Source organism: Mustelus asterias, chromosome 16, assembly GCF_964213995.1.
Source record: "Mustelus asterias chromosome 16, sMusAst1.hap1.1, whole genome shotgun sequence".
NCBI lineage: Eukaryota > Metazoa > Chordata > Chondrichthyes > Carcharhiniformes > Triakidae > Mustelus > Mustelus asterias.
Genome location: NC_135816.1, coordinates 64,066,357 through 64,176,118, shown reverse-complemented (window position 1 = coordinate 64,176,118; position 109,762 = coordinate 64,066,357). Strand labels below are relative to the sequence as shown.

The 109,762-nt window shown below is 43.7% G+C and overlaps 1 protein-coding gene across 1 annotated transcript; it reads right to left on the bottom strand.

The window, feature by feature from the left end:
- Window positions 1–10,969: 10,969 nt before the first annotated feature.
- LOC144505354 (receptor expression-enhancing protein 2-like) lies at window positions 10,970–97,343 on the bottom strand. Its single transcript, XM_078231475.1, has 9 exons — window positions 97,263–97,343; window positions 75,003–75,067; window positions 72,028–72,100; window positions 40,674–40,750; window positions 39,471–39,591; window positions 31,368–31,481; window positions 23,830–23,977; window positions 13,857–14,023; window positions 10,970–11,044 (listed from the first exon to the last, which is right to left on the bottom strand). The coding sequence occupies exons 1-9, from the start codon at window positions 97,341–97,343 to the stop codon at window positions 10,970–10,972; spliced, it is 921 nt and encodes a 306-aa protein (XP_078087601.1).
- Window positions 97,344–109,762: the final 12,419 nt, after the last annotated feature.

The window sequence follows — 109,762 nt, the reverse complement described above, 5'->3', positions numbered from 1 at the left end:
AAATGAATCTGGAATGAAATAACTGGTATCTGTACTGGTGACTATGGAGCAACCACACTGTTGGAGAAAGATGATCTGGTGCACTAATGTCCTTCAGGAAAAGAAATCTGCTATCCTTACCTGATCTGGCCTGTACGTGACTTCACAGAGCCACAACAACGTGGTTGATTCTGAAATGGTCCATCAAGTCCTTCATTTATACAAACAACTATACTTGCAATAGTTTAAGAAGGTGGCTCACCACCACCTTCTCAAGAGCAATTAGAGATGCGCAACAATTGCTGGAAATGCCATAGATGTCCATGCCCTGAGAATTATCTTTTTAAAAACTATCCTTCAGCCTTCTTCTCAACCACAAATGATAATTATTTTCCCTGCATCACTTCCTTCACCACCAAACCATAGGACATACTCTCATTTGATTACAAATAAATAATCATCTCTTCTTTGTTCCCTTCACAACTCTCACCAGCAACAACCTCCAACCACTAACCTGCCTTTGCAGAATCAACACTCTCCGAATTCCTTTGTTACTTCACAGACCCAGCACTTGCTTCACATTCAACAATTTTATCATCTATTTGGCATCTTGCATCTGCCTCCTTTCAGCACAGGCAGCATAAACTCCACAAAACTGCACTCTCCTCAGTGGCCACTCACTACCTCTCTCCCTGCGGCATAAAACCCTGAGGTTGTGGGAGGACCAGCTAACCACATAATCCAGGTTGAGCTGGGGCAATCAGCTAAGGAGATGGGTGGGCATTTTGAATTAGAGGGCTTCACCAAACAGGGTCTCTGTCAATTCCTTGTGTTCCTTCATTAACCATTGGGAAATATGCACATTCAGCCAGATCGATTGCTTTAAATAATATTGTGGTACATCCTTTGCAACTCATTCTCCTCCCTTTCCTCTTTCTTCTCAGTGCTTCCCAACAGCCAGAGCTTCCTGAAGATCACAAATTGGAGAACAGGTGTCCTTCTGAGGAGGCACCATCACGTGCTCCAGCCCTCTCAAGCACAACACCATAGCTGGGTTACTTAGTCAGTTAGTGAGATCTACATATGTGATTCCCTTAGCACTAACTTGAAGAAGAAATTAGTGGTAATAGGGACAGCCCAGAGGACAGCTCTTTAGATCCTATCCCTATCTGAGGGGGAAACAATGGAATAATGGCAACCTTACTGGACTAGTAAGCCAAAGGCTCATGTTCTAGGGGCATGGGTTCAAATCCCACCATGATAGCTGGTGGAATTTAAGTTCAATTAGTAAATCTGGAATTGAAAGCTAGTCTCATTAATGGTGGCTATGGCAATTATCATCAATTGTTTTGAAAACCCATCTGGTTCATTAATATCCTTCAGGGAAAGAAGTCTGCCATTCTTAAGTGATCTGGCCAACAGTGACTCCAGACCCACAGCAATGTGGTTGACTCTCTTCTGCCCTTATTCTTAGTTCAAGGGTAATTAGGAATGGACAATAAATGCTGGCCTTGTCAGTGATGCTCACACCCCACCTAAGAATGAAGACAATAATGCTGACTTTAGAAACCCAGCAATAAGCAGTAAATTCATCCACAAGTTCTACAAGGTATTGAAAGTTCTGCCAAGGGCTTTCATCAAAGCTGAGAGTACAGATGAGTCCACACAGCCTAAGTGCTGTTACCCCACTTAGGATCAGCTCGCTACTTTGGAGCGTGGCCCTCTCCAGTTCATAAAAGTCCATGTTTGAGTACTTTAGTAGAAGCTAAAATGGCTGCAATGCAAGATTGGTCTCCAATCTTGGCTCGGACTCGGATAGATAGATGTCCACCTTGAAGAAAATGGTGGAGGATGTGGATAGGGGGTTTCAAAGAGAGAGGCATTTTTTGCACTCTGTCCTCCCATCGAACAGTGCAAATGATGAGACCCTGCCCATGAGAGCAGCATTGTTCTCCTTAGGATGTCAACACATTTGTTGCCTTGTTAAACCTTGAACAGAAAGCCAGCTGGACTAGAGTCTGAAGAAGCACAAATTGCAGCCTCGCCCCCTGAGGCTTGAACACCCATGCATCATTGACCATGAACACCTCAAATATCAAAATTGCCCTCATGAGCAACAGCAGCCTGTGCCCAGCTCTGTTGTAGTCACTGGGTAAGGGCACCTCATAGGGTCAGTAGAGAAAGTAAACTTCCCGTTAAGCACCATGAGCTGACACTGGGTGCCAAATAATTTTAGTTCAATCATCACCACCTTCACATGTGGGAGTTATTTTCAGTCCAGCTTGTTTGTCTGCATTGTAAGAATGCCAGTGATATAGAATTTGGCTGGTTTTGCTGTTGTTTTAAATCAAAACAAAGGGAGTGAGGACTGTTAACGTGGAAGGGCATTTTAATTTTCAGGCGAATTGGTTAACAAGAGTGGTTCGAAACCAGTTGCTTCTTGGCCTTAATGGCTTTGAAGTGTTCTTCCTTCTTGTTCTCTTTCACCCAATTCATCCTTGTGACACTTCTTTTTTGTTGCTGTGCCTCCACCCTTTCTAATCCTTGTTGCTTATTCATGTTGTTCAAACTTCAGTCCACTGCTAGACCAAGGCCCATTTTGTCTGGAGCATGTAGCAGGGTATCCTCAGACCAAAAAAGGAACCTGGATCTTGATACCAGTGTAGTGTTCAACGATGTTCCTGATTGTTCTATGTGGTTCTTATTGTAATCATGCTACTCAAACCTTGGTGGGGTTGAGGAAGAGAATCTTCAGTCAGAAATGCATTGTTTATCCATTGTTCCCTCGCAGTCTTCCTTTAATATTCCCAGAGGACTGGGATATTGGTTGTGGGGAAGGAGAAAGATGGTGATGGTCATGTAGACCAGTTAGAGATAATTGGAAGAAGAACCTGGTCTTCTTAAGGTCGTGAACGTAGCCCAATCCATCACACAAACCAGCCTCCCATCCATTGACTCTGTCTACACTTGCCACTGCCTCAGCAAAGCAGCAAGCATAATTAAGGACCCCACGCACCCCAGACATATTCTCTTACACATTCTTCCGTGTGGAAAAAGTTACAAAAGTCTGAGGTCACGTACCAACCGACTCAAGAACAGCTTCTTCCCTGCTGCCATCAGACATTTGAATGGACTTACCTCACATTAATTGATCCTTCTCTACACCCTCGCTATGGCTGTAACACTACATTCTGCACTCTCTCATTTCTTTCTCTATGAACGGTAGACTGTCTGTATAGTGTGCAAGAAACAACACTTTTCGCTGTATACTACTAATATATGTGACAATAAAAAAACAAATCAAAATCAAATCAAATCCTTGTTGATATCATTAGTACAGGTTTGCAGTCAATGATGCCCTGTTCATGAGGGAAGCTAACCATTGCTGCAAGGCCCGTAACTCTCATTCTGACCATTGGGAAAGTGATGTACTGATTGGTCATGCCTAAGATGGCACTGGTGATCTTGTTAATGCAGCTGTGCTCTACGAACTGGGAGATGCGAGTGATGCCTCCAGTAGCAGATTGGAAAAAGCATGGTCCCCTGGACCAGCATTCCATACAGCTTGTGACAGGCTGCCTGAATAAAACACAGACTCCTGAGGTAAAAGAAAAAGCTTTACAACGATAATTTCTAAAGTCATAATCAAGTCAAATCAACACAATCTTCTCCTATCATCCAATTCCTTCACAGTGCAATTCTTTCAAAATCAATGCACTTGCTTGGAAAAGCTGCTGCTTCCAGCCTGATCCATGTAAGCTTTCTTAAGAAGGCATCGATCAACAAAGATTGTCATTTCTTAACAAATCTGAATCTCCCTGACATCAGGACTGTTTGCTAAATGGGAACTGCTGTGTGGGTGCCAGTGGAACATTTTCCTGCTTAGGGCAAAGTTGGACCATTATGAGCTGTTTATATTTTTACTGGCTTTTCAATCTGGTACAGATACAGTACCACCTTTCACACTGCGATTTGCAATTCCCCCCCAATATGGACGTGGGATGGATTTATCTCTTTTACTTCCATTCAAAATTATGGGAGTCAATTTTAACCAATCAGCCGGACAGATGGGCAACTGAAGAACAAATTATATAGTTAGTGAAACGTTTGGAACTCAGCCCTGTTCTTACATCTCTGATCATAATCTGCAGGATCCAGAGAAAGATGAGGGTTGGAATTTTCTGACCATTCACACCAGTGGGATTTTCCCATCCCGCTGCAGTGAATGGAGATTTGGCTTGTCACCAAATTCTCCATCTTCGCTGCTTGGGAACGTCACGTGAATGCGCGGAAAGATCACACCTGAGGTGTAGATAATCAATTCAAGTGAAAGCAAAATACTGTGGATTATGAAAATCCGAAATAAAAAATGAAAATGCTGGAATTGCTCAGCAGGTCAGGGAGCATCTGAGGAAAGAGAAACAGAGCTGATGTTTCACGTTGTGTCCTTTCATCAGAACAGATTAATTGACGTGAAATGTGAATTCTATAGATGCTGATTGGCCTTCTATTAAGTTATTGGGATCTCAATGGCATTTTAACTCTGAGCCGAAAAAGAAAGTCATTGCTTTCCCATTAGGCTGAAGCAAGTTGACAAGTGGTGGAAAGGACAAGTTAGTCAAGGTTTCTTATGTAAGGCAGGACATCCTCCCACCTCTCCTTTTGTCCCAGGGACTTCAGTTCCGACTGAAGCCCCTGCCTGTTGCCTGGAAGTTGTCAGAGGCCATCCCATCTGTTCTGCACTCTGTCTGTCCATTCTGGACAGGATGTGGACAGATGGCCCAGTGGTCAAAATTGCCAATTTCTCCTGTCCCTTCAGGGGGTCAGGAAATGCTTTTGTCAGCAGATTCCTACTGAAAACCCTCCCCAAGTTAAAATCCATCTTGTGATCTTTTCATTCAAGTCCACCTGCAGACATTATGTGATGGTAAATCTGATTCAATGAAGTAGCTGAGAGACATGTTACTGAGGTTGTGTTCATCTCTGGATGTGATGACAACTATCCTTCTACTGAGGACTCTTGTGCAATGATAGACACAGCATGGAGCTAAGGCCCACTCTAGCAGCACATAGGAGAGAAGGGAGACCATCAAAGCCATACACTATATAGGGCTAAATATCCCATGGGCTGTATAGAGGTGGTCATGGCCATGCAAGGAGCATTCATATTGTGTATGAATCCTCATACACCATTGCATTATTCTCCAAAGGGAGAGGGCGAAGAAATGAATGCAACATCCAAAACAGTGTTCTGCAATGGGTTACTTTCTTATGTAGATTGGGTGTCTTATATTAGGGAGGCAATGGCCTAGTGGTATTATTGCTAGATTATTAATCCAGAAACTCAGCTTATGTTCTGGGGACACAGGTTCAAATCCTGCCATGGCAGATGGTGGAATTTGAATTCAATAAAACAAAATCCGGAATTAAGAATTAAGATGGCCATGAAAATGTTGTCGATTGTCAGAAAAACCCATCTGGTTCATGAATGTCCTTTAGGGAAGAAAATCTGCCATCCTTACCTGGTCTGGCCCACATGTGACTCCAGAGCACAGCAATGTGGGTGACTCTCAACTGCCCTCGGCAACTAAGGATGGGCAATAAATGCTGGCCAGCCAGCAACGCCCATGTCCCACAAATGAATTTTAAAAATTCACCTCATTATCTAACATCCAAATTGATGACATTTCATAACTGATAGTAAATATTAGCCACTTGCATTGAGGAGAAGGAATTGGTTACAAAAATGAAAAGAAGCGTAGGAAAGGTTTTGTTATCTATCTTCTGACTCCTTGGGTGCCACTTACTTGAGGAAATGCAAAGGGAACATTCAGGACACTTGGGTTCACAGGTCAACATATCTTGCTGTTGGCAACAGCAGAAAATTCTCAAAACCATCAAAATGTTACTTTGGAATTTTTATGTCAACATTAAGTTGATCTCTTTAATGAAGGATGATACCAATCTCCAGTGCCTTGGTGACCTTCATGCATAAAGTTTGATAGTGTTGGGCAGCAGAGCCTAGGACATATATAAATATGTAGTTTTTCACAGTAGGGGCTACTGTCAAGTGATTTGGGGCTGGAAACCTGGTTGATTTTCCTCTCCTTATTCCAGGTGCATCGGCATTAACTGTAATGCCTTCACTGTTTCTCTAGCTTCGACTAGATCACTCAATAATACAAAATGAGAATGAAACCTAGGGCTCTCCTTGTCTCAGTTGCTCAACAGGCAAACTCACTAAACCACCGTGGGTAGCCATTACTGCTTCTCTTCCCCCATTCAATAGTACTTCAGGTACTATTGCCTAGAAGGCATGACTGAGATTTTCAACACATTGGATCCTTTATGGATGATACCCCAAACTAATTTTTTTTTCTCCTCTGAAGATGATGTGCTGAGTAAAAGTGTACACCAATGTTACCACCACACACCAGCCCCTGCTAAATTGGATTGACAATTTCCAGATGTACGCCAAGACAGGTTGAGCTGTGAAACTGATGGTACAAGCTATTGATGCACTTTCAATGTATTACTGGCACCTCTGGCCCCTCCCTAGAACAGTCCACAAAGTTATCAAATGTGACTGTGCACTAACTGTTTGTGCCAGAAGTTGATACTGGTGCAGTAGTGTTTAATTTACATTACTTTGGAGAAGTCTTCCTGTACAAATTGCAACATTTCCTGCTGTTGCTAAATCTGTGGAATTCGGGCAGAATTAGAACAGAAGCCAGCACAATTATTAAACCACTTACATAAAAGGCGCATTAATGATTAGGTAAGCTGATGGTAACGTACTCCTTTCGTGTGTTGTGTGTTTGCCCACTTGTCCGATATATCTCTGGTTTCATAAATAAGACTGAACACAAATATTACCACAGAGCTGGCCCCATGTTGCCTTGTACTGTGCCAAAGGAATTCATTTTGAAGGTCAGAGTCTTCACATGGGGGGGAGAGAAGATAGGAAAGAAAAAGTGTAACTTTGAATAATTTTCAATAGGAGGTTCAGGCTCCAGCTCTGATGTAATGCAATGGATATGGATCACAGCAAGTGCCACAAAGTCTGATAATGCATACAATGTGTACTGCTCAAAAAAGGTGAGGCACACCACTCGGTGTTTTCAGCACACTCTACCGAACATGCTGTAAAACATTCAGAAATAAAACAAAATCAAAATTACAGTAAATGGAAACCTTTTGCCCATCTTCTTTCTTTGAGAGGAATGCAGTGGTCAGCACAGACTAGCAGGGTAATGTGAAAAATACAGCTTTTCATGGCCACAGCTGCGAGGATTGTTTTGATAGTCAGAGACCGCATGTACCAAACATTTTCAATACGAGATAAGGGTCAATATATAGTTTTGGAACTGTGTATGCAGCTGCCTGAAAGGTAGACTGAGGTTTGCACATATCGCATCCTTCATGGATGACAGTGTTGAATATACAGAGGATCCAAATCTGGACATATATTAACTCAAAACCACTGCTTTCCAGTAAATTCTCCTTTACTGGTTAGGACCAAGCTCCTTTTATTGTTCCTTTGCTGTTTTAGATTATGGAGAATTGTGATTTTTTTACTCCTTTACTAGCTCAGATCATTAAAACATGTGAATTCTGTATATGGTGACTAGCGATGGCCTCTTATTGGCTCTAAAGATAAATATTTTACAAGTGGGTCAAACCGATGCTTATTCTTTGCTCAAATACTCAAAGCTGTCCGGTTATGCATAGCTTGGATTAACTGACACAAGAAACACTGGATGGGCTACTGTTAATTATACAAATGAACTATCACGATACAAAGTTTTGTAGGTACTTAGTAAGTGAGTGCAGTTAGTATGCATCCCTAGCAACTTGCATGTCACTTGTTGAGCATGTGTATGGTTTGGTAAGACTTCATTTTGAGATATTTCTGCCAATGCAATTACATTTAAATGCTAGACTGTAGGGGTTAACTAACTCAACTTTAACTTGACCACATTTTAAGACTCAGCAGGCATGCTGGGTTAGCTTGGAAAATTGACTGCATTTTTGAAAGTACAAGGCAAGCAAAAACAACAGCTTTTCGTGGCCACAGCTGCGAAGATTGTTTTGATAGTCAGAGACAGCATGTACCAATCAATTTTGGGTTAACATATAGTTTTGGAACTGTGTGTGCAGCTGGCAGTCTGTTTTCGAGACCTGTTCAGTCTGTTTGGACTTCAAGCTTATCTCAGAACATGTTTTGATCAATACAGGACTGGCAAAAGCCAGTATTTCTCTCTTTCGCTCTCTCTCTCCCCAGTAATTATTTTCTGTTCGCTTTCTGTAATGTTAATTTTGAGCTCCATTCAATAAAAGGAATTCAATTCATTATCAGTGATACCTTTGTCTATTCTGAGGAATGAATGGATCCTTACATCACTACAGTATCTATTTTCCTGAAAAAGAGAAGTGTCTGACAAAACCTTTTTCAGAGGGAAAAAAAGAGATTTGATTTAATTAACGTTGATGTGAAAAAAAGTTTGTCAAATACTTTGACGTGAAACATTAAGCACTGATGACTATTTACAAGACATGTGTAAAGTAGTCATGGGGAAAAACAGTATTATTTTAAAATGAGGCCACCATTTTCTTTATATAGAGTGCACGTTATGAGGACATCAAATACATTCTCGATAAACTGGTCTCCTAGATTAAAGAGAGCCTGATGTGGGTGGGCATGTGGCATGTGATCACGTGTTTTTTGGCCAACTATCTTTCCATACCTGCAATATTTTGTAGACAGTTTCCACAGGAACCATTGGCATACGCTCCTGAGATGGAAACTTATTAGTCGCAGTCCACATCAGTCAGTGAAATTACATCATGAAAAAGTTTCAAGGTGCTTTTACCTTAGAAAAGTACATTCATGGTTCTCATAACAGTATCTACAATTGAAAGGGATTTTGCGGAAACTGCAATGAACCAAAACGGACCAATTACTAATGACAAATTGCGAAATTGATGATACCATCATTGATTGTGTTGGCTACATGTCCAAACTAAGATATATGGTCCAACCTGATGTGTTGTTAGAACCTGCAGAAAAAGAACTTTAGTAACTCACAAAAATGACACGCGTTCTATAATTCCACACTGGCCTGTGGTATAAGTCAAGTCTATCATTTACTGTACAGTGTATTTACAGTTAGACAGTGCACACTGTTTAGCGTGCCATGCCAGGTGTAGCAATTTTCCTGGTAATCCATTACTATATGTCACACAACATGAATTCCTACATCACTACCATGTTTATCACTCTCTCACCTCAACCCCAGTCAGTAAACCCACTGGCAATCAGTTAAAAATAAATATAAATAATATAAGCACATACAGGATAGCAAAAAATCTGGCAGTCAATTAATTTCATCTTGAGGTTCTGGCAACATTGATAAATCAGTCTCCCTTCAATCTCAATGTCTATGGCATCATTAGATCCTGTTTGATTCAAACACTCTTAATAGCTCACTGTCAGCCATTTCCTAAAACTGACTGGGTGATTTTGGAAAGTGGTGTGGTATTAATGTTCTGACTCTAACTGTCCACAGAAAAATGAGGAAATACTATATCACATTCATTGCGTATGCCAAAAACATGCAGGAATTCAAGAAAAGGCCACATTACACCAACTTGAACTGATCCTGTAGATGTTACCTGGAAATTGGACAAAAGGATCCCAATAGATTCCTTTTCAGAATCTTATGTGATGAAATAGACAAACAGCTCCAATCCTAGCTCAGGATCCCAGTGCAGCAAACCTTTTTCTTTCAAGCAACCAAATCTCTGACACTTTTACACTTAATGAAATTTCAATCACAACTAGTCAGCATACCATTCCAAAGGAACAAACTCCTTCTCATCACTTCCACTCCACTTACTGATTTCCAAAAAAACCCAAGTCACTTTCTATTCACTTCCACTAAACATAACACCAAAGCACTTCCTGTTTACTATCGCTGAATACAATTCCAATCCAACAAACCCCCTCACCACATTCCAATGGATCAAATCTTTTCCCATTTTCTCCATTCATATCGGGTGATAATTAAGGACAGTTTTCCTGTTTACTCCTACAATGTGAAATTTCTGATCCAAATATCAAATATAGTTGCATAGTTTTCAATTATCAGTCTCCAAATACAGTGAATCAACTAGCAAACAAAGTCTAAAGATAATTGCACCAGGTTTTAGAAGTCTTGATGAAATATATTCTTCTTGGATGTTCTGTGTTGTGTTTTGTTCAATAATTGAGTGAATGATTGATTCATTAGTTTGTGGTACAATGATTTGAAAACTTACTGTTTTTATCTTTAGCTTATATGATTTCCTGAACAATCACAGTCCAAGTATAAAATACCTTACCCATTTCCCTATATCAGGATTCACCTGGACTGAAAACCAACGCCACTTAAATGGACTTGATGTTCACGGCTTACAATGGCTGCTGATCATCGGTTTTAACAATCACTTCCACGTGAAATGCTAAATAACTATCTCCAATCAAAGGTTTTTTAAAAAATCAATCAGTTAAAGTTAAAATTAACATGGATTTGGATCCTGTGCTCTCTTTCCACAGAAAAGGGACTGAGTGCACAAGGGAAAAAGAAAGGATCAACCTAAGGAAAAAAATGATTAGTGCAAATTTAAATGCAGATTAATGTTTTCCTGGATTGGTGAAACTTCAACTTCAATACTTGTTTCTATTGGTGAAATGCTTATATAACACTGAGCAACACTATTTAGTCTGGTCATTCATTGGCTTCCCTAAATACTGCTGTGCGGTGCTGTGCTGACGCCTGCATTCCCCTACACCTGCTAAAGACACGTCCCTTAGCTCCTATTTACACGACGTGGCTCCTCTGTGCTTTAGCAGTTTCCTGCTTCAAGCAAGACTTAAATCAGTGATGTACTGAAGGCAGATGGAAAGACTTGTTGCACACTGCACGGCTTTGTCCCCACATCTTCTAGTTCATGCGGACTCTGTACTGCTAGCGGTGCCTGTGGTCTTCTTCTTGGTGCGCAATTTAACACTCTTTGATTGTGGCTGAAAAACAGATATTAAGAGGCAACTAATTAGGCGAGCTCTTCAGGAGTTGCTCACGCACACATGAACCTATTACATTAACTCAGCTGAAGGGAGATTGACACTGCATCAATCAGACCTACTGCCTGTACTGTCCACCACTGGCCCCACATTACTGTGATCAGGAACTATAAACAACTCCTATCAAAGTTTGGTGCCTTTGCTGTTTCTTAGCTGTACCCAAACTGATTCTACATCCTGATCTTTAGATCTAAGATCCTCTATCACTGATGCACTGATCCCAACCTTTATTGACAGTGACTCCACCTCCTTTGCCTTTTTGCCTGTCAAATACACTAGAACTTTCAGTTCCCCACTTTGTTCATGCTACAGCCATGTCTCTGTAATGGCAACTGACTGATCTCTATTTACTTGTATTTTGCTGTCAATTCATTTATGTTTTGCAAATTTGTATGCATTTAATTTGTGTGCCTTTAATTCTGTCTTATTATTTTTGCAATCTCTAGCCTTAACTGCGGCTGCACTCTTACGTTTGTATGTTCTGTCCCCTCCTGCCACATCTAATAGTCATTTCTCTTGTTACTTTCCAACGCTCTTACCTTCTCCTCCCTTTTCAGTTTCAAATTTTCTCTTACCCCTACTATTTCCCCAGTTATATGACTCATCAGAACATGGGTCCCAGCCCTAGGAATCAAAACCCATTTCTCCCACAACAATCTTTGATCCACCCATTAAACTCTCCAATTTGCCTATGGCTCAGGTGATAATCCATAGGTTATATATAACCTTTGAGGATCTGAGTTTTAATTTAGCCCTTAGCTGCTCAGACTTTCTAAGCAGAACCTCCTTCGTAGTCCTACCTATGGGGCAGCACGGTGGCACAGTGGTTAGCACTGCTGCCTCACAATGCCAGGAACCCAGGTTCGATTCCCGGCTTGGGTCACAATCTGCGTGAAGTCTGCATGTTTTCCCCGTGTCTGCGTGGGTTTCCTCCGGTGCTCCGGTTTCCTCCCACAGTCCAAAAGATGTGCTGGTTAGGTGCTTTGACCATGCTAAATTCTCCCTCAGTGTACCCGAACATGCGCTGGAGTGTGGCGACGAGGGGATTTTCACAGTAACTTCATTGCAGTGTTAATGTAAGCCAACATGTGACACAAATAGATGGATTTTCGAAAACTATGGGTGGGATTTTCCGGCTGCGCTCGCCCCAAAACCAGAAAGTCCCAAGGTCAACAGACCTTTCCATGGTTCACCCTTCACCCCTTTTCCCAGAATGGGAAAATTCACCCCAATGTCTTTGGTATCTACATGGAACAAGACCACTGGTTTCTCCTCCTCCCACTGCAAGTTCCTCTCCAGCTCAGAGCAGATGTCCTGACCCGTGGCACTGGGCAGCCTTCTGGACTCTCATTTCTGGCTGCAGAGAACTGTGTATATCCTCTCACTATATTGTCCCTTACTAGCACAACATTCTTATTAGCTCGCACCCACTTGAATGGCTTCTTGAACCATGGTGCCACAGTCAGTTTGCTAGATACCCCTGCAGTCCTCATGCTTGTCGATACAGGGTGCAAGCACTTTGAACTTGTTGGACAATTGCAAGGGCTAGGCCTCTTCCACTTCTATCTTCTCAATTTCATTATCTGTCTCACTTGTGGGAAACCCAACCTCATCAAGACTCTTTGAACTCAGTGCTGAGTGTATAGAACCGTCAAGTTATTTAAATTGGTATCCCTTTAAACGTTGCAAAATAATTGCTTGCCCATGTGTGTGAGAGGTGAAAAGTATTTGTTCCAGCAGTTTCAATAGCTGTTTGTTTACATAAGCCTTCGTGCTATCATTGTAGCATTATGAATGTGTAGCTGCTTTCTACAGCCTATCATGATCAGAGTGTGATGTGGGCAGGGCTTTTAAGTTCACAGTTTGATCGACAGTTCAAAGAGATTATTAAAGTATTAACTGTCTTTGATATGAGATTGCGAATAAAAATGTTTTCTTTTTAAAATGCATTAAGTACTTGCGGGGATTTAATTCTACTGATTGGGCTTTCATGAATGTGAGTAGTAGTTTATTATAGTGAAAGCTGTAACAGATGTTTAGATGTGTATTTTGTTCATATGGCCTCATATGGCCCCTGATGTCTATCCATGGCGGATAATGAGTGAATTGACATGGAGGATGTAAGGCCAAAACAAGGTGGGTTGGGGGGCATGAGTTGGCATTAACTTGGCCAGGGGGTTGCAAGAGGCCATGGGGGTGGTGGGGTGGGGGGTGGGACATGAGTGAGCATGAAGTTCACAATGGGGCTATGAGAAGCGATGGGGTTGGATGTGGGGGCATGAATGGGCATTAAGTTGGCAAGGCGTCTATAGGGGCCCATGGGATAGACGGGGCATGGCATGACATGGAGGGTATGAGGGCCTTTAGGGCGACGGGTGGGGAAGATCAATTGGCATGACTGGGACATGAGAAGTGTGTGTGGGGGGTAATGGAGTGTAAAGGGTGAGGGCTAGAGAGCCTATTTATTAACAAAGTAACCATGATAAAGTCCCAGAGGCCTATTAAAAAGCCTGCCTTGGCACTTGGCAGCTCTTGTGGCCGCTTCCAGTCTGTGTCTGGAGATGGTGGGCCCCACTTCTCACCACACAGTATCAGGAACACTGACTGTCGCTTAACAATTATCTATAAAGCAATGCAATGGGAGACAGTGATTAATGAGGGTGTAGAATGAATGGCATCAATAGCTTTGGCTATATGCAGGGAACAATAACATATCTAAAGTTGACTGAGGCTGGCAGTCATGACAAGATACCTCTGAACGCTGCAGCTTTTGTTTAGGGACTTTAAGGCTCTGGGTGCGTTTCGGCACTTTCTCCGCATCTTCATCCACCTGTTCTGGCTTCACATCTGGCTGCTCCGCTTCTGACTTCTGAGCCTGTGTGCTCCCTATCTCTTCACCTAAAGGAAGCCAGTGTGTGTCTGAGAAACAGCAAGGCAGAGGAGAAGAGGGTTAAAACTAAAAGCAATGTTTAGTAAGAGCACACCCTATAAAGATATTTTTTCTCAAAACAATGATGAATTGCTGAGTATGTAATTCTTAAATAAATGCAGACATGTTATCAATTCCATGGAATAAAATAGCTGAAACAATCTCAAATATCTTTTATATCTTCATTGTGAAGTGCTTGGGGACATTTTATTATGTCGCAGGTAATATATGAATTTGTTGTTGTTATAAGCATATAAAAATATAGCTTTCTTGATTCATGCCTTGCCAATGTCAGGACACACTGCTTTATTGATCATGACCCAATTGATCCAGTCGCAACTAAAATATGAAATAACATAGATAGGATCACAAGCAAGTATTCCTGCCCTACTGGTATGAAATTTAAAAAAACACCACTTCCTTTCATCTCTACAATGAAGTCTTAGCAGTCACTATGCTTCTGACCTATGTCAGACTCCTATTTATTGACTATAGCTCAGCCTTCACACTATTATTCTCACAAAACTCATCTCCAAACTTTGTGGCCTGGGCCTCGACACCTCTCTCTGCGACTGGATCCTGAGCTTCCTAACTCACAGACCACAATCAGTAAAGATAGGCAACAACACCTCTTCCACGATCATCCTCAACACCGGTACCCCACAAGGCTGTGTTCTCAGCCCCCTACAATACTCCTTATACACCGATAACTGTGTGGCCGAATTCCCCTCCAATTTGATTTTCAAGTTTGCTGACGACACCACCGTAGTGGGTCGGATCTCAAACAATGATGAGACAGAGTACAGGAATGAGATAGAGAATCTGGTGAACTGCTGCAGCAACAATAATCTCTCCCTCAATGTCAACAAAACGAAGGAGATTGTCACCGACTTCAGGAAGCGTAAAGGTGAACATGCCCCCTGTCTACATCAATGGGGACAAAGGGTCAAGAGCTTCAAGTTTTTAGGTGTCCAGGTCACCATCAACCTGCCCTGGTCTCCCCATGCTGACACTATAGTTAAGAAAGCCCACCAACACCTCTACTTTCTCAGAAGACTAAGGAAATTTGGCAGGTCAACTACGACTCTCATCAACTTTTACAGATGCACCATAGAAAGCATTCTTTCTGGTTGTATCACAGCTTGGTCTGGCTCCTGCTCTGTCCAAGACCGCAAGGAACGACAAAACGTTGTGAATGTAGCCCAATCCATCACGCAAACCAGCCTCCCATCCATTGACTCTGTCTACACTTTCCGCTGCCTCGGCAAAGCAGCCAGCATAATTAAGGACCTCACGTACCCTGGACATTTTCTCTTCCACCTTCTTCCATCGGGAAAAAGATACAAAAGTCTGAGGTCACGTACCAACCTACTCAAGAACACCTTCTTCCCTGCTGCCCTCAGACTTTTGAATGGACTTACCCTGCATTACGTTGATCTTTCTCTACACCCGAGCCATGACTGTAACACTACATTCTGCACTCTCTCATTTCTTTCTCTGTGAACGGTATGTTTTGTCTGTATAGCGCGCAAGAAACAATACTTTTCACTGCATGTTAAAACATGTGACAATAATAAATCAAATCAAAGTAGTTCATTGTATGTTAACTACAGTATGTTCCTAGTATATAATGGAGTGCAATAAAAGTTAAGGTTCTCTTACAGTGACTTTTGCATTGGAACTGTTAAAATAACAACTTACTACAATAAGCCTCAGTATTATAAACCTCCATTATAACAAACTCTTGTCATCAGAAACATGAACATTGCATTTACATGTTGGCATGACAACTAATCAATATCTCGTTATAGCATTGTTATGACAAAATACTTGATACCGCTCATCTCTGTATTTGTTCATGGAATGTGGGTGTCACTAGCTAGACCAGCATTTATTATGCATTCCTAATTGCGCATGGTGGCGAATTACCTTTTTGCACCGCTGCAGTCCACGTGTTGTAGGAATACCCATCGTCCTGTTAGGAAGGGAGTGCCAGGTATTTGACCCAGCGACAGTGAAAGCATGGTGATATAGTTCCAAGTCAGGATGGTGTATGACTTGGAGGGGAACCTGCAGATAGTGGCACTCCCATGCATTTGCTACCCTTGTCCTTCTTGGTGGTAAAGGTCACAGGTTAGTAAGGTGCTGTCTAAGGGGCCTCGGTGAGTTCTTGCAGTGCATCTTGTAGCTGGTACACACTGCTGCCACATCAGTGATCAAGGGATTGAATGTTTAAGGTGGTGGATGGGTTGCCAATCAAATGGGCTGCTTTGTCCTGGATGGTGTGAACTTCTTGAGTGTTGTTGGAGCTGCACTCATTCGGACAAGTGGAGAGTATTCCATCACACTCCTGACTTGTGCCTTGTAGATGGTGCTAAAGCCTTACGGAGTCAGACAGTAAATTACTTTGCAGAATTCCCAGCCTTTGACTTGCTCTTGTAGCCACAGTATTTATACAGCTAGTCCAGTTCAATTTCTGGGCAATGGTAAACCCTGCAGGATGTTGATGGGGAGGGATTCAGTGATGGTAATATGATTGTCAAGGGGAGATGGTTAGATTCTCTCTTGCTGAAGATGGTCATTGCCTGACACTTGTGTGGCATAAATATCACTTGTCATTTCTTAGTCCAAGTCCAAATATGTCTGAGTCTTGCTACATTGATAGAAATGATTAACACACATCTGAAGCTTCATTGCATTCAGTAGGGGAAGTATGTTCCTTTATCAAGTGATCCTGCATAAACATATGTTTCCCTCTAATGACTAATAAAGAAGTGTGGCTGTGCCATTGCTAATTGAATGATCAGAGAAAAGTATATACAATAAATGCTCAACGGAGAAATTGCAACTTACACATAATTTCCGGTTTGAAGCACAAAAGAGAAAAACAAGGATTAAAAGATTGGAGATGGGGCAGAAATTGCTCAGAACATTTTAACATCGAAGGCAATTTAGTGCTCTGGTTGCTTGTGTAGCAACGTTTTTAAGCCACTGGTGGGGACTTGCATATTGCCAGCAAAGGTCATAAATCCAGCATGTCATCATCATCATTGCTTGATACATTAGGCTTTAAACTTGGAGGGTAGTTTTAGAGGTTTTTTTGAGGCTTCAGGTTTGTGTGAGTCTCATAAACATTTATTAATTAGCTCCAAAGAACCTCTATCCAATTATGTGATTGTGTTTATGTACCAGGCTTACCCATGAAGGTTTAATGCATCACACAAGTATGGACCCTTTATACCACACCTTGAGCCAACTCAAAAAGAATGAACCTTATATACCAAACCTATTGCCATCCATACAAGAAGAGATACAAAAGCCTCAAATGCCATGCTGAATGCGACCCGCACAATGAGAAATCCTACATACTCGGCACACATGAATGAACACATGAATGAGGGGCGGCACAGTAGCACAGTGGTTAGCACTGCTGCTTCACAGCGCCAGGGACCCGGGTTCAATTCCTGGCTTGGGTCACTGTCTGTGTGGAGTTTGCACGTTCTCCCCATGTCTGTGTGGGTTTCCTTCGGGTGCTCCGGTTTCCTCCCACATTCTCAAAGACGTGCTGGTTAGGTGCATTGACCCGAACAGGCGCCGAACTGTGGCGACTAGGGGAATTTCACAGTACCTTCATTGCAGTGTTAATATAAGCCTTACTTGTGACTAAAAATAAATAAACTTTTTATTTTAACTTATGTGCAAATCTATTCAGTTTTCAAGTCCACCAGTTACAGAGTAATAGCTTATGTCCTCATGGCACAAAACCATCCTGACATGGAACCATATCGCCGTCCCTTCATTGTCATTGGGTCAAAATCCCAGAACTCCCTCCTTCACAGCACTGTGGGTGTTCCTACACTACATGGACTATAGCCGTTCAAAAAGGCAGCTTACCAACACCTTCACAAGGGCAATTATTGATTCAGGCCTAGCCTGCAATGCCCACATCCTGTGAACAACCATTTGGTGTTCCACTGCCAAAGATGTAGTGGGTTGAGACATCCGACCTGCCACAAGCATGTGGCTCTGAAGCTGACCAATTTTCTGCAGTGGGAAGTAAGTTGGATGTAAGTGGGTGAAGGAAAGCTTGTAGCAGATTTAAAAGTGGCTTCTGGGGTAGCTAAGGAAAGTCCAAATCTATTTTTGGAAAAATATTTTACACTTGGGGTGGGGAGGGGAGATCAATAAATCTTCCTGTGATATATTCAACTCTGTTGGGGAATATAAATCTCCCCACAGCCCAGAGCAATGCTGGAAGTCAGGGATGTAGAGGAATTGCTAATACACACAGGACAGGAAATGGTTCCTATCACATAACCTCATCTACTGTCCCTAATTATAATAAGGTCTGTTCAAATATACCAAGGGTGGTTGAGGTGAGCAGGAGATGGTCAAGCAGCATGAACAGCATGGTGGCACAGTGGTTAGCACTGCTGCCTCACAGAACCAGGGACCCGGGTTCAGTTCCATCATCGGGTCACTGTCTGTGTGGAGTTTGCACATTCTCTCTGTGTGTGCGTGGGTTTCCTCCGGGTGCTCCGGTTTCCTCCCACAGTCCAAAAATGTGCAGGGTAGGTGGATTAGCCAGGATAAATGCACAGGGTTATGGAGAAAGGGTGGGAGAGAGCACCTGGGTGAAATGCTCCTTCGGAGTCTTAATGGGCCGGATGGCCTCCTGTTGCACTGTTGAGATTCTATGTTTTTATCCAATTTCCTGCTTAAACTATACTCAGAAGCTGGTGGAATGAAGAGGAAAATATAAGCCAGTGTCTGCACTATTGTGAGCCCAGTCAGTCAATCACAGGGTCTCTTTGGACGACTGATTCCAGTACATTGTCACAGATTAATAAATCACACTGACTGCATTAAGTGTATATGTGCATGTTTATGGATATATGATGCACACACCTTCAGCTTATTCTAGACCAGACTATAAATCTGAACATTCATCCACTTAAACATCCAAATCCATCTCATGTTGTACATCCATAACCATATTGATGTCATCCCCCATGTCCCTGGCACAGCTTAACTGCTAACCTTGCTTCTTGCAGACAACAGAGCACACTCTGTTTTCCTGCAATGAATCAACTGTTACCATGAACTGCCAACAAATCTCCTTTATCCAAAGACTACTGGCACAGGATGGTGGACAGTGCTCGTTGCGTGTCTGCATCAGTGATCATTAACTGAGCAGGCACAATGGAGGGATGTCCAATGAATGGTGGAGAAGGCAGAACTTGGACTTACTCTGGTCCATATAGAGCTGAGCTAATGTCTGACTGGCTACTTATCAGGCTACAAAAGAGCTCATCAATATTCCACACACATACGGCGCCACTGAGCAGCTTTTGCCAAACACTGAAGCCAAGCAACTAATCTTTTTCACTCCGTTCAAGCAGACCTCATGTTTATTCAGACCATGTGACACTGAGGTAGTGCAGAGCTCCTGCAGCACTCAGCTGAACTATTTGAACCTCTCAGTAGCTGTAGCTCACTGAATTTCCAGGGTCACGTCTTTGCCTCTTCCCATTATCATGTAGTTTAATTCTGTACGGAAACTCTTTGAACATATGAAATTATACTGGGGGTTATTTTGACTGCATGTCGTAGGGTGCCAGTAAATCAGCAGACTATTTTACAATTCTCCCAGTTTCATTATATTGGTAATAAAAAATGAGGAGATATACAACAGACAGGCGATTCGCTTTTAACCCATTCACATTAATGCAGTCAAAATGAGCCCATTTTTCCACATTTAGTCCAAACGTGATGAATAATGAACGCTACCAAGAATGAATATGAAACATTTTCAACAATGTCAGTTGACAGCACAAGACGATATTGCCAAAATGAAATTTTACACAGCCCAAGATCAAATCAATAATGGCCAGGATTATCATTTAAATATGCACATAATCAGTCAAAAGCAAAATACGACACAAGTTGGAAATCTGAAATAATATCAGAAAATGCTGGAAATAATTAACAGGTCTGTGGAGAAAGAAACTGAGTTGACAGGCAGGGGTGGGATTGGAGGCAGGCAGATGCTATAAATAGCCCCACGTGCCAACATGCCCACTTCACTTCATTCCTACTGATGGCAAGTTTCTTCAGTTTGGGGGAAAGTGAATCCAGAAACCTGCCCGATTTGGGAATGGGGCCAATTAATGTTATTGAACTCATTGCAAGGTCATTAAAGTGAAAGTGGATTTTTTTGGGGGGGGGGGGCGGGGGGGTGGAGGTGGTAGTAGTACATGGGTTGAACATTGAACTGGGAACAGTCTAGCTGCATCGAGGTGACAACGAAACAGAGAGCCATAGACAGACACACCAAGATATCAAGTGGGCTTATAAAAGGAAGGGTGGCTGGGAGGGGCACTGAGTTACCATCGGGTGTGTAGAGATTGAAGGGAGAGTGGTCTGTATGTGCTCAGGCAGAATAGGGGATTGTGACCCACTTGACATTTTCGGGATGCTAGTGGAGGCATTAAGGTTCCAGAGACTATTGTGAGTAACGCAAGGAGAAAGCTGATAGTGAGGTGGTAACTCGAGATTTCTATCTGTGTCACAAAAGAGCTCACAACTCACAGCACTGCTTACCACGAACTGTCAAACTCACTGTGCTCTTGAACATCTGGTTTCTTCCAAAGATTCTCCAAGCCACTGCAGACGCTGGTGGCATCTCACACACGGCTGCACATTATTGCAACCCGCAGGTCGTTGATGCCCTCCCTCAGTGCAAGAGCTGGACTGTTCATATAATTTCAGACAGGTGGGCCCTCATAGGCACAAAGAGAAACGGGATTTGCCTCCATCGTTGGATACCCCTAGGTGCAGGGCATCATCCATGTTACCACCAAGTTGTTGACTGAGCAGCCAGTGTGATTCATCAACAAGAAAGAGCTTCTACTCCTTTAAAGTTCAGCTGGATTGTAACCACAGGAGCTGCCTCCATGTGTGTGCTCACCTTCCTGGCCGTGGCTCCTTCATCCCCTGGCCGTCCATGGTGCCAGGCTCCTCACTCCACCAAACTCCGTGAAGGATTCTAGGCAACATGGGAACTCACTTGAAGAGGTGGCTACTCACCTTCTTAAGTGTCAAAGTTACAAAGTGCGTGTTTATAAATGAAGCAAACTCCAGTGAACTACTCAGCACACTGCTCAACATGGTGGCCACCATTCTTGGCCACTTCTGCATGGTACTCCCCTGATGGCCTCAAACGAGGTGAAGGCAGCTGCTCAGTTCATGGCTGAGATGCATGCGATGGCTGCCCTTGATGTGCAGATACCATTGGGGACATTTCCAGTTGCTGCTGCCTCAAGGGCAATGCAGGGCAGCCTCCATCACTGGGCCCTACTGAACTGTTGGGTCCTCAGTCAGAGAGTCCAAGGAAGCTGGTGATGATGTTGGCATCCCAAGGTATGGCACCCCCTCTTTGGTGACTGCCTCAGACTTTAGTTGGCACCCCAGCTGGGGTGCAAATGGCATCCACTCCAAACATCTTTGCAGCGTTTGTGCCAGTGACCATTCAATGCTACAGAGTGTGGCATACACTCCGTGCACATTAGCACATTGCTCCTATGTCTGCTCTGAATGCAGCCACATATGACCCTCCATGAGGTTGATCGTTCTCTCAGTGAAGGAGCTCATACAGTCAAAGCTCTGAACCATGGTGGTGCAGTTGAACTAGATGGAGTTCTTTTTTCTCAGCTCATGCGCCTCAGCGAACTCTGGAATGTGGTCACACATATGTTGCTGCTGGTCTATGTAAAACTTTCTCTCACCTATGCCCAGCTGAGCATAACTATTTTTGTCCTTCATCCTCAGGGGGAACTTCCCACAACTAGCTCTGTCTCTCTCGCCTCCTGCTGCACACTAGTGCTGTGCTCTTCAACCAGTGCCACCCAATGTCATCACACATGAGGACCCAGCGATGAGAGTCTATCTCCACTGATGCTTGCTGTTGTAAGATATGATGGTGCTAGCTCTGCTGTCTTAATTTTCCAAGAGGACCCCAGTGTCCTCGGGCTCAAGAGATTCCCCTCCATCACAAAACCCATGGGAGACACAAGAAGAGGCCATGAGAACTACTCTTGGAGAGGGAGCAGCCTCTGCAATGCTGAGGCTTCCCACTACAGCTGAGGCTTTGGCATGCTGTAGGACAGGGAGGATTGCACTCTATCTACAGATAGCAATGTCTCTTTGGCCTCTCAATGAGGAATGCCCATCTCTCCTCCTTCAACCTACTCCTGAGGGGTCACCCTGGCAATTTCCATGGCTCTCTTCTCGCCATGGGGATGAGGCACTCACTCCTCTAATGGTGAGTCCTTCCCCTGGGACTGTGCACTCTTTTCACCTGTATGGGCAAAAGAGAGAAGGATATGGCACCAATGCCATATCTCATTGATATAAGAAGTTGCATGTATCAATGTTGCTAGATCTCTTTCACACTGTGGTTCTGAGTATTGCTGGTGGTCATTAAATGCCCTGGCCACATATTTCCCCTATATTCAGGATCAGCATGTGCCCTCAGGTTTCTCAGCTGGAGTGTCTGCTGGAGACTCAATACTTAGAGACCTCTCATCAGGGTCTGGTGCTGCACTCACTTTTCTAGAGCAAAGGTCATTGAGCATTCTCCGGCACTGGACTCAATTCCTTCAGACTACATTTCATCTGCAGATGGCCTCTCTCTCTCTCCTCTCCCTCATGGCCTCCAAGCGTTGGAGAACTGAAGGTCAGCCCTGCCCTGGGGAGCAGGCCTCTGCCTCTCCTGCTGCAACCATTTTTTATACAAATGGCCAGTGTGATGTCTTTAAATGGGGGCATGTGCTTACACAATCCTGTTTCCTGATCCCAGAAGGAAAATGCTGCCTAACATTTCAGGACAAAATAAGACCATTGCCCTGAAACATGAATTCTGTCTCTCACTCTGTCTCTCACTTTGCAGGCCAGAATTTGACCGCCCCGTCTGGCACAGGAATCGGAGCGAGTGGACAATGGGAAGGTCCGTTCAACTCGGTCGAGATTTTACAGTTTCAGGACAAGAGAGGCCGTAAAATTTATCTACAGATAGCAATGTCTCTTTGTCCTCTCAATGAGGAATGCCCATGTCTCTTACTCTGTGTGTGTCTCTTTCTCTCTCTCTCTCCGCAAAGTCTGCCTGAGCTGCTGATTGTTTGCAGCACATTCCATGTGTATAATCAGCTGGCCTTGGACATTCTCAGGATAGAACAGCTACAGTTAACGAGATCATTGCTGCTGAACCTCGTTAACACCAATCATGAAAGATAATTTGCAAACAACCTTATCAGAACCAAAGCACTCTGTCACCGTGAGAACATGAATGGTTATGGGGAGGGAAGGAGTGGAAACAGCAAACGGGCCTTTTCTGAAGGCTGGTGACTGTGTCATGTTTGTGTGGCCCCTTACCAGAAGTCACTTCCATCCCAGTTACATTTTAATTAAGGTTAAGAGAAGGTCGGATGAATTGATGATCTGTGCTGGGCCTGAGGGCACTGTAGGATGACATACTGCTCCTCAAAGCAGGGTTTTAGAAGCATGGAGGAGTGGCCAGGGGAGACAAATCACTGAGTCTGAACCTCCAAACCTGATTGAAATAGGAATGATGAATATTATGTCCACAACGATTCCTCAATACATCATTGCACCATCATTTATCAGTGAACACAAGATTGGAACCTCTGCTTATATCTATTGGATTTTGTTTCCCCTTGTGGTTGGTTTAACGACCATAGCAATAATGTGTATTGAAAAGAGTTTTTCTGAAACTCACCAGGATCATTGATCATTTCTGGAATGTTGCCGATGGAAGTTCTCATGAGGGGGTCAGTGCTGCGCAGGTGGATCGCGTCTTCATCTCTGAGCAGTGTCAGATCCTGCATGCTGAAACTCCGCAGCTTGTCCGAGAGCACGCCTTGACCCTGAGCAATAAAGTGATCTTATCAACAGGGTGAAATCTGACAGCAGCATCACAATTAACTCTGAATAATGGTGAGAGGGGACACAACTGGAAGTTAGTCTCCTCGTCAGTCTGAAAGGCTCGATACTTGGCTCCCTTGAATTCAAAAGGCAAGTCTTAATTTAAATACTTATTTTTGAAAATCAAAATTCAGGACAGTTTTACCTATCATACTGAGCAGAGGTGAAGGTACTTTGTTAAGGTTATAAATTAAAAGGTTTCAACTGTGCGTCAGAAATAATTGGTCATTTCTGAATTACATGCTACAGATCAAAGAGTTTTAACAACACCAGGTTAAAGTCCAACAGGTTTATTTGGTAGCAAATGCCATTAGCTTTCGTTTGCGGTGTTAATGGTAGTCATGATGTGGAGATGGCGGTGTTGGACTGGGGTAAACACAGTAAGAGTTTTAACAACACCAGGTTAAAGTCCAATTTGCTACCAAATAAACCTGTTGGACTTTAACCTGGTGTGGTTAAAACTCTTACTGTGTTTACCCCAGTCCAATGCCGGCATCTCCATATCATGACAGATCAAAGAGACAGACAATCTTGGGGGGCAGGGGGAGGGTGCAAATCTTCACAATCTGCTTCTCAGGAGAATATTCAGGATCCTCGAATAGCCACCACCTGGTCACATGCCTCACATGTCACATGCCAGTCTCCAGCTGCAATTTTACAACTCATCCGCTTCATCCTGGACCACAATGTCTTCACCTTCAACAACCAGTTCTTCATCCAGACACACGGAACAGCCATGGGGACCAAATTCGCATCTCAATATGCCAACATCTTCATGCACAGGTTTGAACAAGACCTCTTCACCGCACAGGACCTTCAACCGATGCTATGCACTAGATACATCGATGACATTTTCTTCCTTTTGGACTCATGGTGAACAGTCACTGAAACAACTATATGATGACATCAACAAGTTATATCCCACCATCAGACTCACCATGGACTACTCTCCGGAATCATCTGCATTCTTGGACACATGCATCTCCATCAAGGATGGTCACCTCAGCACTTCACTGTACCGCAAGCCCACGGATAACCTCATGATGCTCCACTTCTCCAGCTTCCACCCTGAACACGTTAAAGAAGCCATCCCCAACGGACATGCCCTCCATATACACAGGATCTGCTCAGATGAGGAGGATCGCAACAGACACCTCCAGACGCTGAAAGATGCACTCATCAGAACAGGATATGGCGCTCAACTCATCGATCGACAGTTCCAACGCGCCACAGTGAAAAACCGCACCAACCTCCTCAGAAGACAAACACGGGACACGACGGACAGAGTACCCTTCGTCCAGTACTTCCCCGGAGCGGAGAAGCTACAACATCTTCTCCGGAGCCTTCAACATGTCATTGATGAAGATGAACATCTCGTCAAGGCCATCCCCACACCCCCACTTCTTGCCTTCAAACAACCACGCAACCCCAAACAGACCATTTTCCGCAGCAAACTACTCAGCCTTCAGAAGAACAGTGACCACGACACCACACAACCCTGCCACAGGCAACCTCTGCAAGACGTGCCGGATCATCAACATGGATGCCATCATCTCACGTGAGAACACCATCCACCAGGTACACGGTACATACATTTGCAACTCGGCCAACGTTGTCTACCTGATACGCTGCAGGAAAGGATGTCCCGAGGCATGGTACATTGGGGAGACCATGCAGACGCTACGACAACGGATGAATGAACACCGCTCGACAATCACCAGGCACGAGTGTTCTCTTCCTGGTGGGGAACACTTCAGCGGTCACGGGCATTCGGCCTCTGATCTTCGGGAAAGCGTTCTCCAAGGCGGCCTTCACGACACATGACAGCGCAGAGTCGCTGAGCAGAGACTGATAGCCAAGTTCCGCACACATAAGGACGGCCTCAACCGGGATCTTGGGTTCATGTCACACTATCTGTAACCCCCACGACTTACCTGGGCTTGCAAAATCTCACTCACTGTCCTGTCTGGAGACAATACACATCTCTTTAACCGGTGTTTAATGCTCTCTCCACTCACATTGTCTGCACCTTTAAGACTTGATTACCTGTAAAGACTTGCATTCCAACCATTATTTTGTAAATTGAGTTTGTGTCTTTATATGCCCTGTTTGTGAACTGAAATCCCACTCACCTAATGAAGGGGCAGCGCTTCGAAAGCTTGTGGCTTTTGCTACCAAATAAACCTGTTGGGCTTTAACCTGGTGTTGTGAGAATTCTTATCCAGATTAGGCTGCCATAAGGAACTTACTAAACAATATTCATGAGTGCAAGCTGCATAATCAGGCAGGAAATAGTTTGAAGCTGCAGCTGCTACTTAAAGTGCTTCCTTAACTCTTGCTTGGCGCAAACGTCCAAATGGCTGTGATAGGAATACTGATCAACTGCACTGTCATGGGAGCAAAGTATCACTATCTTCTGAAGCTTCTTTACTGCTTGTGAAGGAATTGAAGTAAAGGAGGGAAATCAATCAACAGGAGCTTTATGCAGTCCAATAGCTGGTTATTGGACAGAGTCATAAGAACATAAGAACTAGGAGCAGGAGTAGGCCATTCGGCCCCTCGAGCCTGCTCCGCCATTCAATAAGATCATGGCTGATCTTTGTGGACTCAGCTCCACTCACCATGACCCTTAATTCCTTTACTGTTCAAAAATTTATCTATCCTTGCCTTAAAAACATGCAATGAGGTAGCCTCAACTGCTTCACTGGGCAGGGAATTCCACAGATTCACAACCCTTTGTGTGAAGAAGTTCCTCCTCAACTCAGTCCTCAATCTGCTCCCCCTTATTTTGAGGCCATACCCCCCTAGTTCTAGTTTCACCTGCCAGTGGAAACAACTTCCCTGCTTCTACCTTATCTATTCCCTTCATAATCTTATATGTTTCTGTAAGATCTCCCCTCATTCTTCTGAATCCCAAAGCGTATAGTCCCAGTCTACTCAGTCTCTCCTCATAAGCCAACCCTCTCAACTCCGGAATCAACCTAGTGAATCTCCTCTACATCCCCTCCAGTGCCAGTATATCCTTTCTCAAGTAAGGAGACCAAAACTGTACACAGTACTCCAGGTGTGGCCTCACCAGCACCTTATACAGCTGCAACATAACCTCGCTGTTTTTAAACTCCATCCCTCTAGCAATGAAGGACAAAATTCCATTTGCCGCGTTGATTACCTGCTGCACCTGCAAACCAATTCCTTGTGATTCTTGCACAAGGACACCCAGATCTCTCTGCACAGCAGCATGCTGCAATTTTTTACCATTTAAATAATAGTCCATTTTGCTGTTATTCCTACCAAAATGGATGACCTCACATTTACCAACATTGTTTCCATCTGCCAGACCCTCGCCCACTCACTTAGACTATCTATCTCTCTTTGCAGACTTTCAGCGTCCTCTGCACACTTTGCTCTGCCACTCATCTTAGTGTCATCTGCGAATTTTGACACACTACACTTGGTCCCCAACTCCAAATCATCTATGTAAATTGTAAACAATTGCGATCCCAACACTGATCCCTGAGGCACACTACTAGTCACTGATCGCCAACCAAAAAAACACCCATTTACCCCCACTCTATGCTTTCTGTTAGTTAACCAATCCTCTATCCATGCTAATACATTACCCATAACATCATGCACCTTTATCTTATGCAGTGAGTAAGAAAGAAGTTTAATGGTGTAAGGATATCTGCAATGATAAAGTTAACCACTATTTCACCAGTAGACAGGCATATCATCATGAGTTGCCACTCTTCCTGTCTCACTGTAACTTAGACTATGGCCTCGATCATCCTGAAACTGTAAAATCCTGTCCAAGATCAATGGACCTTTCCATGGTCCGTTCCTTGCCTGCACCGATTCCTGAGACAGGCAGATTGGTAAAATTCCAGTGTACATGTTGCGATCTTACAAATCAGCTCTTTCCAATGTTCATATGGGTCTATAATACATTACTGCCACTTGTAACTGCAGTCACATTATCTTTTGAAAATGGAAAAGCACAAACCAACATTTCAACAATAGGCATGATGAATATTAAATTTTTCACATGCAAGATGGGATGCTGGGTGGACTCTTGGGTCTCTCCTGAAACTGACCAATAGGGAACAAACCTTTATTTTAGATCTTTGGGTCAGTTTGAACAGGCCATCGTCAATGTCCTATGGCCTGGAGTACAGATAAAGTGGGTCCAAAGCTAGTACTATCGTGTTCCTAATTATCTTAATTCACTGGCTCATTCGCTCATCTACATACATATATTACCATGATCATATTATTAGAGATGCTATCTCTGCTAAAAGGGTTGTCTTGTGGACAATTCTATTATTTATTCTAGGAATGCCAATGTCATTGGGAAGGCTGCGTTTATTAACAATCCCTGGTTGGCCTAGAAAATGATGTTGGGTCTCCTCGTGCTGATGGTGCTCCTATTATGGTGCTGGGTTGGGAGTTCCAGGACTCTGATGCAGGCGACCAAGATATATATGTCTAAGTTATGATGGCGATTAATCGGCAGGAGAATTTGCTGCTTTTGTCCTTCCTGATGGTAGAAGTTAGATTAAAAGGTACCTATAAAATCAATTCAGTGAGCTACTACAAATGCATCCTGGACGTGAGAATAAATGTTGCCATAATGATAAATGAGGTTAATACAGAGGACAGATAAAGTGGACTATTCTATCCTCAATTGTGCGTCAAGCTTCTTGCACATCATTGCATCTGTACCCATCCAGGTAATTGGGGAGTATTCCACCTTACCCTTGTTTTGAGCCTTGTTTTGAGCACTTGGAACCTCAACAATTATGCACAGGCGAGTTCCCCTCCAACTCTTCTGGTGGGCCAGCAGCTGATTCGTCCATCTGCCCTCAGTTGGCAGCTTTGAATGTCCCGATGCCATATTTAAACACCAATACAGTACACTGTTATCACTCCCTCCAGCCCACTTGGCTTCACCAGACCATGCAGTGTGTCCAGGATCCAGAGGCAAAAGGTGAGCAGCTGCAAGAAGGCAACACCTGCTTTCACTGCCAAGGCCCTAGAGGCCCTTATTCGAGGAGTCCTGTACCCAAGGGGTGTTACCAGGAAGCACACCTCTTTAGCCTGGGAGGCCATTGCCTAGGAAGTCAGCGTTGCTCTCACCCTCCCATCCGCTCCGCCAGGGTAAGTCCTCTCTCAGCTCCTTCCACTATCAAACTTTCTGAAACAGCAACGAAGCTGGAATTCTCTGTGAAAGCCTAGCTGTCCCCAGTCATATGACCTGACCTGTCAATTATCCCAATCAAGCTCTACTATGCAATCCTAGAGGAACACTAAAACAACAGAACACTGCATTAGTTCCAATTAAAACAAACATTGTATCAATTATACTGCTTCAGTAACAGTAGAGGATACCGGTTGTAGACAAAATGGCTCCGATAAAATGCCTGGGACTGCTCGAAACATCCTACAGAGAAACATCATTAAAATATATTTCTTAAAGGCACAGTATTGTCACATTTTCATACTGAAAAGTGGCACTGACCTGCTTACAACAAAGGTGAAATGGCCTGGCCAAAAAGGTCAGCGTGAAGGTGACACATACATACAAGGGAAAAGCAGAAAATAGTTGCAAGACTATTCAGCATTAAATGAAACATGTAATTTGGAGGTAACTATCATAGGTGGGCTGAAGACTCCGTGAGGAAAACTGTTGAAAGTGTACAAGCCAAGATGTAACGCAGTGTAAGATGGGACATGAGCTGCAAGTTGCAGATTGTAGTTTCAGGCCTTCCTGGGCATTAACTGGGCTCCTACTTACCTGGAGCCTGTGTGGCAGTTGGCTCTTGCTAAATGACAGGTAGGTCTGTCAAAGCCTGGGGACAAAGCTGGTGACATAATGACAGGCACAGCTAAAATACCCTTCCATTTCCTTAGCCTGACTTCTTTCACCATGCCACGCTGAATTGGGAGTGCAATCCTATCAAGCAGGAATCAAAACTTACCTTCATATTACAGTTAAAGCACACGGATTCCCTGTGACTGCCCTATGTTTCAGTGAAGAAAACATATCCCCCGAAGACGATTATGAAATAAAGGTCACTAAAAGGCACTGAAAAAGCCACCTAAATAAGGACACAATAGTAATAAGGTTCTGTAATTGCAATAAAAGACACACAAAGAGCCTGTTTCCTCAGGGCCTTTTCTTGTATCTGTCAGGCAAGAGGACAATCATTGTGTCAGTTATTTATTAACTATTACTGCAAGTATGATGCCACTTTCAATCTACTGCACCTTCGGATACATTTTCATCTTCAATGAAGCACTATTCTGCGGTAGTTGGTTTAAGAAACCCAGTTTCACTCATGTCTCCTTATAATTAAAACCTTTCAAGATTAAAGTTATCTTAGTGAACTTTCTGCACCATCTCTGAAATGGACTTGACATCCTACCTAAAGTGATGAACCTAAAATTAGGCGCTCCAGTATAATTGTGTCCAAATAAATGACAAATATATTTCACATTATCGCTCTCCACTTTTACACCAAACCTGTATTATTAAAAGCTGGGGTGCCATCTGATTTTTTTTTTGAGAGATCGCAGTATGGAGGATTGAAACACTCCTGGAGACTTTGCCAACTTTTATTACATTGGACTTTTACACCTAACAGCAAGAGAACTTCCACTCCATTTGTCTGAGTTGGATATGGTGTTAACAGGATTAGCATAGTCTCCCTTTGTCTTGTAAGAGGTGTGAAAAAGTGATGATGCTATTCCACTGTACCTCCCAATGCTCTTGCCTCTGTTGGGGAGGTGCAGGGGGAAGCAATGAAGAGTTAATTTGCCTCTTCATCCAATCCAGCTTCCCTGAAGGAGAATGATACAGACATTGTCGGTTCCAATCCTCATGCTCATTACGTGTGGATGAAGTAGTGGGCCAGGATTCTCCCACCTCACCCGCGGTTTGGATTATCCAGTCCTGCGCATGTGAATGGTGATTTGGCTGAGCGTCAAATTCTCTGTTCTCGCTGGCAGTGGTTGCGGGCTGTGTGAGATTGGAGAACTCTGGCCTTGGTATTTTAAACTCTCAATAAAACCACTATAGACTCTTAGTAGTGAAGGTACTCATCACGCCTACCATGTCGGACTTGAGTGTGACTTTACGTTGCCTCATTTTGTAACACCTTTCTGTTGGAGACGAGGCAAACACTTGCAGTGAGAATGGTCGGAATTAATTCATCTCCAGCCGGCAGAGTTAGGGAGTTTTACCTCTGCAAGAAGTCCACTGACAGAAGTGGTGCACGACAATTCATTGACACAGCGTAGTAAAGCCCCCAGGCTAAGAAAGCCTACAATTACCTTAGCTGCAGCTGTGACTGCAGCATTGGCAGCGAGATTGAGTCCGCGTTTCCCAAACCGCATCATGGTCTCATAGCTGCGATCTTTGGCTTGGCTTATGTATTCATCAATTTCCTACAGACAGGAAAGAGAAGAATTAAAATCAAAATGACCAACATCCTGTTGAAATCTACAACAAAAGAGGGCAAAGGTAACTCAACATGCTGCAGAAACAGCTTTACATTGTCCATGAGTATCACATGAAAAGGAGAGTCTAGTTGCAGCTCCAATGCAGATATCTTCATTCATGTCAGAAAACACTTATTTAAAGTCTACTGCGTTTTCTCACCTCAGGGTCATCAATCCTATTATGTTTCTAAGGAAAGTAACATTCAGGGTGGCTGACTTACAATTTTTTACTCCGGGAGCAGAAACAGGGGCATCCCTTGTGCAGCCTGAGGTGGCATAGGAACCCAGTAATTTATCCATTTAAATTTGTAACTCTCCAAAGAGTAGCACTTGGAGAAATCCCCAACTTGTCCACCCACTCAGTTAGAAAGAGTAATATATAGTGGGGAGAGAAAGCAAGAGTGTCTTGAAAATGTGCAAGGGGGAATAGTTGGCATAAAGCTACAGGTGCCTCTAAACCTCTGATTGTCACCTGCTGCACACTCCACCCTCACATAGTGAGTGATGTGTTGCATTTTACACTGATCTGTGTTACTCTTCACAGCACTGAATAGCACTCCACATCAATACCTACTGTCACCTCAGGGTGATAATGAAGCGATGTTGCTGAAGGCAAGAATATCAATAAAGGATAGCGTAATTTGTAGAGTGGAGAAATTTGGAAAGTTTTGCCTGTGTGAACTTCATTAAGACCAGAGGACATGTGTCCGCTATCCAATCAGGCAATGCAAAGCCACACTGTCTCAGCTCAGAAGACTTTGGGTTAGTGATATTTGAATGCTTTCAGGATCCTATTCCAGGGCATAAACAGAGAACAGAGAGAGAGAACAAAACACAGGAACAGGCCCTTCGGCCTACCAGGCCTGCACCGATTCCTAATCCTTATTTAGACCCACTACTTATTGCCCACACAGTTTCCATCCCTCTGTTTGCCTCCCATTCATGTGTCTATCAAGATATGCCTTGAGCATTGCTAACACGCCGGTTTCCACCACCTCCACCGGCAGCACGTTCCAGGCACCCACAACTCTCTGTGTGACAAACTTTCCTAAACTTTCCCTCTCTCACCTTGAACCTGTGCCCTCTTGTAATTGACACCTCCAGCCTGGGAAAAAGCCACTGACTATCCACCCTGTCTGTGCCTCTCATCATTTTCTGGACCTCTATCAGATCGCCCCTGAGCCTCTGTCTTTCCAGTGAAAACAATCCGAGTTTATCCAACCTCTCCTCAGACCAAAAACTCTCCAGACCAGGCAAAATCCTGGTGAACCTGCTTTGCACTCTCTCCAAAGCTTCCATATTCTTCTGGGAGTGTAGCAATCAGAACAGCATGCAATATTCCATATGCAGCCTAACTAAAGTTTTATACAGCTGTAACAGAACTTGCCAACTTCTATACTCAATGCCCCGGCCGATGAAGGCAAGCATGCTGTATGCCTTCTTGGTCACCTTATCCAGCTGTGTTGCCACTTTCTGGGATCTTTGGACCTATATGCCCAGATCCCTATGTATGTCAATGGTCCTAAAGGTTCTGCAGATTACTGTATAATTCACACCTGAATTTGATCTTCCAAAATGCATCACACTTCATTTGTCCGGATTAAACTCCATCTGCCACTTCTGTGCCCGAGTCTGCAATCCATCAATATCCTGCTGTATCCTTTGATACTATCTGCAACTCTGCCATTTTTGTGTCATCTGCAAACTTACTAGTCAGATGACTTACATTTTCCTCCAGTTAATTTATATATATTACAAACAATAAAGGTCCCACAAAATGCTCCTGTATTGGATTGGAATCATGGGCCGCAATTCTCCCAAAAGCGCTGAATTGGCGGGAAAACTTTTCTAGAATCTCGAATCTCCCCACTCTGTGTACTGCAGAAGTCCCAGTGGTGAATCTCATTAAAAAACAAGGGGGGGCGGGGCCTATTCGCGCTGGAGTTTGACGGTTCTGGAACTCTGTGCATGCGCAGTGGCCCCGATCTGTCAGTCTCCCCGTTTGCTGGCCAGCCCGATTGCTGGCCAGCCCAGGACCCCCACAGTGCTGCCCCTCCAGCCCCCCCCCCCCATGACCCAATCGCTGCCCCCCCCAACAATTCCCGGGACAGCCCTGACCCCACCCCCCCCCCCCCCACCCTGCCCCGGAGTGCCCCGATATCCAGCCCATCCCCCAGCAGTGGCTATCCCCCCATCCCCCTCACCCTGGCAGACCCCCCACCCCGCTGATTCCCCCCCCCCCCCCCCCGTCCCCCCGGGAGGCAGGCCCGCCCCAATCACTGCCCTCCCTCCATCCCAAACCGACTGCCATGCAGAGTGGCAGCGGGACCCCCCACCCCCACCGATCACCCCCAGGCCTGCCTACAATAGGCCCCGCCCCCTTGGCACTGACCCATGCCCAGTGGACAGTGCCAAGGTGCCCCTGGACATGGACACTGTGCCCCTTGGGCAGTGCCAGGGGGCACAGGCTGGCACTGCCAGGGTGCCCATGCCCAGGGGGGCACCACCCTCCCACCGCCCAACCCCCTGGGGAGGCCCCGATTGGCCCCCCCTTCATTCCGGCTGTGTCTCACCCTAGTTCCCTGAATGTGAGGAACTACTCTAAACCCCGCCGGAATGAAATACTCCTGGCGGGGTGGGAGATTCAATCGGGACTGGTAAGTTCCTGATAACGAATTGCAAAAGACATTTAAAACATATTAAAAACATATTATAGAAAGGATATTATTAAACTAGAAAGAGTGCAAAAATGATTTACTAGGATGCTACCGGGACTTGATGGATTGAGTTATAAGGAGAGGCTGAATAGACTGGGACTTTTTTCTCTGGAGCGTAGGAGGCTGAGGGGTGACCTGATAGAGGTCTATAAAATAATGAGGGGCGTGGACAAGGTAGATAGTCAATATCTTTTCCCAATGGTAGGGGAGTCTAAAACTAGAGTGCATAGGGTTAAGGTGAGAGGGGAGAGATACAAAAGTGTTCAGAGGGGCAATTTTTTCACACAGAGGGTGGTGAGTGTCTGGAACAAGCTGCCAGAGGTAGTAGTAGAGGCGGGTACAATTTTATCTTTTAAAAAGCATTTAGATAGTTACATGGTTACGATGGGTATAGAGGGATATGGGCCAAATGCGGGCAATTGGGATTAGTCATGATGTGGAGATGCCGGCATTGGACTGGGGTAAATACAGTAAGAGTTTTAACAACACCAGATTAAAGTCCAACAAGTTTACTTGGTAGCAAATGCCATTAGCTTTCGGAGCGCTACTCCTTCGTCAGATGGAGTGGAAATCTGCTCTCAACAGGGCACAGAGACACAAAATCAAGTTACAGAATACTGATTAGAATGCGAATCTCTACAGCCAACCAGGTCTTAAAGATACAGACAATGGAGGGAGCATTAAGCACAGGTTAAAGAGATGTGTATTGTCTCCAGACAGGACAGCCAGTGAGATTCTGCAAGTCCAGGAGGCAAGCTGTGAGGGTTACTGATAGTGTGACATAAACCCAACATCCTGGTTTAGGCTGTCCTCATGTGTGCGGAACCTGGCTATCAGTTACTGCTCAGCAACTCTGCGCTGTCGTGTGTCGTGAAGGCCACCTTGGAGAACGCTTACCTGAAGATCAGAGGCTGAATGCCCGTGACCACTGAAGTGCTCCCCCACAAGAAGAGAACACTCTTGCCTGGTGATTGTCGAGCGGTGTTCATTCATCCGTTGTCGTAGCGTCTGCATGGTTTCCCCAATGTACCATGCCTCGCGACATCCTTTCCTGCAGCGTATCAGGTAGACAATGTTGGCCAAGTTGCAAGAGTATGTACCATGTACCTGGTAGATGGTGTTCTCACGTGAGATGATGGCATCCGTGTCGATGATCCGGCACGTTTTGCAGAGGTTCCTGTGGCAGGGTTGTGTGGTGTCGTGGTCACTGTTCGTCTGAAGGCTGGGTAGTTTGCTGCGGACAATGGTCTGTTTGAGGTTGTGCGGTTGTTTGAAGGCAAGAAGTGGGGGTGAGGGGATGGCCTTGGCGAGATGTTCGTCTTCATCAATGACATGTTGAAGGCTCCGGAGGAGATGTCGTAGCTTCTCCGCTCCGGGGAAGTACTGGACGACGAAGGGTACTCTGACCACCGTGTCCCGTGTTTGTCTTCTGAGGAGGTCAGTGCGGTTTTTCACTGTGGTGCGTCGGAACTGTCGATCGATGAGTCGAGCGCCATATCCTGTTTTTATGAGGGCATCTGTCAGCGTCTGGAGGTGTCTGTTGCGATCCTCCTTATCCGAGCAGATCCTGTGTATACGGAGGGCTTGTCCGTAAGGGATGGCTTCTTTAACGTGTTTAGGGTGGAAGCTGGAGAAGTGGAGCACCATGAGGTTATCCATGGGCTTGCGATACAATGAGGTGCTGAGGTGACCATCCTTAATGGAGATGCGTGTGTCCAAGAATGCAACCAATTCTGGAGAGCAGTCTATGGTGAGTCTGATGGTGGGATGGAACTTGTTGATGTCATCATATAGTTGTTTCAGTGATTGTTCACCATGAGTCCAAAGGAAGAAAATGTCATCGATGTATCTAGTGTACAGCATCGGTTGAAGGTCCTGTGCGGTGAAGAAGTCTTGTTTGAACCTGTGCATGAAGATGTTGGCATATTGAGGTGTGAATTTGGTCCCCATGGCTGTTCCATGTGTCTGGATGAAGCCCTGGTTGTTGAAGGTGAAGCATTGTGGTCCAGGATGAAGCGGATGAATTGAAAAATTGCATCTGGAAACTGGCAGTTGTCGGCGTTGAGTACTGAGGCCGTTGCAGCAATGCCATCATCGTAGGGGATGCTGGTGTAGAGTGCCGAGACATCCATTGTGACGAGGAGGGCTCCTGGTTCAACTGCTCCATGTGCGCTGAGTTTCTGTAGGAAGTCCGTAGTGTCGTGACAAAAGCTGGGGGTTCTTTGTACAATGGGTTTCAGGATGCCCTCGACATAGCCGGAGAGGTTCTCGCACAGGGTCCCATTGCCCGATACGATGGGACGGCCGGGTGTGTTTGCCCTGTGTATCTTCAGGAGGCAGTAGAGATCTCCAACACGGGGAGTATGTGGGATGAGAGCATGGAGGGTGCTCTGAAGGTCTGGATCAAAGGTCTTGATCAGAGTGTTGAGTTGACGGGTGTGTTCTTTGGTCGGATCTGTGGGTAACTGTCTGCAGTGTTCCTCGTTGTTCAGTTGTCGGTACACTTCTTTTCAGTAATCTGTTCTATTCAGTATGACGATGGCCCCTCCTTTGTCTGCTGGTTTGATGACAATGTTGCGGTTGGTCTTGAGAGCGTGGATGGCGTTGCGTTGTGCTTGGGTGATGTTCGGTGCTGTCTTGTGAGTGCGGCTGATGAATTTGGTGTTGACGGCCTAAACCGTGATGTTGGGTTTATGTCACACTATCAGTAACCCTCACAGCTTGCCTCCTGGACTTGCAGAATCTCACTGGCTGTCCTGTCTGGAGACAATACACATCTCTTTAACCTGTGCTTAATGCTCCCTCCCCTCACATTGTCTGTATCTTTAAGATCTGGTTGGCGGTAGAGATTCGCATTCTAACCAGTATTCTGTAACTTGATTTTGTGTCTCTGTGCCCGGTTTGAGAGCAGATTTCCACTCCATCTGACAAAGGAGCAACGCTCCGAAAGCTAATGGCATTTGCTACCAAATAACCCTGTTGGACTTTAACCTGGTGTTGTTAAAACTCTTACTGTAATTGGGATTAGCTCAGGGTTTTAAAAAAAAAGGGCGGCATGGACAAGTTGGGTCGAAGGGCCTGTTTCCATGCTGTAAACCTCTATGACTCTATGAGATTCAAATTACTTACTTGCCTTCCCGCCAGTTTCCAGCGTGGTCTGGCCGGCGACTGTTCGCCGGCTCTGGGAGATGTGCATGCATCCCCGGCACATGCACAAATCCTGGAACAAGGCCGGCGACGCGCATCTCCCACCCCGACCCGCCAGAAAAGTTGCGGTTTGGGATGGGAGAATCGCAGTCATGATAACCAATCACAGAAACCAAGCTTCATCTGGGCTCAGACAAAACAGGCCATACTTGGTGTTGACGTGGAGCATGTCCCATCCAAACAGCTAAACATTAGCACCGGTTCATGGGCCTGGTTTGACAATGGATTCCATTAGCATTGGCTAATCAGTGGAAATGCTTTTGCAGTTAAGAAATCTCAGCCAATCAGAAGGAAAGGTAAACCTTTATTCCTGACAATTCCCAGTTTAGAAAGATCCAAGAATTAGCTTGGCATTGGTATAATAGTGAAACTACCTTCAAACTGCCTGATTTTCAGACTCATGGAAAATAGTTTCATTAATTGCTAAGTGGGTCAACTACTGTTGTCCACCTTGAGGGAAGAATCATATGCTGCACCTCAAAGGAGTTACAGAGATCGTGCTTGCGGTGGCATGGTAGCACAGTGGTTAGCACTGCTGCTTCACAGAACCAAGGACCTGGGTTTGATTCCCGGATTGGGTCTGTGTGGAGTCTGTGCATTCTCCTTGTGTCTGTGTCGGTTTCCCCCAGGTGCTCCGGTTTCCTCCCACACTCAAAGATGTGCTGGCTGGGTGCATTGGCCATGTTAAATTCTCCCTCAGTGTACCCGAATAGGCGCCGGGATGTGGCGACTAGGGGATTTTCACAGTAACTTAATTGCAGTGTTAATGTAAGCCTACTTGAGACACTAACAAAGAAACTTAAACTTACTGAAATGCACATTCAGGAACAAAGAGTCCTATGGAAAATTCAATTAGGCAATTCAACATCAGAATAATGTCCAACAGCTTTTTCTTAGAAAACTGATCGAGAGGGTAGCTGCCTCCCGTGTAACTGTAGCCTAGGGGCAAGCCAAAAATATTCACAAGAAGACATGGGTATTAAAAGTAAATTTTGTTTCCCATCACTTTTACTCTCGAAGAGTCCCACACAGTTAGCTCAATGACTTGTAGTTCATGCCAACTAAAGCTGGGTTAAAAATGGGGAAATACTGAGAAACCACAAGAAAGCTCAGGCCCGCTCGTCAATAACAGCAATGTCTCTATAATCAAATCCCAATTTAGTCAATAACGGAAATATTACACACAACGCTGACAGAGAAAAAAAAAGTGACTTCACTTGCTCCCAAATTCAATACAGTCTGAAATGAACTGGACCAGTGACCTTGATGAAGACACTAAGAAGTCTCACAACACCAAGTTAAAGTCCAGCAGGTTTATTTGGTATCACGAGCTTTCGGAGCACTGCTGCTTCATCAGGTGACTCATCTGATGAAAGGGCAGCACACCGAAAGCTCGTGATTCCAAATAAACCTGTTGGACTTTAGCCTGGTGTTGTGAGACTTCTTACTGTGCCCACCCCAGTCCAAAGCCAGCATTTCCACAAGTTGATGAAGACAGTCTACTCTACTCCAGACCGAAATTCTCTCCTTGACATTGAAGAGTTGAGAATAGATTACTTTATCAACTGCATGCAACACAAGACGTGGCAGAGTTTAGACCAGATATCTATATTTATGTCAGAAACACAAGATCTGCTGGGACTATATCTCAAAGAGTTGCATTAATCTCAAAAGGTTTAACAGCATTCACAGCCAAGCTTCATAACACAACTTCTCCAGCCTATGGAACTCCCTCTACAAACAAATCATTTTCAGCAAAATCAGATGGTGCTCACTAGCCAGTGAATGCTGAAGATGAATAAGAAGTTCATCATTCGGTCCCCATTTGATAAATACAATATGAAGGATTGGATGTTGGGTGAAAGTAAAAAATGAGATTTTAAATTACAAATGAATGATATCAGTTACTAATGAGTTATTCTGTAAAATGTTCATGGAATGCTGCATCCTAGGTTCTCCTCTTCAGGTTAAGCAATAGTAAACGGATGTAGTTGAGCTGTATCAGTGGTACCTTCTCTTTGCTGGACAAGGTTGGGTGGACAAACTTTCTGTACAAGACACTGGAGCCTTTTGTGTATGGGGACAGCAGCCAGATGACAAAAGCTATCTTCAACTCAAAGTAAAATGGAAACCTACGGGAACAGAGAAGGAAGATGATTAAGCAGACAGATTCAGCAGCTTATGTCCCCAAAACCCTTCCATCGTCTCACTTCATCTTCAATTCCTACTTGGTAAGCTTGCAAGGAATGCAAGTGGAGGACATGTGCCACATGCCATAGAGTCATAGAATCCCTACAGTGTAGTAGGAGACCATTCGGCCCATTGGGTCTGCACCGACTCTTTGACAGAGCATGCCACCCAGGCCCTATCCCGTAACCCCACGTATTTACCCTGCTAATCCCCCTAACCCACACATCCTGAAACACTAAGGGACAAGTTAGCATGGCCATTCAACCTAACCAGCATGTCTTTTGGTCTGTGGGAGGAAACCATGTAGACGTGGGGCGAACATGTAAACTCCACACTGACAGTCACCAAAGGCCGGAATCAAACCTGGGTCCCCGGAGCTGTGAAGGAGGGGACATTGGTGAAAAGATATCTTCGAGCAGATGGCTGGGTGGCACGGTGGCACAGTGGTTAGCCTTGCTGCCTCACAGCACCAGGAACCCGGGTTCGACACCCAGCTTGGGTCACTGTCTATGCGGAGTCTGCATGTTCTCCCCATGTCTGCGTGGGTTTCCTCCTGGTGCTTTGGTTTCCTCCCACAGTCCGATAGACGTGCTGGTTAGGTGCATTGGCCATGCTAAATTCTCCCTCAGAGAACAGGCGTCGGAGTGTGGCGACTAGGGGATTTTCACAGTAACTTCATTGCAGTGTGAATGTAAGCCTACTTGTGACACTAATAAATAAACTTTAACACTCAGAATGGTAGGACCAAGGAACAAAAATATCTGAGACTCATTCAAGAATCAATTGTAAAATCTTATGGGGGTAAATGGGTCCTTTGCCGGGGTGGATGAGGTACAAAAGCTCCTGCATATCTTAGCTGGCGGGGGAGGGGGAGTGATCCAGGGGCAGGTTAACCAAAAAAACAAGAATATAACATAAGTTTTATCCCTTAATGGAGTTGGTGTGAACTGATTTTTGCTAGAATAATATCTTTTGCCTGTAAGTTCCAAAATCAGTATTGCTGTGATACATATATACTACTCACCAAGACAGGATTATGTCTGTGAGGGTCTCTGCTGTAGTAAAAAATGCAAATACAATCCAGTACATCATCCACTTCACCTGAAAGAGAGAGAGATTTTTGGGATTGGACAGAGAGAGAGAGAGAAAGAACAGTATCAATAAGTAAGAGATAGCCCATCCAGGATTAATTCTGTATTAATCCTAACTGCTGAATCAATATTATTGTCACATGTATTAGTATACAATGAAATGTATTGTTTCTTGCACGCTATACAGACAAAGCATACCGTACATAGGGAAGGAAAGGAGAGAGTGCAGAATGTAGTGTTACAGTCATAGCTAGGGTGTAGAGAAAGATCAACTTAATGCGAGGTCGGTCCATTCAAACGTCTGATGACAGCAGGGAAGCAGCTGTTTTTGAGTCAGTTGCTACATGACCTCAGACTTTTGTATCTTTTTCAGTTCAGTTAGAGAGAGTGATTCCTACTCTGTTAAACGAACAGCAATTTGGTGAAGTTATATAGTGAGCAGCACTTGATCTGCTTATCAAACAGGGACTCTTAGACAGTTATGTTGGCAGTAAGTCAATCTGGGCAAGAAATGGAAACGCTAGAAAGCTACAAGATGAATAATCCGTATCCTGCTACTGTAAACACAAACACACGCTTTAAACTTTATAGAATCCTGGAATCCCTACAGTGCAGAAGGAGGCCATTCGGCCCATCGAGTCTGCGCTAACAACAATCCCATCCAGGCCCTATCCCCATAACCCACATAGTTACACCACTGGTCTGCCTGACACTAAGGGACAATTTAGCATGGCCAATCCACCTAACCCGCACATCTTTGGAGTGTGAGAGGAAACCGCAGCACCCATAGGAAACCCACACAGACACAGGGAGAATGTACAAACTCCACACAGACAGTCAGTCACCCAAGGCTGGAATTGAAACCAGATCCTTGGCGACGTGTGGCAGTCTCCTGGATTAAGTTAATTAACCACCGTGCTGCCCCACTGTGCTAACCACTGTGTCACTGTGCCACCCCACTGTGCTAACCACTGTGTCACTGTGCCACCCCACTGTGCCAACCACTGTGTCACCATGCTGCTAACTTCGCCAATATTACCTGGTGTTATTACCTAATGACATCCCCAAATTAATACGACAACATTTTCTTCAAAAATGCTGCAAATGGCAATGGTTCCCAGAAGCCAGAGCTGACATTTTTCTTGTCAAAGCTCTCAAGCTTTAAAACTGTTTTATAGTGTCATACCCTCTTGATGCCACTAGATGTCCTAAATTTATCCTTCCAAAGCTTAAGAACAGAATTGACAGACAGGATAAAACAGTTGGTCCTTTCAAACCTTCCCCATTTCCTTTCTCATCCACTGATATATCTGAAACTATTGTGGTAAATTTGCTTTCCCCATTCTATGAAATATTTAAGGATCATTCAGGCTGCTATTGGTTTTCAAATGTCATGGTTATTAAATTATTGAAGTACGACTGTACATGTCACAAATGTAACATCGAGGGAGGTAAAGAACCACAATAACCTGCTCAGGAAACACTAAACATTGTCCTTCCACACAGAGCAAATTAGGCAAAAACTCTCGAATGGCAGTCAGCCACTTCACATTGCACCAGGTTATTGTGACATCAAGTGGTTGCACTGTATCTCAGGGACAGGGGCAGTTGCTGCATTTGTCTGTCTTCAGTCCATTGGTGAATACACGAGTTTAAAAAAAACTAAATTTCCAGGGAAAATGACCTCCATCACTTTTCCCCTGGGAAGAAAGTAACAGCACAGGAAGTAGGTGGCCTGCTGTCCAAAAATGCTGGGCGGCACGGTGGCACAGTGGTTAGCACTGCTGCCTCACAGCGCCAGGGACCTGGTTGGGTTCAAATCCGGCCTCAGGTCACTGTCTGTGTGGAATTTGCACATTCTCCCTGTGTCTGTGTGGGTTTCCTCCGGGTGCTCTGGTTTCCTCCCACAGTCCAAAGATGTGTGGGTTAGGTTGATTGGCCATGCTAAATTGCCCCTTAGCATCAGGGAGATTAGCAGGGTAAATAGGTGGGGTTATGGGGATAGAGCCTGGGTGGGATTGTTGTCGGTGCATGTTCAATCTGCACTGTATGGTTTATATGATTCACTGAGGGGCATACATAGCAATCACCAAGCCTCAAATGAAGGTTTCGGTTCCTTAAACCTACAAATGGAGTCGTACCACAGCAACAGCATTGCAGATTAATACATAGTACCCCAGCAGCAGCCACATTACTTCCTGATTTTCACGGTCCATTGAGTCACGACTATTTACCGAAACAGACAGACTGGATATTCAGGTATTAGTGGCTCAAGAATTCCCGGAATCCAGACCAGAATTCCAGGTCTTTCTGCCAGTAATACGTTTGTACAACATTTTTAAAGAACATTATTTACAATTTTTGGATTGTAACTCTGGCTAGCAACATTATCAAAAATCCCCCAGACAAAAGGCAGAACACTGCAACAATGCTTTACAGTGGGTCCATCAATGGGCAACTACTGCTGTATAATGCTATGAAATAATCGGTACCTGCTGCATTTTGATGTTAATGCAGCAGAGCGACCAGTAGGGTTGGCCAGAATTGTTGGTTGAACATGAAAAAGCAAAAGTAGCTCCTCCTCTGCTGCCGCCTATGCCGCTCTGCTCACCTCTCCTCTGTGATTCTCAAGGAAACTGATACCGAACCAGTCACTCTGACTGTTGTATCTGAGTTGGTACCCATGAGGTCATGAATGCGTGAGAAACACTCGTGAGGTTGCCCAGTTTCCTACTCGTCTCATGTACAGTTATCTTGGATTGGGGGAGTGATTCAATGGATGGGGGCCGGGGGAGGGAAGGGTGGGAGGGTGGAGGGGGTTGGGTGGTCAGAGCAGAAGTGAGGGATTCCACTCGGAAACAAAGGAGGGCATGCGTTTAGTAGGATGTGTACTTTGCATACAGTGGCAAGCTCAATGCATTGGGTGCCATGCTGTCACTGCTAGGTGGATGTGCCAGTGTTACCGGCTGGATAAGCCTGAAGGGAAAGCTATAAAGGTGGAATTGAAGAAAACTCTGGCAATTGTCTCTACCTCCCCCCAATTTGTAAGCCTGTCTTCTCATGATCACTGGTTTTCCGAGGTTGTGAGCAGCTTACTCCCAAAAAAATCAATGGGAAACTTCCAAATCCTAAAAGTTGGAGCACCTTGTAAATATCAAGCCCGCTGCATGGATTGGGTGAGCGGATGATGATAGAGCATTCTGGTAGTTCTTCACTTCATGGAAAACTTGTCACAGTCACGCACTGTCTTCGACGCATTTCACTGTACCAGTCGCCAAATTCTAAATCACAGTATGATGGATATTCTTGTGTTAGTGTGCAAGATATGATGTCTTATACCAATGCTTCCTAAGCTCGGTTACCCTTGCCTGCAGACAGAATACAGACTAAATGAACTGAACTTTTAGAATGCCGGAGTCTCAACCCCCACCATCCAGAGAATTGGCGGGGAACACACCTTCGCTGACAGGCCTGCTGCCACGTGATGCTCGAGTAAGCATTGATTGGCAGTAGGGGAGCTTCCACCCTCACTTGGATGGAAGTCCCGCCTTGTAGAGCTGTCCGCCAATCAGATTGGTCAGCATCTCTCCAGGTGCAGAAATGTGGTTGAATCTTCACTGCCGCTCTGGGGCAATTAGGGATGGGCAATAAATGCTGGCCCAGCCAGCGACGCCCATATAACGTGAAAAAGTTTTTAAAAAGAGCATTGTGGGAGTACCATCACCACATCCATCAATTCAAGAGCAATGAGGAATGAGCGGCAAATGTCAGTCACAGATGGAAGTTAATTTTTTAAAGTTTTAAAAATGCAAAAATGGCTGATATTTTAATTTAGTTGAGTGACTATTCCATAAAGCAAAGACGTTAACTAAGTTGCAGTCTTTTTCCTGTCAGTATTAGAGGAGTTTCACACCTTTAGAAGAATCAACTGTGTTGATCACGGCCTCCTTGAATTATGAATGACTCTCTCGGTAACTGATTCCGAGATAACACAATTCAACAATGTTTAAACATTCAGCTGTGTAGACAACTGTCTGCTGTGAAAGGCCATCTCGAAAGGCTTTTTAAACTTAACTTTACGGTTTTTTAAAGCACGAACGTACTTTCAACCATTTTCCTTAAAAATCTACAATGTCATAACTCCGTGGGGGTGACATACATTTAAATCAAAAGAAAGGATAAATGTTTATTTTCAGGAAACCTGAAATGTAAACTCAATATATTCCTATTCCTTGAGCATGCAGCTACACAGAAATAACATTTAATGATGTCCAGAAATGCAACTTGCACTTAGATTACTAACAGAGAGAGCATCAAGTCCTTAAAATGGTGATTGAAAACGTTGCAGGCCTGAAAGATTCTCTTTTCCTTCCTTGAAGACAAATGGAGTTTAAACATTTCTGCCCATGCTAAATTGCCCCTTAATGTCAGGGGGATTAGCAGGGTAAATGCATGAGGTTATGGGGATATATAGGGCTTGGGTGGGATTGTTGTCAGTGCAGGCTCAATGGGCCGAATGGCATCCTTCTGCATTGTAGTGATTCTATGATTCTATATCTACTACTTAAAATGCAACATTTCTGTATCCTCTCCTACCATGCTTTATAATGTAGGTCATCAGGGACATTTGCGGTTTGCAATTAGAGAAAAACTTACTATACTAATTAGATATTAGTGTAACAGGATTGACTATCTCCTGATTAGCTGTGTTAAATACAACTCTGGGACTTTGTGACTACAGTCTAATCTGGATATTTCAAAAGCAACTTCAAGTTATCAAATCATTTGAATTATGCAATAAAAATAAGGGTGCAAACTGTGAACATAATGCTCAGAGCAATTTGAGTTATGAGTTCGTTTAGCAACAGTGAATTATGAGCAGGCAGCTATATTAATTTCCTCACCGCTCACACGCAGTGTGCATGTTTTCATGGGCCTATTACGGGATATTAAGCTCACAGGATAATTGCAATGCCAGGTTAAAGATACTGAGCTGTACTGATCAGGGAGTATATGAGTTTGATCATTGGACAAATCATTGATTTTAACTGGCAGAGCTAAATTTGCACATCAGTATTCCTTGGCTAAGAGAGAAAATCTATCGGTACCTATTCCCGATCATCCAATGATTACTGCTGGAAAGTGAAACTTATCCCTGTCCATGACTGATTTGGTTTGCCTGTGATATTCCCCCATGATCTAATAATCTGCCAACACTCCTTACCTGAAAAACAACAGTCATTGGATAAGGCTCCGGAATTCTGCCAATGCCTTTTGAACTTCACCCAATCCCTGGTCCCTGCCTCCAAGTCAAGACCTACATGGATTGAGTTTTACTTTTCAATCAGAATCTACAGGCAGATGCGACTGTGAGCCTTGAAAAATATAGAACAATTTCAGTGGCACCAGATGACTTCCTCTCCCCATTATCTGGAATTTTGCTGACAGCTGCATTTGTGGTTTCCCTATACACCAACACTCGGGAATTCATTTAAAAGAACACTATTTTGCTCAGTTTCATGTCACTTGATTGGTTGTATACTCCCTTTATGGAGGAAATGGAACCATCCCAAAATGATTCTGAAACACAGGGCTTCCTTTCACATTCCTGCACAAGGAAATCATGGCACGCTATGTGTTCTTATCACATTGTAAAGAAGCCAGAGAGTCCGCAAAGGCGAGCTTCTCAATAATATAAAAGTCAATCAAGCAAAGGAAAGGAGTATGAACTCAGAGAATTTGCAATCTAGGTCTCCCATAACTGCCCTGAAAAAGCAACCACAAATCTCACTATCTCCTGCAAACATCATGAATTATCACATACAGAAGGGAGAGAGATTTTAAAAATCACTTAATGAATCAATAATGACAACTTGGACACCACACACCTACAGCCAACGTATGCCTCATGTTGCATCTTTGCCCTCAAAAGAAAAAGGCATACTATCCTGCTACTTGAAAAAACATGAACGCTGAAATCTAACCGGTAATAATCCAAGCAGGCACATTAAAAACCAACAGTCCTTCAATGGAGGTGGAAAGTGGTGCTGTCTCCCAGGGATGTGACTGGAGATTGCTTGTTGCACCAGCACATTTTGAATGTTGGGGGTGCTGTTTCCACTGGTTGTGGACAGTTCAGGGTAGCATTGGTGGTCTGTGTTTCAGAAAAGTCAGTAAGAAGTTTAACAACACCAGGTTAAAGTCCAACAGGTTTATTTGGTAGCAAAAGCCACACAAGCTTTCGGAGCTGCAAGCCCCTTCTTCAGGTGAGTGGGAATTCTGTTCACAAACAGGGCATATAAATTTCAGAAAAGTCCACAGTCAAGTTTGCTTGCAGTGGCTCGTCAGCATTGATCAGCGAGGGATCAGCTTTAGGAGTGTTCCTGCTAAAGGAAGGAGTATCTTGCATATATGGCCCATGAGTTTTTGTACAGGACTTGGGGGGGGGGGGCGGGGCGGGGGGGGGCGGGGCGGGGCGGGGGGGGGCGGGGCGGGGCGGGGCGGGGCGGGGGGGGGCGGGGCGGGGGGGGCGGGGCGGGGGGGGGGGCGGGGGGGGCGGGGGGGGGGGGGCGGGGGGGGCGGGGGGGGGGGGGGGCGGGGGGGGGGGGGGGCGGGGGGCGGGGGGGGGGGCGGGGGGGGGGGGCGGGGGGGGGGGGGGGGGGGGGGGGGGGGCGGGGGGGGGGGGGCGGGGGGGGGGGGGGCGGGGGGGGGGGGGGGGGGGGGGGGCGGGGGGGGGGGGGGGGGGGCGGGGGGGGGCGGGGGGGGGGGGGCGGGGGGGGGGCGGGGGGGGGGGGGGCGGGGGGGGGGGGGCGGGGGGGGGGGGCGGGGGGGGGGGGCGTGGGGGGGGGGCGGGGGGGGGGGGCGGGGCGGGGGGGGGGGGGCGGGGCGGGGGGGCGGGCGGGGCGGGGGGGGGCGGGGGGGGCGGGGGGGGCGGGGGGGGGGGGCGGGGCGGGGGGGGCGGGGGGGGGGGGGGCGGGGGGGGCGGGGGGGGGGCGGGGGGGGCGGGGGGGGGGGCGGGGGGGGCGGGGCGGGGGGGGGCGGGGCGGGGGGGGGCGGGGGGGGGGCGGGGCGGGGGGGGCGGGGGGGGGGCGGGGCGGGGGGGGGCGGGGCGGGGGGGGGCGGGGGGGGGGCGGGGGGCGGGGGCAATTAGGGGTCAGCAATGAATGCTGACCTTGCCTGTGACAACCTGGGCACGTGGGGGGGGGGGGGGGGGGGGGGGGGGCGGGGGGGGGGGGGGGGGGGGCGGGGGGGGGGGGCGGGGGGGGGGGGCGGGGGCGGGGCGGGGGCGGGGGGGGCGGGGGGGACGGGGGCGGGGGCGGGGGGGGCGGGGGGGACGGGGGCGGGGGCGGGGGGGACGGGGGCGGGGGCGGGGGGGACGGGGGCGGGGGCGGGGGGGACGGGGGCGGGGGCGGGGGGGGCGGGGGGGGCGGGGGGGGGGGCGGGGGGGGGGGCGGGGGGGGGCGGGGGGGGGCGGGGGGGGGGGCGGGGGGGGGCGGGGGGGGGGGGGCGGGGGGGGGGCGGGGGGGGGGGGGGCGGGGGGGGGGGCGGGGGGGGCGGGGGGCGGGGGCAATTAGGGGTCAGCAATGAATGCTGACCTTGCCTGTGACAACCTGGGCACGTGAATCATTTTTTTAAAAAGTGGAAATGTCTGTTACATAAGAGATTATGGGGTAAGTTGATACAATTTTCAAAAATTATAAAAGGCATGGAGCAGTGTATATAATAATAGATCTTTTCTGATGGCTGGTTATCAAGAACAAGAAAGCATAGATGGAGTGAACAAAAGAATTAGGACAAAGATGCAAGAGATTTTGTTTTTAAAAAGAGGACTGTGGAATGCATGACTAAAATTAATCATTTAAATATGGATGCACATGTTTAAACATTTACATTGTAAGGCAAAAGGATTATTTATATGATTTAACAAGGGAAATTAAAAAGAAAACTCTTTTCCTTTGAAATTTTATTTCTGGTTTGGAATTCAATTACAGCTAATGCTTACTTCAATCTCACATTCCTTAATCACTTGGAAGCACTCAACGCTGGTCACCAATTAGTAAGCATCCAATTGACCTTACATTGGCCTCTGAAAAGATATATTATATAAAGAGTCTAGCTGCATGATTAGACCAAACAGAAAGTTAATCTTTCTTAAAACCCAGATCCTAGAAATGTTATCTAGGTTTTCTGCTTATTAACATTCAACAGTCAGAGAAGTTGGCCTTTCATACTCTCCCAGTGCATCCGATGTTTGGGTGCATGAAACCAAATCCCAGGAGCTAGTTTGCGTTTTCAATTTTATTGTCTAAAACAGAGTGGATGTTCTTTAAACCTCATACAAAATTAGAGAAACAGCTCGGAATTTTTAGAGCCTCTATTCAGATATTAGACCAAAGCAAAACATCTGACAAATGACTGAATTAGGTATGAGGCTTGCTGTAGGGGCAGCATGGCGGCACAATGGTTAGTACTGCTGCCTCATTGTGTCAGGGGCCCGGGTTCAATTCCAGCCTTGGGTCACCGTCTGAGCAGAGTCTGCATGTTCTCCCCGTGTCTGCGTGGGTTTCCTCCAGGTGCTCCGGTTTCCTCCCACAGTCCAAAGATGTGCAGGTTAGGTTGGTTGGCGATGCTAAATTGCCCCATAGTGTCGGTGGATTAGCAGGGTAAATACAAGGGGTTAAGGGAATAGAGCCTGGGTGGGATTGTGGTCGGTGCAGAACTGATGGGCCGAATGGCCTCCTTCTGCAATGTAGGGATTCTATGCAGTGTACAAACACATGTCATTTGGGTGAAATAACTCCTCAGAGGCCAGTGTCCCTTCACCACATTCCCTTTATTTACCAACTCTATTCCACTCCCAGAATGTTTCAAGTATACAGTCAGAATCAGGAGTGCCAGGGGACCTGACACACTCATATTTATACAGGTGAGACTCTCTGATTGGACAGGCAATTATGACCTCAATCAGAGATATCTTTACCTGTTGAACTAAATAAACGAAATCAAACTAACTTAGGGATAACTCAAAAGGGGCAGCTCCCTAAAAAGAGGGGAACTGCCCGAAACAAAAGACAACGCGGAAAGGAAACTTAAAACATCAAATTAAAATGTGACTAAAGGGGTCAATAATACATCCCAGTCCCAGCGGTGCCCAGCAGGCATGGAAGGCATCAACTGTACCCTCGGACACCGCATCCTCCCTCTTCAGGGACACCCGGCCGCGAATATAGCCGCAGTAGAGGGGCAGACAGTCAGGTTGGACGATTCCCTCGATCACCCACTGCCTGGACCTTTAGATAGAATGCCTTGCTAGGCCCAGGAGCAGGTTCACAAGGAGGTCCTCCTCCTTCCCCGCTCCCCTCCCCTCCGCACTGGGTGTCAGTAGATCAGGAGCGTGGGACTGAAGTGCAAACAAAACATCAATAAAAGGATTTTTAGAAAACTAAAAAAAGGTTGTGCAGCTTATAACGTGAAACATGGACATGGTCCACGGACCCCACAAGGTTGCAAAAAGGAGCCCGTGAACTGGAAGAACCTACAATTGTACGGCACTGCCGCGTGCAGCACCCTCCGTCATTACACTGGGTGCTAATTATATATTAATTGTATGTCGGCAATGGGCATCAAGAGACACTCATGATCAAGGTCTATCGTGTTCGGTGGGCACTGTGGGGGTGGGGGAGCTTTATTGACCTCGCCCACTCCAGCACATTTTGATTTGATGTCTGTAAAGGTTGCTTTCTGGTTCTGTTTTTTGTCTTTGTTGCAGTTGCCCTTTAAGGAGCAGCCCCTTTAATTTGATCTTCTGATAATATTCTAATTTGTCCCCATTAATTGTTCATTTGTTTTACTCAAGAGAATATAAAGCGACATTCTGGAAGCTCAGTTGGTTAGACAGCAAGCATGTGTATGAGATGAGAGCCCATAACAGTGGACTTGATCCCATTTGGGCTGAGATAAATCTGGGCCAATCAATCATTCGATTGCGGTTTGGCAAATATATGCCAAGGACATGCCTAAATGCAAAGCGCTCAAGAAGACTGACTGACTGTAAAAGTTACTTTCTAAATGTCCCTTTAAATTTGGTTAATTTGTTTAATTTCGTTGAGTACTCAAAAGAGAATGAAGAAAAACTGATTTTGTGACTGAAGGGCACTGGGGAGATGGGAATGCTTCATCGATCCTGGGAATTTCATTTTAATTTGAGTTGTTAGGATTCCTCAAAAGCTTTTTTTTTATTACAATGAAATAGTAAATGATTACAAAGTTCCTCAAATTGCAGTTCCAAGGTTTTATAAGTTTTAAACTGTCTCTTTTAATTCAAGGTAAAAAATGGAGTTGTGGAGAGGGAAGTGTAACCTCCTGCTAGCGGTGCCCAGCCTATGTGACCTGGTTGCCATGGGGATAGGATGCCCAGGCAAATGCGATTGAATCTCATGTGGCAGCTATTTTACACGCTGGCATACATGAGACTCGGGGAAAGTAACCAGGAGGCACCAACTGTTATGGAGAACAGGGGGAAGGCTGTTACCTGTTAGCCACCAGGCAGGATCCTGCTGGGAACTTGTTCCCAGATGGGAAAGGTAGTTATTTAAGGATACTGGAAGATTAACCCTTGAGTTACTGGAATGGACCTTGCTGCTAGAAAGGTTTGGGAATTCTCAGAAGACTGAGGGAGACAGCTTTCAATGGACACTGGATGTTATCAATGTATGACACAGGATGACTCAATGATGATACAAAACATGTCCCCTTTCAAAAAAGCTGATTGGAATTATGCTGCCCAAGCCAGCAGGCATTGCACTGGCTTTCCAGCCCAAGATGATACTAATAATTTTTTTGGATGATTCTGCACTATAATTCTGTAAGAGTGCGACGTAATGTATAAACATGGAATGGGATTTTCAGTTGGGTCAGGAATTTAAGGGGCAGATATCTTTTCCATAGTTTTAATGTATTAGTTGCCTTTAAGGTAATGTTTAATCAATGTTGATATTTGTGTTAGTTACAGTAAGAGGGGAGGGGGGGGTGGTCATATGAGACACTTATTCAAACTGTGGTCTGGTTGACTTAGCAGGTGCATGCTTGTAATGTTTCACCCTGTAAATAACTGTAACGCTGAGTAAAGAGTGGCTCCAATCCTATCCTTCACCAACTGGCTTTTTGGAATGCAACACATTGAAAGAAGTTTAGCCCTCAGAAAATCATCACTTTGCCTAATAGCAGGGAAGATATCGCCTGACTAGGCCGAGAATCAATCCACCAGCTGCAGATGCTCAAAAACTTTAAAGGATTTGTCACAATTTGAATTCATCTTAAATGACTTGGACTCATCACATTAGTTCCCAAGAGCAGTAACAGATAATCTCAAGATTTAATTTCAAAGCAGATTCCTTTCTCATTTCTTCTTGAAAGAACATGTGTTTATATCTCCATCTTTAACTGCCAGCACCCCCAGACAATTCGGTGCAATGAAGCATAACTAGTGATGGAAACAAACAACACGCAGAGCCATTAGACTGCCATCTCTTTGTGAATGAAGAAAATCACTGAGCACTTTCACAAAGTCTAATGACTTAGAACAGATGCTGAGAGACCATAAAAGTGAAGCAATCTGAGCAGTTGTTTCCACAAAGTCTTGTTTTGCAAATGGTGAAAGCTAGGTTTATGCAAACGGAAAGTTTGGAATCACCTAAAATCCTAAGAAATAGGAGCAGGAGTAGGTCATTCAGCCCATCGAGCCTGCTCCACCTTTCAATAAGGTCATGGCTCACCTGATTGTGGCCTATTCTCCACTTTCCTGCCAGCCCCCTGCCCAATAACCCTTGACTCACTTGTAGATCAAAAACCTGTCTAGATCCGCCTTGAATATGTTCAATAACCCAGGATTACATTTTTGTCTGGAATCAGGAAAACTCAATCTGTGCATTTGTTTACAGCTCATAGAATTCAGATATGATCCCATTTGCGACTTTACGAGGGATTTTCATCTTTTCACACAGAGGTTGGGGTGGGAGAACATTTCCGATCTGTGATCGAATGTGTGAGCTGTGTGGATGCAGAGGTGGGCCAGTTGGAAGATGCAACACGGCTTGCCAACACAGTAGCACAGCTCCTGCCATCATTTACAGGTCTTCTAAACCTCAACCCCCAAGCCAATTCTAAGCCCCTGTGACCTTTCGGAAGCAGCACTGTAAGGAAAATTTGTAACATCTTTAAAATGACTGTGGAATCCGTCATAGTCTTTCTGAATGTTTGAAAATGACTTTTGAGTACGCAAGGGATCAATTGTAAAGGGCTCAATTATAATTTTCTTGAATAATAAGAAATGTTGGTCCATGTGACCTTGACCTGGAAGTGATACAAACAAAGCTGTGTGGCTTGCAGACAGAAAGGAGCGCTACAAGTAGAGGAGCTACAGGTTGAAGGCACAGATGCAGACTCAAAGTGAAAATAGATGGAAACATAAAAAGGAACACATTCATCTTCTTCTCAGAAGAATTCACTCTCAAAATTAGTTTTTCTGTTTGGCAGAAAAGAACTTCTTGAAGCTCAGTGTGTGAGCTGGCTAAAAAGGTCTAATACCTGGAATTCTGTCTGAAAAGCTCTGATATACTAAAGAGCTGGATGTTATTGGTTGATTGGTTGAAAAAAAACCCCTGGAAAGTTATACCACCAGAACTATTGTGACCAGAGGGAGAGAGGGTTCACTGAAATGTGCCTACGAATAATAATCAAACCCAAAGGTCAAAGCTGTTGTTGGAAAGGACTCCTGACTTACCCTACGTGAATAAAGAACTATATGTTTTAGAACTGTATAGCTACATGGTGCCACATGTCTGCAGGGAATAATTGTAGTTGTGTTAAATGTATGTTTGCTGTATCGATGACGATTTAAGTGAAATTTATTCTTTTATCATTTACCTGATAATTTATGTTTAATTTACATTTGTTCTGATTTGTGTTAAGCAAAATTTACAAAGTGAAATTTTGTTGGTAATTTCTTAATTTAGGGTCTTTCAGTAAATTGGTTATTTTGATTTACGGTTTCCCCACGGAGATCACAACACCTCTCACATCTTCCATAGCCATTCACCCAGTATGCACTGTGTCTAGTTCTCTTTTAGGAACCATTAGCAATGGGAATTATTTTAAAAATCATTGGAAAAACAAGAAAACAATCCAAGAAGGCCCTGAGTTCAAATGTACTATCATTGAATATTGGATCAAAAAACCCAGTGAAAAAAGTGTAATTCCTGAAGTCCTATAAGGTTTGGAAACAAACAAGAAACCATACCAAAAACAGCTTCTTTTATTATAGGCTCATTGCAATATTTCTTGGATCAGTCAGGCTACCTGCTGTACTAAGGCATTTGAAACCCAGCCAATCATTCATACTGGAGCAACCATCATTAAAAGTAGCTTCCAGCTCCATTGACAGAACAGATATCCATTTCCATTTCAAAGCGTAGTGCCTGTTCATCAATGGAGGGAGGGCAAATGCAGACTATATTTTCTATCTTCATATATCATTTTTTTCTTTAAACAGCCAGATCTGCCAGTCCAATTAAATCAGAGCACAAAGCAGCAGAGGGCATTTGTATTTTTTTTAAAATGCATTATGGTACTTTCTCCATTGGAAGAGTACCAATTACAAAATTCTGGTCAACTTAAGGGTCAACTTACCTTTGCAATCACATCCCATGATAAGTCACTGCATTAGAAACACATTGACATTACAATACAGACTAATATAGTGACATTTGCAGGTGTAAAAGCAGTTTACACTTGCCTTTCAGAATATCTCTGACTCCTCAGTAGGCTTTTCATTTTTTAAAATAACTCTTCCAAAACCCTGCACCACCAGTTGAGGATATCCAATTTTTATCCCTCATTTAAATTTGGGAATGCAACCTCAGCAGAGGTAGGTGCATGTCTTTCACATCACATCTCAACCCATAAAAAAGTCCAGAGGGAAATGGCATAGGGTTGGGAATATGGAGGAAAATCTGATTTTTGCAGAAAACAAAATCAAAGTATGGCCATTCATGCACCAAAATGGGCTTCTGCACTCAGATGAAAGTATGGCCCCCAACCTCTGTGGAGGTGTAGAAACATCTCTGTGGAAAAGAATTCCAAAGAGTACAGACCCTTTGAGAGAAGAAATTTCCCCTCTTCTCCACTTTAAATACAATATCTCTTATTTTTCAACTGTGTCCACTAATTCTTGTCTCTCTCACCAGGGGCAACATTTTCTCAGCATCCACTCTGTCAAGACCCTTCAGGATCTTGCATGTTTCCATAAGATCACCTCACTCTTCTAAATGCTAATGAATATAATCCCAACTTGCTCAACATCTCCTCATAAAACAAGCCCTTCATGCCAGGAATCAGCTGAATGAACCTTCTCTGAATTGGTTCCAATGATCGTATATCCTTCCTTAAGGAGACCAAAACGGTACACAGTAATTTTGGCACAGCCTCACTAATGCCCTGTACAGTTTTAGCAAGACTTTCCTATTTTTATGTTGCATCCCTGTTGTACTTAAGGCCAACATTCCATTTGCCTTCCTAATTACTAGCTGTGTTTACATGCTAACTTGTTGTAATTCGTGTAACAAGGACACCCCCATGTACTGCAACATTCTGCAGCCTCTCTCCATTTAAATAATATTCTACTTCCCTATTCTTCTTGTCAAAGTTGACAACCTCCGATTTTCCCACAGTATATTCCAGCTGCCAAATTGTTGCCAATTGACTTCATCTATCCATATGCCTTTGCAAACTCTTAGTATCCTCCTCATGACTGGCTTTCCTACCTATCTTTGCATTATCAAAACGTTTGGCTGCATTGTAGTTGGTCCTTGCACCCAAGTCACTAATACAGATCATAAATAATTGATGCCCCAGAACTGATCCCTGTGGCGCTCCAGTAATTACAGTTTGCCAACCTGAAAATGATCCATTTATCCTGACTCTTTGTTGCCTGTTTGTTTAGCCAATCCTCTATACTTGCAAATATATCACCTGCAACACTATTAGCTCCTATTTTATGTAGTACCCTTTTATGTCACACTCTATCGAATGTCTTTTGGAAATGCAAAGACAGCACATCTACTGGTTCTCCTTTATCACCCAGCTTCTTACATTCTTAAAGAATTCTAATACAATTTGCTTTTCACAAAAACATGTTTACCTCAACCGATTGGGTTTATCTTATTAAAACCTCAGTCCAAAGCATATTAGAATATTAAAAAAAGGAATAGAAATAAAAAAGGCAATGGTGGCTATCTTATCCAATTTCCATGATTCTTTTTATATTCATGGCTTTCAAGTACTTTAAATTATGTCATAAACTCTGCCTCACTACAAACCTGTAGTAATTCATTCTGGGTGGGATTTTCCAGCCACGCTTGGTCCAAGACCTGGAAAATCCTGCCCAAGGTCAAAGGACCTTTACATAGTTCCCCCCCCCCCCCGCTACAATTTCTGTGGTGTGCGGGATGGGAAAATTCCACTCTCTGTGTTCAAATATGTTAGAGTATTTCTTCTAACCCTTCTACACACCCAGCTAATTGGTAAATCCTGTAATGTCAGGCTATTGAAGATTGAATGGTGCATCTTCATTTTATTTTTATTTTGCCTATAGCACTCTTTGTTCTGACAATCATTGTTCCAGGTGAAGCCTATTCTTTTGGTATGGAATACCATTCTATGACAGAGTGATGGACTTACTCTGAATTGCAAAGAAATGTCAAGGAACAGTAGCAATATATCTAGTTTCTGTCTGATTACAACTAGACAGCAATACTTAGTGATGCCCAGGATCAATGGCTCTATTAATCCTATTTTCAACGGTAAGAGAAAATATTTTATTATATGTATTACAGTTTCAGTTTCTCCACCAGTCAGAAGAAATGATGAGCGAATCAATACAATTAGAATAGCCATTCATTGGGACTAAATTCATGGATTAATTTAATCTCTCAACCGTATGTTTGCTGGAGTCGAAATGACAAAATATTTGGTGTACTAACTAGCTCACACCAAAGGCACAGGAACAGGATTAGGCCACTTAGCTCCTTGAGCCTGTTCTGCCATTCAATTAGATCACAGTTGATCTGTGACCTAACTCCATATATGCAGACAGTAATCAATCCTTAGAAGGGACAGATTGCGCACACTGCATTTGTTAATTCACAGTATACAGTAAGCTACAAACAATTTAATAAGACTCTGTGAAGTACAGTTAATTTCTTGAGCATTTATAGAAAGTCTAGAATTGCATGGAATAGTTGAGAGGACGCTTCCTGCAGTTGCATCATTTTAATTCTTCAATAACAGGCAAATTTCCTTCCAGGCCCATTTCAGTCACATTCTTCACTCAGCTGGTTATGTGCTTAAAAACAGGGAATTTATAATCTACACTGCAGGTCACATTCAGGGTGCTGTACCAACACTCCCCAAACACATGGGCTTTAAACATGAGAGTACCACTGTCAGAGAAATTTCAAATAATCAGGGATTTAAGACGCGAATCAAACTACTAGCATTAAGTGAAATGACTCCAGATCAGACTTACAGACTAACAGGGGTACTGTCTGCATAAAGACACATATATAATCCAAGTAAGAGATTAAAACAAGTAAGAGATTTGAACAAGTGTTTCTGATTTAAACATGTATTTTGAATTTTAAAATGTATTTCAGATGTATTTTTAAAATGGTCTGTGCACTTTAGCCAAAAGCAGGCTGTCCAACAGCAAGATGGAATGAAGACTTAGTGAGATGAGCCACATTCTTTGGAACAATGAAACCACAGAATGTGTATATTCTTATCAGCATAAGTTACTAACAGTAAGGTTCCCAGAGTCACTTTATGAATAAGATTGTTCAAGCTGTCCAGATAAGATAGTGCTTCTCAGACATGGGAATATCAACTGTCTGACTCGACCATTGAAGTAATTGTGAGAACAGTACCTTTGAACTCTATAGCTAAGTGTCAGGGGTTGCTAAGCGACAGGCGGAAGAAGCATCTGATTCTATGGACCAATGAATTCCCATGATGTCAGAGGGTAGAAAGTAACTGGCTAAGGTGTATGACAACTGTTAACAATGATTGATTTGTACTAATGATGACTGGTTCATAACTAATGGGAAGGTGGGAAAAGCGAACTTGAAAATGTATAATTGGCCTGTCTGATGCACAGTAACTACAGAGCGGTATTGGAATGCTCAGAGCCTTCTCCTCAGTGAGGTGTTGGACTGCCCATTGCTATCTCTCCCAGGGATTGTTGGTCAAATAAAGATACATCTTTAACCAGGATACTGACTTCATGAGTCTTTTTATTAGTTGAAGTTTTGGCAAATGCTCAGTCTCTGAAAAAACCCCGCAACAATCACAAATTGGAATCTGGCAGCTTGAGTCTGGTCCACCGGATGGCATCAATCCAAGTATAGAATAGTTGAAAGACGGCTAGGAACAACCACAGTGGGATCAAAATGAGTTTATATCTCCAGTAATACCGATTGCACAAAAGGAGAAACCTAATTGGAAACTTTGCAGTTACCAGCACCCTGACCAGATCTCTCAATCTAAGTATCAGTGATCCCAGTGTGAGGGGAATCTGAAGCTTGATGGATGAATGTTTTATTTTTAATTCTAGCAAGATTATTATGGGAGCTGCCAAATGATCACTCGGCAAACACATTCTCGAATGTGGTGATGAGCAATGTTCCCGCTAAGCTGCATGGTTGCCTAGCAACCCAAACATTCTGTACTGGCTGCTCTTCAAATCACCAAGCGTGCATGACCATGCAAATAAGTTTAAAGGGACTGTGCACGTAAACAGATCCAAAAATAATTAGAGGGAACATCGGAGATGAGTTATACAAGTTAAGGACATCCCAGGTTCACCCCTTGTCCACGTTAAATTAGCAGAGTTCAGAAGGGCAGTGATAGACAAAACAACTGAGTAAGGGAAGAAAAAAATACAACCAAGGTTTTCAATAATGATTGCTATCAAATCATTCTTCTGAAACAAAATGCATCAATGTGGCTGTCAGATGAGGCTTGGCTGTAACCCAGCTATATTCTTCGCTCTCACACAAATCAAGTGGCTTGTTCATACCTCTGACACTGTAACGTCTCCAATTGGGAAACCTATATTCGGAAACACCAGTTTTCTAGAAGTCTTTTTGAGCAGACCCAAGAATGATTTTAGCACAGTACATTGGGAGCAGAAACATGGAAGATACAGAATTTGGCTAAGTAAAACCATTTTCATTGCTGCTTTGTAATGTTTTATTACTGTTTTACATTTCGGGTAAATATTTATTTCTATAGAGTTTTCCGGTTCACACACTTATGGCTAGGCATTCCAACATCATTCTACAATCCAGAAAATTCCAAAATCGAGAAATAACGCAGTCCTGTGCATTCCAGACAAGAGAGGGCACGGTGGACAAGGCTTGTACATGGAGAATGGTCACTTGGATTTTTTTTTCCACGGGATATGGGTGTCGCTGGCTAGACCAGCATTTATTGCCCATCCCTAAATACCCTTCAGAAGATGGTGTTGAGCTGCCTTCTTGAACTGCTGCAATCCCTGAGGTACACCCACAGTGCTGTTCGGGAGGGATTTCCAGGATTGTGATCCAGTGACAATGAAGGAATGGCGATATATTTCCAAGGCAGGATGGTCATGACTTGGAGGGCAACCTCCAGATAGTGGCGGTCTTAGGTATCCACTGACCTTATCCTTCCAGATGGTAGTGGTCATGTGTTTGGAAGTTGCTGCCTAAGAAACCTTGGTGAGTTCCTCCAGTGCATCTTGTAGATAGTACATACTGCTGTCACTGTTTGGGAGTGAATGTTTATGGATGGGGTAGCAATCAAGCTGGCTGCTTTGTCCTGGATGTGTTGAGCTTACATGAAATAGTAACCTGGTGTTGTGAGACTTCTTACTGTGTTCACCCCAGTCCAACGCCGGCATCTCCACATCATGTGCTCAGCTTCTCCAGTGTTGTTGGAGCTGCACTCATCCAGGCAAGTGGAGAGTATTCCATTACATTCCTGACTTGTGCCTTGTAGGTGGCAGACAGGCTTTGGGCAGTCAGGATATGAGTTACTCGCTGCAGGATTCCTAGCCTTTGACCTGCTCTTGTGGCCACAGCATTTATATGGCTAGTCCAGTTCTTTTTCTGGTCAATAGTAAGCCCCAGCAGGATTCCACGATGGTAATGCCATTGAATGTCGAAGGGCATTGGTTAGATCCTCTCTTGCTAGAGATGGTCATTGCCTGGCACTTGTGTGGCATGAATGTTACTTGCCACTTGTCAGCCCAAGCCTAGGTATTGTCCAAGTCTTACTACATTTAGACATGATTTGCTTCAGTGTCTGAGGAGTTTGAATGGAGCTGAACATTCTGCAGTCATGTGTGAACATAGGTGGATATTCTGTTATGTTTGAAGAAACTAAATTTTGAGACACTGCAATAAGTGACAATATTTGTAAATTTAAAGAATAGAGGGTTGTTTAGCTCAGCTGGCTGGATGGCTGGCATGTGCTTCAGGATAATGTCTACAGCATGGATTTGATTCCCATTCTAGCTGAGGTAGGATTAGGGCCTATTTCCTCACTGAATGCCTCATTACGACCACAGTAGATGTCATTGCTGAGCCAGAGCGAGGTTTGTCTCATTGACCATACATTTTTTTAAATTGTGAAAATAAGAAGGAAGAGCCACTGACCCCAAAAGCATAGAGCTCCAGTAATACCTTTAGAATTTTAAAAATTAAAAGATTTATTTAAAAGAAAAAAATGCTTAAGCACACAAAATTAAAATTACATCATAAAAACGGTCTTACAGAACAACACCTCCAAAAATCCTGCTTGGTCAAAAGTACACAAGTAAGCTACCTTCCTGGCAGCAACCCCCTTATAGATTTTTAACCATGCAAATCCAGGAATATTACCCAAGTCGCAGAATTGTTGTCACTTTAATAAGGGTACACCTCATGATTTCTCAAACACTTCCATTCGGATGTGGAATTCAAAAAAAAAATCAGAAACAAATTGTTTTCTTAAACACTGACTTTCCAGGGTTCACAATGTCTCCATAGAACATAGAACATAGAACAGTACAGCACAGAACAGGCCCTTCGGCCCACGATGTTGTGCCGAGCTTTATCTGAAACCCAGATCAAGCTATTTCCTCCCTATCATCCCGAAGTACTCCATGTGCCTATCCAATAGCTTCTTAAATGTTCCTAAAGTTTCTGACTCCACTATCCCTGTAGGCAGTCCATTCCACACCCGAACCACTCTCTGAGTAAAAAACCTACCTCGGACATCCTTCCTATATCTCCCACCATGAACCCTATAGTTATGCCCCCTAGTTACCGCTCCATTCACCCGAGGAAATAGTCTTTGAACGTTCACTCTATCTATCCCCCTCATCATCTTATAAACCTCTATCAAGTCTCCTCTCAACCTCCTCCGCTCCAAAGAGAAAAGCCCAAGTTCCCTCAACCTTTCCTCATAAGACCTACCCTCCAAACCAGGCAGCATCCTGGTAAATCTCCTTGTCTCCAATTCAAAACTTTCACCACAATTCAACAGCTCACACACAAAGGAGCTGGTCTTCAGGGCTTTCTGCTACAGCCACCCCAACTCAGTTTAACATATCTTTTAATATCTTTTTCTGCTTTTGTCTCGGGGTCCATGGTCCTGAAACACCTCTATGAACTTAACTTCTCCAAATATAACAAAGATTTCATGTTTTCTATTTTGTCTCTGCTTTTGGGTCAATAAAATGTAATATAACTTCCCCTGTTGACTCATGGATCCTCTGAACTCTCTTTTGAATTCAACAGCTGAAAAATCAAGTTTACTCCTTAGGCGGAATTTTCCCATCCTGTCCGCCGCGGGAATCGTAGCGGGCGGGGGCCAGACCATGCACAAGTCCATTGACCTCAGGCAGGGTTTTCCGGTCTAACCTATTTACTTGTAACTCAAATTCACCATAACTTCTCATTACAAATGCATCAACCTTTATCATTTCATCTCCTAGCCCTCATAGACAACCTGTCTCTAGTAACCTTTCCCCTGTTTAATTAACCCTGAACAAGAAAACAGCTCAGGGTGAAGTATAAACAGACAATGAAACAAGCAGTGTATACATGACCTGATAAATTCAAAGAATGCCCCACAGATTCTCAATCTCAGTTCAGTATACCATTCAAATTCCTTAATTAATATTATTGCTTTGCAATCTCAATCACATACTCTTTATTCGTTACATCAAAAGAGTGCCAGCCTCACAATTGACTGAATACTTGGAAAGAAAGTGACTGAGCACATTTATTTGAGTTGGGGTTTTTGCGAGAAATAAAAATCTTAGATTGAGGTACATGGAATTGGCAGAGTAGAGGGAGGAGTTGCGATGAGACACTGCCACTTCACTCAGAATAAAGCAGAGTTGGGCAAAGGCAAAGCAGAGGGTGGGAAGAGATTGAGCAAAGATGCACAAGTGAGAAGACAAGCAATCAGTTTGAGAAGGTTAAGGTAGGACAGAGAGAGGAATTGGATAGGGTGCAGCATAGCGATTAAGTAAGCTAAGGCCCAATGTCATGGTGCACTGAAACATGCTTTAACAGGAAGCTCCTAAAACATCTCAACTTATCCTCCTGAACTGAACTAATCTTCCAATAACAGTTCTCATTTTCAGAATGGAAAAATTTGACCAGTGCATTGCAAAATGACTGCTGAAATTCTGATATATTTAAGCCCAGAGGATTTCAAAAAGGCTCCTGAAATGGAAAGAATTCTTCTTTAGGATGGTGATGAGATCTTTATGATGTAAGGTGTGTGATTGGTAAAACCAGCTAAGCAATGCTCACATGTGTATCCACAATCAGATATCTTGCATGGTGAAGCATTTGAGATGTGAATGATTGTGATCTATAGAGAAAGTTCAGGCAAGATGGACTGACTCCAATTTTCTTCACGAAAGCAGTTTTCTGTTGTGTTGATGGATTCTTTAGTGATGAAGTCTGAGGAGTCTCGATTGAGAGTTAAGATTGGATAAACTCTGGCTCTTCAGCTTGATGGAGAGGTTTGAGAGATAAACTTACAAAGATAAAAAAGTTATAAACAGAGTGGACAAATAAACCTGAAAAATCACTCTAAACGACAAGAAAAGAACAAGGGGCTACCGGTTTAAAGCAGCAAAAGACAAATTTAAGAATGATATTAAAGAACTTCTTCAAACTGATCTGATCTCTGGATACACATACTGTGGGCATTGCTTAGTTGGTCCATGCTTGCTGTGATTATAATCCTAATTCCGCTGAGAGGGGTCCTGGTTTCTGAGACCTCCTTTTAGGTAAGGTTTTACCAACCACACACCTTAATCATGAAGATCTCAGCGTCCATCGTAAAGAAGAAATCTCTCCATTTTGGGAGCCCTTTTGAAATGCTCTGAGCTTATTAGAGTTTCAGCAGTCATGTTGCAATGCACTAGTCAAATCTTTCCATTCTGAAATTGAGAATTACAGGCAGAGTAATGGAAACAAAGGTCGGAATTTTACTGTCCGGCCCACTACGGGAATCAGAGTGGACGAGGGACGGAGCATGGAAAGGTCCATTGACCTCGGGTAGGATTTTACGGTTTCAGGACGAGAGAGGCCATAAAATCCCACCCAAATCTCGGAATAATTTAAGCAGCAATTGGATGCTGCAACAAGGAGACTCGAGTGTCATTCTGGGTTGATGAACTGAGATGGCCGAAAAATAAACCTCATTCATAATTATCACGACTTGGATATGAACTGACTGAAGATGCAATGGATAATTAAACTCTAAATAGCATGCTTTCAGTCTCGTTGGAACAATGGAATTTCTTTCGGAAAATACAAGCTAAATACTGTGGATTGCATATCAAATTTGTGTTCTGAAACTTTATTTAGTCATTCTTAGGAGTTGGAAAGAAATCTCAAATTGCCTTGGAAGTTTTTGAACCTGTGATTCGTTAACTCTTTTAGAAGTAGTTGTGAAAATGCATCTGATATATTTGAAGGACGTGACCTTACAATCTACTTTTCCCACTTCTTAGTCTCCATGTCCAACTATGTCTAGGCAATAGGATTCTGAGTGTAGGGACTGATTGCAGGGACTGATTGTTCTTCTTGCTGATATTACTACCAGACAAGTCACATCTCAGGATGGAACCTGGCTTAATAAATTCTAACATTTATTTTTTGTATAGAAACATGGAGGCCTGCTACTGAACAGACTCACAGGAGTCAGCTGATGAGCTTTTAACAAAATAATAAAACATTTATTAGACAAGAAAAGATGAAATGTAATGTATTATTCCTTCATCCACAACAGCACCTTTAGGGACTGCAAGGATAATACAAGTTACAAAATCTATCTTATACTCTAATGTTCACAGTCAGTACGCAGTCCATGTAAACCAATAAGCAAAATGTGGTCAGACACACCACAACCTGAAACAAGTGACAGATGCCACCCAAAGCAACTTCTGTTTATTTCTCATTAACTCCCCCCAGATACTTGTCACACTGTGAGCCAACTGGTCACACTGTGAGCCAACTGGTCTCATTGGTACTCCGTCATTCACACAAGGATTTCCAACCTCCACTCTTGTAGAACATGCCTCTAAATCTTCTCCCAAATGACACTTTCTCTCAGATGCCCTCACCATTGATCCACCTCCAAGGTTTTAACCTCTCCTTCTGATGTTCCTCTATCCTGGATTGCCACATCTTTCAAACTTTGCCTTCCATACTCTCAGACCTCGGCCATACCAACAGAACACTGCTGCTTCACAGGCCTGTAGTGAAGAGTTACAGACCTTCAGCTGTCTCCTTGGATTTTCTTGCTTCACGCAAGCCTCTTTTGCTTTAGGTCTGCTTCCTGAAGGTTTTCTCTTTAAACTTGGGGCTTTCCTCTGCTCCTCACTCCTGACTTCACTTAACATGACCTTTTCTAGACTCCTGTTCTTTTCATAAGACTAATAAGACATAGGAGCAGAATTAGGCCACTCAGCCCATTGAGTCTGCTCCGCCATTCAATCATGGCTGATATTTTTCTCATCCCCATTCTCCTGCCTTTTCCCCATAACCCCTGATCCTCTTATTAATCAAGAACCTATCTATCTCTGTCTTAAAGACACTAATGACCTGGCCTCTACAGCCTTCTGCGGCAAAGAGTTCCACAGATTCACCACTCTCTGGCTGAAGAAATTCCTCCTCATCTTTGTTTTAAAGGATCGTCCCTTTAGCCTGAGGTTGTGCCCTCTGGTTCTAGTTTTTCCTACTAGTGGAAACATCCTCTCCACATCCACTCTATCCAGGCCTCGCAGTATCCTGTAAGTTTCAATAAGATCCCCCCTCATCCTTCTAAACTCCAACGAGTACAGACTCAGAATCCTCAACCGTTCCTCATACGATATGCTCTTCATTCCAGGGATCATTTTTGTGAACCTCCTGTGGACCCTTTCCAAGGCCAGCACATCCTTCCTTAGATAAGGGGCCCAAATTTGCTCACAATACTCCAAATGGGGTCTGACCAGAGCCTTATACAGCCTCAGAAGTACATCCCTACTCTTGTATTCTAGCCCTCTCGGCATGAATGCTAACATTGCATTTGCCTTCCTAACTGCCGACTGAACCTACACGTTAACCTTAAGAGAACCTTGAACAAAGACTCCCAAGTCCCTTTGTGCTTCTGATTTCCTAAGCATTTTCCCATTTAGAAAATAGCCTATGCCTCCATTCTTCCTTCCAAAGTGTATAACCTCACACTTTTCCACATTGTATTCCATCTGCCACTTCTGTGCCCACTCTCCTAACCTGTCCAAGTCTTCTGCAGCCCCCCTGCTTCCTCAATACTACCTGTCCCTCTATATATCTTTGTATCATCTGCAAACTTCGCAACAGTGCTTTCAGTTCCTTCTTCCAAATCGTTAATGTATCTTGTGAAAAGTTGTGGTCTCAGCACCGATTCCTGAGGCACACCACTAGTCACCAGCTGCCTTCCTGAAAAAGACCCCTTTATCCCCACTCTCTGCCTTCTGCCAGTCAGCCAATCCTTTATCCATGCCAGGATCTTACCCTTAACACCATGGGCTCTTAACTTACTTAACAGTCTCCTATGTGGCATCTTGTCAAAGGTCTTCTGGAAATCTAAATAAATCACGTCCACTGGTCCTCCTTCATCTAACTTCCTTGTTACCTCCTCAAAGAACTCTAACAGATTTGTCAGATTTGACCTCCCCTTGACGAAGCTGTACTGACTCAGTCCTATTTTATCATGCACTTCTAAGTACTCCGCGATCTTTAATAATGGACTCTAAAATCTTGTCAATGACCAAAGTCAGGCTAACCAACCTATAATTTCCCGCCTGCTGCCTCCCTCCCTTCTTAAATAGTGGTGTTACATGAGCTATTTTCCAGTCCTCTGGGACCCTTCCTGCCTCCAGTGATTCCTGAATGATCACCACCAATGCCTCCACAATTTCCTCAGCTATCTCTTTTAGAACCCTGGGGTGTAATCCATCCAGTCCAGGTGATTTATTCACCTTCAGACCTTTCAGTTTCCCCACAACCTTCTCCTTAGTGATGGCCACTGCACTCACCTGTGCCCCCTGATTCTCCTGGAGCTCTGGCATCCCACTGGTGTCTTCCACCGTGAAGACTGATGCAAAGTAACTATTCAGTTCCTCTGCCATTTCTTTCTTTCCTATTATTACTTCTCCAGCCTCATTTTCCAGTGGTCCAATGTCTATTTTTGCCTCTCCCTTACCTTTTATATATTGAAAAAAACTCTTCCTATCTTCTTTTATATTACTAGCTATCTTACACTCATATTTCAGTTGTCCTCTGCTCACTTTTAAAGGCTTCCCAATCCTCTGGCTTTCCACTAATCCATGCCACTTTGTATGCTTTTTCTTTTGCTTTTATGCTGTCCTTTACTTCCCTCGTCAGCCATGGATGCCTCGCCCTCCCCTGAGCATGTTTCCTCCTCCTTGGGATGAATTTGTGCCCCCCAGAAACTCCTGCCATTGCTGTTCCACTGTCTTCCCTGCTAGGCTCCCTTTCCAATCAACTCTGGCCAGCTCCTCCCTTATGTCTTTGTAGTTACCTTTACTTGATTGTAAAACCGTTACATCTGATTCCAGCTTCTCATTCTCAAACTACAGGGTAAATTCTATCATATTGTGGTCACTGCTCCCTAAGGGTTCCTTCACCTTCCATTCCCTAATCAAGCCTGCCTCATTATACATCACCAAATCCAGAATTGCCTGTTCCCTAGTCGGCTCTGTCACAAGCTATTCCAAAAGAAATCATCTCTTAGACATTCTACAAGTTCCTTTTCTTGGGATCTACTACCTATCTGATTTTTCCAGTCCACCTGCATATTGAAGTCCCCCATGATTATTGTAACATTGCCTTTTTTATTTCCTGATTTATTTTCTGTCCCACATCCTGAATACTGCTAGGGGACCTGTACATAATTCCCATCAGGGTATTTTTACCTTTGTGATGCCTCAACTCTACCCACAGAGATTCTATGCCTTCTGATCCTATATCGCTTCTTGCTATCGATTTAACTTCATTCCTTACTAACAACGCAACCCCGTCCCCTTTGTCCATCTGCCTGTCCTCCCGATAGGAAAGATATCCTTGGATATTTAGATCCCAGCCCTGATCCCCTTGCAGCCACGTCTCTGTGATACCCACAACATTGTACCGGCCAATTTCAATGTGCACAACAAACTAATTTACCTTGTTCCGTAAACTGCGCACATTTAGGTACGATACCTCAGTCCTGCATTGACCACCTCCCTTCTCATACTTGTCACCTTTTATGGTCTGCCTGAGGTTAGATTCCTGCCACCTTCTATACACTCTGTTTTATTACGTGGTCTGGAAACTTTACTAACCTCTCCTGAGCCCACAGCTCTTTTAAATAGTTGAAAGTCATACAGTCATAGAATCACAGAGGTTTGCAGCATGAAACAGGCCCTTCGGCCCAACTTGTCCATGCTGCCCTTTTTTTTAAAACCCCTAAGCTAGTCCCAATTGCCCGCATTTGGCCCATAACCCACTATACCCATCTTACCCATGTAACTGTCTAAATGCTTTTTAAAAGACAAAATTATACCCACCTCTACTACTACCTCTGGCAGCTTGTTCCAGGCACTCACCAACCTCTGTGTGAAAAAATTGCCCCTCTTTTGTATCTCACCCCTCTCACCTTAATCCTATGCCCTCTAGTTTTAGACTCCCCTATCTTTGGGAAAAGATATTGACTATCTAGCTGATCTATGCTCCTCATTATTTTATAGACCTCTATAAGATTACCCCTCAGCCTTCTACGCTCCAGAGAAAAAAGTCCCAGTCTATCCAGCCTCTCCTTATAACTCAAACCATCAAGTTCCGGTAGCATCCTAGTAAATCTTTTCTGTACTCTTTCTAGTTTAATAATATCCTTTCTATAATAGGGTGACCAGAACTGTACACAGTATTCCAAGTGTGGCCTTACTAATGTCTTGTACAACTTCAACAAGATGTCCCAACTCCTGTATTCAATGTTCTGACCAATGAAACCAAGCATGCTGAATGCCTTCTTCACCACTCTGTCCACCTGTGACTCCACATTCAAGGAGCCATGAACATGTACCCCTAGTTCCCTTTGTTCTGTAACTCTCCCCAATGCCCTACCATTAACTGAGTAAGTCCTGCCTTGGTTCAATCTACCAAAATGCATCACCTCACATTTATCTAAATTAAACTCCATCTGCCATTCGTCTGCCCACTGGCCCAATTGATCAAGATCCTGTTGCAATCGGAGATAACTTTCTTCACTGTCCACTATGCCACCAATCTTGGTGTCATCTACAAACTTACTAACCATGTCTCCTATATTCTCATCCAAATCATTAATATAAATGACAAATAACAGTGGACCCAGCACTGATCCCTGAGGCATACCGCTGGTCACAGGCCTCCAGTTTGAAAAACGGCCCTCTACAACCACCCTCTGGCTTCTGTCAAGAAGCCTATTTTGTATCCATTTAGATACCTCACCCTGGATCCCGTGAGATTTAACCTTGTGCAACAACCTACCATGTGATAACTTGTCAAAGGCCTCATCATTGTCCTCATCATTAACCTGCACTTCTACCCTCTTTATTTAGTTTAAAGCCTTTTTCCTTTAACTAGAAGGTCTTCTTGGGATCTTACTCCTGTTCCACTCTCTGCTTTTGGCTTCTTCTTTAGTTTGGGACTTGTTATCAGTCCCTTTCCATGCCTTTCCTGTTCTGGCACTTTCTTTTGAATGCTGCTGCCCCGGGTCACGTTGTATATCTGCAGGTCACTCTCCATAGTAACATAGGAACGGGAGTAGGCCATTCAGCCCATTGAGCTTGCTCTTCATTTAATATGATCATGGTTGATCGGACATTTCAATGTCTTTTACACACATTATCCCAATCACCCTCTACATTATTGTTGATCAGAAATCTATCAATCCCTACCTCAAACCTACTGACTGAGTTTCCACAGCCCTCTGGGATAGAGAATTCCAAAGATTCACAACTCTCCGTGTGAAGGAATTTCTCCTTATCTCAGTCCTAAGTGGCTTCCCCTTATTTTGAAATTGTGCCCCAGGTTCTAGACTCCCCAACAAAGAGAAACATATTGCCGGCAATTACCCCGTCTATTCCTTGTAGGTGTCAATGAGATAATCTTGCATTCATAGAACATAGAACATCGAACAGTACAGCACAGAACAGGCCCTTCGGCCCACGATGTTGGCTTCAAAACTCTTCAGAATTCAGGCCCACTTTGCCCAATCTCTTTTCATAAGACAGTCCCACCATGCCTGGAATAAGTCTGGTGAACCTTTATTGCATTCCTTCCTAAATCCTAAAGTGGATTTCCTCACATTTTTCCACATTATGGGTGGGATTGTCCAGCCGCGCTCGCCCCAAAAATGGAGAATCTCGCCCGAGGTCAATGGACCTTTGCGTGGTCTGCCCCCCACCCGCTATGATTCCCATGATGGGTAGGACAGGAGAATTCCCCCTATATTTCATCTGCCATGTTCTTGCCCACTCACTCAGTCTGTCCAAATCCTCCTGTGGCCACTTTATGGCCAGATTTTTCCATCCATTCATGCCAGTGGGATTCTCTGGTCTCACTGCAGTGAACGGAGATTTGGCTGAGTGTCAAATTCTCCATCCTCACTTGCAATGGCAGGGTGTAAACAGCCAGAAAATTCCGCCTACATCTTCCTTACAATACACGTTTCCACTTAGCTTTGTGTCATCCGTGAACTTGAAAATATTACATTTGGTCCCCACATCCAAATCATTGATTTATATTTTGAACAGTTGGGGGGCAACGACAGATCCTTGCACTACCCCACTAGCCACAGCCTACCAAAGTGAGAATGACCCATTTATTCCTACTCTCTGTTTTCTGCCTGTTCACCAAACCTCAGCCCATGGCCGTATGTTGCCTCCTATCCCATGTGCTTTTATTTTGCTAATCTCCTGTGGGGGACTTCGGCAAAACCCTTCTGAAAATCCAAAAGTACTACGTTCATCAACTCTCCTTTATCAATTTTCTTAGGAACATCCTCAAAAACCTCCAATAAGCTCACGGAACATGATTTCCATTTGTAAATCCATGCTGACTATGCCCAACCCGATCATGATTATCCAAATGTCCATTTATTATGTCCTTTATAATAGATTCCAGCACTTTCTCTACCACAGGTGTAAGGCTAACAGGTCTGTAGTTCTCTGTTTTCTCTCTCCCTCCCTTCTTAAATAGTGGGGTGACATTTGCCACGTTCCAATCTTTTTAAAGTTTATTTATTATTGTGACAAGTAGGCTCACATTAACACTGCAATGAAGTTACTGTGAAAATCCCCTAGTCGCCACACTCCCACGCCTGTTTGGTTGCATTGAGGGAGAACTTAGCATGGCCAATGCACCTAACCAACACGTCTCTTAGACTGTGGGAGGAAACCCACGCAGACACGGGGAGAATGTGCAGCCTCCACACAGACAGTGACCCAAGCCGGGAATTGAACCCGGGCCCTTGGCGCTGTGAGGCAGAAGTGCTAACCACTGTGCCACCATGTCGCCCATCAGGAACCATTACTGGATCGATAGAATTTCAGAAGATGTTCACCAATGCGTCCACTACCTCTAAAGCAACCTCTTTTGCCACATCAATTGGGATATATTGTCTACAACGGGGATGAAGTAGAAAGGGTCGAGAACTTCAAGTTTCTAGGTGTCCAGATCACCAACAACCTGTCCTGGTCCCTCTACGCCGACACTATAGTTAAGAAAGCCCACCAATGCCTCTACTTTCTCAGGAGGCTAAGGAAATTTGGCATGTCTACTACGACTCACACCAACTTTTACAGATGCACTATAGAAAGCAGCCTTTGAGTTGTATCACAGCTCTGTCCAGGACCGCAAGAAACTACAAAGCGTCTGAAACGAAGCCCAGTCTATCACGCAAACCAGCCTCCCTTCCTTTGACTCCGTTTACACTTCCTGCTGCCTCAGAAAAGCAGCCAGCATAATCAAGGCCCCATGCACCCCGGACATACTCTCTTCCATCTTCCTCCATCGGGAAAAGGATACAAAAGTCTGAGGTCACGTACCAACCGACTCAAGAACAGCTTTTTCCCTGATGCCATCAGACTTTTGAATGGACCTACTTTGTACTAAGTTGATCTTTTTCTACACCCTAGCTATGACTGTAACACTTTGCAGGGATTTTACGACCTCGCTCGGGCAAGGCTCGTAAAATCCCTCCTGAGGGCAACAGAGAATTCCATTCGGCGAGTCTCATCCTCCCCGATTCCTGGGTGGGCGCATGGTAAAATTCCTGCATATATTCTGCACTCTCTCCTTTCCTTGTCTGTGTACCATATGCTTTGTCTGTATAGCACGCAAGAAACAATACTTTTCACTGTGTACTAATTCATGTGACAATAATAAATCAAATCAACTCAAATCTTTCTAGAATTGTAACACCTCATTAAAAATGCAGGTAAACAAACAGGTCCACTCTAAAACAAAGCTGGACCCAGGCCTCACCTTTTTAATCCACAAATAAAACATAAATTAAACTTAAAGCCGTATCTTATTCCTAACACCCAGAAATACAACTTAATTAAAACTCTATTTCCTAACAATGGTACTCTTAAAATTTAAAATTACTTACATATTCCTTAACATTCTTTGTTTTCACTGCCTTGTAGGAGGAGTATGCTGGGTACAGAGTGCCAAATATTAGCCTGTGGGGACACAAACAATATGATTAGTGAATAAAAGGAGGGGAAGGTTCATCAAATAGTGAAGTTAATAGCAAGAAAGGTCAAATCAGTAAGTCAGTGAGCACAATTTAACAACTGCTTTGTGAATGATGAGGCAAAGTAAAGATGCGGTGTTGCTAATGAGAAGGAGCTATAGGACAACTGAGTTTGAATACACATCCTTTACCTGTGATTCAAGAGCAGGCGCATGGGAAGCAATCCTGAATTAATTAGAATTTCAGTTCCACAGGAATTACAGAATGGATACTGCACAGATCATTTGGCCCATCATCTCTGTGCCAGCTCACTGCAGCAGCAATTCACCTTGTGCTATTCCCCCACCTTCACTGCGTAGCATGTTCTTCCTTTTCAGATAATAACCTAATTTCCTCTTGAATATCCTAATTGAAGCTGCCTCTACCTTTCTAGGTAGTGAATTCCAAATCCCAATTCCTTGTTGCATGAAATTGCTTTTCCTCATGACACCGTTGTTTCCTTTGCCTTAAATCTGTGCCTTCTGGTTCACGATCCTTCCACCAATGGGAACAACTTCTCCCTATCCACTCTGTTCAGGCCCTTCATCATTTTGAAAACCTCCATCAAAGCTCTTCTCTACCTTTCCTTGTCCAGGAAAACAATCTAACTACTTAAGCTAAGTTCCTCACCTTGGAACCGTTCTTGTGAATCATTTCTACACTCTCTCGAATATCTTTACATCTTTCATGAAGTGTGGCACTCAGAGCTGGAGGCAATACTGCAGAAAAGGCCGAACCAGTGTTTTATACAGCTTATCATAACTTTCTTGCTTTTTGTACTCTATGGCTGACAGTCTAGGACGCCATGTGCTTTATTGACCACTCTCTTAACCTGTCCTGCCATCTTCAATGATTTATGCACAGATACACCAAGGGCCCTCTGCCCCTACACCTCCTTTGGAATTGTATCTTTTATTTTATATCGTCACACTGCCTTCTTTCTGCCAAAGTTTAGCATTTCACATTTCCCTGTATTAAATGTCATCTGCCACCTATCTGACCATTTCATCAACCTATGTCCTTTTTGAAGTTCTACATTATTCTCCTCACAGTTCACAATGCTTTCAAGCTTTGTATCATTTGTAAATTTTGAAATTGTGGCCTGTATACCAAGGTATAGATTGTTAAATATCTCAGGAAGGGCAGGGAAAATAATGACCCTTAGGGAACTCCATTATAAACCTCCATCTGTCAGAAACCATCCATTAACCACTATTCTCTGTTTGCTGTCACTCAGCCAATTTTTTCTTCATGTTGCTACTGTCCCTTTTATTCCATGAACTCTAAATTTTCTCACAAGTTCTGTTGTGCAGTACCTTATCAAGTGCTTTTTGGAAGTTCACAAACACCGCACCCAACAGTATTATCATAGAATCATAGAATCATTGAGTCATAGAAACCCGACAGCACAGAAAGAGGCCATTCGGCCCATCGAGTCTGCACCGACCACAATCCCACCCAGGCCCTACCCCCATATCCCTACATATTTACCCACTAATCCCTCTAACCTACGCATCTCAGGACACTAAGGGCAATTTTAGCATGGCCAATCAACCTAACCCGCACATCTTTGGACTGTGGGAGGAAACCGGAGCACCCGGAGGAAACCCACGCAGACACGAGGAGAATGTGCAAACTCCACAAAGACAGTGACCCAAGCTGGGAATCAAACCCAGGTCCCTGGAGCTGTGAAGCAGCAGTGCTAACCACTGTGCTACCGTGCCGCCTGATTATCCTGATCAACTCTCAGTTACCTCATGAAAAACCTTAAGCAAGTTAAATTACACGATTTGCCCTTAAAAAATCCATGTTGCTTTTTCTTCATTAACCCACATTTGCCCAAATGACTATTAATTTTGTTCCAAAATATCATTTTGAGAAGCTTGACTGGCCTGTAATTGCTGGGCTAATCCTTACATCCTTTTTTGAACAAGAGTGTCACATTTTCAATTTTCCAGGCTTCTGGCACCATCTCTGGTCTGAGGAAGACTAAAAATTATGGCCAGTGTCTCCGCAATTTCCACTCTCACTTCCCTCAGTATCCTTGGATGTATCTCATCTTGCCCAGGTTCCTTTTCAACTTAAAGTGCAGAAAGCCTATTCAATGCCTCCAGTTATCAATTTTAAACCCTTCAGAGAGGAACTACCTCCTCTTTCACCATGACCTGCACGGCGTCTTCTTCCCTGGGAGAAACAATTGCAAAGGACGAGATTTTCTGGCCCCACCGTGAAGAGACCCGAGCCAAAAGTCCAGTGACTTTCAGTGGGACTGGAAGATCCCAGCGGCAGGTACTGCTGGAACATCCCAGTCAAAGTTTTCATTTAATACCACAGCCATGCATAAATCCCCTATTTGGTCCCTTATTAGTTCTTTTGCTAATTACATGCCTATAGAATACTTTATGATGCTCTTAATGTTAGCTGCCAGTCTCTTTTTGCTTCTTTTACCTGCTTTTTCAGTTGCCCTCTGAACCTTCTGTATTTGGCCTGCTTCTCAGATACATTATCCACTTGGCTTCTGTCATTAACATCCTTTCTTCTTCTTCTTAAACTCTAAATCTTTTGTCATCCAGAGAGTTTTGGATTTGTTTCTCTACCTTTCCCTTTTGAGGGGATACACCTTGATTGTACCAAAACTCTCTTCTTTCAAGACAGATCATTATTCAGCTCCAGTGTTGCCTGCTGCACTTTGAGTTCCATTTTTTTGAGCCAGATCCATTCTTACCCCAATGAAGTTGGTTTCCCCCCAGTTAATTATTCTTAATCTGGATTGTTGCTTGTCCTTTTCCAAAACCAACCTAATCTTTATGATATCATGATCACTGTCCTCTTAATGTTCTCCCACTTACATCTGATCCACTTGATGTACTTCATTCCCAAGAACCAGGTCCATCAGTGACTCCTTTTTCATGGACTGGAAACATACAGCGTTGAAAATTCTCATTAATATATTCTGGGAATTCTTGCCTCTCTACGCCCTTTACACTGCTACTATCCCTGTCTATATTCAGATAAAGTTCTCCATTACAGCTACTCTATAATTCTTGCACCTCTCTGTAATTTCCTTGCAAAATTGTTCCTCTACATCTTTCCCACTAGTTCGTGGTCTCTAGACTACACTGAGTTAAGTAACAAAATAGCTTTTTGTTACTTAACCCTAGATTCTGTCCTTGACCCCAATGGGACATCTCTTTCTTCAGTACTGCAAGAGTAGTTCTCCTTCATCAATACTACCATTCTTCCTTCTTCCCTATCTTTCTTGAACCCTCATATCCAGCAATATTTAATACCTAGTCCTGCCCTTCTTTGAGCCAGATCTCCATTATAGCTGCAACATCATATTTCTACCTGGCGATCTGTACCTACAATCCTATTTACCACATTCCAAGCACTCACTTACATGCACAGTAACCCTAATTAAGATTTAATTACTTTCCCCCTTGCTCTGAACTTATTTAATACCTTTACTATGTCCTACTCTAGGGCTATCTGTCTCTCCCACTATTCTGTGCATCTTTGCTTTCGAGTATTATCTTATACCACACCTCTGCCAAGTTAGCTTAAACGCTCCCCAACAACATTTGCACGTCACCCTGCAAGGAAACTGGCGAGGTACATCCCATCCAGCCTGTTCAGATCCTATCCCCCATGGCTGGTCCCAATGCCTCAGATATCTAAAGTCCTCCCTCTTGCACCAGCTTTCCAGTCACACATTCATCTGCTTTATCCTCCTATTTCTACATTCACTTGTGCGTGGCACCGAGAATAATACAGAGAATAATACAGAAAATAATACTTCGCAGTCCTGCTTGCTCATTGCACACCCAGCTCCCTTAATTCTGACTGCAGGACCATATCCCTCTTTCTACCTATGATTTTGCTGCCATGTGGAGCATGACTGCTAGCTTCTCACACTGCCCCATTCAGGTGCAAGCGTTCAGTGACATCCCTGTCCCACATCTAAGGCTGCAGAAATGCCTGTCTCTTCCCCTAACTATTGAATCTCCTATTACTATTCCTCTTTCAACCTTCTTTGCGCCACCATGTACAGCTGAACCATTCCACAGATGAGCCATCACTTTCATCATCAGTATTCAGAACTGAATACTAGTTAGCGAGTGAGATTCACCGAGGAGACTCCTGCAGTGTCTACCTGTATCTTCTTAGCTGCTTCTGACCAACATGTAACCGGCTTAATTTATAAAAACTATAAAGTTAAATTGGGTATGATCCTAACCCTACTGAATAAATGTTTTAGATGTTCTTAATCACAGAACATTAACTTGATTTATGTTTGGCTTTCATGAATAACTCTTAGGAAAGATCTCTCTTTAATGATGGAGGGAAGGGCTTGAAGCAGCAGGAGCCACAAGGTGAAACGCCTAGTTGTGTCAGGTACAGTTATTAGCTTCTCTTGCATTAACGCTCAGCATTGCCTTGGGTTAAAATAGGATAAACTGCAATCAAAGCAAAATGCTGCGGATGATGGAAATCTGAATCAAAAACAAAAAATGTTGGAATAACTCAGCAGGTCTGGCAGCATCTGTGGAAGGTGAAACAGAGGCCAGATTTGATGGATGGAGGAGTGTATGGTTGGAAGAGGTTGCAGAGATAAGGTGGGGTGATTCCATGAAGGGGTTTGTATTGAATACGAGAGTGAGAATTTGAAATGGAGGCACTGGTGGGAATGATCAACTGTTCATTAAAGCGAGATGCCTCCTGCCACTGATAATAAAACAGTTAAACTATAAGGGGATATAAGTTCATCATCAGAGCATACTGAGTTCAAAAGTTCCTGGCCTGCTTCGACTATTAGAGGGAGGTGACAACGGATGCATTGAACTGGCAAATACAAAGACAGAACAAGTCACCTGCCTTGTTGGAAGAAATGTGTGCAGCAGAAAGCGAACAGGCCTCAAGGGAATTGTATCTGGTCACACTTGTCTATATAGTTCATAGATATCATTGAAGAGTGAAGTTCCATTTTCTTGTGACACCATCTTGACACAAGTCTACTGATATTAATTTTCTGGTCACCAATGTGAGTAAAAGTACTGAAAGTAAAGTAATGACTCACATTAGCAACTAGAAATGATATTCGGCCATATTCAGAATGAAGACTGTCAAATCGATCATTCTTCTAATAATTTAATGTGCTGTCAGATTTGGCTTGGTTCTTAAATAGTAATTTCAATGTTACAGCCTTGTTCCATTTGAGAGGAATATGGTGGCAGATCACTGTTCTCAAAGCTGAATTAAATGGTTGGAGCAGTGGTTTCCAACCTGTGGTCCACAGACCACTGGTGGTCCGTGGGAGTATTGCAGATAGTCCGTGGAAAAGAATAATACAATTACATATACCTTGTATGTATCATAATCGATGCTATTCGCAATGGAATTGCTTCACAAACATTCTTGTGTAATATAATCCGCAATGTATTTGTGAGTGTGGATCATAAACAATTAAAAATACCTGGTTTTTAATATCCGTTGATATATACATTTGACTCTGTCAGTTGTCGGCTCTGCAAAAAATGTTTCAAATGGCTTGTGTACACGGTGGTCCACAAAAGCTTTTGATAGCGATCTATGGTCCCCAGAAAGGAAAAGGTTGGGAACCACTGGGCTAGAGGTTAACTTAGAGCCAGGGAGAGAAGGGGTTGCATGGAAGTCGGTAAATCTGGATTTTGCAAAGGTCCTGTCAAGTTTGATGGCAGGATCAATTGGCAATTTTGCACACCATTTCCTGGCTATAGCCAGTCAAATGGAGGGGGCATTGGTGAGAGGAAAGCAGGAAGATTGGAGTGGGAGTCAGGTTGAGGAGGTTGTGGGGGGAGGGGGGTTGGAGAGATTGGAAGTCTTGTGGAGAAGATCAGAAATATTGGGGGGGTGGATTGGTGAAGCAGGTAAATTGGATCCAGCGGTTAAATGGAAAGGCACTTCACTCCTGGGTCGAACTGCTTTTATCTGCTTGAAGACTCTGAATTTCCGAGTCTCCAGGAAGGAGGGGAGAGAGAAAGGAGAGGGGGAACCAAAACTTAGAATTTGATGAGAGTGGCAATTCAGTTGCTTCCAAAACCTGTGGTTTGTACAAGCTTGAAGTAACAAGTATTTAAATATTTTGTCCTGTGTATTGGAGCTTAGTGCAAATTAAAACGTCAAAAACGAATATAAAACTTAAGCTAAAAGTAGACAGAAATAAGGTAAAATAAGATATGTAGCAATGTGGCTAAAAGCAAGCAGAGGGGGAGAAGCAGGAACAGAGAGCTTAACAGTAGTTATGCATCAGCGAGTAAGGTCCATGCAGGGAATATAAAAAAAAATTGAAGGTCCTTTACCTGAGTGCGCGAAGCATCCACAATAAGGTAGATGAACTAGTGGCACAAATAGAGATACATGATTTAGATCTAATCACCATCACAGAAACATAGTTACATGGTGACCAAAGTTGGGAAATAAATATTCCAGGGTACACAATATTTCAAAAAGAAAGTCAGAATGGCAAAGGGGAGGAGGGATGGGTAGCCCTAATCATAAAGGATGACACAAGGACATTAACAAGGAAGGATTTTGACTCAAAAGATCATGAGGTTGAATCATTTAAGGGGAGATAAGGAATAGCAAGAGTCAGAAAACCCTGGTGGGAGTAGTTTATAGCCCTCCTAATGATAGTTATACACTTGTATAGAGCATTAAACAAAAAAATGATTGGAACCATAGAACCATAGAAAATTACAGCTCAGAAACAGGCCTTTTGGCCCTTCTTGTCTGTGCCGAACCATTTTTTGCCTAGTCCCACTGACCTGCACTTGGACCATATCCATCCACACCCCTCTCATCCATGAACCCGTCCAAGTTTTTCTTAAATGTTAAAAGAGTCTTAACTTGTAACAAAAACGATATAACAATTGTGATGGACTTTAATCTTCATATAGACTGGACCAACCAAAATGGCCCAGATGATTTTGTAGAATGCCCCTGTTACAGTTCCTTGGAGCAATATGTTATTGAATTTACTAGGGATAAACCTATTTTAGATCTAGCATTATGAGATGAGGCAGATAGTAAAAGATGCATTGGGAGCTAGTAAGTTTCCAATCACAAACAAGAATCTTAATCTTAAACTTAAACAAAGCCAATTAACATAGGTACGAAGGGAGAACTGGCTAGAGTTGATTGGATAAATAGACTAAAAGATATGCCGGTAAATGAACAGTGGGAAACATTTTTTTTAAATCAAAATGTTCAACAAAGTACATTTCTTGAAAAAGCAGGAAAAGTCCATCCATGGCTTACTCAGGAGGTTAACGATAGTATTAATTAAAAGAAGAGACTTATGTACAGACATATGAGGTAGGGGTAGGAATCGACCACTCGGCCCTTTGAGTCTGCTCCATCATTCAATGACATCATGGCTGATCTGATTGTGACCTCCAGACTACCCTTGATAACCTTTTCACCCCTTTGTTTTATTAAGAATCTATCTACCTTGAAAACATTCAAAAACTCTGCTTCCACCGCCTTTTGAGGAAGAACGTTCTAAAGACTCACTACTGTCTTGGGCAGCACAATGGCACAGTGGCTAGCACTGCTGCCTCACAATGCCAAGGACCCAGGTTCAATTCCCAGCTGGGGTCACTGTATGTGCAGAGTCTGCATGATCTCTGGGTGCTCCGGTTTCCTCCCACAGTCCAAAAGACTTGCTGGTTAGGGATATTGGACATGCTAAATTCTCCCTCAGTGTACCCGAACAGGTGCTGGAGTGTGGCGACTAGGGGATTTTCACAGTAACTTTATTGCAGTGTTAATGTAAGCCTACATATGACACTAATAAATAAACTTAAAAAGGAAAAAAATTTCTTCTCATCTCTGTCTTAAATAGGCAACCCCTTATTTTTAAGCAGTGACCTCGAGATTTAGATTTTCCCACAAGGGGAAACATCCTCTCCACATCCACCTTGTCAAGATTCCTCAGGATCTTATATGTTTCAATCAAGAATAGCAGCAAATCTGGGGATTTTTAAAGGGCTGGGGAATTAAATACCTTCACGTCATGACAGTTGTGCAGACTTTCTCCACCTTTTGTGAGCATTTATATTTACACTAAACATTTGTAACTCCCACACTGCCGATTAAGCAAAAATGGGGTCTGTTTGATCTCAGCACTGAGTTTGGGTTTCTTAAAATAAAAACAAAATACTGCAGATGCTGGAAACCTGAAATAAGAACAGAAAATGTTGGTAAGACTCAGCAGGTCTGACAGCATCTGTGGAGCGAGAAACAGTGTTAATATTTCAAGTCCAGAAGAAGCGTCAACATATTTGTTCTGTTTCTCTTTGCTGAGAAAATGCCGAGGTCTTCCAGCAGTTTCTGTTTTTATCTTGGGTATCCCTCATGTGTGTCACATCCCATCCCCGTTTCCCTATTGGTTAAAATTGGATCTCTCAGAGGTGGGGGCAGAACTTCCAGATCCAATTCTCGACCACCATTCCAGAAGGTCCACAGAGTCTCCCCAATCCCGCAGGGACCCGGGAGCGCAGAGTAATTTTATGGCCCTGTTGAAAGTCCATTAACTATGGTGGGATGGGAAATCCCGCCAGCAGAAGGGGCTGTAAAATTCTGCCCCAGGCCTCAGACTCTGATCTGTCACAACTGTTATAATAGTGTATTTGCTCAGATGTTAAATATAATCATCTGAATATTTTAAGGAAACCGAAATTCAGCAGTGCTGAGATCAAACAGACCTCATTTTTGCTTAATCAGCAGTGTGGGAGTTACAAATGTTTAGAGTAAATATAAATGCTCACAAAGTGTGGAGAAAGTCTGTGCGACCGTCGTGACGTGGAATTATTTAATTCCCCAACCTTGTAAAAATCCTCAGATTTGCTGCTATTCTTGATTGAAACACGGCACGGTAGCACAGTGGTTAGCACTGCTGCTTCACAGCTCCAGGGTCCCGGGTTCGATTCCCGGCTCGGGTCACTGTCTGTGTGGAGTTTGCACATTCTCCTCGTGTCTGCGTGGGTTTCCTCCGGGTGCTCCGGTTTCCTCCCACAATCCAAAGATGTGCGGGTTAGGTTGATTGGCCAGGTTAAAAATTGTCCCTTAGAGTCCTGGGATGCGTAGGTTAGAGGGATTAGCGGGTAAAATATGTGGGGGTAGGGCCTGGGTGGGATTGTGGTCTGTGCAGACTCGATGGGCCGAATGGCCTCCTTCTGCACTGTAGGGTTTCTATGTTTCTATAAGATCCTGAGGGGTCTTGACAGGATGGATGTGGAGAGGATGTTTCCCCTTGTGTCTATGCTAATGTGTGCGCCACCACCGAAAGTGATACAACATCATGTAATTCAGTTCTCTTGCACAGTCGGTTAACACACGCAAACCGCAGCAGCAACAAGTCTCCATTAAAGTTCAATTTTCAACCTCCTTCGGCTTTGCATTAATCCACAATGAGATAATACAATGACTTACATTCACAAAGCACCTTGAATTCATGTCCCAGAGCACTTCACAGGAATAATGAAGCCATCTAAAGAGAGGTGGCCACGGAGGGATTTTAACATGAGGATGAGAATTTTAAAATCAATGCACTTCTGGACAAGGAGCCAGTGTAGGTCAGCAGGGACAGAAGGGATGGGTGAACAGGACTTGGTGCGAGTTATGGTACAAGCAGCAGAGTTTTGGATAAGCTCAAGTTTACAGAAGGTGAAAGATGGCAGGCCAGTCAAGAGATGACTGGATTAGTCAAGGCTCAAGCTGACAAAGGCAACATTTAGAGTTTCAACAGTCTGAGGTAGTGATGGAGTCATCTTTGTTACAAGAGGTGGAAATATGCCAGCTACCCAAGGAATGTACTCATATTGTAAATTCACCAGTTTATAGCAGCACCAGGCTGATTAACAAATTATAGTTCAGATCAAAATAATGTTGAAATCCAGTAACAGTGGATTTCAATCTCATATTTCACTCAGAGTTCTCCATGCTTTGCCAACTGGTAATTCTAACTATCCTTGTGTCAATTTATAATTATTTCTGTGCTCCATGTTTAATTTTAGTAAGTGAGAATCCAGGTTTTGCAGTCAAGCCTGGTGTATGATTTGTTATTGACTTCCTCCTGGATGATTTGGGTTGTAAGAGGGACTCACATTGGGTGATCATTCAGCGTCATTCATTCCTGGACCAAAACCCCACTCTGTTCCTTATTGAGAGGTTCTGTAAGGGGATGGATGTGTGTAAGTGCACCTGGGGGGGCCGGGGATGGGCGGGGAGGTGGGGGGCGGGGGGGGGGGGGGGGGGTGGAGGTTGTCTGCTTCCTTGTTCTATGTTTGTCCAGATATCAATTCCAGTGTTCTTACAATATGTTTCCCCACATCAGTGGGTTGTCTTGCTTGACTTAAGGTATCCTGCTGCCAGATATCCTGCTGCCAGATCCTTCTGATCCCGACAAAGATTTGCCTGCACCAATTTCTGCTCAAGTACTTGAGTGGCTCAGTGTAATAACTTGGAGGAGTAAAGGGCCTTCATCAGACAATCTGAGCACAGCACCTGGGACAATCCCAGTGCAATGTCCTGGATTTTCGATGAGTCCTGGAGACACGGGGGACCTTGTAGAATATCAAGCGGGACCCAGATCCAGAAGTCCTGCCCCAATTTCTGACAGCTTCTATTTTTGTCGATGGTGGGGGGGTGGGGGGGGGGGGCATGTGTAAAGAGGGTATAACTCTCATATGTGGGATTCCCAACCTTATCAGGACCATTTGAACTCAGTGCTGAGTTCAAACATACCCTATAGATGCTGGAGCAGGGCCTTATCACAGGGGGTAGAAATTATAGATCTTTAGAAAATTTGTAAATGCTCTTGAGTGGTGGGTAAGGTGTGTAGAACTGTCAAGCTGATAAGTTGTTTAAATGGCCAGCTTTCTAAAAATAGAAAAATCTGCCTGTCTGCATCAGTGAGAGTTAAAAAAGTTCTAACAGTTTCAATAGTTGTTTGTTAACATAACCCAAAGTGCTATCATTATACCATTGTTGATGTTTGGCTGCTTTCCACAAATTAACAGTCAGGGGGTGGTGGGGGCTGGCTTGTAAGTTCCCAATTTGATTGACAGCTCAAAAAGGTTATTTTAAAAATCAGCAGTCTTTTACGTTGGGTTATGTATACAAGTCTGTTTGTTTTGGTAAGAGATTAAGTACTTCAGGGATTTGAATGTTTTGAATGGGCTTTCATGAATGGTACTTGTTTATCTCTTAAACTCAATGTTGAAATTGATATTTAGAACTTTATTTAATTTAATCACAGCATGGCTCCTGAAGTCTGCTTATGACGGACAGTGGGTGAATTGGCATGGAAAATGTAAGGGCAAAAAATGATGGGTCATGAATAGACACTAAGTTATAGGGGTTATAAGGAGCTATGGGGATGGGTTGGCACTAAGTTGGCATAGGGGCTATATGTGACTGTTGGGATTGGGAGGAGGAGTGGTTGAGAGGGTGTGAAGGGTGAAGGCAATTGATGTTTAAGAAAAGAACTGGTACGAAGTCCCAGAGAACTGAGTTGGGCCATTTAAACAGCCTGTCATGGCACTTGGCAGCCCCAACCATGGCTGCCTCCGATTTGCATCAATGGTCATTGAACCCACTCCATTCCACAACCACCACCCCAAACAAAAATCCTACCACTTGGAGTACTTTTCCCAAGTAGGGTGCGGCAAGCCACGAAATTTCCTAACTCTTGACTGGATGGAAAAGCACAGGCTAACGTGTGTATGCTGCATATTGATTGCCATAGCAGGCTGAATAATAGTTCACTGTTTGGATTCTTTGGGGTAACATCTTACTTGCTTAGCATTGTAACTGCTCACTGCACAGTATCAGTGTTTTCTCTAAAAAAAAGTTGCTTAAAAATATGTTACTTGAAAACTGTTTAAATGTAACTTCACTTTCCTTCCTGTGGAAAATGGGTCAAAATCTCTGCAGTGTGACAAAGTATTGCGTGGATCTAGATCAGACCTGAACTAGGAGCTGTACACACTGAATTGAGGCAGCTAATGTTCAAATCTCCTCCTGTTGATCTGGACTGAGGGACTGCGACACATGAAGTATTAGTGTGACTGAATTTCTAATACAGCATCAATGGTGCACTCAAAATACAATTTTTCAAACACCCTTCCCAGGTTAGGAAATCTGTATCATGGGAAAGATTTGGCTCATTGGGATTTAATACTCAATCCAAAATGATGCTCGGATTGGGTATTTATTTCTCTGCAGCGCACAGTGACAACATGCTGATGGTGGACTGGCTTCAGACTCTCACGCTCCAACAATTCAGCAGCAAACACTGTTTGTTATGCAAATGAAACAGATTGATTGGAAAGACAGAGGAATGTATGGCACACTTTGTTTGCAAATTGCCAAGTGGAAGCAGCAGAGTAGAATGGAATTCTGCCTTACAATTGGTTTCTAATCGTAGCATTATGGCATGTTCATCACGCCTGCTTCTATCTGTTAACACAGCAGTTGGGAGGTTTCACTATTCTCTCCTTCATAAGTATGTTCCAATATGCTGATATGTAAATTAAAACAAAGGGTCTATCTCCTTCTAAAGTGTTGGGATATGACACTTGCTTATTTTCAAACTGTAAATTTTATGACAGGAAATATGTTTTAACAGACACTCATTTGAGATAGATTCTCCAAAAGCTGCAAACGTGGTGATTCCACTGCAATTACACATTGGGTTTGAATGTCATTGACTGAGAAAACAGCTGTGAGGCCATTTCCATCCTACATCATCCCAGCACGTCCCTTCTCGTTAAGGTGGATAATCTCAAGGTACCGCCGTTAGTATGATTATCTCAAAAATGCAGTGAACGTTAAGAGCAGAGAAAAATACAACCACTTCAAACCCATCCATTAATTCCCTGTCACAATGCTGACTCTCAGTTGACCTCTCTGTCTCGAGTTTAAATTGGACTTTGTCTTCCCACAGGGTAAACACAGTAAGAAGTCTCACAACACCAGGTTAAAGTCCAACAGCTTTATTTGGTAGCACAAGCCACGAGCTTTCGGAGCGCTGCCCCTTCATCAGGTAAGTGGGATTTCAGTTCACAAGCAGGGCATATAAAGACACAAACTCAATTTACAAAATAATGGTTGGAATGAAAGTCTTTACAGGTAATCAAGTCTTAAAGGTAGAGACAATGTGAGTGGAGAGAGAGTTAAGCACAGGTTAAAGAGATGTGTATTGTCTCCAGCCAGGACAGTTAGTGAGATTTTGCAAGCCCAGGCAAGTCGTGGGGATTACAGATAGTGTGACATGTGACACTTAAGACTTGATTACCTGTAAAGACTCGCATTCCAACCATTATATTGTAAATTGAGTTTGTATCTCTATATGCCCTGTTTGTGAACACAACTCCCACTCACCTGATGAAGGGGCAGCGCTCTGAAAGCTAGTGGCTTGTGCTATCAAATAAACCTGTTGGACTTTAACCTGGTGTTGTGAGACTTTTTACTGTGTTTATCCCAGGCCAATGCCGGCATCTCCACATCATTCCCACAGGGTTGCAGCCTTCACTTTCTTGGATTCTGATTTTTGTTGGTGCTTCCGAATGGTTAACAATACAGGCAGCAGCAGCTTCAACGAGTGATTCATTAAAACAAGTATTAAAGCACACTCGTTCCTCCATCACATCACACTTCGTAGCACACCTCTACTGCAAACCAGTAGAAGAGGGGGGGGAAAAAATCACATTTTGAAGAAACAAATGTGGCAGTAAACTCAGCTACCGAGTTTAACACTCAGAAAGGATATCCATTTTCACTTGGGTTTATGGAACTGCTCAGCCTATAACTGGGACAACTGCATCAACCAGCAGACAGGAGAAGAAATGTATCAGACCTGAGCTCTAAGAAACATGAATCACTACACAGTGAATGGTGACTGCCAACTGTTTCACTGATGCTTGTTTCATTTTGCTACATTGTGGGACCTTCCTTGCTTTTTTTTCCTGTTCATATGTGCCTATCGATAGCTGATATTCACCCCACTGTATCATTTTTAGCCATTACTCAAATGCCACTTGACAGGGAAATCATCAGCCTTCCCAAATGAATAATGCTCCAGATCACCCCATTTATTCTTAATACTTCGTATTTTAAAAAGACATTTGCCTTCACTCCTTAATGCAGCCGTCCCTGGTATTACCACTTCTGTTCTCTCCTCCTTTCTCAGTTTAGACACTCTGATCTAATTTTAACACACTTTGGTGCAGTTTATTGCAGTGCTGTTGGTTTCCTCATCTTTATAATGTTCCTCTCATCACAGCTCCCACAATACTAGCTTAAATCCAAACTCAATGCTCTAGTCTTCCTCTCCTCAAGCATATTGGGATTAGCACAGTTAAGATGCTAGTCATTGAGTTTATACTGCCACCCAAGTTCCAATGTCCCATCATTTAAACCCTTCCGTTATATACCACGGGAGCGATTCTCCCATCCCCCTGCACTATTTTTTTAGCTGCGATAACATCGCCCAGCGCTGGTTTTCCAGCGGCGTCTGCTCCACACCGGAAATCGGCACGGAGCTGCACATTTTATTTCAGTCTTCATTTTAATATATTTTACATATGATTAGCTAGGCCCATGACTGAGGTCACCGGGCCCACTAGCATCTCCCACTCCCCCAGAGTATTTCACTAAGTGGGTTTACAATAGCTCCCCACTTCTGGAAACTAGGGGCCTGACCCCATTGGGGGTTGGGCTCCTCAGAGGGTTGGGCGGGGTGGTGCCCCCTGGGCATTAACGTCTGGGCCCCCGCCAACTTGGCACTGCTCACCGGGCATGGGGCAGTGCCAAGGGGGCAGGACATATGGAGACGGGGCCCCGGGGAGCAGGGCCAGATGGGGTGGGGCCTAGGGGGGTGATCAGTGGGTGTGGAGTTCCCGCTGCCACTCTGCAGTTGGGATTGGAAGGAGGGAGGCCAGTGATCATGGGTGGCTGGGGGTTCAGCCGGAGGTAGGTGGGGGGGAGGGGGGGGGGGCGATCAGCCTGCTGGGGGCAGTCGGCACTGTGGCGGGGTCGGTGGGGGGGGGGGTCGGGACTGTCAGGGGGAAGTAACTGTCAGGGGGGGGGATCAGCGTGGGGGGGTTCTGGAGACCGGGACAGGACGGGAGGAGGGGTTCAGGGCTGGCCTGGGAATGGTCGGGGATGGCCTGCAATCGGGCCATGATGGGAGGGGCGGGGGGGAGTGGAGAGCTGGCGTTGCGAGGACCACGGGGCTGGCCAGCGATTGAGCTGGCCAGCACTTGGGAGGCCATCAGTGCGGGGCCAATGTGCATGTGGCGATCTCGGCACTGACAGATTGGCGCATGCGCAGTGGCCCATTCCGCATGATGCTGCCGGCCTCTCCAGTGGGAATAGACCTCCCCCCCCCGTAATTTAATGATATTCACGCTGGTGGCCTCTGCAGTGCACAGAGTGTGGCAGATTCTTCTCTGAACTCCTACTGAAAAAAACCAGCGTGAATTACTCCAGTTTTCACGCGAATTTAACACATAATTTTTTGGGAGAATTCTGCCCCCCATTTTTAGCCACATATTTGTCTGCATAATCTTATCCTGCTTCCATTGTTCAACATATGGTATGTAGCAATCCAGAGATTAATATTTAGCGTTGGATATTAACTCTTAAGGTGATATTAGATGCTGCCTTAAGTGGCCTCAACAGCTATTTTTTAACAATGGATAATGAATAGTGAACAGCCTAGATCTACCAGTACAATAGTGAGAAGTTTAACAATGGAGCTCCCTTGTGATCTGGATCACCTCTTATGCACATGTACTCCAACTTCTCCAACAGTAAACCCCGAGTCACTGTAAAGCTGAAGTGACAGGTAAGGGGTGATCCGGCTGATGGGCCGGGTGAGCCGGTAAGAACATGCGAGAGCCGAGAAATCAGATTCATGCCCCACCTTTCGCCTCTCGCCATCTTACTGGCACCGGATATCTGGCACAATCAACCGCGCGCCCATTTCTGGCGTGAGGCTGAATAAATTATTCAAATCAAATTTAAATCTAATTTTAATGTCATTAGTGAGCCCGGGACGGTATCACCTGGGCTCACTTGCCTCTGTGGCGTCTCTGGAGAAGTTCTCTCCAGCGAGAATCACAGCTGGTCACCATGGATATCTGGCACTGGTAGGACGGCTGTAGTAGGGGGGCTTGTGCATGCGCAATGGCACCCTCTGCTACTCTCAGCCTGCTTTCGGGCAATTTAAGCCCCGCTGCCTCCCCCTACAGGCGAGAAATGGATTTTGAGGTTTTTTTCTGCTCAAAGTGCATAAGATAGGATTTTAGATTCGCTGAAAAAACGGATCAGAAACTCTCCCGTTTTCACATTCATTCTGGACTGAAGAATTTTTAAATAACATCGCCCCCATAGTACAAGTAGAGATATTTAGAACAGTCGTCAATCTCACATGGCACACAGAAGGTTTTTCAAGTCAACCAAGGTTGGGGCGGCACGGTAGCACAGTGGTTAGCACTGCTGCTTCACAGCTCCAGGGACCTGGGTTCGATTCCCAGCTTGGGTCACTGTCTGTGTGGAGTTTGCACATTCTCCTCGTGCCTGCGTGGGTTTCCTCCGGGTGCTCCGGTTTCCTCCCACAGTCCAAAGCTGTGCGGGTTAGGTTGATTGGCCATGCTAAAATTGCCTCTTAGTGTCCTGGGATGCGTAGATTAGAGGGATTAGCGGGTAAAATATATAGGGATATGAGGGTAGGGCCTGGGTGGGATTGTGGTCGGTGCAGACTCGATGGGCCAAATGGCCTCTTTCTGTACTGTATGATTTCGATGTCTCCCATTCCAGCTTCTGCCCTGAAGTGATTTCTTGAGGTTCTTGGCCCTTCATCTCCAGCTGTTTTCTCCAATATTTGTGCTATCTGGGGGCTTGTATAGTAACTTCACCATCCTAACTCAGACAGGAAAGCTTTGCTCCTCAGTTAATATATATTTTTTCCACATGCGGACATGAGCCTGATCCCAAAAACATCAAGGTAAGCAACAAAGAAGGCAATTTCAATTAAAATTCAATAAACATGTTTGAGAAACAATAATGGATTGGCAGGGCATCTGTGCCAGTACAACGTGGGTTTGCAGGATAATAATACAAAATGATTGTTAGGGTAACTTGACCTGTGCTGAATGCACTGTGGCTAAATGAAGTTAACCGAAGTGTACACAAAGCACAGATTTCCGCTGATACAGGAAGAGCCATCCTTGAGTGCCCAGGCTGGCTGACAGAACATACTAGAGACCTAGACAAATGTAATAATTAACCATGAAAAAAGCTGAAGGAAGAATAAATAATAGAACAGATCAAATTCTAGAGGAACCAACATAATTAACAGAAGGAAATTTAGTTACTATTAAATTGAATGATGAACTGAGACTTTGATGGTGAAAATATTGAATTCAGATAAGTGCTGTCCCAGAAAGACAGGCTCCAGCTGTGGCCTAATGGAAGAAATATTGAACAGAGGAGGACTTCCCAATTGGGTTCCTAGGGACAAGACAGACAGATTTGAAAAATGCTGCTTCCAAGTAAAAGAAAGAGGGCTTGTGTCTGTGAATAATAGAATGTGTGTGAGAGAGAGGATTGGATATGTGCAGGGTGGGGTAGAGTGTGTGGGTGAGTGTCTGTGAGCGGGGTGGTGAGTGTCTGTGAGGGAGGGGAGTACAGTGTATGTGAGGAGGTAGAGTGTGTGTGAGAGAGGGGCTGAGTGTCTGTGAGGGTGGAGTTGAGTTTGTGATGCGGGGGGTGAATGTGTGAAGGGTGGTTATTGTGTGACAGAGAAGGGATGAGTGTGTGTGAGATGAGGTCATATATGTGTGTATGAGAGAGAGGTATGTGCAGGGGAGAGAGAGATATGTGTGTGTGTGAGAGAGAGAGATGTGTGAGAGAGAGAGGTGTGTGTGTGAGAGAGAGAGAGGTGTATGTGTATGTGAGAGAGAGGTGTGTGTGTGTGTGAGAGAGAGGTGTGTATGTGTGTGAGGGAGAGGTGTGTATGTGTGTGAGGGAGAGGTGTGTATGTGTGTGAGAGAGAGGTGTGTATGTGTGTGAGAGAGAGGTGTGTGTGTGAGGGAGAGGTGTGTGTGTGAGGGAGAGGTGTGTGTGTATGTGAGAGAGAGGTGTGTGTGTGTGAGAGAGAGGTGTGCATGTGTGTGAGAGAGAGGTGTGTGTGTGTTTGAGAGAGAGGTGTGTGTGTGTGTGAGAGAGAGGTGTGTGTGTGAGAGAGAGGTGTGTGTGGTGTGTGTGAGAGCGAGGTGTGTGTGTGAGAGAGAGAGTGAGGTGCGTGTGTGTGTGTGTGTGTGAGAGAGAGAGAGGAGTGTGTGTGTGCGTATGTGTGTGTGAGAGAAAGCGAGGTGTATGTGTGGATGAGAGAGAGGAGTGTGTTTCCAATATGAGTGTCAGTTTCCCAGGATCACTCCCCCTAATAATAAAAATGACAAATGGTCATTTAGACTTACATTTTTTTTACTAAGAGAACTTCTTAACTATGACCGGATTACCCACTCGTAAGGTGGGTACTACTTCCAATGGTTAATGCTGCGGGGCCATGGGAGAGTGGCTTGGCCAGGGGTTAATATGAAGGGGCCAGGTAGCTAGTGAATGTATTTGTGACTGTGTGCCTCTTCCTATTACTAAATATATGAATAGATTATAGCTAGAAAAAAAACTTGTTTACATTTGATTTCTCTGTTCGCGCCCTATTTCATGGCAAATAATGGGACGTGGACATGATGAGAATGCTTGGGGTTCCCTGATGCACTTAGAACCATAGAACCATCAAAAATTACAGCTCAGAAACAGGCCTTTTGGCCCTTCTTGTCTGTGCCGAACCATTTTTTGCCTAGTCCCACTGACCTGCACTTGGACCATATCCCTCCACACCCCTCTCATCCATGAACCCGTCCAAGTTTTTCTTAAATGTTAAAAGTGACCCCGCATTTACCACTTTATCCGGCAGCTCAATCCACACTCCCACCACTCTCTGCATGAAGAAGCCCCCCCTAATATTCCCTTTAAATTTTTCTCCTTTCACCCTTAACCCATGCCCTCTGGTTTTTTTCTCCCCTAGCCTCAGCGGAAAAAGCCTGCTTGCATTCACTCTATCTATACCCATCAAAATCTTATACACCTCTATCAAATCTCCCCTCAATCTTCTACGCTCCAGGGAATAAAGTCCCAACCTATTCAATCTCTCTCTGTAACTCAGCTTCTCAAGTCCCGGCAACATCCTTGTGAACCTTCTCTGCACTCTTTCAACCTTATTTACATCCTTCCTGTAACTAGGTGACCAAAACTGTACACAATACTCCAAATTCGGTCTCACCAATGCCTTATATAACCTTACCATAACACTCCAACTTTTATACTCGATACTCCGATTTATGAAGGCCAATGTACCAAAGGCACTCTTTACGACCCTATCCACCTGTGACGTCACTTTTAGGGAATTCTGTACCTGTATTCCCAGATCCCTCTGTTCAACTGCACTCTTCAGAGTCCTACCATTTACCCTGTACATTCTACTTTGGTTTGTCCTTCCAATGTGCAATATCTCACACTTGTCTGCGTTAAATTCCATTTGCCATTTTTGAGCCCATTTTTCTAGTTGGTCCAAATCCCTCTGCAAGGGAGGTCACGAGTGATTCCACATCTCGAAAAGTTTTGGATACCCTTGAATAAAGCAGCCTTGAAGAGATAAGAGGTGAGGCCTAACACTGTAACTGTAAAACTGCTTTCTATCATTTATCAGACAAAGGCAATTGCACTTGGTGCTGTTGTCACATCACATCTGGTGACCAAATGTTACTACCTTCTAGAAGAGGGATAAGATGTAGTATAAGGGTCTAGTACACATAGTGTTAATGTATGTGCAACACAGCCCACACAGTGGTGTAAGACAGCATATGAATTGTACCCAGTGTCAGTTTAGTCCTGAACAGAACCATGTGTATCAGCAAGCATGGGGAGCGCTGCTGGCTTGTACCCTTTACTGTAAATTTGTAAATAATTCAAGGAGTCCAATAAAGACCGAGGTGTGACTACGAAGACTTCTTCAGACAAACCAAACTGTATCCAACACCCTGCAACACACTGTTCATCTACTCGAGGTGCCTGTGAGAAGTTTTACTCCCAAATACCAGGAATCATCCTCAGGAAATCTAATGTCCTACAAAGTGGGCTGGTTACATGTACATACATGGACGCTTACTAACTGTGACTAATATGTTAGTAAAAGATAAGGTAGGGGCTAACTCTTGTGGCATGTAGAGTTTATAGCACAGAAATAAGCCATCAGGCCAGTGCCCATGTTGATGTTCTACCTGTGCCTCCTTCCAAATCTCTATCAGCATATCATGTCCTTCATAATGAAGCTTTAAAGTTGTTGGATCTATTGGACATATGAAATGTTAAATCAAGCCTCCATTTGTCCCCTCAGACAGATGTGGATAATCCCATGGCACTATTTCATCAATGGGTTAGGAAGTTCTCCCCTAAAGTCCAGGCCAACATTTTGCCCTCAAATCTGTTGTGCACAAACTGCCACCTTCTCAACATGATAACCGCTCATTGACTGTAAAACCCTTTGGAATATCCTGAAAGTGCTATATAAATGCAATTGATTTGTAATTAAGAACACAAAACAGAAGTCTTACATACAGTGGAAATGTCAAGTAATGTGAGTCAAACCTATAAAACACCATCACTGCTACAGGACCACACAGGAGCAATACTATAATATTGCTCAAACTTGCGATTCAGTGGACTTGTAACCCGCCTCTGTGCTGATGACTGGTAAATTCAGTCCTGGCTGAGGACAATGAGAGAGAAGATTTACATGTTCTGCTCAGAGGCTGGGGTGGGGGTGGCGATGATTCCTGATCAATGCTCGAGGTCAGGAAACCTCTCTAGCAGCAGAGAGCTTTATAAAGTTACAGAAAATGGGAAGGTGCCTGCTCTTTGGCATGAGGGTCAAGTAGTTCTTAGATTTAATTTCTATGATTCTATGATTGGTTTTCGGCTTCATTCCAGGAGCTGCATCTGTTTCAAGAACGGTATTGGCTAGGGGATCAAGCAACTTGTTCATGATGAAGTGGAGAGTGAAGAGACATTATCACTCAACTAGCATGCTCTGCATAACCATGGCTCAATAACTCTATACCACTGTCTTTCTCTGATGTTCAACTTCTATGTGCTGGGAAAGCTGTCAGTCATTCTTCAGATTCTGTGGCCTCTCCTCCTACATTCATGCTTGCATTGTTAGAATGTAACCGGTGACAACTTTGTATTGGATATAATGTGACCAATGGTAACAAGCTGTCAGGGTCAGCTGACCCAGTAAACCATGGAACCAATTACAGAATGATGTGATGGTCAGCTGACCAGCTGACTCACTATAAATAAGAACCTGTTGGGAATTGTGGGGAGCTTGGAATGGCCCAGGGCGAGGCCCCAAGTTTGGAGTAATGAAGTGTCTTTATTAAACCCTTTCTTTGATTATAAGTTGGAGTAAGTTTTGTTATATTTTTATTGTCTGCATTTGAAGAATTCCTTCCTCCGTGGGCTGCAGTTCATCATTTTTGTACACTCCTCTGAGACCTTTTTATTCAATAAATATGGGTTATAAAAATCTGATCAAATTTTCATTCACAGTACAACATGTTTTGTTGATAGTTCCTCAACTGCTGCAATCGTTGATTATTTGAGTGGGAAAATTGATGGGAATTATTCAGGCCGTCAATAACATTAAGTCAGGTCTCACTGATTTTAGTTGGCCATGCAATGTTTTATTGGTGTCGTACCTTTGGCATCTCAGACCCACTAACTGTTCTTAACATACACGGTGCTAATTTGAAACAGGGCAAATGGAATTGCAACAATTCTTGTTTAAAAAAAACAATAATCTTGGACAAGCTGTTCAAACAGGATAAATGCCAATAAATACGATCAGCAGTTCCTCCAAAGATCCAGGTACATCTTGAGGAAAAACAGAGCACTGACCTAAGGAGTAGAACCATAAACCTGCCACATGCATAGAACCCAACAGTGAGAGATAGCAGAAACTATACCTACTGCACTGGGCCACTAAAAGGTGGAACATGTAACAATTTCATTCACATAAAAGGATAAAGAGCACTGATGAAGTGTCTTCAAGCAACATTGGAACAAACGGCAGCAGGAAATGGGTTGCCATTTCAATTTCACCCTAATTTGTACCTGACCTTTTTGATGAATTGAAAGAAGAGGATTGATTTTTCATAGTACAAAAAACAGTACAGCCAGATAGATAGTTTGTAGCAAATGATATGTTGGCTTCTGGGAAGGAATATTGAGGAGTTCAGCTTGATGCTCAAATTGGGCTTCAACACAAAAAACAGACATTTGTTGGAGGTAAAAATTCCGGGAATGGTGCAAGTTTTAGAGCCTTGCACCCAGTCAGAATCATGGCTTTATAGCAATCGAAAAATGTGTCTAGCAACTTATCGTGAAGCTCAAATAGTGCCTGTAAAAGCAACTTTACAATCTTCACACAACCTAATTTGCTGTTCTGATGCACCGTACAGTAGTAACGAGAAAAATATGGCCTGTTTACAAACTTCCTTAATGAGTTCAAATGCACAGACAAAAATGGTTAAAGCAAATTTGAAAATGTTAACAGCGAATTGAGGAACCAGCGTCCATATCAAGAAGTCTAACAGAAACAGGATGTAACAACAGGAGCTTGACTGACATTAGTTTCAGTAACATGCACATGCCATGTCTTACACTGAGCAATCTTGACACAAAATGATTTTAAAAAACCAAGAGAGATACAGCCATTTAGATTCAGCAAGCGTTTGCCGAACCTGCATACCAAGATGATATGTTACCTATCCATAAAAATAAACTTGTGTTGAGACTTGAATAATTTTAAAACTGTGTTCTCATTTTAGGATGACACTATTGGTTTTTCCATTGCAAAACCGACAGTTATTAATATTCCATGCTAGTTTTGTTGTTGACATTGCTTGAAACGTTATAGACTGTTGAGATTATGGCTCAATGGTACATGTTTACATTTATTGTTGTTGATAACCAGTAGTGGACTTATCTCCTTTTGAAAGGCAGTGGAGATGATGTCCTGTGTATTGGGTATTGCAATGTGTCTCTATGCTGTAAGTACTGTTAAAATGCAGGTTGAGTCGCCGATCAGCTGTACTGGATGTGAATTATGCTCACTGAAGTGGAAAGTAAACAAAGTCTATTTGTGGGTGGCACGGTGACATAGTGGTTAGCACTGCTGCCTCACAGCGCCAGGGATCCGGGTTCGATTCCCAGCTTGGGTCACTGTCTGTGTGGAGTTTGTACATTCTCCCTGTGTCTGCGTGGGTTTCTTCCAGGTGCTCCGGTTTTTTCCCAAAATTGTGCGGGTTAGGTGGATTGGCCATGCTAAATTGCCCCTTAGTGTCAGGGGGACTAGCTAGGGTAAGTGCATGAGGTTATGGGGATAGGGCCTGGGTTATGATTCTAACTAAATGATTCTATGATTCTAACTAGAACAATTATGATGGTGGTGCTGATGATATATATATATATATATATGAGAGTAAAATAAAATGTACATTGAATTTAAAACAAAGTTCTTTTTTCATATTAAAAGTTCCATCTGTATATGTTAAATTGTATGATTAAAACGTGAATCTAATTCATATCTCTGGACTTTGGGATATGCAAGGATCACACTAGGCTCTTGAATTGCAAAGTCCAGCAAACATCCAGCCATGACAAACTTGTTATCACACTGGTTGTATGCCAGCAGCCAAGGCATTGACAATGGAACTAATTTGTCTACACAGTCGCACAAATTATCAGAGCTTAAAATCCTACAGCATTTAAAAATGTGCCGTCTGGTTTGATTTCAAGTCTCTTAGTAAAAGGTTGTTCCTCAATTCTCATCTGTCAGCTCAGCAAGACCATCCCTGGAACTAAGTCTAGCTTGTTAGTCCTGAACTAACTGGACTGCTGCTTTCCATTGTATCCTTTACTGTGATGAACCAGTCCTGACATTGTCTATTCGCCACTTCTTTGATCTTCCTCAGCTTCTTATTCCATGTACCTGTGTGCTCGGAGCTGTGAATGGGTATTCAAGACATCTCCATTCTTGAAAATGCCCAACCCTTTGCAATAATTTTTTTTGGATCTTCTGTGTAAGTGTTGTTTCTTGTTCAAGGTCTGTCCTAACACACCTTGATTTGTTGCACTCTGGATACACCCAGTAATCCTCTCAACCAATTCATCTCTGATGTTAATATCTTTTGCTCATCAACCTCTCAGGTTCCAACACTCAACACCGATGCGTCAACTAATGAGTTATGGATGGGATGGGGCTGACATCAATAGGTCATTTAAACAACAGCTTATGCACACCACATTTAGCAAGTCCATGACAGAAGCTATAGGAGAGTCTTTCAACAAAGGCAGGATTATTTCACCCTCAAAATGCAGTGAGAGGTGGGCAGTTACAATATACAAATCATGTATGTAAAGACCAATCCCAATCACTTACAACAGTGCAGGCCCCAGGCATGATTGATGGAGGAATTACCCAAACAATTATCTCTGTTTTGGCCATCACATGTGGTGTCACGACACACCAATACCTCATCTTAAGTGGTAGATATGCTCCTGGAAACCACAGCTTAAATCAACACTACTTATATTGAAGAAAGGTTTCCCATTTAATTGTATGTAATGTCAGAAGACGTGTTCCTGACCCAAGATTTTCAGTCCAATGTGTTGGCTAAACATGAAATAGGCATTGCTTATCAGTCAAATTTGAGCACAACACAATCCACACAACTCACAATTCAAAAAGAAAAGTTAACACTCTCCATCAATCAGGTAGATTTTCTTCTGTCTCACTTTTAGGTACCTTTATATCCATAACAGCTTAGTGAATAGCAATTCTGAAGAATGCTCGAATGGATTGTTACACCCTGTGCTTTTGTTTCTTCGTACAGCTCCCTATTGCAGCTGACGGCCCTTTTATTATCTCTGCTCACCTTTAAACCTCTTTCCAAAGAAGGATCATTATCTTTGAAATTTTTCAGTGCTCCCTCAATGAGCTTGGTAGCCTCCGTCATTGTTGCAATGTTAGTTGTTTGCTTTGTGATGCCTCCTCCTCTTCCTCCTCTTCCCCTTGATAAGAGTATATTCTTGCTCAAGGTGCATCAGCTTCTTGTTGGCCAGTGCTGCATCAACATCTTTTCAACATGATCTTGGTCCACTTCAGAAAATCTGCACACGCAACAATCGTTCAATGTTTTATAATTCAGTATACTGAGTATAGATAGTCTTTGTGACAACTGGAGGGGAAGCACTTTGCTCACTAACCTTCATCCTATCTTTGTTCTCCTTTGATATGGTTGCTGCCTTCTCAACAGTTCGCATCTTAGAACTTCTAATTTCTCTTCCAACATTTGCTTCCTCCTTTTGAGAGTAATGTGGTCCTTGTCAGTTAATGTATGTTTGTTAGCTACCTTGCAGAATACACTCACATATAAGGAGCAAAACAAAGTAAATGTACTTTGAATATTAATCTTGCTAGCATGCCTTCAGAACCACTCGATTTACATGTTCAAAATGCTGTGCACATCGAAAAGTCCATCAAGTATTTTCTTGAAATTTCAATGTGCATGTATAGAAATTTCCACTTTTAAGCTTTCTGGAGATGGACATACACAGAATGTTGCTCCAGCAGTTGTTCATCTTCTCAAGCACTGGACATGCACAGAGTGTTGCTCCTGCAGTTATGTACTTTCCCAAGCATTAGACATGTGTAGAATGTTACTCCTGCACCTTCTTGAGCACTGGACATGTGCAGAATGTTACAAACAATGAATTGTGGATCAAAGGTGGAGATAGAGGCATGGTGGCAATGTCACTGGACTAGTAATCCAGTTTTGATCCCACCATACCAGCAGCTGGAATTTAAGTTCAATAAAATAAAGATGTGGAATTGAAAGTTTCAGCAATGGTGACTATGAAACTATCATTGGTTATAGAAACATAGAAACCTTATAATGCAGAAGGAGGCCATTCGGTCCATCGAGTCTGCACCGACAACAATCCCACCCAGGCTCTATCCCCGCTTAGTTACCTTGCTAATGCCTCTAACCGATCACATCCTGGGACACTAAGGGTTAATTTAGAATATCCAATCAACGTAACCCGCACATCTTTGGACTGTGGGAGGAAATCGGAGCACCCGGAGGTGAAACGATCACTTAATGATCAAATATTGTGTTCACCGTAAGCACAATGAATTTAAAAAGAAGTTCTTTTTTCATATTACATGTTTCATCTGTATATGTTAAATTGTATGATTTAAACGTGAATCTAATTCATATCTCTGGACTTTGGGATATGCAAGGATCACGCTAGGCTCTTGAATTGCAAATTCCAGCAAAAATCCAGCCATGACAAACTTGTTATCACGCTGGTCGTATGCCAGCAGCCAAGGCATTGACAATGGAACTAATTTATCTACACAGTCGCACAAATTACCAGAGCTCAAAATCCTACTCAAAATCCTAAAAATGTGCCGTCTGGTTTGATTTCAAGTCTCTTAGTAAAAGGTTGTTCCTCAATTCTCATCTGTCAGCTCAGCAAGATCATCCCTGGAACTAAGTCTAGCTTGCTGGTCCTGAACTTACTGGACTGCTGCTTTCCACTGTATCTCTTACTGTGACGAACCAGTCCTGACATTGTCTATTCGCCACTTCTTTGATCTTCCTCAGCTTCTTATTCCATGTACCTGTGTGCTCGGAGCTGTGAATGGGTATTCAAGATGTCTCCATTCTTGAAAATGCCCAACCCTTTGCAATAATCTTTTTTTGGATCTTTTGTCTAAGTGTTGTTTCTTGTTCAAGGTCTGTCCTAACACACCTTGATTTGTTGCACAGGAGTATCATCCAAATCCATCTAGTTCATTATTATTTTATAGGGAAATAAATCTGTCATCCTTACCTGGTCTGGCCTATTTAACTCCAAATCCATAGTAATGTGGTTGACTCCTGAAATGGCCATTCAGTTCAAGGACAATTAGGGATAGGCAACAACTGCTGGCGTTGCCAGTGATGCCCGCATCCCATGAAAGAATAAATTTAAAAAGGCCTACTCAACAACTTGATATCAAGTCCAGCCTCTGTTTTCACTGCATCCACACTTATGGCCCAAATGCTTTGTAACTGGGTAAGTAGAATGCAAATGAATAAGTTGGTAATAAATGTTTAACACAACAATAAACTGTGCTGTTCAGGATGACTTAAAACAGAGTCTAACTATAATAATATGGGATTAATCATCCCTTCATTCTTACGTTATATTTTAGCAAAATATCTTCAGCGTTCCATATCTTCCAATCTGTTCAGCTGCATCCCATCAACTATAATGTCTTCATCTTCTTGACAATTCACAAATAGCCTGACTTTGTCTTCCTTATGTTAACCGGTCATCCAAATTTTCTACTCTCCACTTACATCTTATTGTGGAATTCGCTTTTGGAAGTTGGATCAAAAACTGATGAGACACAGGTGTCTCCGCAAACCTTCTTTATTGCACCGGAGGAGAGATCGCTAGACCATGCGCATCAAGCATGGGTTCGTGAATCTCTGTCTGGCTTACAAAACAGTTTCAGTTATACACGACGGAGATACATCCACATACTTCTGTTAGCTGTATTGTTACATTTTGATTAGATCACTTTCAAGAACAAAAGGCGATAGCCACGTAAGGACATGGCTATTAAAGTTTCTGATTAGATTACTTTCAAGGACAAAAGACCAATCGATTAGGCCCTGCCCTCCGAAGCCAGAACCACAATTACCTATTAGCAGTTTCTTTATCGTGATCATTAGTTTCGGTGAGCCTTGTCACCCTCGCCTCAGGCCCTTTCCATAACCAGTTTATCCCTTAACTGATTCCTAGTTACGCATCCCAATTGTAACCCTTTCCTCTTCTCAATCTACCTTATCCACATTCTCATTATTAGTTTGTCTTTGCAAATCCGTTTTAGACATCTCCATAATCATAGTCCTCAGCAATTGAGTTTAAAACCTTATCACATAAGGAGACTCCTCCCCCGCCCTTACCCCCGCTAAATATCATCTTTCCTTATTGCTTCTGGTATTAGATTGAATAAAAAGTTGACATGTGCACAATTGTCTCACTCCAAGTATTGATCTTTTCCAAGTTCACTTTCCATTCAGGGATTTTAATATAAATGTCTTTTCCATCAGTTTAACAAGTTTCTCAGGAATGCCAAATAAAATATGCCCTATCTATTCTCACCATATACTGTCAAAGACCTGCTCAAAGCATAGGAAATTGTTCAATCAATAGATGTTGTGTTCTATAAACTTCTTCAAAATCTGCCTTTTCACAAACAGTGGATCAATCGTACTTTGTCCTGGTCTAAAACCAAGCAGTACCACTTCAATGTATCTTTTCATTCTCCTCTGTTGTGTCTTGGTAAATAAGAAACATAGCATCAATTTACCTCTATTTGCAAAGGGCTGTTTCTCCAGAACTGATTCATCTATTATTGTAGTGTCTTGCGAGGACAGGCGACCACCAAATAGATTAACAAATGAACCATTTATTAAAGTAAGTAACTATGTACAGAGACTACTGTACTCCATGACGCCAGACTCCCGACTGGCAAGGAAAATCCCCATTCAGCTCCAGGATTCACGTGCTCCAGCCTGATGGGATGAACGGGTCACATGACCCTCCGACAGCTTGCCCCTTATGTTCTGTACATTGTATAGATTTCCAAAATATTCTTTCCACAACTTGTTCCTCACCAATTCATCCTCAATTATCTGATCATTTTGGTCTTTCAAGAACACAAGAAATAGAAGCAGCAGTAGACCATGTGGCCCATCAAGCCCACTCTGCCATTCAAAATGATTATGGCTGATCTTGGGCCCCAACTCCATTTCCCATTTGCTCTCCAAGTCCCTTAATTCCTTAAGAGACCAAAAATCTGTCTATTCCAGCCTTAAATGTATTTAGTGATAGAACATCCACAACCCTCTCTGGCAGGGAATTCCAAAAGATTCACAATTGTTTGAGTGTAGCAATTTCCCCTCATCTCAGTCCCAAATAATCATCCCCTTATCCTGACACTGTGCACCCGTGTTTTAGATTCTCTGAGCAGTGAAACAACTGCGATCCTATCAAGCCCCTTCAGAGCCTTGTAGGTTTCAATTTGCATCTAGCCATTATGTCTGTATAATTCTCTTGCCAGCTGATATAGCCCCTGGCTTAGGTTTCCTTTAGCATAATTTTCTATTTTATTCAATGGTCATTTTTTTTTTCAATTTTCCTTAACTCTCTTGGACATTTTTTTTCCTCTGGTTAAATTTGTTGCATTTAGGCTTCGTGTTGGAATCTTCATTTCTGTTCAATTTAAAGTTCTTGGTTTTTCATTCAACAACAGGACATGTTCAGTTATCCTTTCTAATTCTTACTATTGCAACCCAATACTTGTTCTTAATGCAGTTCTTAATGTTTCAGGTTTGATGGTGTTCCACATGTCTTCTACATCCATTCCTTCAAATCATTGCAAGTCTGATAATCAACTACCATAACAACGGCATCCATCCATCCACGACCACCACAACCTATTTCAGACTGCTACATCCTACCTGTACAAGTAGTATTAACACACTGCCTCCAACAGAATAAAATAGCTTCACAGAAGCATAATCAGACCAAAATTGACAAAGAAACAAAGGAGGGAGACACCAAGAGAGGCCACCAAATGTTTGATCAAAATGGTAGATTTTAACGTTCGGATGATTCTTTTAACTGGTCCAGATCCCAATTTTTTGTTTATAATGTTTGTCCCAGCAACTCTCACGGGCTGGTTTACTGGTGGAAAATGAACTTACGGTGAGCGCAATATTTGATCATTAAGTGATCTTTTCATAGAATCATAGAATTTCTACAGTGTAGAAGGAGGCCATTTGACCCATCGAGGCTGCAGCGACAATAATCCCACCTAGGTCCTATCAGTCGAACCCCATGTGTTTACCCTGCTAATCCCCCTGAACTAAGGGGCAATTTCACATTGCCAATCAACCTAACTTGCACATCCTTAGAGTTGGGAGGAAACTGGAGCCAAAGAGGAAACCCATGCAGACACGTGGAGAACGTGCAAACTCCACAGACAGAAACCCAAGGCTGGAATTGAACCTGGGTCCCTGGCGCTGTGAGGTAGAGATGCTAACCACTGTGCCACCGTGTTGCCAGACTACAATTAGCTTTTGTCCCAAAACATGCAAATGCAGGTTTGACTGCACTATACATGTAGGACCTGTGACCCAAGAATCTAAGCAACATGATTGCTGATTGCTTGATGGTACAAAACTGTAACTGACCCTGGTACAAAACTGTAACTGACCCTGGTACAATGATCTTTGATACATAAGCATGTATCTAAAACTGATTAAGGGTATTACATTGGCAGTTTGACAGTTCTGGATAAATATCTTAGTATTTTCCATAACCATAAGAAATAGGAACAGGAGTAGACTATTCGCCCCCTCAAGCCGGCCCCTGTAACCTTTGATTCCCTTGCTGATCAAAAATCTATCTATCTCAACCTTAAATATACACAAGGACACTCCCCCCCCCCCCCCCCCCCCCCACAGCTCTCTATGGAAAGGAGTTTCAAAGATTCTCAATCCTCTGAAAGAAGAAATTCTTCCTCATCTCAGTCTTAAATCGGCACCCCTTTATTCTGAGACTACGCCCTTTGGATCCTGACTCCTCCATGAGGAGAAATATCCTCTCAGCTTTTACCTCATCAAGCCCTTTAAGAATCCTGTATGTTTGTGCAACATGTTCATTTTCTGAAGAATGAGATATCCGATGACATATCTGTTTTGCAGTTGGATGAGTAATGATCGATTGGAAATGGTGGTACGTCATAATGCAACTGGCCTAATTAAAGAATAACACTTTTTGCAAAAACTAAGAATATAATAACCCTTTATGCAAAGTTCATTAGACTTATGTGATTTCTATTTTTTAATACCAGGACACACGGTTAGGGGAGGGATTTGTGTCGTCATGTCATTCATGAAATAGCTGCAATTTATATTGAACAAAGCTCTAAGAAAATAAACTTCAGAAGTGTTTGATATCCCAGTTCCATCAGGGAGAGAGCCATTTCCTGCATGTCTGATACCTCAGGCAATGAAAATCCCTTTCGAAATAAAGAACTTGTAAAGCGAATTATAACATGCTTAGGATATGCCATAGTGTTTTACAGTCAATTAAAAGACTACCTCATAGTCACTGTTGTCATGGAGGCAGAGACTGATATGTTCACAGCAAGGTTCCCAGAGAGAGCAGATGAATGATCCAATCTTTTTTTTGGTGCTGCTGAAGGATTTTTTCTTCTTCCCTGGCAGGATGTGAGTTGCTGGCATGACTAATATCTGTTGCTCATCCGTTAATGTCCTTGAGAAGGTGGTGGTGATTGTTTTGCTAGAACATTTCTGATAGCTGTTAACTACATTACTGTGGATTTGGAGTCTTATATGGGCCAGATCAGTTAGGGTATAACTAATTTACTTCCCTAAAAAGACATTAGTGAAGCAGGTGAGTTTTTAATGACAACTTGGTAGTTTCGTGGTCACCATTATGGATAATAACATTTTATTCCAGATTTATCTAATGAACTGAATTGAAATCTCCATGATAGGATTTGAACTTGTGTCTTCAAAGCATTAGCCCAGGATTGCGAGTCCAAAAACAAAACGACTATACCACCATAACGGCCGTACTCTTATAGGCGAATGAATGTTAGCCAGACAGCAGGAGAAATCCTGCTCTCTCTGAAATGAGATTTAATGAGATCTTCCACATCCACCAGGACAAGTCGATCAAACCTCACTTTAACAGCACTGACAATGGTTCAGTCAGTATGACACTCAAATGTGATTTTGTCCACAAATTCAGGACATGGCTTAAATCCACAAAACCTTTGACTCAAGAGCTGAGCATTGTTAAGGAAGCTAGGGGTGGGGGAAATGGGGTGTCTGGTCAAGTCTGTTGGAAGAGGTCAGGTTGGGAGTGGGGTCCAGTTGGGTCGAGGGTGAGAGTTGGATCCCCTGGGGAGTGGGGGGGTGGAGTAAATCCCATGGGAGGTCTTGGAATACCATGGTTTGTGGGCTGGGCGGAAGGTGGGAGGGTCCCTTGGGGCGTTGGACTGTGAGCGAAAATCCCAGGGAGGGTGGGGTGTGGGAGGCATGGCCGAAGGGTGTGGGGGGAGTTGGAAGAGGTTTTAATTCTTCTAAATATTTATGAGTAACTATTAATGTAACCCTGTTGGAACCATCCAACTTTTGTGATTGAATCCGTATTTCCAGATGGTTTACAGCGCAGGGTAATTGCCCAGAGGAAGCTTGCACTTCTGGGCAATTGCAATGCGAATGTTTACCTGTGAAGTTCCAAGAGGGATTCCGCAGCTCATCCTTGGGAGACACGTATCTCCTCCCCCCACCCTTACCAATCCAATGCTGGGTTCGGAAGTTAAGGCCATTTTTTAGCCCAGATATTTGAATCCTTGGGTTTTTGAATCTGGTTTTCTGGAAAAGATGTAGTTTCCAAGTTATTCATAAAGTTGAAGGTTTTTCTCTCAATTTATTTTCCATTTTCCCCATCTCTGCCTGCCCTTACACATACACTCCACTATTTCTTTGAGAGGACAATATGGGAACTCTGCTTGATTCAATATCTAAATATTTGTTCTGCTGAATGAACTGGAGTTAAGTGGGCCAGGTTAACATGAGCCGTTCTGAACTTGTCCTTCAGATCAGACATTTAAACCCAAGTTGAAATTCCTAACAAATTAATTAAAGTTCTGATATCCTGGCAAACAATCCTCCGTTAGCCAACATCTCCAAAAGCAGATAAGTTAGTTTCACTGTGGGATTTGATTCAGCACAGCATTTCATTCTTGGATGCCCATTGGGTCTTCTGTGCTGCGATGTTACTATTTCTGCTCAGAAACCAGGAAACCTTCCCATACTGCAAGGCAGAGAGATTCTTTCCACTTAGAAAGGAAACAAGAACGAGAGGACACAGCCTCAAAATAAGGGAGAGTCAGTTTAGGACAGAGTTGAGGAGGAACTTCTTCTCTCAGAGGGTAGTGAATCTCTGGAATTCTCTGCCCATTGAAGCAGTGGAGGCTACCTCGTTAAATATGTTTAAGTCACAGGTAGATAGATTTCTGATCAATAAGGGAATTAAGGGTTATGGGGAGCGGGCGAGTTAGTGGAACTAAACCACTATCAGATCAGCCATGATCTTATTGAATGGCGGGGCAGGCTCGAGGGGCTAGATGGCCTACTCCTGCTCCTATTTCTCATGTTCTTATGTTCTTATTTCTCTGCAGGCAATGATCTTGAAAAAGCAAAGCCCTTAATTCATTCCTGGGACACGGGCATCGCTGGCTGGCCAGCATTTATTGCCCATCCCTAGTTGCCCTTCAAGGGAAGTTGAGAGTAAACCACATCGCTGTGGCTCTGGAGTCACATGTAGGCCAGACCAGGTAAGGACAGCAGATTTTCTTCCCTAAAGGACATTAGTGAACCAGATGGGTTTTTCCAACAATCAACAATGGTTTCATGGTCAACAGTAGATTCTTAATTCCAGATATTTTTTATTGAATTCAAATTCCACCATCTGCCGTGGCAGGATTCGAACCCAGGTCCCCAGAATATTAGCTGAGTTTCTGGATTAGTAGTTTAATGATAATACCACTTGGCCATTGCCTCCCTGTCTGCATTTTTCTAACTTAAAACAAACACAATACAGTATCTATTTAATTTGATGCTCCCACAGGAGATACAAGAATCTCATGTTTAATGGAATTACTCTGTCTTCCAACTTACCGCAGACTCCCTTTTGGACCAGTCAACCACCTTGGATCTTAGATATTCACCAAGGTAAGCAGACAAAACCTGAGTTTAACATCTTTGACAGTGGAACATTCAATCAGGGTGACACTCAAATGTTAGTTTGAGTGCCAACCTGTGCCTCATTCTACTGTGTAACAATTTTTGATAAAAGCAAGATACTGCGGATGCTGGAGATCAGAAATAAAAACCGAGGTCAGGATTTTATTGGGTGTCTCCCCTCCCCGGCGGACAAGGTGGACCATGTACATTGCGGTTTACTTCAGTGGGACTGTAATATCCCCCGAGCAAGAGGGGCTGTGAAATCCTGGTCAGAAAGTGCTGGAAAAACCCAGCTGGTCTGGTGGCATGCTTGGAGTGAGAAACAGAGTTAGAATAGAATAGAATAGAACCCCTACAGTGTAGAAGAAGGCCATTTGGCCCATCGAGTCTGCACCAACAACAATCCCACCCAGGTCCTATGCCTGTAACCCCACGTATTTACCCTGATAATCCCACTGACACTAAGGGGCAATTTAGCATGGCCAATCAACTTAACCCGCACATCTTTGGACTGTGGGAGGAAACCGGAGAACCAGGAGGAAACCCACGCAGAAATGGGGAGAATGTACAGACTCTGCACAGACAGTGACCCAAGCCAGGAGCCCGGGTCCCTGGCACTATGAGGCAGCAGTTCTAACCACTGTGCCACTGTGCACAGCGTTTCGAATCGAATATGACTTCTTCAGAACACTTAACGCTCGCCAACATTTTTGCTGTCACTTGAATATCCCTTTGTGCTTTTGGACTGCACGGTCTGAAGGTATCAGTTGATCTTTTGATTGAGTAATTTGCCTGCCACTCAATCTGTGTGAGACTTTGCATGGCATAAGAAAATGTGGCATTTTGTTATGCCACAAAATCATCTAATTATGAGCTGCTCCAACTTTAAGAACAAATTCCAGAAAACTATCCCATGCAAACTCGCCCAGATCATAATTTTTACATTCTAACCCTCTAAACCACAATGACAATTATATCCTTCTTCCTCTGTCCACAATACTCTAATCATATATGTGTGCTTCCTGTTAACTTTCCACCTGTAAGTTGTACAGTATATTGAATATTTTTGTTATTCTTTCATGGGACGTGAGTGTGCCTGGCAAGGCCAACATTTGTTGCCCAGCCTTAATTGTCCTTGAGAACATGGAAATGGTCCACTTTCTTGAACCACTGCAGTCTTTCTGCCATAGATTCACCCAAAGTGCTGTTAGGGAGTGTTCCAGGTTCTTGACCCAGTGATATTGAATGAACAGCATTATAGTTCCAAGCCAGGAATGGTCTGTGGCTTGGAGGGGAACTTGTAGGTGATGGTCTGATGGTCTTCCCATGCACTTGCTGCCCTTGCCCTTCTAGGTGATAGAGATTGTGGCTTTGGAAGGTCCTGTCAAAGGAGGCTTGGTGAGTTTGCTGCAGTGCATCTTGTATTTGGTACACACTGCTGCCATTGTAGATAACTTCACAATTATTCATATTATATTCTATCTACCATGCCCATTCACCTTGCCCGTCCAAGTCTGCTTGGAACCTCCTTGCATCCTCCTCATAATTTACATTTCCACCTAGTTTTGAGTAGTGATGTCACACTCATCCAGGCAATTGGAAATAATTTCATCATAATCCTGACACATGCCTTGTAGATGGTGGACAGTCGTTGGGCAGTCAAGAGGTGAGTTACTCACCACTGAATTCCAAGCCTCTGACCTGCTCTTGCAGTCACAATATTTATATGGCTAGCCCAGTTGTGTTTCTGGTAAATGATAAACCCCCACATGTTGATAGTGGGTGAGCCAGCAATGGAAATGCCACTGAATGTCAAGAGGCGATGGTTAAATTCTCTCTTGTTGGAGATTGCCTTGCATGGCATTTGTGTGGGGTGCATGCTACCTGCCACTTATCATCCCAAGCCTAAATGTTGTCCAGATCCTACTTGTGAAAAAACAGCGAGCATTTTACTGGAAAATGACTATGCCCGCCTTCTATATTCATACTTCACTATTTCCTCCCCTACCCGCAATAGTTTTAAAACACTCAGGTCTGTCATGCCCCTCAAAATTTTGAATAAGTTATATTTCATTAAGTTATTTGAACAAAATTATAAGCTGCATGAGTTGAAAACACACTCATTCGTACTGTAGGCATAGGTCACTCTGTCAATTCACGAGAGGACCAATACATTCCTCCTCTTTCTCCATCTCGTATTTTTACTGATACTCCTTTTTGTACAGTCACTGATACCGCTTTCCTTCCTTTTCAGCCCTTTTCCATTCTTCTTCCTCCTGCACAGCTCATTCATGTATTTTAGCTTCCTGAACTGGCAGTTAAGACGATTCCAACTCTGTACATGTTCTTCTGCCTTTTGGTGCTCATAGTAACTGCTATTTGTTCTGGTAACTTACTTAAAACATCCTATTTGGATCTGCAAGTGATATTTACCCCACTCACTGCCATCAGTGGTTTCATCTTACAAGTTGAGGACCTGTATGTTGGCACATTGGACTTACTCAAAACAAAGTCACTGAAGAGACTTCGGTGCTTTTTTAATTCATTCTTGGGATGTGAGTGTTGCTGACAAGGCCAGTCTTTATTTCCCATCTCTAATTGTGCTTGAGAAGATGGTGGTAAGCCACTTTCTTGGACTGCTGCTGTCTGTATGCTGCAGCTGTTAGGTGGTGGTGTTATGAAGAAAGTTCTAGTATTTTGACCAGTGACTCTGAAGAAATGGTGAGATATTTCCCAGTCACGCTGGTATGTGAATTGAAGGGGAAATTGCAGGTGATGTTCACATGCGTCTCCTGCCCTGATCCTTTTAGGCAGTAGAGATTGTGGGTTTGGAAGGTGCTGTTGTAGGAGCCTTAGAGAGTTGCTACAGTGCATCTTGTAGATGGTACACACTGCTGCTACTGTGAACCAGTGGTGAACATGATGTGGAGATGCTGGCATTAGACTGATACCAGATAAACCTGTTGGACTTGAACCTGGTGTTGTGAAACTTCTTACTGCACCCAGTGGTGGAGGGAGAGAATGTGTAAGGTTGTGGATTGGGTGACAAATCAAGCAGGGTGCTTTGTCTTAGATGGTGTTGACCTTCTTGAGTGTTGCTGGAGCTGCACTCATCTAGCAAGTGGAGAGTATTCTATCACATTCCTGACTTGTGCCTTGGAAATGGTGAACAGGCTTTAAGGAGTCATAAGGCTTTAATGAGTTATAAGGGGAGGCTGGATAGACTGGGACTTGTTTCTCTGGAGCGTAGAAGGCTGAGCTGTGATCTTATAGAGGTCTATAAAATAATGAGGGGCATAGACATGGTAGATAGTCAATATCTTTTCCCAAAGATCGGGAAGTCTAAAACTAGAAGGCATGGGTTTAAGGTGAGAGGGGAGAGATACAAAAGGATTCAGAGGGGCAATTTTTTCACACAGAGGGTGGTGAGTGTCTGGAACAAGCTGCCAGAAGTAGTCGTAGAGGTGGGTATAACTTTGTCTTTTAAAAAGCATTTAGACAGTTATATGGATAAGATGGGTATA

Bases quoted from the DNA above. Each gene is read 5' to 3' on its own strand.
- LOC144505354 (XM_078231475.1), bottom strand. From the start codon at position 97,343: ATGACGGAGGCTACCAAGCTCATTGAGGGAGCACTGAAAAATTTCAAA. The intron at 31,482-39,470 runs GTACCACTGATA...TCCTGTCTGTAG, and splicing joins CCTTGTCCAGCAAAGAGAAG to GAAATTGATGAATACATAAG. The intron at 23,978-31,367 runs GTAATTGTAGGC...TTTATTGCTCAG, and splicing joins CAGTCACAGCTGCAGCTAAG to GGTCAAGGCGTGCTCTCGGA.